The sequence below is a fragment of the Phyllobates terribilis genome, unplaced genomic scaffold (assembly GCF_046119375.1).
Source record: "Phyllobates terribilis strain yellow unplaced genomic scaffold, ASM4611937v1 Scaffold_7__3_contigs__length_470593459, whole genome shotgun sequence".
Classification (NCBI taxonomy): Eukaryota; Metazoa; Chordata; class Amphibia; order Anura; family Dendrobatidae; genus Phyllobates; species Phyllobates terribilis.
The window spans coordinates 235,568,396-235,704,226 of NW_027362767.1; the positions used below are offsets into that span (position 1 = coordinate 235,568,396).

Below are 135,831 nucleotides of genomic sequence, written 5' to 3' on the forward strand. Positions count from 1 at the left end.
AAACTATAATCTGGAGAGAAACCCATCAATAAGCCTTAAATTTGACAGTATTGCCACCACCGGGAAAAGTTATGCATATTTAGATCAGGAGCACAATAAAACACCACTAGAAGGAGCTAAACTGTTCACTGTTTTATTAATTCAAAGTATAAATAGCTCCCCCTAGTGGTGACTACAGGCAACTAGTATTTAACTATTTAAAGGAGTTGTCCGAAATTTGTTAAAAAGCATGGCATAACAGCTGGAAATGTGGAAAAATAATAAAATAATCATTACTTGTCTCTTCTACCCCCAATTGCACCAATAATGCCACCCCAGGGGTCCTGCAGCAATAACGTCAAGTCCATCATTTCCGTCACCTCCGTAGCCTCAGGGGTCTTGTTGGTGTGTACGGCACTGTTGCGTTTCTTGAATGTGACGTAATTCCTGCAGGACGGGCAGGGACCACCATAGCGGGATGGAATTAAATAAGTAAGTAGTGATTATTTTAAATCTATTTTTTATAAATTCCCCGACATGACAGCCCCTTGTAGTCTTTTCTTTATGTGGAGAAGGACTGATACCAAAATATTAGCATTGTTTATTACCCCCAAGAAGATGCATCTCTATTTGCAGCATGCTGAAAAACTAATTTGTGGGTTACCCCTGCGGCTATTTCCACCACTGCAGACCGATCCCAGGTCAGTAATGTCGCATGCGAGTGAAGAATTCCAACCACTTCACAGGAGGCAGCGGAGAGGAACGGGGTCACATTTCATGTGGGCAGAGCAGGCTAAATAAAGCAGACGCTGCTAAACTAAAGCCTGCCATGCAATGGAGAGGGCACCGCAGCCTGCGCCAGGCCTAATCAAGAATGGCGCCCACGCTTGCTGCACTTTACATTAAGGCTATGTTCACACATCATGTTTTGTTCAGTGTTTCTTTTCTGCAGCAAAACCTGATCTCTTGGCAGGAGGTTTTTCAGGATTTTTGTTGCTGTTTTCTTACTTTTTTTTTTTTGGTGCGTTTTTTTAGCTTTATTCTGCAAAAAAACATGCAAAGCACAAAATACTGAGGACAAAAAACCCAAGTTGTGTGCAGGAGATTTCTGGAATCTCATAGACTTAAACGCAGCTGAAAATTTCCATAAAAAAAACGCTGAAAAAAACATGATGTGTGGACATAGCCTAAACTGACTGTGAAGTCTGTAATAGAAAATTGCTTGAATGGCACTTCCCAACACAATGCCGGTATGAGAATTACTGCAGGGGAAAACCGAGCGCTGAAGGCTTTCTGTGGCAGTGGTGGGCAAGTATGCGCAGCGCCACTCCATTTGATGGCGGCAAATATGGAGTGGTGCTGACATGCATATACAGAGTGATCTGCTCTGTGCTCTGAAATAATACAGGGGTCTGGTCTAAGATCTGAAGTAATATAGGCGTCTGGTTTGGGTTCTGAGATATTTAAGGGACCTGGTCTGGGTTCTGAGATAATTTAGGGGTCTGGTTTGGGGTCTGAGATAATTTAGGGTTCTGGTTTGGGATATGAGATAATTTAGGGTTCTGGTTTGGGGTCTGAGATAATTTAGGGCTCTGGTTTGGGTTCTGAGATAATTTAGGGTTCTGGTTTGGGGTCTGAGATAATTTAGGGTTCTGGATTGGGATCTGAGATAATTTAGGGTTGTGGTTTGGGACCTGACATAATTTAGGGTTCTGGTTTGGGGTCTGAGATAATTTAGGGTTCTGGTTTGGGGTCTGAGATAGCTTAGGGACCTGGTCTGGGATCTGAGATAATTTAGGGTTCTGGTTTGGGGTCTGAGATAATTTAGTGGTCTGCTTTAGGATCTGAGATAATTTAGGGTTCTGGTTTGGGGTCTGAGATAATTTAGGGTTCTGGTTTGGGGTCTGAGATAATTTAGGGTTCTGGTTTGGGGTCTGAGATAATTTAGGGTTCTGGTTTGGGATCTGAGTTAATTTAGGGTTCTGGTTTGGAATCTGAGATAATTTAGGGTTCTGGTTTGGGGTCTGAGATAATTTAGGGTTGTGGTTTGGGACCTGACATAATTTAGGGTTCTGGTTTGGGGTCTGAGATAATTTAGGGTTCTGGTTTGGGGTCTGAGATTATTTAGGGGTCTGCTTTAGGAACTGAGATAATTTAGGTTTCTGGTTTGGGGTCTGAGATAATTTAAGGACCTGGTCTGCGGTCTGAGATAATTTGCAGATCTGGTTTGGGATCTGAGATAATTTAGGGTTCTGGTTTGGGGTCTGAGATAATTTAGGGTTCTGGTTTGGGGTCTGAGATAATTTAGGGTTCAGGTTTGGGACCTGACATAATTTAGGGTTCTGGTTTGGGACCTGACATAATTTAGGGTTTCTGTTTGGGGTCTGAGATAATTTAGGGTTCTGGTTTGGGGTCTGAGATAATTTAGGGTTCTGGTTTGGGGTCTGAGATAGCTTAGGGACCTGGTCTGGGATCTGAGATAATTTAGGGTTGTGGTTTGGGGTCTGAGATAATTTAGGGGTCTGCTTTAGGATCTGAGATAATTTAGGGTTCTGGTTTAGGGTCTGAGATAATTTAGGGGCCTGCGTTAGGATCTGAGATAATTTAGGTTTCTGGTTTGGGGTCTGAGATAATTTAAGGACCTGGTCTGGGGTCTGAGATAATTTAGGGTTCTGGTTTGGGACCTGACATAATTTAGGGTTCTGGTTTGGGGTCTGAGATAATTTAGGGTTCTGGTTTGGGGTCTGAGATAATTTAAGGACCTGGTCTGGGGTCTGAGATAATTTGCAGATCTGGTTTGGGATCTGAGATAATTTAGGGTTATGGTTTGGTGTCTGAGTTAATTTAGGGGTCTGGTTTGGGGGTCTGAGTTAATGTAGGGGTCTGTTTTGCGGTCTGAGGTAATTTAGGAGCCTGGTTTGGGATCTGAGATAATTTAGGGTTCTGGTCTGGAGTCTGAATTAGTTCAGTGGAGCTGGGTCTGAATGTATTTATTTAAGGGTCTGGCCTGGAGGCTGAGTTAATTTTAGGCGTTTAGTCTGGATTCATTTTGTGGCTTGATCTGGGTTTGAATTAATTTAGAGCTCAGGCACTTTAATTATTTTTTTAGGAGTCTGAATTAATTTATTAAGGGTTCTGGTCTCGAGTTTCAATTAATGTTGTGGTCTGAACTGGGCCAGAGGTAATATAGTGGTTAGAGGACTCCATTTATTTATTTAAGATTGTGGTTTGGAGTTTGAATTAATTTAGAGGCGTGTGGTCTGAATTCATTTATTTAGAGGTACTGAATTAATTGATTGGTTTGATCAGGATCTGAATTAAATTAGGTATCATGTCCCAATTAATTTGGGAGTTTGATTATTTATTAAATTTTTAGTACTTGTACTTTTGTTATTCATACTGTTTCATTGTTTTTTTATTTTCTGCACCAATTTATATATTTTATATATATTTTTTATATACACATATTTATATATTTATATATATTTTTTTTTCTACACCAGTTTATATATTTTATAAATCTTTTTTTGTATACATATATATGTTTCTATATACAGATTTTTTTTCTGCACCAGTTTATACTGTATATTTATGTTTATTATAGTCTTATAAATAAGAATCTTATTCCTGTGCGCTGGTTGTGTTGTTTTGGTTTTTTTTTTTTTTTTGCTCTTTTTTCTCTTTTAAAAAAAAATGAATTGTTAGGGGGTTCCCCAAGATAATATTTTTTCAGGGGTTCTCTAATGCTAAAAAGGATGGTAAAACCCCGCAATGTGTAAATTCAGACGGCTGTACAGATTTAACTTTAACTTTACAAGAAATTTTCATGTAAAGTTATGTCCTGATATATTGTGTATGTTTTTTTGAACTCTATAGGGTCCATTGGTATACATAAGTAAATTACACCAAGCATGGTGGCAGCACTGGTCACGACTTCACCTTTAACCTCAGCATTAGTTGCATGGAGTCTGTCCTGGCCCGTGCTGGGGGGGGGGGGTTCTCCCAGTCTTAAAATATACTGGCACATAAAGTGTAAGTAACATTGATACTGAGAGATTTATATGTTACCTCTGTGCTATATACAGTACATAGAAAGAATTATAGTAATCACAAGGATTATGTGACCATCCCATCTTTATTCCAGTCCTAAATAAAGGGAAACATTTAAAGATGACCTGTCACTTGCCATAAAAGTATTTTTTTTAATCTGGTGTAAATGCTGCTGTTCTCCTGAATTCAGCGATGTCTTTCTTTTGTTCCTGCGCCTCTCCGTTCCCCAGATATGGCCTTCTCTTTCCTGTGGATAAATCTAGTATTTTAGCCAAGTGGGCGTGGTTCTCAGCTCTTGGGTGCTCCCACATCTGTCAAATCAGGGGCTGTTGGTTTTCCCTTATGTTAACCCAATTACCCTGTCCGGCCCTCGTGGCCAACCACATACAATAGGAAAGTCACAATGCAGTGACATCCTTCTAAAGTTTATGATGTCATGTTCTTATTCACAGCAGTCAATATAAACAAGCAGTGCTGCAGTGTAAAGCATTGGGGATGGAGAAAGAAGTAGAAGTCTTAGATGATTCAGGAAGTACTATTACCTATGTAAAGTGTCATGCAAAAGTATTCCCCCTCCCCCATGGCATTTTTCGTGTTTTGCTACCTCAAAACATTGAATTTCACTCTGTTTAAGAGTTGTCATCAGTTCTTGTAAAGAACATGCTGACAACTGTGAACATTTGCTTTTCTTTTCATTGTGAAGCAAATAACAAATGGGACAAAATAGCTGAACATTTCAGTGTGCATAACTATTCACCCCCCTACAGTCAGTACTTTGTGGAGCCTCCTTTGGCGTCAATTACAGCTGCAGGTCCCTTTGGATAAGTCTCTATGAGCTTTCCACATCTTGTCAGTGAGATTTTTTGCCCATTCCTCAAGACAAAACTGCTCCAGCTCCTTCAGGTTAGATGGTTTCCTCTGGTGAACAGCAATCTTCAAGTCTGACCACAGATTCTCAATTGGATTAAGGTCTGGGCTGTGACTCGTCCACTCCAAAACATTTACACGTTTCCCCTTAAACCACTCGACTGTTGCTTTAGCAGTATGCTTTGGGTCATTGTCTTGTTGGAAGGTGAACCTCCGTCCCAGTCTCAAATCACTGACAGACTAAAACAGGTTTTGCTCAAGAATATCCCTGTATTTCGTTCCATCCATCTTTCCCTCGACTCGGACCACTTTCTCTATCCCTGCTGCCGAAAAACATCTCAACAGCATGAAGCTGCCGCCACCATGTTTCACTGTGGGGATTGTGTTCTTGGGGTGATGACCTGTTTTGGTTTAGCGTCAGACACGGCGTTTACCTTGGTGGCCAAAAAGTTCAGTTTTAGTCTCAACTGACCACAGCACCTACATTTGGGGAGTCTCCAACATGTCTTTTGGCAAACTCAAAACGAGCCTTACAATTTTTGTGTGTAAGTAAAGGCTTTTCTCTGCCCGCTCATCCATAAAGGCCACCTCTATGGAGTGTACGGCTTATTGTGGTCATATGGACAGATACTCCAGTCTCTACTTGGGAACTCTGCAGCTCCTTCAGGGTTACCTTTGGTGCTGCCTCTGATTAATGCCCTCATTGCCCGGGCTGAGAGTTTTGGTGGGTGGCCCCCACTTGGTAGGTTTGTTGTGGTACCATGTTCTTTCCATTTGATGATAATGGATTTGATGGTGCTCCGGGGATCCTCAGAGATTGGGATATTTTTTATAACCCAACCCTGACTTGTATTTCTCAACAACTTTGTCCCTGACTTGTTTGGAGATCTCCTTGGTCTTCATGGTGTTGTTTGGAGATCTCCTTGGTCTTCATGGTGGTGTTTGGAGATCTCCTTGGTCTTTATGGTGGTGTTTGCAGATCTCCTTGGTCTTCATGGTGGTGTTTGGAGATCTCCTTGGTCTTCATGGTGGTGTTTGGTTAGTGGTGAAGGTCATTGCTTGTACCAGAAATTTTTAGGGGCTTCATCGGAAAAGGGATGAATACATATGCACATGCCAATTTTTAAATATTTGATTCCATAAATGTAATTTATGCTTATATTTTTCTCACTTCACCAACTTAGACTATTTAGTGCTGATGCATCACACACAAATCGGATCACAAAAGTATTTACACACAGGTTGTAATGTAACAAAATAGGTAAAAATCCAAGGGGGTGGATACTTTCGCAAGCCACTGTATAGTGATTTACATATGAAAAACCTTCACACCTGCAGACAGCCACAAGACCTTAGCTCTTGCACCCATTTACAGTTCCTAAAAGTAGATGTAGTTGGATAATGACAATATAAACTACAGAATGAGGCTGAAGGGTCAGAGTCACCCACAGTCGGCGAGCCCCAGATCCTGGTGCTGGGATGTGCCCCAGTGGTAATGGGAGAGGGCGGCTCCTCTGCACATGGGCAGCTCTCTGGGCAGAGCCTACAAGCAGAAGCTGCAGGACACGGACAGAGCAAGAAGTTACTGAGGAAGACCAAGGAACAGAGCATGGCCCAAATCCAGCACTCGGAGCCTGCGAAGGAGAGCAAGACCCTCCCTGACACCCTCACCAAGGAGATCGACTTAGTGCAGAGGGACCCCAAAAATATCAACCAGGACGTGGTGCAGGTGAGAGAGATATAGATGTACGAAAGATTGTAATATTACATAGGAACATGAAGTCAATCTGAGGAATGACAGAAAAATAATCTAATTACTGTTCTAAATCTACAACATCTATTATTTATCCATTTATTATATATCATCTATTATCTATCTATTATCTATATATTATCTATCTATGATCTATATATTATCTATCTATTATCTATCATCTATTATCTATCTATTATCTATATATTATCTATCTATCTATCTATTATCTATCTATTATCTATCTATTATCAATCTATTATCTATGTATTTATCTATTATCTATCTATCATCTATCTATCATCTATCTATTATGTATCTATCTATCTATTATCTATCATCTATCTATTATGTATCTATCTATCTATTATCTATCATCTATCTATATATTATCTATTATCTATCTACCTATCTATTATCTATCTATTATCTATCATCTATTATCTATTATCTATCAGTCATCTATCTATTATCTATCTATCTATTATCTATCATCTATCTATTATCTATCTATCTATCATCTATCTATTATCTGTCTATTATCAATCTATTATCTATCTATTATCTATCTATCTATTATCTATATATTATCTATCTATCTGTTATCTATCTATTATCTATCTATCTATTATCTATCTATTATCTATCTATCTATTATCTATCTATCTATCTATTTATCTATTATCTATCATCTATCTATCTATTATCTATCTATTATCTATCTATTATCTATCTATGATCTATATATTATCTATTATCTATCATCTATCTATCATCTATCTATCTATTATCTATCTATCTATCTTTGTATCCTCATGTATCTATTGATTAATCTACTCTATCATCCATGAACATATGTCCACTACTTCCGCTCTTTGTGTGTCCCCCACCATGCTTCTTGCGGCTGGATGTAAACAGTAGGACACCGCAGCGCTGCACTTTGTGATGTGGCCACTATCATGTACTGCAGTTCAGCTCTTATAGATGCTGGTCTGCATCTAAAATCGGCGGAGTTCTGACACCCAGGAACCCCACTAATCTTTTTATTGATCACTTTGGTCATCCATAAAAAAACGTAGTGGACAACCCCTATAAGATCATTGCTTTTTATTAGGATTGTATTGGGAAATTAGGGCACTTTCTAAGTTATGAAATCACCACAATACACTTGTCTTTGGGGGGGCAATATGAAATAGATGCCTTTACATTTGGGGGTGTCATGACTTTTCCAAAGTACTTAGAAAGGATCAATTTTACTACTTAAACTAGTGGTACGGCTATATTGGTCCTAGAACAACAATAAAAATGATACCTGTCTTGTAATAATCCGATGTGCCAGAGCTGAGAAATCAAGCTTTGAAGCACATGCCAAGTAGCCTGGAAGTGCATTAGGGGCGTGTCAGTGTGCTCAGGGGCGTGTCAGTGTGCTCAGGGGCGTGTCAGTGTGCTCAAAGTGCACTTCCGGGCTAATTTGTATGTTGCTTTAAAGCTCGATTTCTCAGCTCTGGCACATCGGATTATTGCGAGATAGGTGTCATTTTTCTTGTTTTTATAGGACCTATATAGCCATACCAGTAGTTTCAGTAGTAAAAGTATCTTGACAGGTGCCCTTTAATTTACATTATAGTGACATTTAAGGCTGTATGTGATGTATGATATCTTGCAGTTACCATTATTTCAGCTGGACAGTCCTGAATTGATGATGATATCCTTATTCATAGATTTCTTCTAATTTACAGGAGGCATTGAAAACACTTGAATTGTGTTGTAAGAGATTAAAAAAAAAAAAAAAAATCCAAAAACAGCGCCACCTTTGTCCATAAACTGTATGTAAAATGGCAGCTCAGACGCATTTAAGCTAGTGCGCCTTCGCTGCAATACCAAATACAGCCTATGGTAAAGAGTGGCGCTGTTTCTGGAGGAAACTTATAACTCATTTAGTAGGTAGCATTTCAAATATAAGGGCATATTGGCACTAAAGGTTTACTTCCATCTTCATAGATGGATGCGGTCAGATAGAGGACCAAAGCCATGGCTTTCTGCTCTTAAAGAGGTATTTCCATCTTCATAGATGGATATTATTGGATAGTACTTGTAAAAACAAGCACTTCTGCAATTTATTGCTAATTAATATTTTCAGCCGTTCTTGAGATATTAACACTTTTCTTTTGTTTATAGCTCGTTACCTAGGAGACCGACCACCTCTGCTGTCTAGTTTGTAAGCACTGTGCTAAAGCTGACAGGGATTAGAACCTACAGCAATCTTGGCCAGCTTTACATGTGTTTTCGAGTTCAATAGAAAAGAGTTTGTAAGTCCTGTGCATGTTGTGTTGTCTAGCAGCGGTGGTCGATCTCCTAGGTAACGAGCTGTAAACATAAGAAAAGTTTTAATATCTCAAGAACGGCTAAGAATTTTAATAAGCCGTAAATTGCAAAAGTGCTTGTTTTTACAAGCTCTATCCGACAATACCAATTTTCAAAAATGGGAATAACCCCTTTAAGAACATTGGTCTTTCATCTAATAATTCGGAATTATAAGCAATAGACTCAGGAATACATGCTCCTATGTAAAACAGAGAAGGTTGGGTGGGGTTCTGGGGTCGGGGCATGTTTATTTGGGATCTGTGTAAATTTAACACTGCAGGCGAGGGCAGCTTCTGTCCCCGTGTGGCTGCTGGTGGTGGGGGCTGCTGTCACACAACGCAGAAGAGCTCTGACAGCTGGAGACTCAGCCCACATCCACCTCCGCTCAGAGACAAATATATAGAGGGAATTAATGGAATCCTCATAAACCCCAGCACTAGTGCACCTTATAAGTGCATCCCGCAGCGCCTCAGTGCCCGTCCCCGGAGCAATAACCCCTCCGAACAACAACGCCAACCAAAAAGGGGGCGACCACACTGAGGAAAAAGCTCATTAATGTAAAAGGGCGAAGCTTTTAGTGTTCTTTACACATGTGTTTCTGGAAGTTTTCAGAACTGAGATAAAGCATTTATCACGGGGGCAGATCGTTTTCTCCCCTCTCCAATCTGAAATTGGTGATATCAACAATCAACCACAAGGCTTGGCCTAAAGGAATAAGACCCTGTTCAGACTGGTCTTCCGTGACTCTGTGGTCAGCATGTACCTGGACTTTACACCTCTCCGCTGGTGGGTCTACAGTCACGGCTAAGTAGAGATTTTCCATGGTTGTAATGCCTTAAGGGGTTGTCTCATCATTACAGCCACCGTAAGCCCATGTGACCATGGTTGTACTGCCTTAAAGGGGTTGTCTCATCATTACAGCCATCGTCAGCCCATGTGACCATGGTTGTACTGCCTTAAAGGGGTTGTCTCATCATTACAGCCATCGTCAGCCCATGTGACCATGGTTGTAATGCCTTAAAGGGGTTGTCTCATCATTACAGCCATCGTCAGCTCATGTGACCATGGTTGTACTGCCTTAAAGGGGTTGTCTCATTATTACAGCCATCGTCAGCCCATGTGACCATGGTTGTACTGCCTTAAAGGGGTTGTCTTATCATTATAGCCCCACTGTTAGCTGCTTTTTTCTTGCCATAATACAAATTCTAACAGTCTATTCAGTAGGGCTATCAGCTGTGTATCCACCAGACTTCTGCACAACACAACTGATGGTCCCAACCCCATTTATAAGGCAAGAAATCCCACTTATTAAACCTGACAGGGCACACCTGTGAAGTGAAAACCATTTCCGGTGACTACCTCTTGAAGCTCATCAAGAGAATGCCAAGAGTGTGCAAAGCAGTCATCAAAGCAAAAGGTGGCTACTTTGAAGAACCTAGAATATAAGACATATTTTCAGTTGTTTCACACTTTTTTCTTAAGTATATAATTCCACATGTGTTAATTCATAGTTTTGATGCCTTCAGTGTGAATGTACAATTTTCATAGTCATGAAAATACAGAAAAATCTTTAAATGAGAAGGTGTGTCCAAACTTTTCATCTCTACTGTATAAAAAGGTAAATTCTGCAATTTACCTTTTATTAAGAATCCTCTCCATGCTCAGAAACAATAGGATTTTTAATTCCTTAGTATACATGTCACGACTGTTGTCAGGTATCCCAGAGCCAGGGGCTCCTACCCTGTCCCTAACGCTAGGGGCGCCATAGCTGGCCCTGTTCCCTGGATTACTTCTGAAGGTGAAGACGCCGGGGCCTCGTACCTTGTCTGAGCTCCTAAATTCGCCATCAGTCTGTTCCCTTCCCTCACCCAAGGAAGAGGGAAGTAGTAGTGTATGGCAGTACACCAACCAGACTAACAAAGTAATACAAACAGATATAAAGGAAAATACCAATCATACAAATATATATGTACACAAACAACAGAGAATAACACCGGGGAGTGGAGAATGGGGAAAAACCAAAGTAGCAGAAGAAGGTGATTAACACACAACGAAAACCACACAACAGTCTTAGCTAAATCCACCAAACACCTTCTCAAATAACTCTCCACCAAGCTCATAACCATGCAGCAGTGAAGCTAGCTCTGGCAATGACTGCTAGCCATGGCCCAAAATATATAGAAGAGGGGATTAGTGGATTTGGCCACCTACAGTGCCCCTGCAAGGCTTGGAGCATGGGATAGCTTACATGTCACAGGCACCAGGACGGCACTGCCCCCCGGCAAGCTGGAAGCTGTATAGTGAGTTCTGGAAGAAAGATCCAATGGTAGATCTAATGGATGGTAAGGGCACTGCTCCTATCCACCCAATATCTCACTGCAGTGGTTGAGTTCGAAGTTAATGCCATGTTCTGTAGGAGGCTCATCAGCGGTGTATCCATGAGTGCTGGTGGAGTTTTATGGAACCCTAAAAAAAGATAATGCACCATGCAAACCCCATTGTCAGAATTGCTGTTTTTTTCTCTGCGTCAAAAATGATAAGCAAGCATCCACGTGACCTTGTCAGGGGAAAAATAAAAAAGTTCTAGAGCCATGAAAAATGTAAAAAAAAAAATACTCCATCTTGAAGTTAAAAACAGGCCAGTCTAGGGTTAAAAACACAGGAGCAGAGCTGCAGTATAAATCATGAAGGAGGACAGAGCAGCAGCCTGAGTCACTGATGAGACCAGAGTGGACATTAAACTGTCTCTAACTCTCATTAAATGAGTTTTCCCAAAATCACAAGTTATCCCTCTATCCTTAGAATAGGGAATGATATGCCTATCATTGGGGGGCCGACAGCTGGGACCCCCAGCGATCCCGAGAGCGGGGCTATGAGACTGCCATATCAGCGCTCAGCTATTTACAGCCGTCTCATTGACAGCTCAGGATCAGCGGTCAGACCCCCCTATATCCATGGAATTAGCTCTTTAAATAATGCAGAATTACTGATTACAGATGTGAAAAATATCTAAAAATGATCTAAGCCAACACCAATATACTGTATAAATAGTAAGCGAGCACTAACCAAAGCATGTACCATAGTCCTGGATCAGAAAAATAATCTGCCTTGTGTCCAGAATCAGGGACACTCTTGCATCTATGGGTCGGTCGTGTCTGGTATTAATCTAAACAGATGACCTGCAATACCAGATACAACCTATGGAACAGAGTAGCGCTGTCCACTCGGACGTGTAAATTCTCTGGACATTCATATCCATAAATTACAGATGAGACTAATGCATGTTGCAATCTATTCCTTTAGGGCTCTTTCACACGTCAGTATCTCCGGTATGAGTGGTCACAGTTTCCACACGAACTGGAGACACTGATACACTTAGACCTATTCAAATTAATGGGTCTGTGCACATCTCCGTGTGATTTTGCGGACCGTGTGTCCATGTGCTCCACACAGAGACAAGTCCGTTTATTGTGGATACACGGTCCACAAAATGTACCACACGGATGACATCCTCGTAACACTGGGAATGGCGCTGTTCCCAAGCACCGGGTGCTGAATGCTGCCCTCATCATGGTTCTCTGCTGGTGCTGTGATCCGCACCAGCAGGGACCATGATGAGGGTAGTAGTAGTCTGCTCCTGGTGTCCCCACCTGTAAAATTAAGAATAAAATAATAAAATCCTTATACTCACCTCTCCTAGATGTCCCTCGCTGTATCCATGCGACCACTGAGAGAAGCGGGGGAGAATGAGCCGCTGCAGCGAGCCGCTCATTCTCCCCGGCTACTCGGCAGCAGCGGTCGCATAGATGACAGCAGGAGACATCTAGGAGAGGTGAGTACATGGATTTTATTATTTTATTCTTAATTTTACAGGTGGGGACACCGGGAGCAGACTACTACTACCCTCATCATGGTCCCTGCTGGCGGTGATCACTGCGCCGGCAGGGAACTATGATGAGGGCAGTGTTCAGCACCCGGCGCCTGGGAACAGCGCTACCTGTAGCGCTGATTCCCAGGCGCCCAACTGTGTGATCCAGATGCGGCACACGTGTCGCACACGGATGCAACACGTAAAACACACACGGGGCACGGATATCTCCGGTACCATTTTTTCCGGTACCGGAAATATCCAGATGTGTGAAACCGGAAAATTGCTCCTGTGAATTGGCCCTTTCACTTATGTTGGTCCATGAGTTGTACACACAGGGAGAACACAGACAAGAATAATGCTTGTCTGCCCTTACTCTAATTTTGGACAGCCCCTTTAAAGAGAGCCTCTTACTTGCCATACATATGTAATTTTTTTACCCGGTGGTAATGCCGCTGTTCTCCTGAATCCGACAACCTTTTTCTTTTGCTCTTGCGTCTCTCCGTTCCTGAGATATGGCCCCTTCTTTCTTGTATATAAATCTAGTCTTGTAAGACTCAACTATTCTCTGTGGGAGTCTTCTTTACACCACGCCCATTTGACTAAGACGACTACATTTATATACAGGAAAGAGAGGGCTATATCTCAGGAACGGAGATGAGCAGGAATTTAAAAAAAAACATCTCCAGATTCAGGAGAACAGCGGCATTTACACCAGGTAAAACATTTTCTATTTATGACAAGTGATGGATTCTCTTTAAGGCCATCTAACCTAACACCTTGGAAGATCATGTATATAAACCACTACTGGCCAGCTCACAGTATATAATGTCCCACAGTGCAGTGGTCTTAACTGGTCCATGTCATCTCCCTACAGGTGGATTTCGAGGATGTAATCGCTGAACCAGACAGCATTCACAGCTTTGACGGGGTGTGGAAGGCCAGCAATACCACCTTTACCGTCACCAAATACTGGTTTTACCGCGTGATCTCTGCTGTTTTTGGCCTTCCGCTGGCCCTTCTATGGGGCTTCCTCTTTGCTTGCCTTTCATTCTGTCACATCTGGGCTGTAGTCCCTTGCGTCAAGAGTTACCAAATGGAAATCCAATGCTTGGGCCAGTTCTACGCCGCTTGTCTCCATACCTTCTGTGATCCAATCTTCGAGGCTGTGGGTAAAGCACTGGGTGGCATCCGCGTGGCACTCAGAAAAGAAGTGTGAAAACCAAATTGGCACCAACAGACAATGGCACTGGGGGAAGCTGCCAACTAAGTATGCCCAATTACTAATATCATGATGCCAATGGACCCTAACCCAAAGAAGCACACAAAACAGAAGTGGGTATAAATACCATGTTTTATTGGCATTTCTCTGTATGCACAAACAGCTGTATTTTGGTGAGATCTGGCGCAGGAGTATAGGGTAAAAGGCCTCTGTTATAAAGTCTTATGCATGTATCGCCGCAGAAGATCAACGTGAAGACGTTCTTCAAAGACTCCACATGGGCCCCCGAATTCAAGAAGTCAAACTATTCTCCAAAACTTGAAGGTCACAGTAAGGTATGGGATAGTGTACGGTTACAAACAGATAAGGCACACCGAACACGGGTGCCCTAGAGCGTCGGTAACCCAACTGCCAGGGTGCTGAGCTATGCCACGGTATAAGCAATGACAGAGGGAGACAACACTGTAGGGCGAGGCTGGAAAATGACGCACATACACCAAAAAAGACTTTAACCACAAGCAAAACTACAAGAACAGACGATCTAAGAAAAAAAGGTCCATAAAAAAAGAACCCTCAGCTGTCTTTTGTGCCATTAATAGGGGAAATTTATTGAAACCGTAAGCTGCCTCATTGACGAGAATATCTCATTCCTGGATGATAATAAAAAATGTTTTGTGTATATATTGTATGGTTTATTTCGTGGGAGATATAGCTATAAAAAAATGGTCAAACAACAGTTAATACACTCATCATTGGTGCTTTTAGGGAGTAATAAGTGGCAACTGGACAATGTGGAATTTATTGGCTTCTATGCTATAGCCCTCCTGCAACTTTTACTAAATGTTATTTTTGCTTTCTAGCGCGCCTATGTGCTTATTATAGACAGAGCACTGAATATGGTGTGTATGAGTACAGCTCAGCTCTGTTACATCCTTATAATTAGATATTATTGACGTAAAAAATAATCAGGTCAATACGACTGGGCATGTAAAAACCAACAAGTCCACATGATTTAGCATATTCCTTTAATGAGGACCCGTTACTTGTCATAAATATGTATTTTTTTTTAACCTGGTGTAAAAGCCGCTGTTCTTCTGAATCCGGCGCTGTTTTTCTTTTTTTCCTGCGCCTCTCCGTTCCGGAGATATAGCACTTTCTTCTCTCTAGTCTTGTTAGCCAAGTGGGTGTGATCATCGAGAAAACGCCCACAGAGGATCATGCCTCCTTGGCTAACAAGTCTGGGTTTATATACATGAAGCAGAATGCCATATCTCCGGAACGGAAAGGAGTAGAGACAAAAGAAAAGTGGCACCAGACTCAGCGGAACAGCGGCATTTACACCAGGTGCAAAAGTTACACATTTATGACAATTAACAGGTCGCCTTTAAGAGCTGTTTTTTAGGGTTCACGTTAAAGGGGATGCCTGGTTGTAAAGTGACTTTTTGTAAAAAGGCTGCCCCGTGACCAGTAGATCACACGGTGTCCCTGCAGAAAGTCTTATTTTTGTGTTGCGCCACCACAGGAGAAGTGGGGTATTACACAGTTCCTAATGAAATCATCATGTCATGATTGAACCTACCAGGTCCTCCAAAGCAACAGTTTTTAGAGCTGCATTTTAGGCCTAGTTCAGACTTGTATAAGAGGCTGTCAAGTTCGGGTCAGGAATACCTGTGACCAGTCCGAGCAACATGGACGATGTTCCACGGACGTCTGAATTAGACTTTAGGCTATGTTCACACATCATGGTTTTTTCAGCGTTTTTTTATGCAGTTTTTTATGCAAATTTTCAGCTGCGTTTTGCATTAACAGCAAAGTCTATAAGAAACCAGAATTCTCTGTTCACACATCATGGGGTTTTTTTTGTTCAGGATTTTGTGCCCTGCAAGTTTTTTTTTGGAAAATAGAGCATGTCACTTCTTTCAGTGTTTTTTCAGAGTTTTTCCACCCATAGGACATAATGGGTGGTGAAAAAAATGCTGAAAAAACATTAAAAAAAAAGCAACAAAATTAGTTTCAGTGTTTTTTCAGCGTTTTTGATGCCAAAATAGAATGGGATTCTTTTTTTCACAGAACTTTATGTACATGAATAAAAAGAGACAGAAGAACAGTGAAAAAAACGCACCAAAAACGCATAAAAAAAGCACCAAAACTGCAAGAAAAATCCTGAACAAAATGCCCATGAAGATCAGGTTTTGCTGCAGAAAATTGAAGCCAAAAAAAAAACCATGATGTGTGAACATAGCCTTAGTCTGACCAATAGAGCTCTAAAAAAGGGCAACCTGTACCGTCAATAATTTGGCATATGTTTGAAGAATATATTGAGAATATCTCATTCCTGATATAAGTGTTTGTAAAGCAGTAAAATTCCTTTGATCCGGAATAATTTGTCTTTTTAAATCTTACACAATATTTTCTAGGAAGAAAAAAGTGTCACATTAAAGTCAATTCACTTTAATAATGAGCGATATCTGTCATATATGAACCTTGAGACGTCTTTAGACAATGTATACAAGGGTTGTCCGGTACTACAAAATCTAGTCTTTTTGGCCAACTGGGCGTGGTCCTTCAAAAGATGACAATAGAGAAGAGCTCAGGGCTACGCCTATTTGGCTTAAAAGGGTAGATTTATATACAGGGAATGGAGCGGAGCAGGAAAAAAAGAAAAACAATGTCAGATTTGGGAGAACAACGTGATTTACACTAGGAGAGAAAATGATATATTTATGGCAAGTGACAGGCCCTCTTTAAGTGACTGTGGCTACAAAATTGTCTGTTACCCATAGCAACCAATCAGCTCTCAGCTTTCATTTTTCCTGAACAGTTTAAGAATTGAAAGCTGAGCTCTGATTGGTTGCTATGGGCAGCAAGGATAGTTTTACTTTCAGTATTGATTTGAGTTTACATTACAGAAAGCCATACAGGCCTCCATTATGGTATTGGGTTTTTCCACACATGATGAAAATGCCTGATAAGTTTCGCCACCCAACACCAAAGGATGAAAGAATCATGACTGAGACCCCTCTCAGAGGCCCACGTAGCCGCCATATGGCTTTGCTCCTGTATAACCCTTTAATTCTAAAGAAGAAACGTCCATCGAAGGCCATTAAAGGGGTTTTCCCATTACGGAAAGTAGGCTCCGAAATTGGTGGCAAGGAATCCGATCTGCTAATTTCTTATTAAATAAAGGTACTTTAAAAACTCGGTGTAGAAATCCCAAATTGTGCTCTGAGTTGTGTGCTGAGACTAAATGGCCTACAGTTCCCCATCAAGTGACATCACACATGTAGTTTCCTTAGATTTTCAGCTGCAGAGTACAGAGAGCATAATGTAGATTGAAAACAGTACCTCACATGCGTAACCACCATACTTTATTGCCATAGGGGGACATCACCCTTGGCAACAGAACTTATAAACAAAGTGGTCACATGGAGTACAAGTAGGTGGATAACACTAAAAGTTAAACCATTTGACAACCATGATTACTTTTACATTATGGACCAACTTAGCCCTATTAAAGAGGATCTGACACTAGGTCAAATATGGGCTCTTTTTTGCCCTTATTTTATTCCCCCTGCTCCCCTTAGTATTCTGTATTTTGTTTGCTTTAAATCTGCCATACAGTTTCAGAGATATGGGCCTTTTTATTAACGGCTTATGTTTTTACTAAAGGGGCATGGCTCACATGGTAATTATGCAAAACAACCTAAAGACACGCCCCTGAGGATCCTGCAAGCCACGCCCTGTTTGAAAAGATCCATAAAAACTAGTACTAAACAAAAAGGCCTATATCTTTGGAACTGTATGGCAGATTTTAAAAAATACAAAAAAATAGAATATTCAGGGAAGCAAATAAAAGCAGAAACTGCCCTCTTTTGACCTGGTGACAGATACCCTTTAAGGTACCACTAAATATATTTCACTCAATTGCGAAAAGAATGACCCCCAATAGAAAGCAGAGAATGTAAAATGGTGCAGCTAGCGCCACCTAGTGACATCTATATAAATCTCCTTGACATTGCACGCCGGTTGTCGGTGCCTGTGCTATTCGCAGTGTAGTCATATTTAAGTGACTAAATTCCTACTATGCGTAAACTTGACCCCTCTGTAACAAGAAAGCCGCTTCACAAGTACTAAAAAAGTGGACGGAATCTCTCGGAATGTGAGCGTTCTAACAATGTCTAGTTCCTTCCCGCATAGAATCTGATGCTGGCTGATTGTATGATCAGTATAAAAGATGGGGGATCGTTAGTGGTGTTATTGGCTGTGCTTGTGCCAACCTGCTGGTATCATTATGCCGATAAGGAGCCTGGTCTAGATGCCAGGAAACCTAAATACCAGTGGGTTCAAAATGAAGGTTGTAGCATTGGACAGGTGCCGCTGCCAAAATCCGCAGTCAACAGTCTATATATGTATTTTCTATCTCCCCCGGTGTTTCGCAAATGGTTGGACATTGGCCACGCTGGTTCTTTTGGGGAGGGAGAAGCTCCATTTAGCTCACACACCTGTGCTTTTGTTTATGGCAGTAACATAGACTGATACATAGAAACGAATGTAAATGTAAATATTATCACATATCCCTCCTTCCCCTATTGTCCAGCAGTCCAGTACTGATCTGTGCCCAGGCGGACCGACGCGCGTGGAAATGAATGGATTCTACGTTCCATTTTTGTCTTCAAATTCATCTTCGAAATACGGTTCTCCCTTGAGGTCCCTTTTTGCCCGCTGGGCTCCCGCGTACCGGCTCGAACGCACTTGGCGCATGAGGTTTAGTCTCCCGGGGCTTCCCTGCTTTGGTGACTTCGCTCGCTTCCTCCACGACCCCGTGTCTCTGCGCTGCTTTACCCAACAGCTCTTTGAAAACACTGTCCATGTTTTTTGTCACATCCTGTCGTGTAGAGAAGAGACACAAATGCAATAGTATTTTATCTGGATATTAATACAAATTCAGCATCCGCTGTTTCAGCAGCAAGATGTGAACATTGACAAAGATGATTAGGATCAAGGCAGAGTCCATATGACAGAACAAAGGACCGCAGCTTCCCCTTTGTAAATTTTTACTTTTCTTTTCCCACCCACATTAAAGTAATTTGAAAAATGACCTTATCTACTTCTATGCCTTGACGATCACTTTGCCAGGCTTTCATTGCAGATGGCCCCTTATGCAGCCCGTCCACGTGGTTCCTCCTCTCCCCTGGTGTTCTGGGAACATAGAACAAAGCAAGTAAAAAAAAATAACCTAATTAAAAAATATAATCAGAATATAATTATTATAATATCAATTGACATATAATGTCTCAAGATAGAAAGACAGATGGATGAATAAATGGATAGAAAGAAAGACGGACGGACGGACGGATAGCAAGAAAGACGAACGGACAGAAAAAAAGACGGACGGGATGGATATAAAGAAAGATGGATGGACGGATAGAAAGAAAGATGGACGGATGGATAGAAAGAAAGACGGACGGATAGAAAGAAAGACGGACGGGACGGATAGAAAGAAAGACGTACGGATGGATAGAAAGAAAGACAGACGGATAGAAAGAAAGACGGACGGATAGAAAGAAAGAAAGACGGACGGGATGGATATAAAGAAAGACGGACTGACGGATAGAAAGAAAAACGGACGGATAGAAAGACGGATGGATAGAAAGAAAGATGGACAGACAGAAAGAAAGATGGATGAATGGATGGATAGAAAGAAAGACGGACAGACGGATAGCAAGAAAGACGAACGGATATAAAGAAAGATAGTCGGACGGTTATAAAGAAAGAAGGACGGATAGATAGAAAGATGGACGGACGGATAGAAAGAAAGACTGACGGGACGGATATAAAGAAAGATGGACGGACAGATAGAAAGAAAGAAAAACAGACAGATAGAAAGAAAGACAGACGGACGGATAGAAAGATGGATGGACAGATAGAAAGAAAGACTGACGGGACGGATATAAAGAAAGAAAAACGGACAGATAGAAAGAAAGACAGACGGACGGACGGATAGAAAGATGGATGGACAGGTAGAAAGAAAGACGGACGGATGGATAGAAAGGAAGACGGACGGACGGATAGAAAGACAGACGGGACGGATATAAAGAAAGATGGACGGACGGAGAGAAAGAAAGAAAAACAGATAGAAAGAAAGACAGACGGACGGATAGAAAGATGGATGGACAGATAGAAAGAAAGACGGACGGATGGATAGAAAGGAAGACGGACGGCTAGACAGGAAGACAGACGGCTAGACAGGAAGACGGACGGACGGATAGAAAAAAAGACGGACAGACAGATAGAAAGACAGACGGACAGATAGAAAGACGGACGGACTGACGGATAGAAAGAAATACAGACAGATGGATAAAAAGAATGATGGACGGATAGAAAGAAAGACGGATAGAAAGAAAGACAGACGGACGGATAGAAAGAAAGACAGACGGACGGATAGAAAGATGGACGGACGGACAGAAAGAAAGACGGAAGGATGGATAGAAAGGAAGACAGAAGGATAGAAAGGAAGATGGACGGGTAGAAAGAAAGACGGACAGAAGGATAGAAAGAAAGAAGGACAGATGGATAGAAAGACAGACGGACGAATAGAAAGAAAGACAGACGGACGGATAGAAAGATAGATATGAGATAGATAATAGATACAGTACAGACCAAAAGTTTGGACACACCTTCTCATTTAAAGATTTTTCTGTATTTTCATGACTATGAAAATTGTACATTCACACTGAAGGCATCAAAACTATGAATTAACACATGTGGAATTATATACTTAACAAAAAAGTGTGAAACAACTGAAAATATGTCTTATATTCTAGGTTCTTCAAAGTAGCCACCTTTTGCTTTGATGACTGCTTTGCACACTCTTGGCATTCTCTTGATGAGCTTCAAGAGGTAGTCACCGGAAATGGTTTTCACTTCACAGGTGTGCCCTGTCAGGTTTAATAAGTGGGATTTCTTGCCTTATAAATGGGGTTGGGACCATCAGTTGTGTTGTGCAGAAGTCTGGTGGATACACAGCTGATAGTCCTACTGAATAGACTGTTAGAATTTGTATTATGGCAAGAAAAAAGCAGATAAGAAAAACGAGTGGCCATCATTACTTTAAGAAATGAAGGTCAGTCAGTCCGAAAAATTGGGAAAACTTTGAAAGTGTCTCCAAGTAAAGCTGCAAAAACCATCAAGCGCTACAAAGAAACTGGCTCACATGAGGACCGCCCCAGGAAAGGAAGACCAAGAGTCACCTCTGCTTCTGAGGATAAGTTTATCCGAGTCACCAGCCTCAGAAATCGCAGGTTAACAGCAGCTCAGATTAGAGACCAGGTCAATGCCACACAGAGTTCTAGCAGCAGACACATCTCTACAACAACTGTTAAGAGGAGACTTTGTGCAGCAGGCCTTCATGGTAAAATAGCTGCTAGGAAACCACTGCTAAGGACAGGCAACAAGCAGAAGAGATTTGTTTGGGCTAAAGAACACAAGGAATGGACATTAGACCAGTGGAAGTCTGTGCTTTGGTCTGATGAGTCTTTGTGCGACGCAGAAAAGGTGAACGGATGGACTCTACATGCCTGGTTCCCACCGTGAAGCATGGAGGAGGAGGTGTGATGGTGTGGGGGTGCTTTGCTGGTGACACTGTTGGGGATTTATTCAAAATTGAAGGCATACTGAACCAGCATGGCTACCACAGCATCTTGCAGCGGCATGCTATTCCATCCGGTTTGCGTTTAGTTGGACCATCATTTATTTTTCAACAGGACAATGACCCCAAACACACCTCCAGGCTGTGTGAGGGCTATTTGACCAAGAGGGAGAGTGATGGGGTGCTATTTTCAGTTGTTTGACACTTTTTTGTTAAGTATATAATTCCACATGTGTTAATTCATAGTTTTGATGCCTTCAGTGTGAATGTACAATTTTCATATTCATGAAAATACAGAAAAATCTTTAAATGAGAAGGTGTGTCCAAACTTTTGGTCTATACTGATAATAGATAGATAATAAACAGATAGATAATAGATAGTAGATAGGGTAATGCAGCGGCTTGCTGCATTGACAAAATGTCTGAGGGGGTGTGTTCTGGTTGACCACGTACCTCCCCTTCAGGTGACTGATCACATGACTGTGACATCATCACAGGTCCTGGGCGCATAGAGGATATATACAGGGTGGTCCAAAAGTAGGTGGACAGAAAGTGTAATAAGGTTATGAAGGGGGAGATTTATCAAACATGGTGTAAAGTGAAACTGGCTCAGTTGCCCTTAGCAACCAATCAGATTCTGTTACGCTCGCACCCGGGCTGACTGGCGTGAGCTTGATTAGTGATCCCACTGGACCATGAACCGAGGATTGCCTGAAGGGGCGTAACTAAGTATCAACTCGGTCCGACCAAGGTCACACGGCGGCTCAGTCGACTCCGTGAACCAGGGAGGAACCGAGCAGAGGGACCAGGTGCTACTCCAGGTCAGACCCCGGTAACAGCTGTTGACCCACACCGGGGAATGCAGGAACAGGCAGGTTAGGCTGACATACAGACAGGTGGGTACTGGCAGGCACGGCTGGTATGAAGACAGGTGGGTATTGGCAGGCACGGCTGACATGCAGACAGGAGGGTACTGGCAGGTAGGAACGCAGGCAGGATAGGGACCAGTACAGACTGGGACACAGGAACAGAGCCGCAGGTGCGGTTGACAGTAGAGCAGAGCGAAAAAGCAGATGCGGTGAACAAGCAGAGCGAAATCGCCAATGCGGTGAACAAGCAGAGCAGAACGAAACCACCGGTGCGGTGAACAAGCAGAGCAGAGCGAAACCGCCAGTGCGGTGAACAAACAGAGCAGAGCGAAACCGCAGGTGTGGTGAACAAGCAGAGCAGAGCAAAATCGCAGGTGCGGTGAACAAGCAGAGCAGTGCGGAACCGCAGGTGCAGTGAACAAGCAGAGCAGAGCGGAACCGCAGGTGCGGTGAACTAGCAGAGCAGAGCGGAACCGCAGGTGCGGTGAACAAGCAGAGCAGAGCGGAACCGCAGGTGCGGTGAACAAGCAGAGCAGAGCGGAAACGCAGGTGCGGTGAACAAGCAGAGCTGAGCGGAACCGCAGGTGCGGTGAACAAGCAGAGCAGAGCGGAACCGCAGGTGCGGTAAACAAGCAGAGCAGAGCGGAACCGCAGGTGCGGTGAACAAGCAGAGCAGAGCGGAACCGCAGGTGCGGTGAACAAGCAGAGCAGAGCGGAACCACAGGTGCGGTGAACAAGCAGAGCAGAGCGGAATTGCAGGTGCGGTGAACAAGCAGAGCGGAACCGCAGGTGCGGTGAACAAGCAGAGCAGAGTGGAACCGCAGGTGGGGTGAACAAGCAGAGCAGAGCAGAACAAAACCCGCAGGTGCGGTGAACAAGCAGAGCAGAACAGAGCAGAAGGTGCAGGCAGACAGGACAGGGCTCTGTTCACATGGAACAGACTGGAAAATACAGGAAGATAGTTGGAACACAGGAGGTAGATACGGAGGCAGGGAAACGGGACAAGCAGAACCAGATACACACAAGGTACTTACAATGAAGTAGCGAGTGGACACAAAACTCACAAACAGAAGTACAGAGACAACGAGTTGGAGTTAGGTGCAGGTTCAGACACTGCAGGAAAAGGGAAGGTTCGGACATAGAGACAAACAGGTAACGGGCTAGGACACTGTTCAGACAGGAACTGAACCAGGAACAAGATACAGGAACGAGCCTGGGAACTCAGCCCCCAGGGTGGTGGAAACAGACTAGAAGTCACAGATACAGGCAACAGGCCTGGGTATACAGCCCCCAGGGTGGCGGAACAGACAAGATACAGGACAGGACCTGGCAACTCAGTTGCACAGAACACACTGAATGAAAGTGTTGCTCAGGCACCCCCTACTGGGTGGAGGGGGTTTAAGTATCCAGTGACTCACAGCAATAGGCTGGGGAGGCATTAGGAGTGCGCACACAGTAACTATAAGAATCAGGCACTAGCCGCGCCGCCGCCCTAAGCAATCAGACAAGAGACACAGCAGGTACTGGGGCAAAGTGTGCAGCCTGGATTGATAGGTAAGATGGCGGTCTTGCATGGTGGGAGGTGGTAAGCTATGCCAGCACGCCGCCAGGGATGTTACAGATTCCACTTTTCATTCCTCACAGACTCTTTGGAAAATGAAAGGTGGAATCTGATTGGTTGCTAAGGGCAACTGAACCAGTTTCACAGATCTAGTTTTCACAGATAGATCTCCCCCAAATCTGTTTTCTTTTCAGATAATTCAGATAACACATAATGGCAAATAATTTAAATACAGATAAATGAAAATGGATTTTAACACAGTATTGGAAATCTCAAAATGCTGAAACCATTAGAGCAAAATTGGGTGTAAACATTTGGTACTCAAGCCCCAAAGAGACAAACCATTTACCGCATTCGTGCCAAATTCAATGCCACTGGCTCAATCCTTAATGCTCCAAAAACTGCTCGACCCAAAACAGTCTGTACAGAAGATAATAAACAACTTGTTGCTGAAACATTTGTTCAGAGTCCAAAAAAGTCACCAGAAAAGCCTCTTTGGAATTGGGAATTTCACGAGCTTCTATCATGCGAATCCTGAAATCTATTAGGTGGAAAGCTTATCGTCCACGTCTAATTCATGGTTTATTGGAGGATGATCCAGACAGGCGGCTGCAATTTAGTGTTTGATAAATCTCCACCTTCATAACCTTATTACACTTTCTGTCCACCTACTTTTGGACCACCCTGTATATCCGGGTGGTTTTGAAACACAAGGAGGCAAGAGACCTGATCCCTGTGTCTGGGACACCATTAGCCCTGGAAGGCACGTGGCCTGGAGACCACGTCTGGTGAGCCTTAAACCACAGCTTTGGCAGAACAGAGCTAATAGAAGCAGCTAAGACCCGGAAAAGGTGAAAGACGGTGCTTGATATGGACATTAAGTGTTGATACCTTGCTGAAGACTGTATCTGAAGCCAAGTGGGCATATCTGTCACTGGAAAGGCTCTAGGATGTTACGTGTGTAACAGTCCTGAGAGCCACTGAGATGGACGATGTTATAAGCAGTTTATGATGAGTGATAAACTGCTGGACTTTAGTTTACTGGAAACCGTTGCATGTGTGCTTTAATTGACCCCGTGAAGTGAGTGCCCCCCCAACATGATCAATAGCGCTACCTCACAATAGATAATAGATAGATAATAGATAGATAGTAGATAGATTACATAGTTATGGGATAGATTTTCATGTGTCTCTCACTCCCGTCTTCCGTCTTACCTTTCGATGTGACTTAGCAGCCTTGGACCAGGGTGAGCCATCGGGAAAGGAATCCTGGAGGAGTCCATGAATGGGCTGATTTTTCGGATAGGGCTTCCCTCACTGCGTTTTCTGGGGGAGCATGCGCTATCAGAATTTACTCGTAACCTAAGAGAATGGTAAGCAAACATTGGTTAGTGTGTCAACTCTACTAGATTATTCCAAAGGTTAACTACTTGTACTGTAAAGAACTCTTTCTTATATAACAATACAACTACCTTACTCCACACCCAAGTATTTTTCCGCTCCAGCTCCTGCAATATTTTTACAGAAGCGCCTTCTTGCTCAAGCCTTAAATAGGATATATAGGGGCAAAATAATATTCAGGTCACAGGTTTTATTTATCATTATATGGAACTTAAGATTGTACTTGCTTTTGCAGCTGCTGCTTGGCATTGGGTGCTGCTGCTCAGATTACTGGTAACCTGTACACTGTAGACCTTCTTTTTTTAGTATTATATAACAGTTTGTTAAAGGGGTTGTGTGGGCATACTCTCCTGCCAGATCTGACATCAGGTGAGGATAGACACCACAGCACCTTAGGAGGCAACTGCCCAACACCCAGCAAGTTGATCTCTTACCTGCTGGGTTCAACAATATCGTCCGGTGTGACGGCGGTGCTGGACTCTGCTTCCTTCCTAAGAGCACGTTGCTCCAGCTTTTTCTCTGATCTATAATTAGTGAGCAGTCCATAGTCATATATACACATAATAATAATAATAATCTTTATTTATATAGCGCCAACATATTCCGCTTTACAATTCAGAGGTTCATATACAACAGTCATAAGTAACAAAGTTAAATACAATAATTAAAGCAAAAATAATGACGACCCTGCTCGTAAGAGCTTACAATCTACAATGAGGTGGGGGTGACACAAAGTACAGGGGCTTATTTACAATGATGGTCCGGCCATCTTGAGGGAATAGGGGATAGATAAAGGGTGCATGAGCTCATCACCACCCAATATTTGTAGTGGTTTTGGGTGCGGTGGAGTTTGATGGAGAATTACTGTACGTTCAGAGAAATAGTGAGTGGGCTATAAATATATAAATATATAAGAGGACGTCGATTAGGGAACGTGATAGGTGCCCTAAACTGATGTGTTTTTAGGAAGCGCCTCAAACTGTGTAAATTGTGGTTAGTCCTAATTTCTTGGGGTAGAGCATTCCAAAGAATAGGTGCAGCTCGAAAGAAGTCTTGGAGCCAGGAGTGGGTGTCACGGGTGTGTCAGATGTGCCAGACAGTCGCCCAGCATTTGGTTGCAGGAGATCCATTCGTTTGGCATTACAGACACCTTCTTAGCTGTCTCACTCTAGGACCCAGCGGCTACCTCTCTCCTGCTCTAATTGACAATCAGGCCTGGGTGTTTAAATACTTCCTGGTTTCTACACAGAGGTGCCGGTGATATTCACATGACCCCTTGTGAAAGCTTGGAGCAAGTGCAGTTCTTACTTCCTCTCTGGTGCTAAGAGGACGTGTGTGCCATCTCTCTGAAGTCGACTCAAGCTAAGCTACTTCCCCCGTGTCTGTCTCCCCTTGCTGTCTTTAGTTGTCAGTTGTAGAGACAGGGTGATATCAGATCAGCCTAGGAGGTCTCCACTCCCCCTTTTCCCTACTGTCTGGGCTCCCTTCCCCTCATCCCTTCGTGTCACATTTTGTCTTTCCTACACTGTGCGTGACATTGGGAAGTACGGATTAGTGCGGATGTTAGTCCAAAGTTGCTTGCGAAGAGTAGAGAACGGGTAGGCCGATAAAAAGAAATGAGGGAGGAGATGTAGGGGGTGTTGCACTATGGAGAGCTTTGTGGGTGAGAACAAGCAATTTAAATTGGATCCTATAATGTATGACTGGCACAGAGCGGAAGTGTCAGAGTAACAATTAGTCAGATAGATGACCCTGGCTGCAGCATTAAGGATGGACTGGAGAGGGGAAAATCGAGTGAGGAGGAGGCCAATTAATAGAGAGCTACAGTAGTCAAGGTGGGAGTGGATCGGGGCAACAGTGACGGTTTTTGTTGTTTCCCTGGTGAGAAAGGGGCGAATTCTAGAGATGTTCTTCAGGTGCAAGCGACAAGAGCGGGCAAGAGATTGTATATGGAAGGTGAAGGTAAGATTGGTGTCAAACATAACACCCAGACAGCGCACCTGCTAGCTCGGTGCTATTGTGGTGCCACATACGGAGAGGGAGATGTCAGATTATGGAGGTAAGTAGAAGCCTGGAACAGAAGAAGTTCAGTTTTGGAAAGGTTGAGTTTCAGGTAGAGAGCGGACATGATGTTGGAAACTGTGGACAGACAGTCACTGGTGTTCTGTAGTAGAGAGGGGGTGAGGTCAGGGGATGAAGTGTATAGTTGTGTGTCATCAGAATAAAGTTGGTATTGAAAGCCAAATTTGCTGAAGGTCTGTCCAATTGGGGCCGTGTAGAGAGAGAAGAGAAGAGGGCCAAGGACTGAACCCTGAGGAACCCCAATAGTGAGAGGAAGGGGGGAAGAAGTCGAGCCAGCAAATGATACACTGAAAGAGCAGTCAGATAGGTAGGAGGAGAACCAGGAGAGAGCAGTGTCCTTTATGCCGATTGAGTGGAGCATAGAGAGTAGGAGGTGGCGGTCAACAGTGTCAAAGGCTGCAGAGACGTCAAGAAGAATGAGCAGAGAGTAGTCACCATTACGTTTTGCTGTCAGAAGGTCATTGGTTACTTTGATGAGTGCAGTTTCTGTAGAATGTGGGGGGCGGAAGCCGGACTGTGATAGATCTAGGAGAGAGTGAGTGGAGAGGTAACTGGTAATGCGGGAGTAGACCAGGCGCTCCAAGAGTTTAGAGATGAAAGGAAGATTGGAGACTGGTCTGTAGTTATTTGAGCAGGAAGGGTCAAGAGAGGGTTTTTTCAATAATGGAGTAATGATGGAGTGTTTCAAGGAGGAGGGGAAGATACCAGAAGAGAGGGAAAGATTGAAGATTTTAGTTAGGTGAGTAGTGACGACTGTCGAGAGACTGGGGATTGGAGTAGTGGAGACTTGCTTTTGCATTCTAATATCACACTCGCGGGGGCCCGTTATGGTGGGATATGGGTTGTTTTGCAGGGTCGTTACAATGGAGAGCTGGTGGTCATCACCTTTATCAAGACAGTGGCTACAACCAATCATCTCCAGCTATCCAGTGTGAGGTTTCCACAAGATTACAAGCACAATGTTGTCAGCAGCTAAGACCCCAGACTTTTGGTGCTACAGAGTTTCCATATTCCTTCCAACCATCTCTTACCCCTCAGGAATGTTGATATACTTGTGAGGAACGAGGCCTCGCAGCCCTGCAGACTCCCCTCTCCACCAGTCACCGGACGCCTTCCTGTGCAACACAATCAAATCTCCCTTTTTGAATGATAGTTCCTGAGGAGTTCGAGCCGAGTAGTCAAACTTTGCAAAAGCCTCTACTGTGTCCAGCTCTGGAAAACATCAGAAAAGGGAGCTTTTGTTAGTAATGATAGATAGATACAGTTGTGCTCAAAAGTTTACATACCCCGGCAGAATTTTTCCTTTCTTGGCCTTGTTTCAGAGAATATGAATGATAACAAAAAAAAATTTTCTCCACTCATGGTTATTGGTTGGGTGAAGCCAATTATTGTCAAACTACTGTGTTTTCTCTTTTTAAATCTTAACGGCAACCAAAAACATCCAAATGACCCTGATCAAAAGTTCACATACCCCAGTTCTTAATACCGTGTTTTGCCCCCATGTGTGCAGAACATGTAATTCCCTGTTACACTTTTTGTAACAGGGAACTGTTACTGTTTGTAACTGTTGTGCCAATACAGTGGTCCCTTCTCCCCCACTATCCCTTGATGAGTAACTAACGAAACGCGATGGGAATGGGAAACCTTATGGGACAAGTGGAATAGATCTCCGGCTCATCATCTATACATGAGATATTTCTTTATGGGTATTGTGTGGGTGATTCCCCACCCTCTCCTGTTTGATTTATATCTCCTCTGTGGATTGTGCCTCTCTGGATGAAATACCAGCTAGTGGGGATCTTCTGTCACCTTGAGTAAGGCCATACTCCAACTAATGGTGAGATTGTTCCTTTCTCAATTATTTATATGTAGTGGGGGTCGCAATTTTGGGCATGTTTACCCTTCCCCTCCTGGGTTGGTGACTGAAGTCTTTGTGTGTCGTTTGTTGTTTTTTCTTGTCCATTGTCTTTTTGACTGGAGCCATGCAGCCATTTTAATATATTTACATTAAAAGTTATATTTTATTATACCTTCTACCGTGCTGGATTTACATCAAAACTATGAATTAACACATGTGGAATTATATACTTAACAAAAAAGTGTGAAACAACTGAAAATATGTCTTATATTCTAGGTTCTTCAAAGTAGCCACCTTTTGCTTTGATGACTGCTTTGCACACTCTTGGCATTCTCTTGATGAGCTTAGAGGTAGTCACCGGAAATGGTCTTCACTTCACAGGTGTGCCCTGTCAGGTTTAATAAGTGGGATTTCTTGCCTTATAAATGGGGTTGGGACCATCAGTTGTGTTGTGCAGAAGTCTGGTGGATACACAGCTGATAGTCCTACTGAATAGACTGTTAGTATTTGTATTATGGCAAGAAAAAAGCAGCTAAGTAAAGAAAAACGAGTGGCCATCATTACTTTAAGAAATGAAGGTCAGTCAGTCCGAAAAATTGGGAAAACTTTGAAAGTGTCCCCAAGTGCAGTTGCAAAAACCATCAAGTGCTACAAAGAAACTGGCTCACATGAGGACCGCCCCAGGAAAGGAAGACCAAGAGTCACCTCTGCTTCTGAGGATAAGTTTATCTGAGTCACCAGCCTCAGAAATCGCAGGTTAAAAGCAGCTCAGATTAGAGACCAGGTCAATGCCACACAGAGTTCTAGCAGCAGACACATCTCTACAACTGTTAAGAGGAGACTTTGTGTAGCAGGCCTTCATGGTAAAATAGCTGCTAGGAAACCACTGCTAAGGACAGGCAACAAGCAGAAGAGACTTGTTTGGGCTAAAGAACACAAGGAATGGACATTAGACCAGTGGAAATCTGTGCTTTGGTCTGATGAGTCCAAATTTGAGATCTTTGGTTCCAACCACCGTGTCTTTGTGCGACGCAGAAAAGGTGAACGGATGGACTCTACATGCCTGGTTCCCACCGGGAAGCATGGAGGAGGAGGTGTGATGGTGTGGGGGTGCTTTGCTGGTGACACTGTTGGGCATTTATTCAAAATTGAAGGCATACTGAACCAGCATGGCTACCACAGCATCTTTCAGCGGCATGCTATTCCATCCGATTTGCATTTAGTTGGACCATCATTTCTTTTTCAACACGACAATGACCCCAAACACACCTCCATGCTGTGTAAGGGCTATTTGACCAAGAGGGAGAGTGATGGGGTGCTACGCCAGATGACCTGGCCTCCACAGTCACCAGACCTGAACCCAATCGAGATGGTTTGGGGTAAGCTGGACCGCAGAGTGAAGGCAAAAGGGCCAACAAGTGCTAAGCATCTCTGGGAACTCCTTCAAGATTGTTGGAAGACCATTTCCGGTGACTACCTCTTGAAGCTCATCAAGAGAATGCCAAGAGTGTGCAAAGCAGTCATCAAAGCAAAAGGTTATTTTGAAGAACCTAGAATATAAGACATATTTTCAGTTGTTTCACACTTTTTTGTTAAGTATATAATTCCACATGTGTTAATTCATAGTTTTGATGCCTTCAGTGTGAATGTACAAGTTTCATAGTTATGAAAATACAGAAAAATCTTTAAATGAGAAGGTGTGTCCAAACTTTTGGTCTGTACTGTATATATATATTTTCATCTTTTACATTTTAAAAATTACAAAGAGGAAAATGGGCCGATGCAAAAGTTTAGGTGCCTGTACCTAGTAGCGCCCTCTTCTGAAAGTATCACAGCTTGTACACACTTTTTGTAGCCAGACAAGAGTCTTCTAGTTCCTGTTTGAGGGATTTTCATCCATTCTTCCTTGGAGAATTCTTCCAGTTCTGTGAGATTCCTGGGTCGTCTTGCATGCACTGCTATTTTGAGGTCTAGCCACAGATTTTCAATGATGTTCAGGAGACTTTGAGGACCATTGTAAAACCTTCTAAAACCTTCAGCTTGTGCCTTTTGAGGTATCTATTGTGGATTTTGATGTGTTTAGGATCATTATCCATTTGTAGAAGCCATCCTCTTTTCAACTTCAGCTTTTTTACATATGGTGCTATGTTTGCATCAAGAATTTGTTGAAATTTCATTGAATCCATTGTTCCCTCTACCCGTGAAATGTTCTCCATGCCATTAGCTGCAACACAACCCCAAAGCGTGACTGATCCACCCCCATGCTTAATGGTTGGTGAGATGTTCTTTTCCTGATATTCTGTGCCCTTATTTCTCTACACATACCTTTGATCATTGTGACCAAAGAGTTTTATTTTAACCTGATCGGTCCACAGGACTTGTTTCTAAAATGCATCAGGCTTGTTTAGATGTTCTTTTACATACTTCTGATGCTGAATTTCATGGTGAGGACGCAGGAGAGGTTTTCTTCTGATGACTCTTCCATGAAGGCCATATTTGTGCAGGTGTCCCTGAACAGTAGAACAATGTACCACAACTCCAGAGTCCGCAAAATATTTCCAAAGGTTTTTTGCAATCAAGTGGGGGTTCAGATTTGCCTCTCTAGCGATATTACAAGCAGCTCTCACTGAAATTTTGCTTGGTCTTCCAGACCTTATCTTGACCTCCACTGTTTCTCTTAACTTCCATTTCTTAATTACATTTCGAACTGAGGAACGGACAACATGAAAACTCTTTGCTATCTTCTTATAGTCTTCTCCTGCTTTGTGGGCCTCCACCATTTTCACAGTGTTTTTTTCGCACAAGGTTTTTGGCCTTTCCTAATGATGATGGTGAACAAGCCATGACCCTAACAAGCTAATTAAGGTCTGAAACCTTGGTTAAAGTTATCTGAGCGCACAAATCTCCAAGGTAGCCCAAACTTTTATATCTACGCATCTACGTAATTTTTAAATTGTGAATAAATGACAATATTTTATTTTTTTTGCCTAAAATACAAATGAAATGTGTCATATTTAACTTTAGGCCTTTTAGAGATCATTTCATCTTCAACTTGCTTAACTGTTCACAATAGCAGTAATTTTGACCAGGGGTGCCCAAACTTTTACATGCCCCTGTAGATAGATAACCTTTTCTTACCATCCTCGCTGACAGCCATTTCCTGCTGTATCTCTTGATCACTTTCTTCAATGGTCGCCTCCAGGGCTAGGTTATCACTAAATAAAATGATAGATGTTAATTTTAATAATTAAAAATGAAAACTTTCATAAGGGATAAAAAATGAGACCACATCATAGTCACGCTCTGTACAAATGAAGGGGTATGCACAGTAATGGCGTATCCTCGGCTTGGGTCATCCAGTGAGTGACAAGTTAGGGCATAGCTACAGCACCCGGCACAGTCAGGTATAGATGCACCGGTGCCTGGAAAACCACCAAAAAGTCTAATCTACTTCTAATTATTATAAAAGACATTTCTGGAAAATTCTGAACATTTACAATTAGTATTCTGTGACTCACATTCTCAATCTGTCCAACATTAATGGTCGTGGGCTGAGATGAGGGATGTTCTAAGCTTTCTGGACATTTGGCTTCAGGTTCACACTCACCAATATTCTTCATCCTCCTCTATCGTCATACACTTCTCATACACGGGACCGTCCAGTTCTGTTGGCCCCGGAAATATCCGTTCTTGGTAAATGATAATGGTCTTCACAACCTCGTTAACATGAGCCTGAACAGATACCGGGTCCTGTCCTTCAGGGATGGAAACCAATGTTGGACCAAAACAGACTGCTAAGTTATATGGATCCATCATGTTCTCATCACTGTACTGAGACAAACTAGAAAACAAGAAAAAAATAATACCAATGTAGAGGGTTTTTATTTCTTGATCAAGATTTCAACCACTTATAGTTGGAAGGGTTCATAAGCTGATTGCAAAATATCCTGCTGTTAGGGAACACAGTGATCAGCTACAACCTGAAAAAGAATCCAGCAGCAAGTGATTAAGTACCCTGCAATGCCCCCCGCAGGTGAGATGGAGTATTACACAATGCTCACTAAATTCACTGCAGAGTGATGTCAAATCAAAAGCCGTTCTTTGGTGGTTAATAGATGAGGTTTTGTATAGGGGACCCCCTCTATTGATTTAGAATTTCCTAATAGGGTCATTGGAAATGGATTTTCTGTAAAGGACAACCGCTTTAAGAAGCAAAGGCAGCAAAATAGGCAGTAATTTTGTGTTATCTGAATGGGTTCTTGAAATTACTTACTGGTTCAAGAAGGCAAAGAGGTATCTTAGGACAAGGGTGACGGTTGGGGGAAGCTGTGCCACCAACTTCTTCAAGTGTGCGACTCTATCCTGGATCTCCAGTTCTGATGGGTAAGATATACAATTATTTTTATAATAAACAGGCACGAATACAACTAAATACAACGATTTATGACACATACAAAAGGCACTTTGGAGACCATTTAGAATACGATGCTGAGCATGTAACTAAGATGAATCCCTATGATCCCTTCTTCAGGAGGTGGCTTGTCTCACTGATTGATTCTCGTGTAAATACACAGCAGTACATCTAAACAAGCAGAGCTGCAGTGTCAAGAATGGGGGGCAGTCACCTGGGCCTCTTATGAGACTGCAAGTGGCAGGGTGCAGCCTGGGGGGAGGGACCACAGGGGCGATCGCCTCGGGTGCCAAATTTTATGGCGGAGTAAAATACCTTCCTTAGAGATAGAATTGTGGCTAAGATTGTGGTCAGGGTTGGGTCTAGGGTTTGAGCTAGGATGGGGGCTATGGTTAGGGCTAGGATTGGGGCTAGGGTGGGAGCTAGTATTGGGGCTAAGGCTTGGGTGGGGCTAGAATTAGGGCTAGAGTGGGGGCTAGGATGAGAGCTAAGTTTAGGACTAGGTTTGGGACTAGGATTGGGGCTAGGGTTAGGGTGGGGGCTATGACTGATTAGGACTAGGATGGGGCTAGGTTAGTACTAGGGTTGGGGCCAGGGTTAAAGATAGAGTAAGGACTAAGATGGGGCTAGGATTAGAGCTAGGGTGGGGGCTACGGTTAGAGCTAGAGTAGGGGCTAAAATTAAGCTAGGATTGGAGTTAGGGTTAGGGCTAGGATTGGGGCTAGGGTTAGAGGGTTAGCGCTAGGGTGGGGGCTAGGGTTAGAGATAGAGTGGGGGCTAAGATGGGGCTAGGATTGGCTTTAGGGCTAGGATTGGGGGTAGGGTTAGAGCTAGGGTGGGGGCTAGGGTTAGAGCTAGAGTGGGGGCTAAGATGGGGCCAGGATTGGGGTTAGGTCTAGGATTGGGGCTAAGGTTAGAGCTAGGGTGGGGGCTAGGGTTAGAGATAGAGTGGGGGCTAAGATGGGGCTAGGATTGGCTTTAGGGCTAGGATTGGAGCTAGGGTTAGAGCTATGGTGAGGGCTAACATGGGGCTAGGATTGGGGCTAGGGTTAGAGCTAGGGTGAGGGCTAAGATGGGGCTAGGACTGAGGTTAGGGCTAGGCTTGGCGCTAGGGTTAGAGCTAGTGTGGGGGCTAAGATGGGGCTAGGGTTAGAGCTAGGGTGGCGGCTAGGGTTAGAGCTAGAGTGGGGGCTAAGATGGGGCAAGGATTGGGGTTAGGGCTAGGACTGGGGTTAGGGCTAGGATTGGGGCTAGGGTTAGAGATAGAGCGGGGGCTAAGATGGGGCAAGGGTTAGGGCTAGGATTGGGGCTAGGGTGAGGGCTAAGATGGGACAAGGATTGAGGTTAGGGCTAGGCTTGGCGCTAGGGTTAGAGCTAGAGTGGGGGCTAGGATTGGGGGCTAGGATCTAGACTAGGGTAGGGATAAGGTAATTAAATAGTTACATAAAAATGTAAGAAACAATACGATAATAAAAAAAATTAGAACTGTAAACTTTTCAATTTTTACATTTTGTGTTGTATTTTAGTTTAAAAAAAAAAACAACAGAAAAATAGAGGGTCACAAGCAAAATATAATTCCATCAGTATTTTCTTAAAAACAATTAATGTGCTTGGGGGATAAGCGGTTCAATACCAGACTGGTGATAACGGTTCCCGAGGGCGCAAAACTGTGGGCGACCCATTGGGAGGTGGATTGCTGTACCACTCTCTAGCTGGAGTCGTAAAATGCTCATTTTAATATTAGTCAGGAAAACTTTCAAAAGGGTGTCAGCCATTCTGACATGAATTTTCATAGTAAATACACCAGTTTAGTCAGGTCTAAGAGATGTATTTGATAATGTGTGCAGTTTATATTGTGAAATCTGGTGACGGATCCACTTTGATCAGTTCCACCCTATCCCAATATATCCACTGTAGATAGAATACACTCACGGAGGGAGGACAGTAATTCATTAAACATGTCATTTGGGAACAGTGGCTTCTCCAGTCCCCGGAAGTACAACTTCAGGACCCCGGCCACCGAGTCCACGTCATTCCCTGTGTAGCTGGAGTCCAACCGGTCCTCACCTGGAATGGAGCAAGGATTAGTCCTCCTGTACGAAAAATATCACACAAAGACCTAAAAAGGTCTAATTTCAGGAAGGTTTACTCTGTACCAAAGGCAGTGGGAAAAGCCAGGAACAAGTGGATAGACAGTGAGAATGCAGGGCTTAAAGGGGCGGTGCACTATTTATTACATTGTATGCAACTATTAAAGGTTGCTTTAAATGAAGGAAAATTAAAATGAACCTGTTTTTATCAGCTTGATAATTGGTATTATATATATAAGAAAACAGACCAAAGAAAATGTTAAACAGCAACTATGGTTTAAATTTTCTATTTTATGAGTTAACATAAGAATTTTGTAATATCGCAGCTAAATCTGTTTCTTTTTCCTCCTTCAGGACTGATGGTTCATTCTCAATTCATGGCCAAAGTGAAATCTATAATATCTGTCTTCAGTCAAGACAGATTTTTTCTTTACTGAAATAGGAGATGACAGTTGGTGCTTATAGTGTTCTATGGAGGGGGAGGAGCCAGAGACAGACATTGTTCTGCAAGTTCTCCTGAAAGGACAGTCACACCTCTAACTCCTCCTTCTTCCAATCTCCATAGAATTTTACGAGCAGCAGCTGTCACCCCCTTCGCTGAAGATTTTACCAGTAAATTGAGAGTGAAAGGAGGAGAAAGAAACATATTTTTTGTAATAAGAGTTTCATATTTTCATGTGTACTATTGATTTATGGAAAATAAATAATATAAAACGCCAACAATATCATGTCATGAAACAGTTCACCAGTAGGTGGCATCACGCCACAGCAAATATAGCACACGGGAAAGGAATCCCAGTAACTTTACTGTGTTGCATATGTAGTTACCATGAATATAAAAGCATAAGTGACATAAATAACAAAAGAGACATAAAAAAAATAAACAGCAGTATTGTAAAATGTCCTACGTTCCGAAACTTTGGCAGACGCCACCAATGGACCAGAAGGTGACCTATTCCCATTTCTCCATCAATCCCATGTGGATACTACACCCTTATGTTAACACAAACCTCTTTCAAAGGCACTGCGAATCTCATTCACCTGGACCTGTGACCCGGGAACACGGAATATACCCTCGTGCTGTAGACCTATAAGAAAGTATCGGCCAAAATTGTCAGAAATACTCATTACATACAGCAGCAGATCTTTAAAGAGAACCTGTCACTTGCCATAAATCTGGAATTTTTTTACCTGGTGTAAATGCCGCTGCTCTCCTGAATCCGACGCTGTTTTTCTTTTGTTTCTGCGCCTCTCCGTTCCCGAGATATGGCCCCATTTTCCTGGTATATAAATTTAGTCTTGTTGGTCAAGTGGGTGTGGTCATTGAGAAAACACCCTCAGAGGACCAAGCCTCCTTGACTAACAAGTATAGATTTATATAAAAGGAACAGAAGTCCATATCCCCGGAAAGGAGAGGAGTAGCAACTATCACTTGTAGACGGAAACTTTTCTCTGTGAGACTTTTTAAGAGTCACGCCCCCTTGGCTATCAAGAACAGATTTCTATAAAAGGAAGAAGAGGCCATATCTCAGGAAAGGAGAGGCGCAGGAACAAAAGAAAAACATCTCCGGATTCAGGAGAACAACGGCATTTATACCAGGCAAAAAAAACTATGTATTTACGGGCAAGTGACGGGTCCTCTTTAAAGATGAAAATAAGGAGTTTCCCAAAAATCCCCTCGATTGTTGATTCACAGAATTTCAAAATTCTTCACCCAAACATCCATTTTAGCCATTTACGCCATACCAGCTGTCTTCTATAGACTTCTGCTCCATCTATGGAACTTCCAGAAATGGTGAAGTGCTGCACTCAGTCCCATAGACAATGAACGGAGCAGACCCATAGCAATCAATACGCTATCGCCTATGCCCGTGAGTAGGGAATGACTTACTATCTTGGGAAAAAGGGAGTCTGTCACCAAGTTTTTGCCACTTTTCCTGCTCTCAGATGGGGCAACAAAAACCTGGCGATTCCTTTTCTCTTGCTGATGGTTTCCAACTGGAAATCAGATTTTCTTGCTTCCAACTCCACTAGGACAAAACTGGGCTGGAGGACAAAAGGACCAGCCTGTCCCGTAATATAATGTATGGAGCGAAATACTAAAGCGAATGACGAGTTTACCTACCGTGCAAGTTTATGAAGCGGATACAGCTCGATACGACCCGTGGAATGGCTTCTCCTGAACTCTGGGTGGTCAAGACACCAAGAGAAAAGACAAGTAAATGGCATGAGAAGGCCGTAAGATGTCTTCCTCATTGCTACCATTTTCACTACGTTGATGTTGGCTGCTAATTGCTGACCGGGCAGAAATACACAGGGGGAAAGCCAATGAGGCTCATAATAGACTAAATAAAATGGAAGGGGGCTACCAATCAGTATTCTACCAGAGTCCACCCTACATACACTGCTATTCAGCTGCCTGCAACATGGAGAAGTCTTGGGAACTCTTCACGCAGTCTTGGAGACCATTGAACCATGGGACAATTAAGCCTTCCGAGAAGCCATTCAATACAGTGATGTGTTTGGCCGGCTTCCTCCAGAATAGAACAACCCTATGATGCCACCTCTAGCCACATCCTGTTTTTATACAAGAAAATACTTCCTCTGCTACTATCACGAGGAGTATATAAAGTGTCACTCCGGCAAGACGTGAACATCTGCTATCACATTTCAGCCTTATTAGCCGTATTTCTGAAAGAGGGCATCCATGGTTTTCTAATCCTGGACAATCCCTTTAACCATGCATTAGATAAGATGTGACAATGACTTCACTCCAGGTTGAAGCCTATAATGAGATCATTTTGATTAAGTTGAAAAACAGGGATTGCTTGGAAGTGTGGCTCAATGGTTACATCGGTGAAGAAGGAAGTAGCTAGCTTCTCCTCCTAGTTTGGTATAAAGGGGAATTCTGGGAAAAATAAATATAGTTTTTTTAAGGTTCAGACTGGTTAAAAATATTTTTTATCAACTTAAAAAAAAACAGGATTGCTTGGAATTATGGCTGAATTGTTACATCGGTGAAGAAGGAAGTAGCTAGCTTCTCCTTCTAGTTTGGTATAAAGGGGAATTCTGGGGAAAATAAATATAGTTTTTTTAAGTGTTAAGACTGGTTAAAATATATATTTTTTATCAACTTAAAAACCGGGGATTGCTTGGAAGTGTGTCTCAATGGTTACAATGGTGAAGAAGGAAGTAGCTAGCTTCTCCTCCTAGTTTGGTTTAAAGGAGAATTCTGGAGAAAATAAATATATATTTTTCAAGTGTTCAGACTGCTTAAAATATATATTTTTAACAACTTAAAAAACAGGGATTGCTTGGAAGTGTGGCTAAATGGTTACATCGGTGAAGAAGGAAGTAGCTAGCTTCTCCTCCTAGTTTGGTTTAAAAGAGAATTCTGGGGAAAATAAATATACATTTTTTAAGTGTTCAGACTGCTTAAAATATATATTTTTATCAACTTAAAAACAGGGATTGCTTGGAAGGTGTGGCTCAATGGTTACATCGGTGAAGAAGGAAGTAGCTAGCTTCTCGTCTTTGTTTAATTTAAAGGGACATTAAAAAAAAATTTAAGTGTTCACACTGATAAAAATATTAAAACAATCAACATTTGTGCTCACAGAACCCCGACAGCTCCAGTTCAGTCCCTAATCCAGTCCTTGCTAATCTGTGCTTTTTGATCCTGTCTTCGATCACATTACCTGCTCAGACAATCATTGACTAAGGCAGGTCACATTTCCAGTGTGTCGAGAATGGGACCAGGAAGCACAGACTATCAGGGACTGGGTAAGTTCAGAACAGGATCAGTGAGGACAAATATTGATTCTTTTATTATTTTTAACCCCCTCTGAACACTTTAGATAATTTTTATTCTGCAGAGCACCCCTTTAAAAAGTAAATGTCATTTAGAGAAACTTTTGGCATATCATAATGACAGAAGTTATGATCAGTGTCATCCTGTTGCTGATACCCCACTGATCAAAACTAGGAGAGGCTGAAACTAGGAGAGGCAGCGTTTGCTGAAGACTAGCTCACTGACTTTCTATTGAGTAGTCTCAGTAGGAAGCAACACTTACTTAGAGTTTCTTTCTCTATGTTTCAGCGATCCGGGGGGTCTCAACACTCTGACCACCACCGATTAAAACTTCTGACATCATAAGTTTTTCAAAATAACAAAGTTGAGGGCAAACAAAAACTTCCTAAATGCTCTTTCATTAAAGACCAGGTGGTTCCTATCTGGCCAGACGTCTTGGGCTGATCATACAGGTCGTTGGCTGTCCTCATACAGATGGGGGCTGTATGGGGGCAGAGTCCTGGTGAATCTTCTACTTCTCGCCATTACTATTTAATCACACAACCTCTAACCATACAGAAAACAATAAGATGACATATGAAATAACTAAACAAAAAAAAAAAAAATGCAACAATAAAGACTGCAAGCAGACACAACAGCGCTGAAAGCCATGCATGGATAGAAGAATTACTGAAATGTACCTTGGCACGGGATAGGTACCGCCGTCTCCTGCAAGCAGAGCAGAGAGGGAAAAAAAAAGACAAAAGAGAGGATCGGTCTGTAAAGGGTTAACTGGAAGCACAAGCAGAATGAGATCAGACCCATGTGATAGCGCAGGGGGTACTGGAGGGGAAATCACTCATAGTATATAGTGCAGAGTCAATATGACACTTATAGAAAGCAGAGGCAGGCTTCCGATTAAGCAAATATAAGTACAGAATACAAAAAAAATGTAAAAAATAACATTTTTGTAGACAGGAAAGTTAAGAACCTGTCAAAACTATCAATCAATATCTAATTCCCAATCTGCGAAGTCCAAACTGGTGGCTTCTTTGGATTATGATGCCCTCAAAGTCTGTAGGTATCGAGATTTTCCCTGTCCGCTAACCTATAAATAAATCCCCCCTCTATAAGATCAAATACACAGCAAAAGGGGCAAGGTGGACCATGATACCACCATCCGGGACATGAAGGTGTCATGCTCCAGATGGAGGAGGCCAGGAGAACCTTCAAGAAGGTGTCATGCTGAAGGTGAAAGAGGCCAGAAAGAACCTTTAAGAAGTTCTGGTGCTACAGATGCAGGAGGCCAGGGTAATTTTCAGGAAGGTGTCATGCTAGAGGTGGAGGAGGTCAGGTGAACCATCAGGGAGGTATTATGCTATAGGTAGAGGAGGCTAGGAGAACCTTCAAGAAGGTGTCACGCTTCATGTGGAGGAAGTCAGGGGAACCTTCAGGAAGGTGACATGCTACAGATGAAGGAGGCCAGAAAAATTTTCAAGCAGGTGTCATGCTACATGTGAAGGAGGTCAGGAGAACCTTCTGGGAGGTATTACGCTACAGGTGGAGGAGGTGAAGAGAGCCTTCAAGAAGGTTTTATGCTATAGGTGGAGGAGGTCAGGGGAGCCTTCATGTAGGTGTCATGCTTCAGATGAAGGAGGCCAGAAGAACTTTTAAGAAGGTGTCATGCTACATGTGAAGGAGGTCAGGAGAACCTTCAGGGAGGTACTATGCTACAGGTGGAGGAGGCCAAGAGAGCCTTCAAGAAAGTGTCATGCTACAGGTGGACGAGGTCAGGGGAACCTTCATGAAGGTGTCATGCTACAGGTGAAGGAGGTCAGGGGAACCTTCAGGAAGGTGTCATGCTACAAATAAAGGAGGCCAGAAAAGCTTTCAAGAAGGTATCATGCTACATATGATGGAGGTCAGGGGCACCTTCAAGGAGGTATTATGCTACTGGTGGAGGAAGCCAGAACCTTCAGGAAGGTGTCATGCTTCAGGTGGAGAAGGTCAGGGGATCCTTCAGGAAGGTGCTATGCAACTGATGAAAGAGGCCAGAAGAACTTTCAAGAAGGTGTCAGGCTACATGTGAAGTAGGTCAGGGGCACCTTCAGAAAGATGTCATGCTACATATGAAGGAGGCCAGAAGAACTGTCAAGAAGGTGTCATGCTACATGTGGAGGAGGTCATTGGAACCTTCAGGAAGGTGTCATGCTACATGTGGAAGAGGTCATTGGAACCTTCAGGAAGGTGTCATGCTCCAGATGGAGAAAGCCAGAAGAACTTTCAGGAAGGTCTCATGGAGGATCTAGTGATTAATCCAAATCTTGGCAAAAGCTGCATATTACGCTTAGTTTCTTGGGAAAGTTGTTTTTTTTAACACTACCTCAAATTTTGGATGAAACAACCTCCATCCTTCTACTGAATTATCTTCTATATTACATGTTAAACAGTAGATAATGACACAGGGTGAAGCACCATCAACTATGAAAGAAAACTTTAATCTAGGCGCTCTCCTGAGCTATAATGGGAGGAAACTTGTAAATAAGAATCATCAATTTCATAAAATAACTTTGGGATTTAATGTAGGGAAGTTTTTGTACTATTGATATTCATATAAATGGTAAATGGAGTCGCCATTTAAAAATCTGGAGAGGATAATGAAAGAGTGTTACCTTTATAAAAGAAGGTGTGGGTGACCTTAAAGGTTTGTGTCCCTTTTCTTCCCTCCCCCTATTACATAACCTTATATATACATATATATTTATATATTGAAATCTGTATAGAATTATCCCATGATACCAGGAGTAATATATTATATAACACGTTTTCATTTCAGAAAGGGTCACATAGGACATAGAAAGCAGAGCACATATTATAGAACGGTACTGCATGAAAAGGGAGGTAAAGATTGGTCAGCAAAAGGGAAGAAGAAGAGATTGCACAGAGGAAGAGCGATAATGACAGGTGATAAGAAGTTTTAAAGATAAAGTTCCTTGTGCGGGCAAAGAGAAGGCAAGATACAGATTGTATATATACCATCTTGGCTGATTAAGTCCTACCCAGCTCAGCAACAGCCAAATTGGATGGAACATACAACTTTGTGATGTAATTTAAAGATAACCCGTCACTTTCTCCAAGAAATTGAGCTCAATACCGTGCAAAAAAAAAAAACAAACCCTGAGCTCCTCTGATTCTGCCAATCTTTTTTATTTTGCGATGTGTCTCTCCATTGCAGAGATATTTACAATTGTAGCTTTTGGAGTGCTGAATGTGAAATCTCTGCTTGTAGACCAACTGGAGTTTTCTTCAGTCTTTCCTGGAGGCGTGCGCTTTCATCCCTCCCTCCCAGACACTGCCAATCACAGCTAGGCAGCCTCTGAGTTGAAAGACGGCAGAAATGGATGCCGAGCTGTGATTGGCAGTGTCTGGGAGGGATGAGTGAAGGTGCACGCCCCCAGAGAAGACTCTGAAGAAACGTCCACTTGCACTACAAGCAGAAATTTCACATATTGTGCTCCAAAAGAAACAAATGTGAATATCTCTGCAATGGAGCGACGCTGCACAAAATGGAAAAGAGCGGCAGAATAAGGGGAGCTCAGGGATTTTTCCGAGGTATTTAACTCAGTTTTTAGAGCAAGTGACAGATCCTTTTTATGCAAGCTCCACTCCTTTTTTGATTGCCAAAAAATAGAGACAGTCCCGGAATACTCACAGACTGTTGGCAACTATGAAATGGAGGGATAATAAAGGTGAATGTCACCAAAGTAGACAATATGAGCGTCTAGTCTATATGTAGGTTTATCAATGCTAAGCTATTAGGCACAACAGCACCCACGTATGAGCCTGTTACATGTGCCATGCATGGAGGCAAGAGCAGTCAGTCACTTCCTGTTTAATAGGAGTCAGGCTTCATTGTGTCATGTGGTCCAAATGCTAAGTGGGCTCACGGACAACGGGGTCCACCCACATGGGCTATCAGTTGAGGGAGTGTGTCCCTACAAAATCTGCTACAGTCCGGCATTGTAAGTGCCGGAGTGTGCGGGGACACACCACTTTGATAAGTGAATGGTAACACCCAATCGTCAATTTATTCATAAATTTCCAGGCGGAACATCAGAGGAACGGCACAATGCTGAATTGAAAGAAAAGATGCTCCAAAATTGTTATTCCATGGGGAATACAAGAGATGACAGAATTAGTGACAGGTCCTCTTTAAGGCTGGCACTTATATGGAAATACAATATCGGGCTCTATGGGGGCATAGGGTAGAGTGGCGGGCACAGTTAGGCATAAAATTGAAATTACCAAAATAAAAAAAAGTAATGTGGAATAAGAGAGGGAAATGAAAATCCTGAAATAAGAGTCCTATCAGCAGCAGAAGCTCAGATTGTGAGATCATTCAGCAGCGAGGTGATAGATATTTGCACCGGCAGGGAGAGTCCTATGCAGCAAAGGCTTCTGGGACGAGCAACAGTGCAGTAAATTCCCCAAAAGGGAATACAAGCCAGATCAGGAAGCAAAGAAAGGGGCAGCAGATATGGCGGGTACCTGCACAAACTCCTCCAAGTCCCCGTTAAACAGTTTGTGGTTATACTGGGAGGACGGTCTCTGCCTTCTCGCCCTTTGAGACTTACTGGTGCTGGACTCCTGCCTGAAACCAACCGTGGGACAGACAGTTCACCCACATGTAAATCCTCGCTGCACATAAAGGCTACACGGCGACACAGATCAAGCAGCAAAAAGATTGCAGTATGCCGCAGCATAATGTAGATGAATGGGGTCACGTTGGTACCCGTTGGGTACCGCGACTGCAACAAATAAGTCGCAAAAAATCCAACTGGTTAACGTTTATTGTGACTTGTTGCAGCCCATGGGTCGCAATGCAACCTCATTGACCTGCATTTTGCTACAGGGATCCATGTTGCGGCCAAATTCGTCGGGTAGCCCCTAACTTATAGTATAACAGAGGCTATAAACAAAGATAATATTCTGGCCTCCATTACATAAAGACACAAACTTCATTAGAGTAAATAAACAAGGTTGCAGCCAATAGACAGGGTCAAAAAAAAGAAGAAAAAAAATACCAAGGGTTAGAATTACACTACCGTTCAAAAGTTTGGGGTCATTTAGAAATTTCATTATTTTTGAAAGAAAAGCACATTTTTTTTCAATGAAGCTAACATTAAATGAATGAGAAATACACTCTATACATAGTTAATGTGGTAAATGACTATTATAGCTGCAAACGTCTTGTTTTTATTGTAATATCTACATAGGTGTATAGAGGCCCATTTCCAACAACCACCACTCCAGTGTTTTAATGGTACATTGTGTTTGCTAACTGTGTAAGAAGGCTAATGGATGTTTAGAAAACCCTAGAAAACCCTTGCACAAGTATGTTAGCCCAGCTGAAAACGGTTTGGCTGACTTGAGAAGCTATAAAATTGACCTTACTTTGAGCTAGTTGAGAATCTGGAGCATTACATTTGTTTGTTCTATGAAACTCTCAAAATGGCCAGAAAGAGAGAACTTTCATGTGAAACTCGACAGTCTATTCTTGTTCTTAGAAATGAAGGCTATTCCATGAGAGAAATTGCCAAGAAACTGAAGATTTCCTACAACGGTGTGTACTAGTCCCTTCAGAGGAGAGCACAAACAGGCTCTAACCAGAGTAGAAAGAGAAGTGGGAGACCTCGCTGCACAACTGAGCAACAAGACAAGTACATTAGAGTCTCTAGTGTGAGAAATCGACGCCTCACAGCTCCTCAACTGGCAGCTTCATTAAATAGTACACGCAAAACGCCAGTGTCAACGTCTACAGTGAAGAGGCGACTCCGGGATGCTGGCCTTCAGGGCAAAGTGGCAAAGAAAAAGCCATATCTGAGACTGGCTAATAAAAGGAAAAGATTAATATGGGCAAAAGAACACAGACATTGGACAGAGGAAGATTGGAAAAAAGTTTTATGGACAGACCAATCAAAGATTGAGGTGTTTGGATCACACAGAAGAACATTTGTGAGACACAGAACAACTGAAAAGATGCTGGAAGAGTGCCTGACGACATCTGTCAAGCATGGTGGAGGTAATGTGGTAATGTGATGGTTTGGGGTTGCTTTGGTGCTGGTAAAGTGGGAGATTTGTACAAGGTAAATGGGATTTTGAATAAGGAAGGCTATCACTCCATTTTGCAACGCCATTACATACCCTGTGGACAGCGCTTGATTGGAGCCAATTTCATCCTACAAAAAGACAATGACCCAAAGCACACCTCCAAATTATGCATGAACTATTTAGGGAAGAAGCAGGCAGCTGGTATTCTATCTGTAATGGAGTGGCCAGCGCAGTCACCAGATCTCAACCCCATTGAGCTGTTGTGGGAGCAGCTTGACCATATGGTATGCAAAAAGTGCCCATCAAGCCAATCCAACTTGTGGGAGGGGCTTCAGGAAGCATGGGGTGAAATTTCTCAAGATTACCTCAGCAAATTAACAGCTAGAATGCCAAAGGTCTGCAATGCTGTAACTGCTGCAAAGAGAACATTCTGTGACGAAAGCAAAGTTTGAAGGAGAAAATTATTCTTTCTAATAAAAATCATTATTTCTAACCTTGTCAATGTCTGGACTATATATTCTATTCATTTTGCATCTCATTTGATAAATAAAAGTATGAGTTTTCATGGAAAACACAAAATTGTCTGGGTGACCCCAAACTTTTGAACAGTAGTGTATATACACAAAGCCCAATAAGGGCTTCGTTTAGTAAAGCGACTATCCAGGATTAGGAAAAAGGTCGCCCTTTCCACCTGTAAACAATGCCAGTCTTGTCTAAGTTTTGTATCTCTTACTGAAGCTCAGCCCCAATCACATGAATAAAAATGCACTGCAATACCAGACACAACCTGTGTCGACGAGTGGCGCTGTTTTGGGAATAAAAAAAAAACAAACATAACCTTTTTCTCTAATCCTGGACAACCACTAAGTTTTTGTCAACGGGCAACAAAAGTCAAAAGGGGCAACAATAAGGAGCATTCCAGTCTACAGAAATCAGCAACTATGCATTGGATAGGTGATCATTTTTAACTCCACCGATCACCATATTGGGGGACTGGTTCACCCCTAGTCTCTAGATATTGTCAAATGGAGCAGCTGGTCACCCATACGAAAGCTCCAGGGCAAAGAACAAATTTAATATGGAATGTCCATATTTTGTTATTATGATCTAAAACATTTAGTATATTTTAGAAACATTACAGTTTTTTTTTTTATACACATCTTCAAATCCCCAGAATATATAAAATTGAATGATATAATTATGTGTGCCTGTGGTCGCCACTAGAGGGAGCTGAGGAGCAGAGTTAAAAATGTTAGCTACCAGTAGTCACCACTAGAGAGAGCTGAAGAGCAGTGTTAAGATATGTAATTTTAGCTGCCTGTAGCCACCACTAGAGGGAGCTGAGGAGTTTATTGAAGTATCCATTGAACTCTATGATAAAACAGTGAACTCTATAGCTCCCTCTAGTGGTGGCTACAGAATGCATTTTTGATTTAACTTGCAGCTTTGTAATAAGAAGGAAAGGAAATCAGTGGGGAAAGCAGAACCAGGGTCAATCATTGCTTTGTGGTGTGAGGTTTATGTTTTTTAACTGATATTAAATAAGAGCGCATCTGCTAAAGATTCAACTTCCCTTTCCTCCTCTGTACCCCCAATGCAGAGAACGTACGGCGTACATACCCAGAGATGTTACTGTGTGACTCAGCAGCTGCAGAGGAAAATGGAAAAAGTGAGAAATTACAGAACGCACAGAAATACGGCAACTTCCTCAGCTGTTCTCGTGTTTCATTTGACTACAGCTACTTATTAGAACAGCTTAGGAAATAATCATTGCTTCTCAGATCTGGATGCACTTTGCTAAATAATAGATTATTATAATATAATTTAATGGAAACAAGGACAGATAAGTGGAAAATATCTATATATTTTTATCTTAAAAAGGTTACATAAGATTTGGGGAAACAGTGCCACTCTGCTCCACAGGCCGTGTCTGGTATTGCAGCTCAAAATAATTTAAAAAGTAATTGTGGCTTCAATTTTTATTTCATAAATCAATAATACGCATGAAAATAAGACACTTTGTTATATATGCAAGGAGTTTGTATGTTCTCCCCGTGTTTGTATGGGTTTCCTCTGGGTTCTCAGGTTCCTCCCACACTCCAAAGACATACTGATAGAGAATTTAGATTGTGAGCCCCAATGGGGACAGTGGTGATAATGTCTGTATAGCGCTGAGGAATTAATGGCGCAATATAAGCGAGTAAAATAAATAAAAAAAATATATATATTATCAGAGAAATCTCTTTTTTTTTCCCTCCTGAACTACTGATCTTTTACTCTCAATTCATGGGAAAAGTCTTTACAGATTTTTCCATTACTGGGGTAAGTGATGACAGTTGGTGCTTATAAAATTCTATGGAGGAGGAGGAGCTAGAATCTGACACACACATTATGCTGCAAGTTCTCCTGAAATGATAGTTACAGTTTAACAGTCATTTCAGGAGAACTTGCAGCAGAATGTCTGTGTCAACCTCTAGCTCCTCCATAGAATATTATGAGCACCAGCTGTCATCTCCTATCTCAGTACTGGGGAAATCTGTCTTCACTGAATACAGATTTTACCTGTGAATTGAGAATTTTGAGAGTGAAAGATCCGTCCAGGAAGAGAAAGAAGAGGAGTTCTCTCATAACATACAGTACAGACCAAAAGTTTGGACACACCTTCTCATTTAAAGATTTTTCTGTATTTTCATGACTATGAAAATTGTACATTCACACTGAAGGCATCAAAACTATGAATTAACACATTTGGAATTATATACTTAACAAAAAAGTGTGAAACAACTGAAAATATGTCTGATATTCTAGGTTCTTCAAAGTAGCCACCTTTTGCTTTGATGACTGCTTTGAACACTCTTGGCATTTTCTTGATGAGCTTCAAGAGGTAGTCACCAGAAATGGTTTTCACTTCACAGGTGTGCCCTGTCAGGTTTAATAAGTGGGGTTTCTTTCCTTATAAATGGGGTTGGGACCATCAGTTGTGTTGTGCATAAGTATGGTAGATACACAGCTGATAGCCCTACTGAATAGACTGTTAGAATTTGTATTATGGCAAGAAAAAAGCAGCTAAGTAAAGAAAAACGAGTGGCCATCATTACTTTAAGAAATGAAGGTCAGTCAGTCCGAAAAATTGGGAAAACTTTGAAAGTGTCCCCAAGTGCAGTTGCAAAAACCATCAAGCGCTACAAAGAAACTGGCTCACATGAGGACCGCCCCAGGAAAGGAAGACCAAGAGTCACCTCTGCTTCTGAGGATAAGTTTATCCGAGTCACCAGCCTCAGAAATCACAGGTTAACAGCAGCTCAGATTAGAGACCAGGTCAATGCCACACAGAGTTCTAGCAGCAGACACATCTCTTCAACAACTGTTAAGAGGAGACTTTGTACAGCAGGCCCATAGATGCTAGGAAACCACTGCTAAGGACAGGCAACAAGCAGAAGAGACTTGTTTGGGCTAAAGAACACAAGGAATGGACATTAGACCAGTGGAAATCTGTGCTTTGGTCTGATGAGTCCAAATTTGAGATCTTTGGTTCCAACCACTGTGTCTTTGTGCGACGCAGAAAAGGTGAATGGATGGACTCTACATGCCTGGTTCCCACCATGAAGCATGGAGGAGGAGGTGTGATGGTGTGGGGGTGCTTTGCTGGTGACACTGTTGAGGATTTATTCAAAATTGAAGGCATACTGAACCAGCATGGCTACCACAGCATCTTGCAGCGGCATGCTATTCCATCCGGTTTGCGTTTAGTTGGACCATCATTTATTTTTCAACAGGACAATGTCCCCAAACACACCTCCAGGCTGTGTAAGGGCTATATGACCAAGAAGGAGAGTGATGGGGTGCTGCGCCAGATGACCTGACCTCCACAGTCACCAGACCTGAACCCAATCGAGATGGTTTGGGGTGAGCTGTACCGCAGAGTGAAGGCAGAAGGGCCAACAAGTGCTAAGCATCTCTGGGAACTCCTTCAAGATTGTTGGAAGACCATTTGCGGTGACTACCTCTTGAAGCTCATCAAGAGAATGCCAAGAGTGTGCAAAGCAGTCATCAAAGCAAAAGGTGGCTACTTTGAAGAACCTAGAATATAAGACATATTTTCAGTTGTTTCACACTTTTTTGTTAAGTATATAATTCTACATGTGTTAATTCATAGTTTTGATGCCTTCAGTGTGAATGTACAATTTTCATAGTCATGAAAATACAGAAAAATCTTTAAATGAGAAGTTGTGTCCAAACTTTTGGTCTGTACTGTATATTACAAAGTTTCTCATTTTCCTGTGTACTATTGATTTATGAACTAAAAATTAAAATGATGGTTACACTTTAAGTCATTAGAGGTAAGTTGCAATACCAGAAACTACACAAAGGCAAGAGTGGCGCTGTTCTGTGCAAAAATTTGACATCTCATTATGACGTGTTTTTTTTGTTGTTTTTTTTGCAATACAATTTAGGGACATGTTGCATTTCCAGTGTCTTCCCATCCGTAGTAATGAAGATGGCTGCAGACACCAATACCGCTTGCCCAGCTGTTCTCTCGCTTTGCCCCTTTCTGCACAAGTGCGAACAGAGCTGAAGAACGGCTGGGGAAGCGGTCACATAAGTAAATCACTAAGGAAGAGAAGAGCGTTCTGTTTAGGGTTTACAGGATAATTTAGAGATTCTTGGCCAAAAACTGGAAGACATTTGGCCGGAAACTGGACAACTCCAAGTTCTACTGAGCACAATACACTTGCCTTTATCTATGGCCTCCTTCAGCCGGTCTCGCTTTGACTGTAATTTACATATAGTGCTTCTTCCTGCAAGATACTTCTGCAATTTCTAAAACAGAAAAGTACAAGTAAGCAGATATCAGCTACAGCAAACATGGAAGCATCAGAACAGCAGGGACCATCCACGGGACGTTACTCTACATCTACTAATTCTGCATCCGGCACAGTGTCTCCAATCCTTTCATGGTGAACATAGATCCATCTCTACATTACAATACTGTCTATAGGGATAACTCCCTAGAAATCAACAGACACTTGGGTCACTGGAGTTGATGATGCCAAAATTTATGCATTACACCATTAACAGGTTTTTTTCGGGAATATGTTTCAGGAAAATTAGACTGAAAGGAGCTTGGACCTCCACCTATTTCTCATCCTGAGGATGGTTGATGTTGAAGTCTTAGAGAATTTTAATTGTTTGTCCATGTAGATCATGGATGTGCCAAGTCCTTCAGAGAGACAGAGGTGCTCCTTGTTGCCCACTCTCCATTCTGGCTAATAAATGAGAGTCCTGAATAGGGGATCCTCCTCTATTAACTCTGAATTCCCTAATAGGGTCTTTAAAAGGGGGATTTTCTAAACCAGACAACCCCTCCGAAGAATCTAGGTTAACAACTAGTCATTCCATATCAGACTAATGGCCCATTCACTTGCTGCTACTGGATGAAGACGTGTAATTACTAGTGATGTTGAGTGACAGCCTATTGTGCTAAAGTACAAAATGGGCCATTAGCCTGATGAATGGAACTGTAGAGAGACACCAGGAGAACGAGTAAAAGTTGAATGGTGGCATTGTTGGGTATCTTTGAATGGTCATTTGTCTAATTCTTCCCAAACTTCCATTGAGGGTTTTCATATCTGCATTTTTTCTGTGTGGTCCTCACATTTATGGCCCCCGACCTCAAAAGACCTAGGCCCATATTATTCTCCAACCTATTCCCTTCTCACCGTAACATAGAAGGTCTCCGTATCCTGCTGGTTGGCCCGTCTCTTGGCCGTGCTCGTCTTACTGCTGGTGTCTGATCCCGTGGATTTTAAGGATTCGGTAGATTGGCTGGACTGAAATGCATCGGACAAGTCGAAGTCATCAGCTCCAATGAGGTCTAGTAGAGACTGGAGAGTAGCCTTAAGAGTCTTGTTCACCTGCAAAGAAAAGGGGGTTAGAACATAAATGTTGATTACTCCCAATTTAATTTAACCTTCTACAACGTTGGGAGGTGAAAAAATCCTCCATATTATTTTCAGTAATTAGCCATGCCCAGACCCACCACATCTCATCCAGCTAGGCTCCATGAATCACATATATGAATGAGCATGGAACAAAGTTGAGAACCCATGGGTATGGCCCACAGCTTGGTCAATCTTGCTCAATAGCATTGAATGCTCTGTCTAAGGCTCTGTTCACATTTGCTTTCTTACTTCCATTTCATGAAGGAAACCACAATGCAATGCTGGATCTATCATACAATGGGCACCACCAGCACTGACCAATGTCCAAAGGACACTGTTGACTTTCAATGGAATAGGTCAGGGTTCCATTGAAATGTCCCTCAGGTTCAACCAAAGGATGGGAAAGAATAATGGCAATGGTTTAGAGTTGGTGTGAATCGATTCACAGGGCTCAGTCCATCGGCCACGTCAGTAATCTGTGGCCGCTAGACGGGAGGAGAACCATCTCTTACCTCTCGTCATCCGCGGCTCAATTTTGATTAACTGAACCGGTGCAAGGTCATTATTGTGGCATGACGAACATATGACATCATGCCAGGCCTGCTTATTACAAGGAGAGTCAAGGATGCCATCAGGTAGGAGGTGGTTCTCAGGGCTCCCATCCTGAGTCAACAGATTACTAACAAGGCTGATGGACCGGCTCCTGCAACCAATGCGAACGAACTCTAGATTGGAGTATAGGTACAACCATATTGCATGAACCAATCTGCCCCATAAAGGGCACATTTTTTTTCTCCCCAACAGTCCGAATGTCTATAGGACTGCTGAAAATAGCTAAGAAGAATAGTTATATAAATGCTAAATTTAGAGTCACCACTTCATTATGTCGGGGCATTTCAGAGTCCCATTCTCAACTTGGAATAATCCCTTTAAGGTGTAACGTACCTCTTCAGTTTCTAGATGCTCGCTTTCCATTCTGGACTGAATATGTTGAAATCTGGTGATCAGCTCTTGGTGAAAAAGTGGCTCAGATCGGACCTCCAACACCTGGAGTAGAAGAACATGACATATGTAGTTAAAAAACCACGCAAATTTATTTTTCCAAGTTAGTTTGGACGCTCCCGAAAGAGAAGCGGGCTCCACACCTCATCACCCTCGTGGGGCTGGAATTCAAATCGTGCTGGTGGACAGAAGGCGTCACCCCGCATCTCCATCATCTTGTTTTTGTCAGCTTGTGCATCTAAGTTATCAACGGCCCCTTCAATGGCCTGGAGACCTTGGTGTCGGGACGACTGGACTCGTTCCTCAGCCTGCAAGAACACTCTCATTGTCTTCCCCAAGGAAAGGTGAAAGCCAAGATCACAACACTGCCAAGGGAAAAAAGAAAGTAGGCACATTACTAGGGGGGGGGGGCATGACTAATGATCCAGAATGAAGCAGAGAACGGCAGGAGCCACCTACATCGATCAGGTCGCTGACGTCATTGATATAGTAGTTGTTCAGGTTGGAGTTCACCGTGTTCAAATTGATGAGATATTCATTTCGGGCCTTTGTGCATTTTTGACTGTTCTCTAGGTATTTTTTCAACCTCTAAAAAAAACAAAAAAACAATAGATATATTGTAGAATATTGGCTAGCTAACTAATGTAAATGGCCACTGGTCCCTGTGCAAAATAAGAAAACAGAACTTCTATGAGTCAGTGGCCGAAGCCAAGATACAAATTTTGCACCAAGACCCTCCTCACCTTCTCAACAAGCCTCTCGCTCTTTTTCAGTGAGCTACGTCTCGGCCCCCTCTCAGCCACCGGTGAGCTCAGCGTCTGCTCGCTCACTTTGCCTGTGCGCTTCTCGTCCTGCTTCTCGGCCTCCCGCAGCTTGTGCTCCGAGTTTAGACAGTCATTGTGGTAGAGCTGGTACGTCTTCATGGCCTGTCAGAGAGAAGAAGTCATGTGCCACCGAGATAACATCTAGTTGGATTGAGGATAAACATGTACAAATCATCGGTACGTGCACGTCTATCTATTTAGGCAATGTATGGCACTGCTACTTAGTCACAGTACGGTATATTATCTCCGCACTGTATGGTATTATTTATTTAGGCTAGGTGTGGCACTGCTATTTAGGCACAGTACTGTACAGTATATTATCACTGCACTCTATGGTGCAATCTAAGGCAATGTATGGCACTGCTATTTAGGCACGGTACGGTATATTATCTTTTTATTGTATGGCACTATTTATTTATGCAGGGTGTGGTACTGCTATTTTGGCATAGTACGGTATATTATATTTACAATGTATAATGCTATTTGTTTAGGTAATATATGGCACTGCTACTTAGGCACAGTACAGTATATTATCCCTGCACTGTGTGGTGCAATTCATTTGGACATCATGTGACACTGCTACTTAGACATAGTATGATATATTATCTTTGCACTGTATGGAGCTATCTGTTTAGGCAATGTATGGCACTGCTATTTAGATACAGTACAGTATATTATCTTTGCATTATAAGGCACTATTTATTTAGGCAATGTATGACACTGTTACTAAGGGGCACAGTACGGTATATTATCCTTGCACTGTATGGTACGATTTATTTAGACGTTATGCGACTTAGGTACAGCACAGCATATTATCTTTGCACTATATGTTGCTATTTATTTGGGCATTTTGTGCCACTGTTAATACTTTATGTATGGAGCTTTTGTCACATATTGGCATTATCTGAGCCCTGTATGGGTATTCTGTGGCACTATTACATACAGTACGGTATATTATCATAGTAGTGCATGGGGATATTATCTCTGAGGTGGGGGTGTTCTTTAGGCATCATACTGTATGGCTATTATAATTTAGCACTAAATGGTAGAGTTACTTTATGACCATGGACGTTTCAGCCTGTCCCAGGCATTGTTGAAAAAAGCCTGGGACTGGCTGAAACGTCCATTGGAATTGGCACTGAAATAAAAGAGCAATTATTCACTGAATACGTGAGTGCCGGGAATGACTTATTTTCTGCATATTTTACTCCACGTGCACCACGATAACGGAGTGCTGATCCATCATTCCTGTGTCCACTTTATGACAATTCACCATGTGACAACTGGCTATAAGGAAAGCTGCTATTCTAATGAGAAGGTAAAGATCCAGGTCATCCATAAACAACATAGTGCCATATACTGTATCTCAAAACTATGCTGATATTATGTCATCGGAAGACATGAAAACTACAGCCTCACGTGAACACCCATAACTAAAGTGTAATTCAAGGACAACTCCACCCAAGAATATTTCTGTGTGTCAATTTTCAAGGAAATCTGTCACCAAGTTTTTTCTATCCCAACTGAGAGCAGGATAATGTAGGGGCAGAGAACCTGAGTTCAGCGATGTGTCACTTACCAGGCTGCTTGTTGTAGTTTTGATAATATCCCTGTTTTATCTGCTGCAGATCTAGGAGTTCTCTGAACGCGGAGCCCTGTATATGTGGTGCCCCTGAGAGTTCAGTCGCCACAGAGGTACTGCACCTCACCCAGAGGTGTGGTGTCTCCTTCTCTCAGGTAAGGAGGGAGTGCTGCCCGGAACCCCAGCACCTGCATCCAACACTACACTGCTCCAGGCCGGATGGAAGGGCAAGATGCAATGTGTTTCCTGCTGAGCCCTGTCCCTGGCTGGAGTGGGGGGAACCAAAGGTAGGGGGAACCAGTAGTGGGTGTGGGTGGAGGAAGCAGTTTAGGGGAGCACCATTGTAGGAGGTATATAAAGGGAAGCCATCTTAGGGTGGCAGGCAAGACAGTTCAGACAGTCAGTCAGGGAGCAGAGTCTCTTCAGGAGAGAGAGAGAGCAGCCCAGTAAGTGACACATTGCTGGAATCAGGGTCTCTATCTTTACATTATGCTGCTCTCAGATTACGTGGCAATAACCTGGTGTCAGATTCACCATCAGCACTTTCCAGAGAGAAAAATAAATTGGTTGCACTTCTGTTCATTGATAAAACAGGCACCATGTATATACAGTAGATGAAGCCCAGCTGAGTTTGTCAGGGGCAGCACAAGTGAGATTTATCGGTTGTCGCAAGTTATTGTAATGGTGTGACCGGCATAGTTATGGGCATCTCTTCTAACACTTTTCTCATGGTTAATGCTTTTACCGTGAAAAACTCTTTCAAATATACAGTAATACCAAAAGCTGATATTGATAAAGTCGTCATTTTCACACTTGGGATAATATAATTTTTACTTCCTTCTTTAGTAGAAAGTCTACGTATGACTAGAAGTAGTCCAGAGAGTGGAACATAGACTACTCAATGCAAATCACCAGAGCAGGCGCTCTGTAATCACTGAACCAGCAGGGAATGCTGGAAGATTTCAGCTCTAGAGTTAATACAGCTATGAAGTACGATACAGGCTGTAACTCAGTAAAACAGTCCAAGATAAGTTGTTACTGATTATACAAAAAAAAAACAGTTTTACAGGTAAATACAATCTTATTTTTTGTTTAGGGGATAAAAAGATGTGAAATAGATGGAGGCAATTAACAGTTTTGTATTTGTATGTATTTAAAGGAGTATTCCTATAATAACTATTGTAACGTGACTGTTGTTTGATATCCCAGTGCTAGGGGCTCCTTCCCTATCACTAAAGCTAGGGGTGCCCTAACTATCCCTGCTCCCCGGATTACTTCTAATGGTGAAGACGCCGGGGCCATGTACCTTGCTGAGCTCCTGAATCAGCCCTTGTCTGTCCCCCTTCCCCACCCAGGGAAGTGGGGAGTAGTTGTATATAAGAATACACAAACCATACTAACAAGGGAAGATAAACAAAAAACAGGGATCCAGCAACAGACATCCAAATGAGAATCTGAATGTGTGTTAAAACTTCATGTTTATTAGAATTCCTATAAAATCATGCTGTTCAAATTGTAGATCCAAGGGATTATGCGTTTCGAACAAAAATGTCCTTAGTCATAACCATGTCACTGTAAGAAGGAAGACAGCGCCGTATTGTTCATCCTTTCCGTGTTATAGTTAAACCACAATCGTTTATTGTCCGATTTTACTGTTTTATTGTTGTGTTACTTAAATTTACACTCCCTGCGTGGAGAAACCAAATCTTGAATTAAACCTCTGCCATACTCTCTGCGTGCTGTGTGCGGCATCCGAGCCTTTTAACATTTGGCGTAGTCGGCAGGATGTCGTCCCCAGACGCAGTTGCAGGCATGGCAGACCAGGCCAGCGCGAGAGCCCCTACAGCTAGCCTACCCCTGGGCACCATGTTGAATAATCTCCCAAAGTTTACCGGAGACAACATGATGCTGTGGGATTGGGTAGAACGGGTTAAGAGCATGTTACGGATGCACCCAATGACCCCCGATATGCAAGCAGAAATAGCTTTGCTGGCTTTAGAAGGAGAAGCTTGACAGTCAGTAATGTTTCGTTCCCCCACTGACCGAAATACGGTGGAAAAGGTGGTACGGATCCTAGAAGAAATGCATGGGGACCCTACTAATGTGGCAGAGTTAAGGATGCGACTGTTCCAACAGGTACAAAGGGAGGAGGAGACTGTGACCCAATATGTCAACGCCCTACAGAGTGTGTACACTTACATCACTGGGAAAACGAACCTAGAAGACGTGGGAGTGGGGCCCCCCGGACCTAGTACTTAGGGACCAGTTCGTAGCCGGCCTCAGAGATGCGCAGCTGAGACAGGCCTTGCGAGAGTGCTTGCGCACCAGCCCGCGTATGACATTTCTGGAGGCAGGGGCAGAGGCCCGCGTGAGGGAACAGGAGATGGGGGTAGTGACCCTGGCAGTGATGGTCTGGGGCAATGCAGTGCCCCCGTCGCCCACGGCCGAACCAGAATGGGCCCGAGAGATGCGGTGGGAGATCCAAGAAATGCGAGAAGAGTGGTACAATATTCAAGTGGCTCAATCAGTGAGAGCCGGAACAGTTGACCCGAGACCCCCGGGCGAAGTAAAGGATGAGCCCAGACCCCAGGTTGGAACAGAGCCCAATCGGGTGGTCCGACAACCCCCTGCAGACCGGGGACCAACGTGTTGGAATTGTGGGGGCATGGGGCATTACGCCAGGAGCTGTGCCAGTCGAGGAAGGCCTCTGTCCCGGCAGCCGTTAAACTGACGGGCTCCGGGTGTGAGGGACGCAACCCGGAGCGGAGGAAGGCAGTGAGTCCCGAAGACTTAATATCCATGAGCCCGACAATGTAGGCCGAGCTTGGCGGACGGGCGGTTCACTGCTTGATCGACATAGGATCTCAAGTGACCACCATGGGAGAAACTTATTTCCGTCAACGGTACCCAGAGATGGCACGAAATGAAGGGGGTCCCTTGATAAAGCTCACAGCCGCTAACCAACTGCCCATTCCGGTCACAGGAGTAGTGTGGTTACGCATCCGGGTGTGCGGACAAGATGTGGGAGAAAAGGAGTCGTCCTGAAAGGCGGAAATGCCGGCCCAGGACCACCAGTGACCCTCGATATGAACGTGCTGAAGGAAATCTGGCAGATCCTGATTAGGGAACCACGAGAGCTCACGCTAGGGTGGTGGAACTCTAGAGCCCCTCAAAGGAAGGCCCTCCAGCAACTGATCAGGGTTGCCCAGGTGCAAGAGACCTCGAGTGGGGGAAAAGTTCTGGGAAAGGTGATAATACCCACCACCAACACCCTCACCTTACCACCAGGACAGACAGTCCTCACTTTGCCCGTTCAAGCCTGCACCCCACTAGAAGGGGTAGAGATTCAGATCGAGTCAACCACCGTGGACAAGGTGCCTCCGGGTCTATTGGTAGCGCGGACCTTGGCTACCGTCCATAAGGGAAATGTGGTGGTACGATGCGTGAACCTGAATCTGAGTAAGCTCATTCTTCCCGCCAGGACCGAAATAGCCCAGATCCTGGGGATGCCAGAACAGCTGGAACCGCCAGATGCGATACAATTGTCAGCCGTAAGGGGGGGGTCCCTGAACCCTGGCAATCACCGTACGATCGGGGTCTCCTCGACCTCAGACTAAGGACGGTCGAAGGATCCTAGAACAGATGCATGCTGATTTGACAGGGCTCACGACGGAACAGGTGTGCCAGGTCGAAGAGATGCTGGGACGGTACCAGGACGTCTTTGCCCGACATGAGGACGACTTTGGATGTACCGAGGCCATCACCCATGAGATCCCTACGAGAAATGTTGCTCCGGTATGGGAATGGTATAGACAGATACCCCCGCAAATGTACCAGGAGGTGAAGGAAATGCTGGCCCATATGATACAGAACGGGGTGATTCGGGAAAGCCAGAGCCCGTGGGCGGCTCCAATCGTCCTGGTCAGGAAGAAGGATGGAACCCTACGATTCTGTGTTGACTACAGGCGGCTAAATGCTTGCACCGTAAGAGACTCGTACCCTTTACCCAGGATCGAGGAGTTTCTATCCGCCCTAGGCAAGGCGAAATACCTCTTCTCCCTGGATCTGGCCAGAGGATACTGGCAAGTGCCAGTGGCTGAACACGACCGCGCCAAGACAGCATTCGTGTTGCCCATGGGACTCTTCAAGTTTAATCGGATGCCTTTTGGCCTAACCAACGCTCCCGGGACCTTTCAACGCTTGATGGAGAGATGTTTAGGCGATCTGAACTTTGAGGCCACACTGATCTACCTCGATGACATCATCGTCTATGCGTCTACCTTCCAGGAACATCTACGACGACTGGAGCAAGTCTTGAGTTGCCTTCGAAATCACGGCCTGAAGGTGAAGCCACAAAAATGTCATATATTCCGCAAGCAGGTTGAGTACCTCGGGCACACGGTGTCCGGTGAAGGAGTCAGGCCCAATCGGGAGAAAGTGGCCGCCGTGCAAGAGTGGCCCACCCAGAAGACTGTAAAGGACGTGCGGGCCTTCCTAGGACTCGCAGGGTATTACCGCAGATTTGTGAAAAATTTCACGCGCATTGCTAATCCACTACTGGAGCTCCTTCAAGGGATACCTGCGGGTTCGAAAAATTGAACAGTGAAATGGGGAAGAGAACAGGAGGAGGCCTTTAGGGCCTTGAAGATGGTCTTGAATCTCCCATACTGGCCAACGCGGACTTTTCTCAGCCCTTCGTTCCGATGGAAGTCTCCTTGGTCTAGGGGCCGTGCTGTCGCAGGAGCAGGATGGGAGATGTGGCGCCCCTGCGGGTTCAGTCGCCACAGAGGTACTGCATCTCACCCAGAGGTGTGGTATCCCACTCTCAGGTAAGGATAGAGTGCTGCCCGGAACCCTAACACCTGCATCCAACACGTCCACTTCAGCAGGGCAGGGCGAGATTGCTCCTAAGGGAGAGTACAGTCCCTGGTCCCTGGCTGGAGTGGAGGGGAACCAAGTGAGGGGGAACCATGTAGTGGGTGTGGGTGGAGGACGTAGATCAGGGGAGCACATGAAAGGAAGCTGTATAAAAAGGGGAGCCATCTTAGAAAGACAAGCCAGTCAGAGGAGGAAAGTGAGTGGAGCAGAGGCTGTGCAGGAGCTCTGCTCCGGAGGCTGGCCTAGTGAGAGGCCCAGGACTGAGAGAGGAGAGGGAGCAGGAGAAAGGCTTCTGGAACAGAAGGGATCCCAGGGGTACGGGCAGTGCTGGAGGCCACCCGTACGCCCGAATCTGCCAGGCGATGGAGGGATCGAGCCGCAGAGGGGACCGGCCCCTAAACTAGTGGAGAACTACAAGGCTCAGCTAGGAACCAGAGGCTGCTGTACTTGTAAGGTGCAGTGGCCACATCCACAATTATATAGCTGAGAAGGTGGCTACAGAGGGTCCAGGGGACTGCAGGTCGCCCAACAAGACCCGAGGCTACCGGATTGGGACACTATTTGCGAGGCGCAGGGCAGGAGAGCGAGAGCCAGCGCAGAAAGACGACTGAGGAAGGCACACAGAAAAGGGTCCTGTCAAGCACTCTTGAACCACCTGAGGGATTGCTGAACCCCTGCCTGGTGAACGCAGCGCAACGTGGAAGGTTGTAGTCCGGAACCTGTAACCTGAGGAACTTAATAACTGTGAGTAAGCTTGGAAGACTGCACCCCACGGTCTCTGTGATTAATATCTGCGCCATCACCCCTGCACTACAACGCCCAGCATCACCTATACCATCTTTAACATCTACACTGCCCTGGAGCTAAGCTCTACCTGTGGAGAGCCACACCAGCTTTGCTGCACTAACATCAGCTCCAGAGGAACTGCTCCGCAGCGGCGGCTCCCTTTAGCCGCATACCACAGGTGGCGTCACGAACTTTATATATAAACTATAATCCCCTGTAAATATTCCCTTTTGATTGACCGCCCTGGGTCACGGATCGGGTCACTGCCACTGTGACATCCCCTAAGCAACGACCGGCCCAGCACCGAGTCACCCACGACCCAGGGGGCACGTCAGAGAGAGCGGGTGATAGCATATGCGAGTCGCTCCCTCCGAGACTTGGAGAAGAACCCAGACAATTACAGCTCCTTTAAAACTGGAATTGTTGGCCCTAGTATGGGCAATGACAGAAAAGTTCGCGGAGTACTTGTCGGGGTCTGAAGTGTTGATGAAGACAGACAACAACCCGTTGGCTCATCTGGAAAACGCGAAGTTGGGAGCCCTGGAACAACGATGGGTGGCTCGCATGGCTCGGTACCGGTATAAGATCACCTACAGGCCTAGGGCTGAAAACACGCATGCTGATGCCCTCTCCAGGGTGACCCATGAGCACCCCGACCGTGACCGAGACGAAGAACTGGAGGCCGAAGAGATGCCCAGCTTCCGGAGGGTTGGCAGCCCGTTGTCGGCTACGCAGGGACAGATCGGGGAAGTGAAAGAAGGACACATGTTGGGGCGGCCCAGGGACGAGTGGGTACGGATACAGCAAATGGATGGAGAGATTGTGCGGTTGCGACAGTGGGTGGCTTTGAAACAAGTCCCTAACCGCAAAGAAAGGGGGACCCTGACACCAGAGGGGCTGAAGATGCTGCGGCAGTGGGAGAGACTGAGCCTGCAGGACGGCTTGTTGTACAGACGGGTCCAGTTGGTACGGGAGTTCGGCCCCACTTGGCAAGTAGTGGTTCCAGAGAGTGTGATCGGAACACTGGCCAAGGAAGCACACGAGCGGGGAGCCACCTTCCAGTGGCTGCAGAGACTAGTGTACCACCCGCAGCTAAGAGTTGCAGTGGAGAACGTCTGCCAGAAGTGCCGGAGTTGTGAGTTGGTGAAAACCTCAGAGCAGCGGGCCCCCGTCCAGACCATTGTGACGGCTGCGCCCTTAGAGGTGTTGATGATCGACTACCTGACCATTGGGCCGGCGCATCTCGGGTATGGACATTGCCTGGTCATGACCGACCACTTCACGAAATTCACGGTGGTAACTCCGACCAGGGATCAAACAGCTGAATCTGCTGCCCAGGCTATCTGTCGGGACTTCATCAGGGTCTATGGCTGTCCGAAGAGAATTCACTCCGATCAAGGAGCTTGTTTCCAAGGACGGGTGATGGAGGAGCTGCACCGGCTATACAAGATCGAGAAGTCTAGGACCACCCCTTACCATCCGCAAGGGAATGGGTCCTGTGAAAGCTTCAACAGAACTTTGATCCAGATGCTTTGAACCTTGGAAGAAGATCGGAAGGTACGCTGGCCGGAGTTTGTGGCCGAGCTGGTGTGGGTCTATAATAACCAGGTACATAGTGCCACAGGTTCACCCCCTACACCCTGCTGTTCGGACAAAAGGGTAGGGAGATCACCGAGCTCGAACTAGATCCCGTGGAGGACTGGCCCCGGACGGGCCCATCTACCTGAGTCCGGGAGCATCAGCACCGGTTGCAGACTCTTCGGAGGTTAGTGCAGCAGAAGTTTAAGGAACATAGGCACCATGAAACGCCACCTCTTCGGGGGACAGCCCTTAAGTCGGGAGAACGGGTGTTGGTACGGGACAAGAGACCCCGGGGCAAGCTGAGTAGACGGCGGGAGTTGACCCCGTATCGAGTGAAAAGGAGAGTTAGTCCTGAAGGACCGGTGTATGAGGTTCAGCCTGAGGGGGAAGAAGCGGCTCCAACTAGAATCGTTCATCGAAGCATGTTACGGCCCTGTTTGTCTAGCGATGAGGAAAAGAAGGAAGAACTCAGCACAAGGACGAGAGATCCCACACCCAGTGAGCCCGTCTACGATGATGAGGAGGAAGAGACGATAGTGGCTGCGATCCCCAGTCTCACATCGCCCACAGCTTCCCACACGAGAGAGGAGGGCCCACCGCTCAGTCAGGTTGGGCCGGGCGAAGTTAGGAACCCCAGCGACTCTCAAGTACCCTGCGCTCCAACTGCGTTACACCGGTCCGAACGATCCACGGCTGGTGTGCCGCCTATCCGCTACAATCAGGATCAGTTCATCTGGCAACGTATCATCCAGGAGGTCAGAGAGTGTGAGCGCCTGGTGAAAAAACTCACGCCCGTGGAATGGCGAGCTCAAAGGGAGCGGGAGTGTAAGAAGGAAGACTTGCCTAGCGACAGGTGCGGAGCTCCGGCGCCGGAACTGCCAGGGTCCTGCCCAGTGTTGCCAGGGGACGGGATTAAGAGTGCACGGGGGACTTCCTGGACAGTGCTGGGGGACAGAGGAGAGGGACAGAAGAGAGGAAGTCAGGTGTCTGGGCTCGCGCAAAAGAGATAGTTGGTTGAGGAGAGCAGACCGTCAGTTGGGGAGAAACAGTCTGACCTGCCGACAACGAGAGAGAGACGTGCTGCCCTGTCCTCGGTGAAATAGAGACATGCTGACCTGTCTGCGGTGACGGACGAACGGGTGACACAGCTTACCGCAAAACAAGGGGCGTGCGGTCTGTACCGGGTCTACAGAAAGTGATCGTTAGTTACCTGCATCACCACAGTTTTCCAGACATCTGACGGTAACCTACGGGTGAGGACGCACCCGGGATTAGTGATCCTAACGCAGTTTGTTGTACGCCGGAGGAGCTTAAAGGAGTCATGACCGCTATCATGTGGTCAAAAGTACTGGGGGCCCAGTGGGTGAGGCCTGAGACCTTCCACTGCCGCCAGAAGACGGACACCCTCCGGAGTGAGTGTCTGAAGACGGACGTAGCTATCGCTAAAGGACAGATAAGTGTAAGCCTCCAGTAATCTACCTTCTCTTATTTAGCCTGAACTTTTGGGACTGCGCCGTATTGTTCATCCTTTCCGTGTTATAGTTAAACCACAATAGTTTATTGTCCGATTTTACTGTTTTATTGTTGTGTTACTTAAATTTACACTCCCTGCGTGTAGAAACCAAATCTTGAATTAAACCTCTGCCATACTCTCTGCGTGCTGTGTGCGGCATCCGAGCCTTTTAACAGCACCATGTTTTTTTTGTTTTTTTTTCTTTATATTAACAAGGGAAGATGTACAGGGATAAATGAAAATTCCAATCATATAAATATGCACTCACAGACAAAAGAGTGTAACACCGGGCAGAGATGGAAGGGAAAAAACAAAAAGGAGAGGATGAGGATATGCACACAGACTAATCACCAAACAACAGTCTTTAGAACAAAACTCCAAACGCCTCCTCAAACAACAAACACCTCCAACTCCAGAACCAGGCAGTATGAACTAACACTGGCAATCCCTGATTGCTAGAGGGGAATATATACAGAAGAGAGGAGTGGCCAACACTGAACAGCTGAGACCATTAAAGCAGGAAAGCTTCAGAGACTCTCAACTGAACAGATTAACCCCTGCACTGCTAGCAGAAACCTGCTCCTTTTAATATGATGGTGAAGTGCTTCTAATCAGTGCAGGAGTATGTGAAATCAGACACCTTGCCCCTCTCTGTCGAGGTAACCACGTGACACTACTATTTTAGTTGTGATCCTATCGATAAGACTCAGCCACTAAGATCGCCAGAATGAGGGACTAGTGCCCCATGTTTGAGCAGAGAGGCGGTCGAGCATGTGATGGGTGCTGTCACTTCCATCAATCTACGGGAATTGAAGAAATTGAGTGCTCCCGTAAGTCCCACGCACTCTCAATGGAGTAGCAGCAGGCATGAATGTCTCCATTCAGCTAGAGGGCTCAGTTGATCTTCGGATAGTTGATAACTTCTTACAACCCAAATTCCCCCTTAAATAGCCTAGTAGTCCATATATGATCAGAACTAACCTAGAAGTCTGACTTGCTGTTTTCACAAGTATAAAATTACAATTAATAATTGGAGAAGTCATTAGTTTGCTTTGTGATATCCCAGATATAAACTATAAATTACGCGTTCAGAAAATAAAGCATAGTCAAATACTTAGGGGACCTGTCACTTACCATAAACATGTATTTTTTTTAACCTGGTGTAAATGTCGCTGTTCTGAATCCGACGATGTTTATTTTTTGTTCCTGCGCCTCTCCGTTGCTGAGATATGCGACCTTCCTCCCTGTATATAAAGCTAGTATTTTAGTCCTCAAAAATATAGCCACAGAAAAGAGTTGATGAGCACGCCCACTTGACTAAAAAGACTAGAATTATATACAGGAAAGAGAGGGTCGTATCTCAGGAACGGAGAGGCGCAGGAACAAAAGAAAAACATCACCGGATTCAGGAAAACAGCGGCATTTACACCAGATACATAGATAACATATTTATGGCAAGTGACAGGTCCTCCCTAAAGCATAGCTCCCAAATGTCCCGGATTCAGCAGGACTGTCCCAATTGGAGGGCTCAGACCTGATGTCCCGGCACGTCAGGGCTTTGTCCCGACCTCTAATACTTACCTCTCTGCTCACTGATGTCTTCCCCTCTTTGGGGACGGGCAACATCACAAAACCGCGGAGTTCAGCAGAGTGTTTAGATGCACAGAGGACGGAGATTCCATGAAATCACGTCCACTTTGCTTGGAAATTTAGGCCGTGTTCACATGTAGAGTAAATGCTGCGTATTTTCTGCCGCTTTTTTTTTTTTTTGCACAGAAATTCAGCTGCGTTTAAATGTTCAAGCAAAGTGGATGTGATTTCATGAAAACGGCACCCCCTGTGGTCTAGAGATGCAGTTTTGATGCTATTTTTTCTCTAGGGTTTTATGTGGAGCCTAAAAAAAAAAAAACATGTAAAAAATTGCAGATACTTTTTTAAGTGCTAAATCAAAGCTTTTCTATTCTATAAAAAGTACATTAAAAAGGCGGCTTCACATCTGCACCAGAAAATCATCAAATAAAGGGGATAAAGGCCTAAAAAATGCAGCAATAACTAGAAAAGATTGTTATTGTGGAGTTTGGTGCGGTTCCTGCAGAAAACAGGAAAAATAAAAAATGTATTTCTGCACTGTGTGAACAGACACTAAAAAAAAAAAAGTCGTATAGTGAAGCTAAATAAGGATGAGAAAGTTCTGGCGGCTCCGACTGTGAATGAAGGAACAAAAAAATAATCCACAACTAGAGATGAGCAGGACGCACAGATGATGTCGCGCTGACCGGGGTGATCAAAAGCCGCCGGGAACGCCGGATGGTTAGAGATTCACGGCCTCCTGTCCAACCGCCAGGTATCACTGACCTGGACCAGAGACCCAAGAATCCATCCGCTCAACTCTAGTCCCAACTGTCCCGGATACAGCGGACAGTCCTGGATTTGGGTCGACGTTCTGCAGTCTAGTATGTCTGCTGAATGTCCCTCACTACCACCGACCCTCTAACAACTCTTCCTGCCAGGGTAGAAAGAAATGGTAAATGGGTGTGGATTGGAGTGTGGCCAAAATTTGCCGGCACAGCACCACACTTGTCCTCTGGTTGAATGTGGCATTGCAGGTCAGCTGCATTTACTTCAATGGCAATTAGCTGCAATGTAAACTTGAACAAGCGACACTCTGATTCCGGAAGAAAGCAGCCATGTTTTTCTACTCTATTAACCCTTTTCCAGGGTGAAGGTGGAACACATATCCCTATATTTAAAATATGTGAGCGTGCTTGTGTGAGCGTGCATGAGCTGTCCACTGGAAACATTTTTTACACGGCGGTAATTTCGATTACATTATAATATAATACCGTAACTGTAATATGGCTCCGTTTTCAGGCATGAGCTCGGGAGCTGGGATTGCCCACGGCTTCTGCAGACTGTCGCGCCTATCTCACAGAGCTGCCATGTTTATGTAATTACACAGAAAGCCTTTGGCATTGACAGATCCAGATTCCAGCACGTTGAATCACATGAATACATGACGGATGAGTCGAGTCCCCGCCAGATGTGACGTTATGTTATGATGACTCGAAGTAAACTTCTCGTCTGTCCTCCACCCCGCCGTACTCACCCCTTGTAACTCAGACACCAGCTTCATCAGATCCTCCTGCTGCTGGGCGCCGATGTCTTTACTCTGCGGGGGGAAGGGAAACAGCATAAGGCGTCGACTTAAGCAAAACTATCTGTAAATAGATATGCAAATGTCGCATTATGCACCGACATCGCCTCAAACCTCCACATCCAAATATGTGTCAGAAATAGTCATGCATATTTAGAGTAGAAAAAGAAGTGGGGGAGGCGTAAATTCAAATGTATTTTTCCCTAATATAAAAAAAAAAATCTCTAAAAATCCCTGCATTCATATAACATGGGCAGTCGGTTCATCTGTACGGCATGTTCGTAATCTGGACTCTGTTTTTTACTTTCCTCCTTCAACTCAGAAAATTTGGAGGATGAGGTCCCTCTCCTCCGACAGCTCAGGACGTTGTGGGAGACTCCCCTGGCATCTGTCATTGCTCATTATATCTTCTTCATTACAGGCACTGGTATCTGCTTTTGTTGATTAGATCTAGTTAATAAATAATTTGCTTTTCTTGAATTGTGTTCTTCCCCAGGAATCAATCTCAGAGCCTCTAGTTTTGCAGGCAGCAACTTTAGCAATGAGTCACAGGCAGCACTGCTAAGTAGAGGAGGATTTTCTCTGCCAAAAGCTCTAAATTGTATTCTTCTTCATTACAGGCATAATGTAAGGGCCTCTATCCTCTGACAGATCAGGAAACTGAGGGAAAGGGTCCTGGCATCTGTTGTTGCTTGTTGTATCTATTTAATAAATTATTTGCTTTTCTTGAATCACGTTCTTCTACAGGAATCAATCTCAGAGCCTCTAGTTTTGCAGGCAGCAACTTTAGCAATGAATCACAGGCAGCACTGCTAAGTAGAGAAGGATTTTCTATGCCTAAAGCTCTAAATTGTATTCTTCTTCATTACAGGCATAATGTAGGGGCCCATATCCTCCGACAGCTCAGTACATTGTGGGAGAGGCCCCTGGCATCTGTCGTTGTTCATTGTATCTAGCTATAAAATTATTTGCTTTTTCTTGAATTGTGTTCTTCCCTAGGAATCAGTCTCAGAGCCTCTAGATTTGCAAGCAGCAATTTTAGCAAGTAGAGGAGGATTTTCTCTGCCTAAAGCTCTAAATTGTATTCTTCTTCATTACAGGCATGTTGCAGGGGCATACATATCTTGGTGCAACCTGTGTAGCTGCACAGGGGCCCAAGAGTTATATTTATTATCCCTGTAATTGTAACAACTCATACAATAAAGTGAACAGATTATTTATGGCAATCGATAATGTCGTCCCATCTTATTTGTCTACTTTTTTTTTTGAGGGATCATTCACACTTGCTTATTATGGATCTGCATGAATTCCTTTCTTCTCTTGCTTTGTAAAAAAAAACAATAGCAATACATTCAAAGTACATAAATGAGCTTAAAAGAGGAAGTCAATGGTTTGCCTTCAAAACCGCAAGTTCCATCTTTGTATAGTTCACATCTGTATAATCGGTATTTGCTTACAAAAACAGCAAAAGAAATAAAAAGTATTCTTCAACAAAAAGGAACTAACAGAAAACTCAATGAGGGAACAAAAAAAAGTTACAATTTATAAGTAAAAGCAAAAAAAAAACCCCGATATATATATATATATTGTCCATCTAGATTTCACCTGTATTTTCATACGCAGGTGTGAATGAGCAATTAGGCTAAGTCTAACCTTCTTTGTAAGGCGGACGAGATCCTCCCCTGTATGCGTGAGTCGTGGGATAAGATGTGAGCTGTACACGTCGTTGAGGGCGGCATAATCCCGGCTTTCTTGACGCGTGTGGTTTAGGACCATGTACAAGCAATTGATCGGGGACAGAAGTGGCTGATCCTTCCTAAAGGAGAAAAATCGAGGAGAGAAGTGGTTTAGGCGGGGGCTACACAAACAACGACTTTGACCTTGTTGGGCAACCAAATGCAATCCGCAATGGAAGTCAGTGCTAGTCTTAAAGAGAAGATTCCTAAATCTTTCCCGCCCATTGGGCCATTACCTGTGATGTTCCTTGGAGTTGCGGATTTTAGAGGAGAAGCGATCACACAGCTTTTCAAGGCTTCGGGAATACTCCAGGTTGATCTCCGCTTTCCTGCGCAGGAACTCACTCAATTCTTGCAGCAGCTGCTGTCTGTGCTCCACCTGAGCATCTATGCATTTTCCTTGCTCAATCAGCTGGCTGCGAATCTCTACGGAGAGGAAGAGAACAGGTCAATGTAATGTCTGATCCTCATGGTAAACATGATAATGGGCCAAATAACTCAACATAGAGGTGCATCTCACAAAATTAGAATATCATCAAAAAGTTAATTTATTTCAGTTCCTCAATACAAAGAGTGAAACTCCTATATTATATAGAGTCATTACACATAGAGGGATCTATTCCAAGTGTTTATTTCGGTTAATGTTGATGATTATGGCTTACAGCCAATGACAACACAAAAGTCATTATCTCAGTAAATTGCAATACTTTATAACAACAGCTTGAAAAAGGTTTTTAAAATCCGAAATGTTGTCCTACTGAAATGTCTGTTCAGTAAATGCCCTCAATACTTGGTCGGGCTCCTTTTGCATCAATTACTGCATCAATGCGGCAATGTGGCATGGAGGCGATCAGCCTGTGACACTGCTGAGGTTTTATGGAAGCCCAGGTTGCTTTGATAGCAGCCTTCAGCTCGTCTGCATTGTTGGGTCTGGGGTCTCTCATCTTCCTCTTGACAATACCCCATAGATTCTCTATAATAGATTCTCTATGGGGTTAAGGTCAGCCGAGTTTGCTGCCAATCAAGCACAGTGATACTGTTGTGTGTAAACCAGGTATTGGTACTTTTGGCAGTGTGGACAGGGGCCAAGTCCTGCTGGAGAATGACATTTCCATCTCCAAAAAGCTTGTCAGCAGAGGGAAGCATGAAGTGCTGTAAAATTTCCCGGTAGACGTCTGCGCGGACTTTGGTCTTGAAAAAACACAGTGGACCTACACCAGCAGATGACATGGCTCCCCAAACCATCACTGATTGTGGAAACTTCACACTAGACCTCCAGCAGCTTGGATTGTGGCCTCTCCACTCTTCCTCCAGACTCTGGGACCTTGTGGCATGTGTCAATGACTGCCTTCTGGACATCTGTCAAGTCATCAGTCTTCCCCATGATTGTGGAGCCTACTGAAACAGACTAAGGGACCTTTTAAAACCCTTAGGAAGCCTTTGCAGGTGTTTTTGTTAATTATTCTAGTTTACTGAGATAATGACTTTTGTGTTTTCATTGGCTGTAAGCCATAATCATCAACATTAACAGAAATAAACACTTGAAATAGATCACTGTTTGTAATGACTCTATATAATATAGGAGTTTCACTTTTTGTATTGAAGAACTGAAATAAATGAACTTTTTGATGATATTCTACTTTTGTGAGATGCACCTGTAGTTATACTTGTATGACAGCCACTGCATCAGTCCCGTAGAAGTGAATGGTCACACGTGCAAAACCGCTCTATTCTCACAGGGGACTTTTGCCATGCAAATAACAGAAACTTTGACAAAACCCTATAAGACCCCATCATGAGTTATTGGGGGTCCATCTTCCACCCCAGGGATCCAACGTTCAACCGATGCATTGTTGTATTACTTTGGACACTAATTAAAAAATCCTGAGGATATAACTGTGGTACATTTCCATTTATTTCTGAAGATATTGTACAGTCTATGAAAAAAATGAAGGGGTGCCAATGATGAGCAGCACTGTATGTGTGTGCATCTTGTGAATATGCATGTGCGTGTGTATGTGCATGTATATACACCAGTGGGGTATTAAGGTAGGTCAATGTATGAGTCCTACCCAAGGGCCCTTGGCTGTTAGTATCCGCCTCTGGCATTACCACCGCCATAGCTTTTTATTATGTAGCCCAGGCCAACCATTATAACATTCTCCATTCTTGAACTCCCATAAGTTATTGCTGTCATAGGCATTTTACTTTCTCAATTAAAGAAGCCAATTTTAATAATGCGAAGCAATGGACAATGTGTACTCAGTGAACCATGTCGCCTGAATTGTGCCCGGTAATGACATGGGGCATTTCGGCAATACAACCCATGGATGCATATGGGCATTTTAAAAATGGATCTCTCTAAAACTTCCCATCTGATTACTGTTCGTCTGTGATTCCTCCATGTAAAACCCGATATCTCTGATGAAGGCCCATCCTATGAGCTGTCACAACGTTGGCATCTGAAGAGCACTAGTGCCACAATTGTATCCATTTACATTTGATAGATTTGCCAGGACTGGTTATTCCTAAGAGTCTGACGGAGGATTACACATTGAGTGGTCTTGCTTTTGCCTCCTTGTATCATCCTATTCGTCGGGAGATGTTTATGTGTATAGTCGTGCAGCCCTGCGGGGCTAAGATTCAGCCTCTTTCGCTCACTCGCACAGGAAATCTACTGCTAGGACATGACAGCTCTCACTACGTGGAACAAAAGGCAATGACTGCATGACCCCCCAGGACATCAGCTGTTGTGGTGGTCATCCATGCTTAAAATGCTTAAAAAGGAAAGGGTGGGGGGGGGGTCCTCCAAGAGCATAATGAAAGAGCAATTCGCACTTTCTTTGGAGAAGTAATGCTGGAGATTTGCTAGCCATTTCAGTACTATGTATTACAATTTTCACTGTAGTGATGTACAATACAAAGTTATATTGTGGTACTGTGTTAGCCAGAAAAATCGATTTAAATACTTTTATGCCCAAAAATGACAAAAGTATTCTCGGAGTGATACCTTTATTGGCTAATCAGAAAAAAAATATATATGCAAACTTTCAGAGCACAGAGGCTCCTTCTTCAGGCAGGATTACAAATGAATTGATAAGACAAAAGGCACAGCATTAAAAAGATGTTATTCAATCTAACACCTGGATTTATGACTCACTACATGGATTCAATTCACACCTCCACCAGACGGTCTCCAGATGATTAAACATTCCCACAGACTTGCCATTTGCAACTAAAAACCCTAAATTTGATCTCTTTGACTTATCAATAGGAGGCATCACCCCCTCCACCTCATGAACAAATGTGGTACTGTAACATCTCTTAAATGCTGTGCCATTTGTCTTATCAATTCATTTGTAATATTGCCTGACGTAGCAGCCTCTGTGCTCTTAAAGCTTGCATATATTTTTTTTTTCTGGTTAGCCAATAAAGGTATCACTCCGAGAATACTTTTGTCATTTTTTGGGCATAAAAGTATTTAAATCGAATTTTCAGTGCAGAAAACCCATATACACAAGTATTGGGACATGTACACACTAAATTACTAGGATGACCTCTGTCCTCGGGGTCACTTCCTGTGCTTAATCTGGATTAGTATGCATAGGGAAGGCATTACTCTGCTTTGATAGGAACGTCCACATGACTGACCACATGCGCCCTGAACTCCACCTCTTCGGTAAGACATGGCATGGTGCCCCCCCCACTAAGACATGCTCGTTACTTTAAAAGCAGCAAACACAATGGAAAAAACATGCACGGTAATGAATTTTTTACTATTTGTAGTGTATTTTATGTTTATATAGTAAATGTTATCATTAATGGTCTTATGGGACCTTAGAAGAAGGTTGTGGTTGGGAGGTCTAACATCATAAATAAGCAGTGTTTAATAATGGAGTGATACCTTAACAGTGGATTTTAATTGTATCCTCAAATTAAAGGGTCTTGCCTACCATGGTAAGTGATAGCATATCCTTAAAGGGAATCTATCAGCAGTTTTTGCTATGTGATCTGAGAGCAGCATGATGTAGGGGCAGAGACCCTGATTCCAGTGATGTGTCACTTGCTGGGCTGCTTGCTGCCATTTTGATAAAGTCCCTGTTTTCTCAGGATGCTGAGCTCTGATAACCCCGCCCACACCTCTGATTGGTAACTTTCTGCTTATGCACAAAGCAGCCAATCAGTGGTGGGGGCGTGGTTGGACAGCAGATTTACTAGTCCCTCTAGTGATAATCTCCTGCTGATAAAACTGTTTTTATCAAAACTACACAAAGCAGCCCAGTAAGTGACACATCGCTGGAATCAGGGTCTTTGACACTACATCATGCTGCTCTCAGTTTAGGGGACAAAAATCTGGTAACACATTCCCTTTAAGATCTTGATCGGTAAAGGTCAAACTGCTGAGATCCCTACTGATCCTTAGCATGGAGGGGTTTCCAATCTCAGACAGGTATGGCATATCCAGAAGACATTTAGAGAAGGGGGTCTCCCAAGATCCATAACTTAGCTGCTAATAATGGAGAGGGGTGTGCATGTGTACGATTCTCTCCAGCTATTTTCAGGCTTTCCATAGGTGTGAATGAAGAGAGCCGTGCATGCGGAGCTGCCTCTCTATTCACAATAGTCCAAGATCTCGAGATCGCTGCAGATCCAACAGGTGGGACTTGCATCCCTCAGATATTCTGAGTTTGAAACCTGTGCACCGTGTGTTTCTCCAACCTCGTTTGCGATTTTTTGTAATTTTATCAATGCTGAACCTTTTCCTTTAAATCCTGGACATGACATAAATGTATATAGCAGACACTTTCCCTTTACGACAACCCTCTAGGCCGTCCAGTCCGGAGAGACCAGCAGAAAAGTCCTAGTTCTTTCCACTGACGGTCAGGAAATGAGCCAAACGGGTTCTAAAGATCGTAAAGGATGACAAAGATCATACCCACTGATCATAAAGTCAAGGCATACCATTCTTATAATGAGAACATCACTGAGACAAGAGATGACAGTTGGTGCTCGTAAGGTTCTATGGGGAATTGTAACTGTCATTGCAGTGGAATGTCTGTGTCTGCCGCTAGCTCCTCCCACTCCGTAGAATTTTCAAAGTACCAACTGTCACCTTCTATCTCAGTAAGGGGAAAATCAGTCTTCACTGCATATAGATTTTACCCAGGAATTAAGAGTGAAAGGTCAGTCCGGGGGGAGAAAGAAGCAGATTTCACTGATAAGATATAGTACAACGTTGCTTGTTTTCACATGTTATATTGATTTATGTGATAAAAATTAAAACAACGGTTACTCATTAAACATTATGTAAAAAAAAACCTGACATGGAACTAAAAGTCGGAGATAGTTCAGTGCAGTATAGTAATTAATCCCAACCTCTAACAGACCCTACTAGGAGGCATAGAAGAACTAGAAGGGAAGCGGGCAGCACTGATCTGATGTCCAGTCACCCGGTCACCCAGCATACGCCGACCCTTCCCTGCTCTCCATCCTCCTGTAACTTCTGCACTGATTCCCAGAACTTTCTGTGCCTGCTTTGATTAGAAGAGCTCTGACAATGTAGGCAAAAACATCCACATGACTGTCCACATCCTAGGCACTAAGAATGGCAACCCTTCCTAAGTATAGGCATTTGTTTTATTATCTAAATAAATCCAACTTTTATAACAATAAATAATGTAAGATCAATAATAATAAAAATAATAATAATAATAAATAAAATAATAACACTAATAATAATAAATAAAATGATAATACTAATACTAAATTCAATAAATAATAAAAACACTAATAAATTAAGCATTGTTATTAATAATAATAACACTAATAATATTAAATAAAATAATACATTAAATAATAATAATACAATAATTAATAATAATACCACTGTTAATAATAATAATAAAATAATAAATATGAGTAATACAATAATAAATAATAATAACACTAATAATAATAAATAAAATAAATAATAATTAAATAAATGAAATAATAACAATAATAAATAATAACAATAACCCTCATAATAAAATAAATAATAATAATAAATTAAATCATAAATGAAATAAACATTAATAACACTAACAATAAATGAAATAATAGCAATAATAATAAAATAATAACACTAGTAATAAATTAAATAAATAATAACAATAAATGAAATAATAACAATAATAATAAAATAATAACACTAGTAATAAATGAAATAAAAAATAATAACACTAATAATAAATGAAATAATAACAATAATAATAAAGTAATAAATAATAACACTAATAATAAATGAAATAAATAATAATACCACTAATAATAAATGAAATAACAACAATAATAATAAAATAATAAATAATAACACTAATAATAAATGAAATCATAAATTGCCCTCGCGGGCAGGGTCCTCGCTCCTCCTGTACCAGTCGCTGTCACATTGTGTTCAAGATTATTGTACCTGTTTTTGCTATGTATATCCCTTTTCACATGTAAAGCGCCATGGAATAAATGGCGCTATAATAATAAATAATAATAATAAATTAAATAAATAATACCACTAATAATAAATGAAATTAATAATAAATGAAATCATAAATTAAATAAATAATAACACTAATAATAATAACAAATAAAATACCAAGAATAAATTAAATAAGTACTACTACTAATAATAATATAATAACAACATTAATAATAATCATCATACCACCAACAATAATAATAATAATATACAATGATGCTATAATCAGCCACATTATCACGGCACAGTCTGCCTTCAGCATAGGACAGCTGGTGACACATCCTATGACCTTTACGATGCGCAGTGAACGCAGAGCCCGAGCACAGCGGGATAATATATTATCTATAAATAGCGGAATCTACCTGTACAGAATACCCAGAATGCCTCACGCCGCCTGATGCCGCAATTTATCCTTGTAACCTTGAGATGCGGCTATATGGACACTTAGGGGGGCAAATGTTTGCTTTCATTTAAAAAGTTGAATCATGTTGTAGACGTCAGATGGACGAGGTTATAAATGTCACTGGGACATCAACATCAGCTATTGCTCTTGTCCATACTGAGTCCAGAGTAAATATTTGCATTCCCTAGATTTCTAAAACTTAAAATGGACATAACTGAATTCACCATCTTTCCACCATCTCACTCAACCCCCCCCCCCCACACACACACACACACCTGACTTATGTCTTAAAGTCAATAGCTGTCTACTCTCCCCAGTCCCTCAAGCTTGCTGCCTTGGGGTAACCCTGGACTCTGAACTCTCCTTCAAACCACATATCCAAGCCCTTTCCACTTCCTGCCGACTCCAACTCAAAAATATCTCCCGGATCCGCACATTCCTCAACCATGAATCTGCAAAAACACTAGTGCACGCCCTCATCATCTCCCGCCTCGACTACTGCAACCTCCTGCTAGTGTGGTCTCCCCTCTAACACTCTCGCACCCCTCCAGTCTATCCTAAACTCTGCTGCCCGACTAATCCACCACCTGTCCCCCCGCTATTCCCCGGCCTCTCCTCTGTCAATCTCTTCACTGGCTCCCCATTGCCCAGAGACTCCAGTTCAAAACCCTAACCATGACATACAAAGCCATTCACAACCTGTCTCCGCCATATATCTCTGACCTAGTCTCCCGGTACATACCTGCACGCAACCTCCGATCCTCACAAGATCTCCTGCTCTACTCCCCTCTTATCTCCTCTTCCCACAATCGCATACAAGATTTCTCCCGTGTTTCCCCCCTACTCTGGAACTCTCTACCCCAACACATCAGACTCTCGTCGACCGTGGAAACCTTCAAAAAGAGCCTGAAGACCCACCTCTTCCGACAACCTGCAGTAACCACCGCTCCACCATACCGCTGCACGATCAGCTGCACCCTCACCTACTGTATCCTCACCCATCCCTTGTAGATTGTGAGCCCTCGCGGGCAGGGTCCTCGCTCCTCCTGTACCAGTCGCTGACACATTGTGTTCAAGATTATTGTAATTTTTACTATGTATGGTCATTTTTCACATGTAAAGTGCCATGGAATAAATGGCGCTATAATAATAAATAATAATAATTCCCCATATAATAATAATACAATGCTGGAGCATCCTTTTTTTAAAATCTAGGTGTCCCTCGCCTTCCCCCGGTGTTGATGGATTATCATGGCAGTCGGGGTCCTACTGAAGCCCATGTTCATATAGTATATCAAATGCTGAGTGTGCACTCATATATCAATTTTCTTTGTTCCTCTTGTCAAGACATTACATTAAAAAACATATTTTCGGCAGTGGCATGGGTGGGCACCAAAAATAAGGGTATGTGCACATAACGTCTTTTAGACGCGGCGTGAGTTTTTGAAACAGAATATGATTCAGGAGAATGCTAGCGGTGCTTTTCCTGAAACTCATTCTGTGTATATAAACTGTTTAGATAACTATTTATTTTATCCACTTCACAGCTTTCAGTTAAAAGAAGCTCAAAAAGACTGAAAAGAGTAGATCGTTTTTGACTTTGCAGTGCATATGTTTATTCTTCTTAGCATTTTTAAAGGGAATCTGTCAGCAGGTTTTTACTTTGTAATCTGAGAGCAGTATTATGTAGGGGGTGAGACCCTGATTCCAGCGCTGTGTCACTTACTGGGCTGTGTGTCGTTGTGTCAATAAAATCAGGAGATTATCACTACAGGACTAGGTGCCTCCTAGTCCAACCACACCCCACCATTGATTAACAGCTTTCTGCAGTGTACACAGGAAACAGCCAATCAGTCGTGTGGGCGGGGTTATACAGAGCTCAGCATTCTGAGCACTGCTAGATATGCAGCACAGAAAACTGTGATTGTATGAAAATGACAGCAAGCAGTCCAGCAAGTGACACATCGCTGGGATCAGGGTCTCAGCCCCTACCTTACGCAGCTCTCAGATTATATAGTAAAAACCTGCTGACAGATTCCCTTTAAGCACTTTTTCAAGCGGATTCCTGAGCGGACCTGCCTGAAAAATATGGCGTGTACACATACCCTAACTGGCCTTGCTTCTATACAAATCCCATAAGTAGCCATTTTTCGTTTTATCTATGGATTTATAGGCAATTCATTCATAAAGAGGATAAGTAAAGGGTCGTATCCACCAATAATAGTTTGCCCCATTAACCCATTAGCCAAATTACAATAAACACTGACATCAAGTCGCCAAGACCAGAATTCCATCTCATCAAGTTAAATCTCTTCCTAAAGCTAAAAGGGTCTGTCCCTGGGGATATGGACAGTTCATGGCTTGACCCATTTAGGTCTCCACTAAGAGCTCAACATCTTCTCTCTTGTGTGCTGGAATTGAGGATGACATCTGGTCCTAAATGCAAGACCCCGACACTGTCACATTGACTTTTTGAACCACAAGCAACCTCCCCCCTTACTCCAGGCAGTATTTAACGAGCTCTTATTTATGAAGTCAGATGTGTGACGGGTCAGTGGTCTACTAGATTAGGGTCTCTCCGGGCTTACAACAGAGTATGAATTCCACCAATTCATAGATGCATTTCCAGCACAATATATTCATTCGTCCTTGTGTGATCTTCGTTATCACAATATCTCTGCTTTTTTCAGGAAATAGGAGTTTTGCTTCTGAGAAAGTCCATCACCCTACAAATTGCCATGTAAGCAACTTCCATAACAAGCAAATCACATGGCGCAGCATATTTGTCAATCTTCAGCCAAAAAATTCAGATTTTTTTTATGCGCATGAATCAACTTCTCAATCGTATTTATCAAGGGAAACTGGAGTGGCGTAGACATACTTTGTGCAAGAATGACTGGTTTCACAACCATCTGAGATTCATGGACTGAGTTCGGACCTTAAAAGACCGAGCCCAACTGTCTCATCTCCCAACCTGAGCTAACTGCTTCATATATGTCCCTACGAGGCAAGATTGGGAAACCTGATGGTCAAGCTGGGTCTTCCAATCCAAGCACAATGAAGATTCGTGAAACCAGCCTAAGTAGTGTTTTACATGCTAAGAGTTGTTATTTTGCTACATCAAGAATTACCGTAAATAGCTTAGATTGAAAGGATTGTCTGGTTTTAAGCTACAAGTCTGCAGTCACTCTATGTGACTGCAGACTTGTGAATCCTCATGGCGCGCACACTGCAGACTGTGAGGATTCTTTAGTCCTGGGAGCTGGTGGTGACCGGAAGTATGACATTTGGATACTGCCGGCCACATTCTGACTAGACTGTATCCGACCTCACTTGCATTGAGTGAGGCCACACACGTCTAGTCGGCAAGAAGAAGGTAGTGGGCCTCAAATCTCTCAACAATCTAGCGGCCATTGTTGTTTTGGTACTATGTTTTTGGGATTGTGTGTCTCAGAGGCGAGTGGATTTACCTGGCATCAGGGGTACTCTTGAGCACCTAGGAGCAGGTACTGGGTTTTGGTGGATGCCATGCAGAGTAGGGACCAATTTAAAGACACGATGGTGGGCTTATACACTTTGTTCAAAATGTTAACTAAGAACTTCATATATTAGTATATCATTTTTTTTCCAGAAACAGGTACTGTAATTGTCTTAAATTAAGCTTGATACGCCATCCATAAAATACAGGATTAAGGCCAAGACACCAAAAAGGTGACAGTCAGTCTCATATGCCCCAAAAATGTGGTGGCCATTATTGCTTTGGTACTGTCTTTGAGGTGGGTTGACCTAGAACCAAGAAGGGGGCTTTGCTGGTCAGTAGGGGTACAGTTGACCACCTGGATCATTGCCTGTGTAGGTACTATGTACAATTCCTTTCCCCCATGTGAATGTACAGAATATTCCAAAAAGCATTGATGGCAACAAAAGTCCTGGAAAAGTCATTGTGTACATAGCTAAAAGATATGACAAGTCAGAGACATTTGTGGAAAGGTCATAGGAGAGAAATCAAGAAGTCAGGACTATAAAGGGAGATAGCAAAAGATCAATAAGTATAAATATAAACACGAAACAAAAGGTGGTTAGGCCACGACCGACTTCTTAAATACTTGAAGTGACGACGATCCAGAGCATGAGCCTTTCCTCATACATAATTAGCCCGAGGGTTAAACAGCTCCAGTCTATTTCCGTGTAGACAACCAAGAATAGAAGGCTCTATATTCCTGGTTTCTCCAGCCACAGTACAACATCCAAGACCGAAAATACTTTTCACTTCATTATAGGGTGTGATAACTACTTTGGTCCATCCATATGTTGAAGTTGCTTCTAATCCCTGAGAGTGATCTGATGATTCACTTCGGTAATTAGAGAGCAGGGGGCAGTTTTGGAATGAAAAACCTCATGAGACGAGTTTTACTTTTTACTAAATTGCTTCTTGGGTCACCCAAAAATTGTCCCGTAAAAGGAAAGATATGAACCCAAGACGTCCAAATGGCTTACTAGATATTAAAATTAAAGCAACTTGAAGCTCTAGGGACAGGTGCGGAAGCTAAAATTGTGACCCCCACCTACTTGCTGTTAAAGTCAATCTGTATGCCCCCCTGGCTGAGATGTCAGGGGGCAAGTGCACCATCTTGAACAAACAGAAAATGTAACTGATGGGCAATTGCCCATTTAAATGGAGTAATAGTGGGTTAAAAAAACTCAAACTTACAGTGATAATTGGTCTGGTTTATGTCCACCATGGTGGCATGTGGCGTCTATGAGAATTTGATCGATGGTGACCTGTTTGGTTGGGTGCAATAACACTATCTTTCCTGACCAAAGACAACACTCTCCATATGTCCTAAAATGAGGTCAGAGAGAGGTGTTATCTCTCTATAACGAGGAATGGAGAGTTGGTTTCCAAATTTATGGACATCTGTTGTCTTTTATCCTTTTCACAACTACATTGAAGGGAAACTGATGCTAGAACTGATCCCATAGATCGTTCCCTGATGAAGCCCCTTCAGACTGTCTCGAGCACCTAGAAGAGTGATTGTCCGGAGAAGAACACGTGAGCGCTACCATGAGTCATGTGTCAAGCCAACATTAAAGCATCCTGAGACCCTTCATGTGCAAGGTCATCTCATCCATGGAGGGGTCTCACTCACAATTTTGCTTAAGAACACTGCCATGAATAAAGAATGGGATCTAAACATCCTCGAAGACCCACTTCTCCCAACCATTCAGGAGCAATTTGGAGATGAACAATTCTCTTTCCAGCATGATGGAGACCATGTCACAAGGGAAAATTGATAACTAAGCGTCTCCGTGAACAAAACATTGAAACTTTGATTCCATGGTCAGGAAACCCCATTGAGCACCTGTGATCGATCCTCAAGAAATACAGAAATTGTGAAAATCCCCAAGCACTGATTAGAGAAGAATGGGTTGCCATCAGTCAGGATTTGGATAAACATGGACCCCCATTCATTGCCTTGCTACATGTCGCCCCAGGTGACAAGGGAAATTCTGTCCATACAAAATCATCTGTTTCCTGGAGCATCTTCAATCTTCAAGAGGTATATGTTCTATAAATGAATAAGTGGTTAATAAGCATAGTGAAACCTCACCAAAGACAGCACTGGTGAGAATACCACAACATCTGCTACAGCCCAGATTTTTTTGTGACGAACATTGTCCCTCTTCTTTGAGAAGATCATTTACCTAGAAGACCATTATTTACTGAATAAGTCTTCTCAAAGAAGCTTAACTGTATATAATCAAACTTTATGACATTCCTCCAAAATTTTCTGAGATGCGTGTGAATGTTTATAAAGGACATGTAGAAATGTAGACATTTTCCTTGAGATCAGTAACCTCTGATCCCAATACAGAATACAGCGCAATGTGGATCAACGCTCCCACGTGGTGTTGGATAAGATGACTTGGCTGCAGGCCTTATCTGCTCTCTGTTAACTTACAGAAGAAGTGAAAGTATGTCAGAAAGAGGAAATAAAATCACATTTCAACATTATGTAAAGAGCATGGGTTTCATGAGAATCCGCACTGATGGTTCTACATGACACGTGCTTCCACCATTGCTTGTCTTATGGGAATGTCAACTGCTAAGTTGTTGACAACGGTCAAGTTGTGCTGACTAGAACATTGGGTCAGAGCACCTCCAAAAGGGCAGGTCCAGTGGGATGTTCCTGGTATGCAGAAGCTGGTATCTACCAAAAGTGGTCCAAGGAAAGACAACCAGAAAGAGGATCAGGGCCACCCACAATTCATTGATGCATATCAGGAGTGAACGCTAGCCCATCGGGTCCGATCCCACAGAAGAGCCAATGTAGGGCAAACTGCTGACCATGATAAAAGGTGCAGGAGCGCACAAATCACAGCGTGCTTTATATGAAACCGTGGAAACCTTCAAAAGGAACCTGAAGACCTAACTCTTCTGACAAGCCTACAACCAGCAGTAACCATTGCTCCACCATACCGCTGCACAACTAGCTCTACCCTCACCTACAGTGTCCCCACCCATCCCTTGTAGACTGTGAGCCCTCGCGGGCAGGGTCCTCGCTCCTCCTGTACTAGTCGCTGACTTGTTTTTGTTCAAATTATTGTACTTGTTGTTTGCTATGTATATCCCTTTTAAACATGTAAAGCGCCATGGAATTAATGGCGCTTTAATAATAAATAATAATATGAAACTGTGCGGTGGCAAACCGGTCAGAGTGCCTATGCATATCCCATCTACTGCCAAAAGAAGAAAAAAGTAGCAAAAAGTTGCCCATGGGTATCGTCAATGGACAATGGAGAGATGGGAAAAGGTTGTTGGTATGATAAATAACATTTTCTTTTACATCGTGTGGGTGTGCGTGCGTCAATAACCTGGGAAAGAGATGGCATCGTTGGAAGAAGATAAGGTAGCGGAGGCAGTGTGATATTTTGGGCAATGTTCTGCTGCTGTGAAAGCTTGGCATATACTAGTTATTCGGATATTTGACACATACCACCAAACACATCTCTTAATTACAACATTAATGGCATTAGGCACCACCTCACAACTTAAAGGGGATGTCCACTACTGGACATCCACTTCTTCCATGTTACAGTGCCCCATATAAAATTAAAACATAAAGTAATGAAATTACCTCTCGGCGCGATATCGCCGTGGTGTCACATGACATTTTTCTGTCTGATGGAAATGTGAAAGCTGCAGCTCATCAGTGGTCACTGATGGGCTGCAGTATGTGAGCGCCAGGAAGCGAGTATTTTTATTTTATATGGGACACTATCAACGTCGAGGTCAGTGGATCTTATACAAGCAGCCGGATTTAATGTTATGGCTGATCATATATATATTGGGGGACACAGACAGGAAAGGGTCCCTGTGCAAGAACAATAAACGGGCCCTTTCCAGTCTAATAGCTCATTATAATGCACAATTCCACCTGGTTTGGAGGTCTAAATGGGCCCCCTTACCTCTTGGACCCCTGTGGGGCTGCACAGGTTGCACCAATGATATGTCCGCCCTTTTATATACCATCTATAATATAACCGGGGATGCGTGACTCTGTCTGAAGCCTCGATAGACTGCGCATGCACGACGCGCAGTCTGGCTCTAGACAGAAGCAGGCATCTAGCCGTTACAGGTAAGAGGAGTGTTTGGCGCCGGAGATCACGGTATGTGTAAACACTGAACGTATACCACGATCTCCGGCGCCATACTTACATACTTACCTGATCGGGAGGAGCGTTGCCGCGGCGCCTCTCTTCGCCGGAGACCGGGACAGGAGTGAGGCGTCGGATCGGCGCATGCGCATAGCGCTATCCGGCGCCATTTTACTGAAGACACATTTGCAGTGTGTCTTCAGCAAAATGGCGCCGGACAGCGCGGTGCTCCGGCACCGCACTCCTCCCCCAGCCTCCGGCAGAACAGGACGCAGCAGCGCTGGAGCACAGAAAAGAAAGGTGAGTATAAGTGTTTATTTTTTTGTATGTGTGTACAGTGTGAAAGGGATGAGGGGACCATGCATCCCAGGATTGGGGGGTGATGGAGCCACACATACCAGGATTGGGGGGTGAGGGGACCACACATACCAAGATTGGAGGGTGAGGGGGCCACACATACCAGGATTGGGGGGGTGAGGGGGCCACACATACCAGGATTGGGGGGTGAGGAGACCACACATACCAGGATTGGAGGGTGAGGGGCCACACATACCAGGACTGTGGGGTGAGGGGTCCATGCATACCAGGATTGTGGGGTGAGGGGATCATGCATACCAGGATTAGGGGGTGAGGGGTACCACACATACCAGGATTGGGGGGTGAGGGGACCATGCATACCAGGATTGGGGAGTAAGGGGTAGTACACATACCAGGATTGGGGGGGGAGGGGACCATGCATACCAGGATTGGGGGGTGAGGGGACCATTCATACCAGGATTGGGGGGTGAAGGGACCATGCATACCAGGATTGGGGGTGAGGGGTGCCATGCATACCAGGATTGGGGGTGAGGGATGCCATGCATACCAGGACAGGATGGTGGGAACAGGATGGGGGCAGCACAAATACCAGGAGGGGGGCAGCACATACCAACATGGAAGACCAGTAAAAATGCTCGCCACCCGGGCATAGAACGGGTTCAATAGCTAGTATATATATATAGATATAGATATATATATATATATATATATACAGTACATACCAAAAGTTTGGACACACCTTTTCATTTAAAGATTTTTCTGTATTTTCATGACTATGAAAATACAGTCATGAAATTTTCACACTGAAGGCATCAAAACTATGAATTAACACATGTGGAATTATTTACTTAACAAAAAAGTGTGAAACAACTGAAAATATGTCTTATATTCTAGGTTCTTCAAAGTAGCCACCTTTTGCTTTGATGACTGCTTTGCACACTCTTGGCATTCTCTTGATGAACTTCAAGAGGTAGTCACCGGAAATGGTTTTCACTTCACAGGTGTGCCCTGTCAGGTTTAATAAGTGGGATTTCTTGCCTTATAAATGGGGTTGGGACCATCAGTTGTGTTGTGCAGAAGTCTGGTGGATACACAGCTGATAGTCCTATTGAATAGACTGTTAGAATTTGTATTATGGCAAGAAAAAAGCAGCTAAGTAAAGAAAAACGAGTGGCCATCATTACTTTAAGAAATAAAGGTCAGTCAGTGCGAAAAATTGGGAAAACTTTGAAAGTGTCCCCAAGTGCAGTTGCAAAAACCATCAAGCGCTACAAAGAAACTGGCTCACATGAGGACCGCCCCAGGAAAGGAAGACCAAGAGTCACCGCTGCTTCTGAGGATAAGTTTATCCGAGTCACCAGCCTCAGAAATCGCAGGTTAACAGCAGCTCAGATTAGAGACCAGGTCAATGCCACACAGAGTTCTAGCAGCAGACACATCTCTACAACAACTGTTAAGAGGAGACTTTGTGCAGCAGGCCTTCGTGGTAAAATAGCTGCTAGGAAACCACTGATAAGGACAGGCAACAAGCAGAAGAGACTTGTTTGGGCTAAAGAACACAAGGAATGGACATTAGACCAGTGGAAATCTGTGCTTTGGTCTGATGACTCCAAATATGAGATCTTTGGTTCCAACCACCGTGTCTTTGTGCGACGAAGAAAAGGTGAACGGATGGACTCTACATGCCTGGTTCCCATCGTGAAGCATGGAGGAGGAGGTGTGATGGTGTGGGGGTGCTTTGCTGGTGACACTGTTGGAGATTTATTCAAAATTGAAGGCATACTGAACCAGCATGGCTACCACAGCATCTTGCAGCGGCATGCTATTCCATCCGGTTTGCGTTTAGTTGGACCATCATTTATTTTTCAACAGGACAATGACCCCAAACACACCTCCAGGGTGTGTAAGGGCTATTTGACCAAGAAGGAGAGTGATGGGGTGCTACGCCAGATGACCTGGCCTCCACAGTCACCAGACCTGAACCCAATCGAGATGGTTTGGGGTGAGCTGGACTGCAGAGTGAAGGCAAAAGGGCCAACAAGTGCTAAGCATCTCTGGGAACTCCTTCAAGATTGTTGGAAGACCATTTCCGGTGACTACCTCTTGAAGCTCTTCAAGAGAATGTCAAGAGTGTGCAAAGCAGTCATCAAAGCAAAAGGTGGCTACTTTGAAGAACCTAGAATATAAGACATATTTTCAGTTGCTTCACACTTTTTTGTTAAGTATATAATTCCACATGTGTTAATTCATAGTTTTGATGCCTTCAGTGTGAATGTACAATTTTCATAGTCAAGAAAATACAGAAAAATCTTTAAATGAGAAGGTGTGTCCAAACTTTTGGTCTGAACTAGTATATATATATATAGTATATATATATATATATATACACACACACGTCAGTCCATGATCAGTAAAGTTTTGCATTCCCTTCATTGCTGCTGGTGTCGGTCATCAGGGATGCCTTGTAAATCCGGGTGAGGTTGTGGGGGGTTGAGGGGGGATTCTTACTCCCCTAGGAAAATCTAATGGATTTCCTAAACTAACTACCCAGTTAGCCGCAGGAGACAGACCCTTCTCTGTAATGCAGGCTCAGGGTAATGACAGTGCTGCACAGGAGGATAACCTACACCCTAACAGGAAATGACTGACAGCGTGGGCTGCGCGCTAACATAGACAGGCAGAACCATGGCCCTGAGACCTGCAGCCATTGCCCGAACCTCCAGTGCTGAGAGGGTTATTTCCATGATCATTACATCTTCCTCTCACACTTTTCTTGGCCGCTCCGGCGTTGCTGTGTGTAGGAAAGTCCTCAGGTACCTCCCTGCTCTGCACAGACCTGGCCTTGTGTGCGCCTGCAGGAAGTGGCTTCTGCTGACATGAATGAGGCATTGAAGGTCCAGACAAGCTGGCGGATTGGCATCGCCAGCCCATAACATTGCCCCAGCAGGGGGAACATAGCAACGCTGCTCTGCCAGTCCAGGGCATAGAAACGAATACAAACGTAGACCTCGCTGCCAGCCTCTTCACGCTTCTTCAAACTTTGACCCTAAATGTTCTCATATTGTAACTTTCCCTGTTCTGAATATAAAAAAAGGGGGAAAAAAAGCTTTAAAATGGGTATTCCCATCTCCAAGATCCTATCCCAATATGTAGTAGGTGTAATAATAATAATAATAATATTAGCAAATTCTTCCAATTAGAAATGTAGTATAGTATTTCGCTAGGTCTCTTTCCTCATGTGCAAGCATTGCAGGACCTTAGGTATCCATGGTTACGACCACTAGCAACTAACTGTCACTATATCAGTGGTCATGACCATGGATACCTAAGGTCCTGCAATGCCTGCACATGAGGAAAGAGACCTAACAAAATAGAAGAACTATACTACATTTCTAATTGGAGGAATTTGCTAATATTATTAGTATTACACCTACTACATATTGGGATAGGATCTTGGAGATGGGAATACACCTTTAATGAACCCTGCCACGAACACCACCCACACGCTGCAGATGTGACGTTAAAGGGGAACTCTGCTTTTCACACATCTCTATCGCAATAGACTAACAATGAGCTAAGCGCTTCCCACAGCCAGTCCACACCACAATTCTTGCTGCCGCCACTCGCTGTTTTGATAGGCCAGAGAGACACCTGCCCCGATATCTCTTCTTGCACTCTGGCATACACAACCAAGCTATACTTTCATTCTTCAAGGTTGCGGGTACATTTAGAGCAGCAAGGAACAAATTTAATATATTTCATTTTAAATACGGTATATGAAAAAAAATGGTACAGAGCTTAAAAAGTTTAAAAAAAAGATAAAGTAACAAAAAGACAAACATAAAAAGGCAAATAAAAAAAACAGCAAAAAACAAAAAGGGATAATAAAGAAGGCTCTTACAATTAGATTTCCACACCTGGTCAGGTGAAAGAGAATAGCTAATGCCACATTGTTACTTTACATAGTTTAATATATCGAAAAAGATAGTATATAGATAGAAAAATAGATAGAGAGATAGAGATAGATAGATAATAGATAGAGAGTGGAAAATAAGTATCTATTAATTAATTGGCATTTTATTGCATGAAATAAGTATTTGATACAATAGGAAATCAGAACTTAATATTTGGTCCAGAAACCTTTGTTTGCAATTACAGAGGTCAGACGTTTCCTGTAGTTCTTGACCAGGTTTGCACACACTGCAGCAGGGATTTTGGCCCACTCCTCCATACAGATGTTCTGCAGACCTTTCAGGTTTTGGGGCTGTCACTGGGCAACATTGAGTTTCAGCTCCCTCCAAAGATTTCCTATTGGGTTCAGGTCTGGAGACTGGCTAGGCCACTCCAGGACCTTGAATGCTTCTTACGGAGCCATTCCTTAGTTGCCCTGGCTTTGTGTTTCGGTCATTGTCATGCTGAAAGACTCAGCCACGACCCATCTTCAATGCTCTTACTGAGGGAAGAAGGTTGTTGGCCAAAATCTCGTGCTATATGACCTCATCCATCCTCCCTTCAATATGGAGCAGTCATCCTGTGCCCTTTGCAGAAAAGCACCCCCAAAGTATGTTTCCCCCACCATGCTTCACGGTTGGGATGGTGTTCTTGGGGTTGTACTCATCCTTTTTCTTTCTCCAAACACGGCGAGTGGAGTTGATACCAAAAAGTTTTATTTTGGTCTCGTCTGACCACATAACCTTCTCCCATGCCTCCTCTGGATCATCCATATGGTCATTGGCAAACTTAAAATGGGTCTGGACATGTGCTGGTGTGAGCAGGGGGACCTCGCGTGCCCTGCAGGATTTTAATCCATGGCGGCATAATGTGTTACCAATGGTAATGATTGAGACTGTGGTCACAGATTTCTTCAGGTCATTGACCAGGTCCTCCTATGTAGTTCTGGGCTGATTCCTGACCTTTCTCAGAATCATCCTTACCCCACGAGGTGAGATCTCGCATGGAGCCCCAGACTGAGGAAGATTGACAGTCATCTTGTGTTTCTTCCATTTTCTAATAATTGCGCCAACAGTTGTTGCCTTCTCACCAAGCTGCCCGTCTATTGTCCTGTAGCCCACCCTAGCCTTGTCTACAATTTTGTTCTTGGTGTCCTTAGACAGCTCTTTGGTCTTGGCCACGGTGGAGAGGTTGGAGTGTGATTGAGTGTGTGGACAGGGTCTTTTATACAGGTAATGAGTTGAAACGGGTGCAATTAATACAAGTAATAAGTGCAGAGTAAGAGAGCTTCTTAAAGAAAACTAACAGGTCTGTGAGAGCCAGAATTCTTGCTGGTTGGTCAGTGATCAAATACTTATTTCATGCAATAAAATGCAAATTAATTATGTAAAAATCATACATTGCGATTTTCTGTTTTTTTCTTTTTAGATTCTGTCTCTCACAGGTGAAGTGACCTACGATAAAAATTAGACGTCTCCGTTCATTGTAGGTGGGAAAACTTGCAAAATCGGAGGTATCAAATACTTGTTTTCCCCGCTGTAGATAGATAGATATGCCTTGGTAGCTGACATACAATATAAATACCGCCATACAATGCTTTACCAATCTTGAAGTACAATAACCAAATAACAGCTCCATAAATAAATCTAATAGAAGTGCTTGGTGATCAGCGCCTTGCTGCCAAACCATCCGAGGCCTCTTACACTTTTGGGCACAGGCAGCACACATATAAGGCTGGCCATAGTGACTGTATGTATGAAAATCCAGCATATTGCGCTGATTATCGGGCAATACACCCACAGGATACTGCATTAAGGTGATGTTGGGGAGGAGCAGGTAAGTTGTACAACGTTATTAAGGGTCACAGCAGCGTATTTTCTCTGATCTGAGAGAATCGGGTCCATTATGCTCTGTATCAGAGTGTGAGAATAGTGTTATCCGATTCTCTCAGATGAGGAGAAGATGGAGAAAAAAATGTCTCCATCTTCTCCATTGTGTCAGTCCGTGAAAATCGTACCGTACTCAGATGTCATCAGTCCGATGTTTCCCATGCACTCACTGACTTGCATGGCTGAGTTTGATCTGAATTTTGATTCAATAACGGGCATGCAGTGATTTGGACTGATTTTTTATACGGTGGTGACCCCGGCCTTAGGGTCAGTGTTTTCTCTGGCGAATGCTCTGCAATGATTTGCTGCTGCTATTTATTATGTATGAAGAAGTAGAGCTGCCGATGTGACAAGACAGCGGGGACGAAACAGTTAATACCGACTCTTTAACGTACAAATGTGACACGGCCAACAATGGCGGTAAACTCACCTAAGCTCACCGTGGAGGTTATGAGAAAGGGGAGAGGTGCAATGTGCAGCACTGAGGTGTCACCCTTACATGATGGCCGTGCCGGTCTCCGCACACTTTAAAGCACTGACAGATGGTGACGCAGAGGACGCCAGAGCCCGGCCAATCATTTTACACAACACCCGTCATCGGCATTGAAGACTGTGACTACCTAGCAAAAGCCGAGAGCCGTCAGGTTTGCTCAGCAGGCGGCCCAATCAGAGGACTGAGCGAGAGGTCGAGCGGCACAAATACACACCGACACCGGTATAATATACATATCACATGCACACTAATACAATCATTCACAAACAAAAAAATACATTCACACCAATACACACAAATATGTTACCATCTACTCATAAATATACAAATACATTCATTCATCGAATATAGATATACACAAATATACCCATAAACATAACACATTCATATATGTGTACACATACATATAGGCACAAGTACATGCATAAATACATACACCCACAAATGCATATATACATTCATACAAACACTCATATACATTCCTAGGTACACATAAATATACAAATAAATTCATTGATACCGATACATACAAATATGTTCATAAATACAAACACATTACTATATGTGTACACATGCATATAGGCACAAATACATACATGCACACAAATATACAAACACACATACATAAATGTACATTCATAAATACAGTACATATGCACACAAATACATTGATATATGTATATTCAGAATAGATATATACAAACACGTTCATTCATACACACATATACATTCACATGTAAACATTCATATACACACAAATACATCCACACACATACACACATTCTTACGTACACATTTATACGTACACACATATACAGTTGAAACCAGAAGTTTACATACACTATATAAAAAGACACATCTGCATGTTTTTCTCAATCAGAAATCAGAATAAACCTTTCTCATTTTAGGTCAATTAGGATTACCATCATTTTTTGTATTTGTCACATGCCAGAATAATGAGAGAGAGAGAATGTTTTAAGGCATTATATAGTGTATGTCAACTTCTGGTTTCAACTGTACATTCATAGAAACACACATACATTCATAAGTACATAAATATACATAAAAAAATGCACACACTTACATTCATACGTACATATATACATTAATACATACACAAATACATTCATACATACACACATATACATTCATACGTACATATATACATTCATACATACACACATATACTGTACAGACCAAAAGTTTGGACACACCTTCTCATTTAAAGATTTTTCTGTATTTTCTTGACTATGAAAATTGTACATTCACACTGAAGGCATCAAAACTATGAATTAACACATGTGGAATTATATACTTAACAAAAAGTGTGAAACAACTGAAAATATGTCTTATATTCTAGGTTCTTCAAAGTAGCCACCTTTTGCTTTGATGACTGCTTTGCACACTCTTGGCATTCTCTTGATGAGCTTCAAGAGGTAGTCACCGGAAATGGTCTTCCAACAATCTTGAAGGAGTTCCCAGAGATGCTTAGCACTTGTTTGCCCTTTTGCCTTCACTCTGCAGTCCAGCTCACCCCAAACCATCTCGATTGGGTTCAGGTCTGGTGACTGTGGAGGCCAGGTCATCTGGCGTAGCACCCCATCACTCTCCTTCTTGGTCAAATAGCCCTTACACAGCCTGGAGATGTGTTTGGGGTCATTGTCCTGTTGAAAAATAAATGATGGTCCAACTAAACGCAAACCGGATGGAATAGCATGCCGCTGCAAGATGCTGTGGTAGCCATGCTGGCTCACTATGCCTTCAATATTGAAAAAATCCCCAACAGTGTCACCAGCAAAGCACCCCCACACCATCACACCTCCTCCTCCATGCTTCACGGTAGGAACCAGGCATGTAGAGTCCATCCGTTCACCTTTTCTGCGTCGCACAAAGACACGGTGGTTGGAACCAAAGATCTCAAATTTGGACTCATCAGACCGAAGCACAGATTTCCACTGGTCTAATATCCATTCCTTGTGTTCTTTAGCCGAAACAAGTCTCTTCTGCTTGTTGCCTGTCCTTAGCAGTGGTTTCCTAGCAGCTATTTTACCATGAAGGCCTGCTGCACAAAGTCTCCTCTTAACAGTTGTTGAAGAGATGTGTCTGCTGCTAGAACTCTGTGTGACATTGACCTGGTCTCTAATCTGAGCTGCTCTTAACTTGCAATTCCTGAGGCTGGTGACTCGGATAAACTTATCCTCAGAAGCAGAGGTGACTCTTGGTCTTCCTTTCCTGGGGCGGTCCTCATGTGAGCCAGTTTCTTTGTAGCGCTTGATGGTTTTTGCAACTGCACTTGGGGACACTTTCAAAGTTTTCCCAATTTTTCAGACTGACTGACCTTCATTTCTCAAAGTAATGATGGCCACTCATTTTTCTTTACTTAGCTGCTTTTTTCTTGCCATAATACAAATTCTAACAGTCTATTCAGTAGGATTATCAGCTGTGTATCCACCAGACTTCTGCACAACACAACTGATGGTCCCAACCCCATTTATAAGGCAAGAAATCCCACTTACTAAACCTGACAGGGCACACCTGTGAAGTGAAAACCATTTCCGGTGACTACCTCTTGAAGCTCATCAAGAGAATGCCAAGAGTGTGCAAAGCAGTCATCAAAGCAAAAGGTGGCTACTTTGAAGAACCTAGAATATAAGACATATTTTCAGTTGTTTCACACTTTTTTGTTAAGTATATAATTCCACATGTGTTAATTCATAGTTTTGATGCCTTCAGTGTGAATGTACAATTTTCATAGTCATGAAAATACAGAAAAATCTTTAAATGAGAAGGTGTGTCCAAACTTTTGGTCTGTACTGTACATTCATACATACACACATATACATTCATACATACACACATATACATTCATACGTACACACATTTACATTCATATGTACACACATTTACATTCATACACACACACATATACATTCATACATATACATTCATACATACACACATATACATTCATACATACACACATATACATTCATACATGCACACATATACATTCATACATACACATATACATTCATACGTACATATATACATTCATACATACACACATATACATTCATACATACACACATATACATTCATACATACACATATACATTCATACATACACACATATACATTCATACATACACACATATACATTCATACATACACATATACATTCATACATGCACATATACATTCATACATACACACATATACATTCATACATACACACATATACATTCATACATACACACATATATGTGGTTGCTATGGTTGGTTTAACATAAAAGAAATTTCAGTACAATACAAGTCCCTCTCACCTTATTTTAACATTTGAGAGCTATTGGGACCGTATTGGGAAGAACAAACGTTAATGCAGTTCGCATATCGCCGGCAGCGAATCCATGATCTTTTTCGGCAACGTAGAAGATGCAATCAGCCGACAAACGAGGGTTTGTTGTTTTGTTTGTCAGCTGCTGTGTTCACACGTGCCAATCACTGAGCGCTCGTTTGGCAGCTTATCTGCCCGTGTCAAAGGGTCTGTAGTGAAGCAACTACTTAAATGTTTTCATTCTAGCATCCAGGTCATAACTTACCCTACCATGGTAATGCCCTGGGATGATGTATGTTTGCATGTTACTGAATAATCCAAATGTTCTTTGCTTATAAAACATCAAATACTAACATGAGCATTTTATAGCACTGCCATCAGTATATGTAGGAATATCCAGGGGGTCTCCGCACTGGAGATGTAGAGATCACAATGGCAGACATTTTACTGATATTACAGAGATGCCAACATAAGAGCACTTTATTATGAGATGAAACAATAGCAGCAAAAGGACTTAAGAGCAGAATATAACAAAATACAGTGGCCATATAGTACTACGATAACAATACCGTACTATGCACAACTAATACCACCACATAGAGTAGTATTTTTATGCTGCCATTAAATACCACATTTATCTAGTTCCTAAACGAAAGTGCAATAGATTAACACCACCACGCAGTTAAGAAATACCACCACACTGTACTCAAATAATACTGCAATACAGTACAGAAATAATACTACCACACTGTACTCATATAATGCAGAAATACATTACATAAACATTACATTACATAAATAGTACCACCACACTGTGCTGAGATAATTCTGACATGCAGTATAAATAATACTATCTTACTGTAATCAAATACTGCCAAGCACTATATAAATAGTACTACCACACTGTGCTCAAATAATACTCCTATACAGTACATAAATAGTACCACCACACTGTACTCATATAATGCTGAACTACACTACAAAAATAGTACCACCAAAGTGTGCTGAAATAATACTGACATGCAGTGTATCATACTACCTTACTGTAATCAAATAATATTGCCATGCACTATATAATACCACCACAGTGTGAGCAAATACTGCAATACAGTACATAAATAATACTACCACACTGTACTCATATAATGCTGAAATACACTACATAAATATACCACCAGTGTGATGGAATAATAATGACATGTAGTATATAAATACTACCTTACTGTAATCAAATAATACTGACATGCAGGATATATATTATACCACCACACTGTACTCAAATAATACTAAATTAGTACTACCACACTGCACTCAAATAATATTATCATCCAATACATAAATAATTCTGACACTGTGTTTAAATAATACTGATATACCTATATTAATAATGCCACTACACTGTGTTTAATTAATACTAATATACAGTACATAAATAACATCACCATACTTTGTTCAAATAATATTGACATGCAGAATATAGATAATACCACCATACTATACTCAAATTATACTGACATACCGTAGATAAATACTACCACTACACTGTGCTCAAATAATACTGACATACAGTACATAAATAATACCACCATACTGCTCTCAAATAATACTGACATACCGTATATAAATAATAGCACCATACTGAGCTCAAATAATGACATACCGTATATAAATGATACCACTATACCACGCTCAAATAATACTGACATACCGTATATAAATAATACCACCATACTGAGCTCACATACTACTGACATGCAGAATATAAATAATACCACCATACTATACTCAAATTATACTGACATACTGTTTATCAATAATACCACCATACTGAGCTCACATAATACTGACATACAGTATATAGATAATACCACCATACTGTGGTAACATAATACTGACATACTGTATATAAATAATACCACCATACTGCGCTGAAATAATACTGACATACAGTAGTATATAGATAATTCCACCATACTGTGCTAACATAATATTGCCACACAGTTTTATGATGCATTCATTCTGTCAGGATCCTTGTATAAAAGGACACAGGAATTTGCATTGTAAGCCATTCCTTAATTCAGGAAGACCACTGATGTGAATATAGGAACATGTGTTTATGTTAAAATCAGCCAGGAAATCTGGCAAGGTAAGTGTTAATGTGTATGTATATAAAGGAGTAGGGTGGGATTTCCTGGTCCATAAAGCAATTATTACATTATACTTTGCCCTTAGACCGTAAACGTCTTCAGCCATCGCTGTGCGACGAGAGTGGAAGCTGTAGGCCGCTGCGCAACTATTGAGAAGTGGGACAAGATCCTGTACAGAATAGATAGGGATCAGCAAGCACATGATGAGGTAACAGCCGCTCACAGGTCTGTACAGCAGACAGAGCGCTAACCACCATTGTACCGCATCACCCTGTCAAGAAACATTACAAAGACGCTGCCCTATGGCTAACAAACGAGTCACGGAAAGCTGAGAACTGCTGCAAACACTAAGGCCTGAAGAATTAGGTGTATGCCTATCTGAGCAACATCCCACAGTATATATAGTTATATGCTGTGTAAAAGATTAAGTGACTCTGTAAAGATATTGAATTATTTATCTTGTATTGATCTTGAACCTGTATTATACCCCGGAGCTACATTCATAATTCTGCTGGCTGTTCGTAGAAAAAAAAATCATCAACTTGTTGTCAGACTCATCCCTTGCCGAGCTTGTGTAGGGCTTTTAGGCAGTAACATATAGAGCCGAGCTCTCCTGGAGAGAGTCAAGGGACGTAGCTGTCAACCAGACCATCGTTCAGCCGCCAGCTATCTAATGTATATTGCTGCCCAAAAAACAAAATGGAAAAACCCCATACACAATAGGCAATTACACTGACATTGGGGGGTTTGGCCAACTTTTATCTGATGTGTATGGTCAATGCATCCACACATTAGATCGCTGTTGGCAGAAGGATGGTTCAGCTGGCAACTCTCAACTCTCCCGAACGCTTGCTCTGTTCTCAGTGAGAGAGCTGCTACCAGAATCCACTGGTGACTGCTTATGCCTAAAGAACAAAATGATCAAAAGGCCGAAATCGTATATGACGAATCCTTAACTCCACCAACAATCATCTGTCAGGGACCCCCATAAACATTAGACTGTCAGCTGAACTAGTCGATAATGGTGGGATCGGCCGACATTAGTCTAATGTGTATGGGGGGCTTCACAGTATCTAATAACTAAAGGTGTCCACACATTTTAGATAGCTGTTGGCCAACAGATGAGTCAGGAGGTCCCACTACAAAGTAGATGGTCATCTGGTTCTGCCATAATTGGTGGTTTCGTCCAACTTTAACCTAATATTTAAGTCTTTAGGTCAGAAATTACCAGATCAGCAGCATCACCGCCTACTCTGGATCTTTTACATATGCTTTTAGAGTTGGGCAAAAAGATTTCCGGTTCGGGCTTCAATGGCAGTTGGACCAGGGTAGTCTTCATGTCTGCAGCTGTCGCCCAGCATCCTTGCCAACTCCAGAGTTGTCAAGGATGGACGCCCCACAACATCATGACATCGTAAGTACTACTAATCACCAGACGCATCCATGATGCAGAGCCGAGGACGTCAACCCGCAAAAATGAAGACTGACCCAATCTAGCTGCCATGGAGGACTGTACTGAGCAAATCTTTTTCCTCAACTCTAGTAGCTTTGTGTCTGATACTACTAAATATTTTTTGAGGAGCAAAATTGAAGTTTACTCTTGTCTACACCCTCGAAGGGGTTGTCCATTTTAGAAAACCCATTTTTATATTCCCAAGTGGGCCCGTGGAGAAGGTGAGGAGCGGCTATAAAGAGTGTCTCTGTCTGGAGGACCTATCCTATCATACTGACTGCCTACTGAGTTGAACAGACATTGTGTAATGCCTAACTTCCCCTGCGGGGGAGCTGCAGTAAAAGTTATCACCTATTGCCAGGTTTCCCACCTTATTACAGCTGATCACTGGGGACGCAGCAGGGGTACAAGGTGTCATCAGCTTCTTGTCATACAAAAAAATACCTGATTTAGAAAAAAAACCATAAATATATATATATATATATATATATATATATATATATATATATATCCTAGCTCTAACACAGTTACTTACCAGCCACATAACCATACACTAAGAAAAACTCAGCCTGTGGCAGTGTGCCAACCATTAGTTCCTTAACCATAAACCGTCTCACTTCCCATAAAGCGCTCATCTCGGCACTACCCTCCGGCAGCAGACCTTCTGCTCACGTAGCACAGTGCTGACCGAGCGTGGCACTGCCCCTACAAAAATTACACCCTATGTCCTTTTATTGAAGGACACTTCTATTTTTCCTGACGTCCTGGTCCCACCAGTGAAACTTCAGCTTACACGCAAAGGACATGTGTATGATTTATGCCATTATAAGGTTGTGCAGGATTTTGGCAAACATAGCTACTTTCTAACAGAAACAGCGCCACATTTGTCAGTCAGTTGGCATTGCAGTTCAGCTCACTTTAGAGAGTCACTAAACTTTTTTTTTTTTTTCTAAAATTTTATCCAACAAGGAATGTTATGAAATGACAAACTACTTTATTAGGGAATTTGTCTTTATTCCTGTAAAAAAATGCATGTAAATGGCTTTTCCCAGTCTATTTTCCTCCCTTTCAGCTGCATTGATATCAGGAGGTATTCATTTGGAGTAAAGATGATGGCAGTGATGGGGCAGCCCATGTCTCCTCCTCTGAGTGTTCTGCTTATTAGCCCATACTCATGTGGAGTACAGATGATGGCAGTGATGGGGCAGCCCATGTCTCCTCCTCTGAGTGTTCTGCTTATTAGCCCATACTCATGTGGAGTACAGATGATGGCAGTGATGGCTCAGCCCATGTCTCCTCCTCTGAGTGTTCTGCTTATTAGCCCATACTCATGTGGAGTACAGATGATGGCAGTGATGGGGCAGCCTCTGTCTCCTCCTCTGAGTGTTCTGCTTATTAGCCCATACTCATGTAGAGTACAGATGATGGCAGTGATGGGGCAGCCCCTGTGTCCTCCTCTGAGTGTTCTGCTTATTAGCCCATACTCAGGTGGAGTACAGATAATGGCAGTGATGAGGCAGCCCCTGTGTTCTCCTCTGAGTGTTCTGCTTATCAGAACAATCTCCTGCAGCAGCTTCTCCCCAGAGTTAGTGACTAGGGATGAGCGGACCCGTTGATGTTCGGGTTCGTCTGGTTAGACCAAACTTTAGTCCAAAGTTTGGTTCTGTTACCAGAACTCTACCCAAACTTGAACCAGAACACCATAGAAGTCAATGGGGACCCGAACTTTGGAGCTGTTAAATGGTCATAGTAAGGGCGAGGGGGCTGCAAAAGGAAGCAGTCTCTCTCTCTCCCAGAACTCCAAAAACTAAAACAGACTTCCAGGAGAAGTCCATGCTCAAAGCTCAGCACTGGACCTGTCCAGTATGAACGCTGAACTTTACAGATCGGGTTTGCTCATCTCTATTAGTGACCAATCACTGCCATCAGTTATACTCCAAATGAGTATATTCTGATATCAATGCAGCTGAAGGCAGGTAAGTAGACTGGGGAAAGCCACTTACATACAATTCTTTTTACAGGAATGAGAACAAATCCCCTAATAAAGTTATTTGCAAAAGTTAATAACTTTCTATGTCAGACAAAATTATGAAAAAATATTAAAGTTTAGTTACTCATTAAGGATATGAGGTTGAGCAGCAATACCTGCAGACAGTGGTGAGGCTGTTTTTGGAAAAAGCCGCCATGTTTATCTAGTCTTGTACAACCCTTTTAAATCATGGAAGCAGATGGCGCTGTCCCTTACTACCTGTCGACACCTCTCATTATATTCTACTGTCTTTCTTTAAAGGATAAACTTAAATTTGGAAGCAATCCCCTATTTGTAGGACGGGATGATTTCCCAATTGCTGAGAGTCCAACCGCTGGGACCTCCACCGATCCTGAGAAATGGAGCTCCGAGGAGCCCTGTGTGAATGGAGCAGTGGTTGATGATGCCAAAAACCAGCTGACTTGGTAGTCCAATTACAAATAAATGGAGCGGCAGTGTGCTGGATCAAGCACCGCTCCATTGGAAGAGCCCTAGCTCTCAGGATCGGTGGAGGTTATTGTGGTCGGACCCCAGCGATCAGTAAGTTATCCCCCATATCATGGATAGGGATTAATGGAGACAAGTCCTCTTTGTATGCAAGGAGGCTGGGCGATCAGCTGATCAAACCTTTATAACTCCCCCTGCAGGGTGAAATGCAGCATTACATCCTGACCATTCAAATCGACGGCCATCTATGTAAATATGGCCAGGGCTGGTCCACCAGAGTGGCAGGAGTTGTCCGTCCTGGCTTAGAAATAAGACGTCTAGCTTGAGGACCTAATAGGACTCATGGACGGGGTTGTCAAAATGATATTTGTTTTTTTTAAAAAAAAATAATAAATCAGACCAGTAGAAGACCACGCGAGCGAGTTGAGTGAGCACCAGTGAAGCTTGGAGCGGAAGCTCTCTGTCTGTCACTTCCTGTCACTCACACTTCTTGCAGCAGCTGTGGCACGTCCGCACAGATGCAAGTGCACACAGAAAGACTTTCCATAGGGCATTCATGTCACAAAATATGCACGCAATGAACGTTTATGGCCCAATCAGCAGGGGTAACGCAATATCCTATTAATAATAAGATTTAATAAAGGTCTTGACCTCTCAAGAAGTCTGACACCGGTCACCCCCGGCCCATCCAAATGTCTTTTAGGTTAGGTCTATACGACAACGCTGCTACTGCGACAGCCAAAAAACATTGGTGCGATTTTGGGGAGTGTTGCAGAGGTGGGATAATTTAGGACCTAGCCAATGGACCTTATTGAATTTCTGCACCAAAAAAAACCATCTGCCCTTTTTTAGGGCTTTTTACCTCTTTGCTTGAGACCCTTTTTTACCAGACAGTAACAGTGTATCATCTCACTCTGCATCAATTTACTTTGAATCTTATTGTTTAATTCGTGGAACTCTACTTTGCTAAAGAGGAGTTCCGCCTTAAAGGGGTTGTCCTATGTGGACAAGTTATCACCTATCTATGCTATAAGTGGTAACTTGATGATCTGTGAGGATTCGGGACTAGGGGTGAGCGGACTTGTGGAAGTTCGGGTTCTGGCACCTGACCCAAACTTTATTCCAATGTTCGGATTGGGTACCAGAACTGTACTCGTACTTGAACCAGAAGCCGAACCCCCTTGAAAACAATGGAGACCCGAACTTTTGTGCTAGAAAATTCTCTCTTTTTTCTTGGACTTCCTTTGGAGGTCTGAACATTAAAATGGACTTCCCCCAGTGCTCCGAACATTGCAATGGACTTCCCCCGATGCTCCGAACATTGCAATGGACTTCCCCTGGTGCTCCGAACATTGCAAAAGACTTCCCCCGGTGCTCCAAACATTGCAATGGACTTACCTCGGTGCTCCAAACATTGCAATGGACTTCCCCAGGTGCTCCAAACATTGCAATGGACTTCCCCAGGTGCTCCGAACATTGCAATGGACTGGACTTCCCCAGGTGCTCCAAACATTGCAATGGACTTCCCCAGGTGCTCCGAACATTGCAATGGACTTCACCAGGTGCTCCGAACATTGCAATGGACTTCCCCAGGTGCTCCGAACATTGCAATGGACTTCCCCAGGTGCTCCGAACATTGCAATGGACTTCCCCAGGTGCTCCGAACATTGCAATGGACTTCCCCAGGTGCTCCGAACATTGCAATGGACTTCCCCAGGTGCTCCGAACATTGCAATGGACTTCCCCAGGTGCTCTGAACATTGCAATGGACTTCTCCCGGTGCTCCGAACATTGCAATAGACTTCTCCAGGTGCTCCGAACATTGCAATGGACTTCCCCAGGTGCTCTGAACATTGCAATGGACTTCCCCAGGTGCTCTGAACATTGCAATGGACTTCCCCCGGTGCTCCGAACATTACAATGGACTTACCTCGGTGCTCCAAACATTGCAATGGACTTCCCCAGGTGCTCCAAACATTGCAATGGACTTCCCCAGGTGCTCCGAACATTGCAATGGACTTCCCCAGGTGCTCCAAACATTGCAATGGACTTCCCCAGGTGCTCCGAACATTGCAATGGACTTCCCCAGGTGCTCCGAACATTGCAATGGACTTCCCCAGGTGCTCTGAACATTGCAATGGACTTCTCCCGGTGCTCCGAACATTGCAATAGACTTCTCCAGGTGCTCTGAACATTGCAATGGACTTCCCCAGGTGCTCTGAACATTGCAATGGACTTCCCCCGGTGCTCCGAACATTGCAATGGACTTCCCCAGGTGCTCCGAACATTGCAATGGACTTCCCCAGGTGCTCTGAACATTGCACTGGACTTCTCCCGGTGCTCCGAACATTGCAATGGACTTCCCCAGGTGCTCTGAACATTGCAATGGACTTCTCCCGGTGCTCCGAACATTGCAATAGACTTCCCCCGGTGCTCCGAACATTGCAATGGACTTCACCAGGTGCTCCGAACATTGCAATGGACTTCCCCAGGTGCTCCAAACATTGCAATGGACTTCCCCAGGTGCTCCGAACATTGCAATGGACTTCCCCAGGTGCTCTGAACATTGCAATGGACTTCTCCCGGTGCTCCGAACATTGCAATAGACTTCCCCAGGTGCTCTGAACATTGCAATAGACTTACCTCGGTGCTCCAAACATTGCAATGGACTTCCCCCGGTGTTCCAAACATGGCAATGGACTTCCCCCGGTGTTCCAAACATTGCAATGGACTTCCCCCGGTGCTCCGAACATTGCAATGGACTTCCCCAGGTGCTCCGAACATTGCAATGGACTTCCCCAGGTGCTCCAAACATTGCAATGGACTTCCCCAGGTGCTCCGAACATTGCAATGGACTTCCCCAGGTGCTCTGAACATTGCAATGGACTTCTCCCGGTGCTCCGAACATTGCAATAGACTTCCCCCGGTGCTCCAAACATTGCAATGGACTTCCCCCGGTGTTCCAAACATGGCAATGGACTTCCCCCGGTGTTCCAAACATTGCAATGGACTTCCCCAGGTGCTCCGAACATTGCAATGGACTTCCCCAGGTGCTCCAAACATTGCAATGGACTTCCCCAGGTGCTCCGAACATTGCAATGGACTTCCCCAGGTGCTCTGAACATTGCAATGGACTTCTCCCGGTGCTCCGAACATTGCAATAGACTTCCCCCGGTGCTCCAAACATTGCAATGGACTTCCCCCGGTGTTCCAAACATGGCAATGGACTTCCCCCGGTGTTCCAAACATTGCAATGGACTTCCCCCGGTGCTCCGAACATTGCAATGGACTTCCCCAGGTGCTCCGAACATTGCAATGGACTTCCCCAGGTGCTCCAAACATTGCAATGGACTTCCCCAGGTGCTCCAAACATTGCAATGGACTTCTCCCGGTGCTCTGAACATTGCAATGGACTTCCCCAGGTGCTCTGAACATTGCAATGGACTTCTCCCGGTGCTCCGAACATTGCAATAGACTTCCCCCGGTGCTCCAAACATTGCAATGGACTTACCCCGGTGTTCCAAACATTGCAATGGACTTCCCCCGGTGCTCCAAACATTGCAATGGACTTCCCCAGGTGCTCCGAACATTGCAATGGACTTCCCCAGGTGCTCCAAACATTGCAATGGACTTCCCCAGGTGCTCCGAACATTGCAATGGACTTCTCCCGGTGCTCCGAACATTGCAATAGACTTCTCCAGGTGCTCTGAACATTGCAATGGACTTCCCCAGGTGCTCTGAACATTGCAATGGACTTCCCCCGGTGCTCCGAACATTGCAATGGACTTACCTCGGTGTTCCAAACATTGCAATGGACTTCCCCAGGTGCTCCGAACATTGCAATGGACTTCCCCAGGTGCTCCAAACATTGCAATGGACTTTCCCAGGTGCTCCGAACATTGCAATGGACTTCCCCAGGTGCTCCGAACATTGCAATGGACTTTCCCAGGTGCTCTGAACATTGCAATGGACTTCTCCCGGTGCTCCGAACATTGCAATAGACTTCTCCAGGTGCTCTGAACATTGCAATGGACTTCCCCAGGTGCTCTGAACATTGCAATGGACTTCCCCCGGTGCTCCGAACATTGCAATGGACTTCCCCAGGTGCTCCGAACATTGCAATGGACTTCCCCAGGTGCTCTGAACATTGCACTGGACTTCTCCCGGTGCTCTGAACATTGCAATGGACTTCCCCAGGTGCTCTGAACATTGCAATGGACTTCTCCCGGTGCTCCGAACATTGCAATAGACTTCCCCCGGTGCTCCAAACATTGCAATGGACTTCCCCCGGTGTTCCAAACATTGCAATGGACTTCCCCCGGTGTTCCAAACATTGCAATGGACTTCCCCCGGTGCTCCGAACATTGCAATGTACTTCCCCAGGTGCTCCGAACATTGCAATGTACTTCCCCCGGTGCTCCGAACATTGCAATGTACTTCCCCAGGTGCTCCGAACATTGCAATGGACTTCTAGGAGAAGTCCGTGCTCTGTGTTTAACACCGGACACTAACAGTCTGGTACAAACCTCAAACTTTTAAGTTCGGGTTCCCTCATCTCAATCCGGGACCTGTATCGTTCGGCAGAACTTGGCACTTTTATCCCTTTACCGCTGCTTTTATGTCTTCGACGGTCACTCCATGCATTTCCTATGAGGTTGCTGCTCAGTTTTTTTCCAGCAGAGAATGGAGCAGTAGTCAAACATCCGACCTAAGGCTCCATTTTGTAACAGGGAATAAAAGTCCCCCAATGTCGGACCCCCACGATCAGCAAGTTGTCACTTATCCTGTGGAGAGGTGATAACTTGTTTTCTCTGGACAACCCCTTTAAAAACAACCTGTCTTCAATCCTTTGTCTTCTTCATAAAGCCTCAATTCTGGAGCATCTTTTCATGGATTTATATATTGTGCCTTTGTTATTCCTCCTGGCAATTGACAGTTGGGGGCGTGTCTCTGCACACTCTGACATTGTCCAATCAGTGCTAACCGTGCAGACCTCTTTGGCAACGACTATGTGTGAATTAGCACATACATTTCTAGAAGGAGTAACAGAGGAACAGCTCAATGCACAGCTCTAAATAAAGATGATCCAGAACTGTAACGTTAAAAGAAATATAAGTATTTGCTAAAAATGACGCGTCAAGAGAGATGAGTTGAACCCTTTAAGTAACTACACAAGCTTAATTTTTGGTTTTACAAAAATAGTTTTTGCGCCTCTTACTATTGACTATGTTCTGGGCATGAAATTGAAATATTTTTCCCTCCCTGGCTCGTTGAGGAGACGGCAAGGTGATAAGATGGCAGTTTACATGTGTAAAAAATGATATGCAACCAGTTCAAAGTTCTGCTCTAGGCTTGTAAACTCCGATCAAGAGGGGTGTGGGGAATACACACAGAATATTTACCCAGTGGATAACCCCTTCTGCACACATCCCCCTCCCCTGGCCCTTGCTAACACATGCACAGATCAGATCCCTATATCCAAAAATTGTTCATGACACAAGCTTCCTGCAGGCCATCAATGACATTATTCATAAGTGTTGGGTAGAGCTTGTCACCTTGAAGGGAAAGTATGTTCTTACTGGTAGGCATCACTTGTTTATGTTTGTTTTACAGCCAAATATCTGGATATTCACATTCCTGCTTTACATATTTTCTCTTTTAAAGGGAACCTGCCAGCAGTGGGTTTTTTTTTTGGACGTAGCAGTATGGCTGTATAGGCGCTTGTCCCCAAATAAAAATGATACCTTTTGTGTAGAGATCCAATGTGCCAGTCATGAGAAATCTAGCATAGAAGCTACATACAAATCAGGCTGGAAGTGCACTGAGGGTGTGTCAATGCATTAGGGAGAAGTTGTCATAGTGTACTGACACGCCCCAGTGCACTTTCTGCCTGATTTACATATGGCTTCTATACTAGATTTCTCATGACTGGCACATCGGATCTCTACAAAAAAAGGTGTCATTTTGATAGGGGGACAAGCACCTATACAGCCTATACATATACATTTGATACTGTCTGTGCAGCCTAGTAGTACAACTCATGATCATCCTCATTCAAGTTGTACTCAGAAAGACCTGAGCCCCTTCTTTATGCTTTTGGGGGACATTCCAACAATGATAGATCATCAATGATCACCAAGATCCATGCCGATCATCAAAACAAGGAGCTCCTCAACAACATTTCATGCAGCTGTGATTGGTAGCACTTTTTGGGTTCTGCAATGAAGGATCTAGAGGTCCAGGTACAGTCCTTGTGGGTCATTGGGGTCAATTCTCCATCAAATCTAAGGATAAGTTATCAATGCGGTCTGATCCCCTTGTTCCCTACTGATGAGCAGCTCCAGGGCCCCCTCACTGAGCAACCATGTCCGTGCAGCTGGTGCTACAGCTCAAACCCATCAACTCATCACTATGTGGAGTCCTGCTAACGTCAGTCTGTGAATCACTGCATATGGCTGTGTTCTCCTGGGCGTATTGCTATACATAACATAGTATACAGAGAGTGCAGCGCGCTCCACAGGATGTTGTATGATTGATTCTAAACAGAAAAGTCAACAGAAAGTCAACGAGAAAAGGGATCAGTTACAGAGACGCATATTTTACATGTATATGAGAAGAGTCCATGAATACAGACATTAAAATGCAAGTAAAAATACACAAAAAATCCCGATAATTCATATTCGCAATTTCCATTCATGAACAGCTCATTAGAGGGAAGCTGTCAGCACATGTGTGGCGCCCCTGAGGGTTCAGTCGCCACAGAGGTACTGCATCTCACCCAGAGGTGTGGTATCCCACTCTCAGGTAAGGAGGGAGTGCTGCCCGGGACCCTAATACCTGCATCCAACACTACACTACTCCAGACCAGCAGGAGGGGCAAGATGCGCTGCTCTTCTGCTGAGCCCTGTCAAGGGCTGTCACATTGTAGAAGGATCATCTTTATTCTCATTTGCACAAGGAAAGACTAGAAGCAATGGGATGAAACTGAATGGGAGGAGACACAGATTAGATATTAGTAAAAACTTTTTGACAGTTAGGGTGATCAATGAGTGGAACAGTCGGCCACGAGAGGTGGTGAGTTCTCCTTCAATGGAAGTCTTCAAACAGAGGCTGGACAGACATCTGTCTGAGATGATTCAGTGAATCCTGCATTGAGCAGGGGGTTGGACCAGATGACCCAGGAGGTCCCCTCCAACTCTACCATTCTATGATTCTATGGCTGGAGTGGGGGGAACCAAGAGAGGGAGAACCATGTAGTGGGTGTGGGTGGAGGAAGGAGTTTAGGGGAGCACTTCAGCAGGTGTATAAAAAGGGATGGAACCATCTAGAAGGGTTCCAGTCAGAGGAGGACAGTGAGGGGAGCAGGAGCTCTGCTCAGGCGGAGCGGGCCTAGTGAGAGGCCCGGGAGGTGAGACTGACTGAGGAGAGAAGATGAACAGAAAGGAAGGCTCCTGGAGTGAAGAAGGGATCCCAGGGGTACGGGCAGTGCTGGAGGCCACCCGTACGCCCGAATCTACCAGGTGGTGGAGGGATCAAGCCACAGAGGGGACCAGCCCCTAACTAGTGAGAATTACAAAGTTCAAGTAGAAACCGGAGGCTTCTGTACTTTCAGGGTGCAGTTGCCAGATCTTTACTCAAGTCGCCAAAAAGGTAACCACATAGGATCCAGGGAACTCCAGGTTGCTCAGAAAGATCCGAGGATACCGGTTTGGGACACTGTTTACGAGGCGCAGGGCAGGAGGGTGAGAGCCAGCGCAGGAAGACGGCTGAGAAGGTCATATAGAACGGGGTCCTGTCAGGCACTCTTGAAATACCTGAGGGATTGCTGAACCCCTTCCTGGTGAACGCAGCGCGACGTGGGAAATTATGATCTGCAGTTGTAACCAGAAGCAAAGTGAGAACTGTGAGTAAATCCGGAAGACTGCACCCCACTGTCTCTGTGAATTATTACTGCTGCGCCATCACCCCCTGCACTACACTGCACCACAACCGCTACCTCAACATCTACAACATCTACACTGCCCTGGAGCTAAGCTCTACCTGTGGAGAGCTAAACCAACTCTGCTGCATTAACAACAGCTCCAGAGGACCTGCTCCGCAGCGGCGGCTCCCTTTAGCCGCATACCACGGGTGGCGTCACGAACATTAAAAGAACTTTAAATCCCCTTTAATAAATCATTCCCCTTTTAATTGACTGCCCTGGGTCATGGAGCGGGTCACCGCCACTGTGACATCCCCAGCCCCAACGACCGGCCCGGCTACAGAGTACCCCACGGCCCAGAGGGCGCGTCACATGCCTACATGTGGAAGTAGCGCTATGGCCGGATAGGTGCTTGTTCGCCGATAAAAATGATACCTTTTATGTAGAGATCGGAAGTGGCAGTTAGGAGAAAACTAGAGTAGAAATTATATGCAAATCAGGCAGGAAGTGCACTGGGGGCGTGTCTGTGTACTTGGAAGAAGAGGTCTGAGTGTACACTGACACGCCCTCACTGCACTTCCAGCCTGATTTGCCTATGACTTCTCCAATAGATTTCTCCTGACAGGCACATCGGATTTCTATATAAAAAATATCATTTTTATTGGGGGAAAAGCGCCTATGCAGCCATACCAATACTTCCATATCCTTAATTTTTGAAGATAATGATGTAGTTAAAGCTTTCTAAAAGCCACGGGTCCCATGTTGTGCCACAGTTCTCTGGCGGGAGATCACTGCATAGAGCCATCAGTATTGTAAAATAGCATTCTTATACAAATACTTACATATATGATAAAAACCGGCTCGGCTCGCCTTTGTGACTGAAAGCTGGCGGCTCCTGTGAGAAATAAAGTTCATTTTCTCCCAGGTGTTGCACTTTGAGTATGGGGAGCACCCACAATACCATTTCTGGTCTATAGATGGGTACTTGTCTCACCAAGCTTCGTTACTGGAGACATCTTCAGCTTTTAGTTCCTATGATTACTCATGTAAGAGCCCTGTAAAAAAAAAACTATAAACTGAAGTCAAGCCTATGTAAAAGCAGCCCTTCATGGAAGCAGATATCCTATTACCACCTACTGTATATGCTATTTTGGGGATTTTATACTATTGGCTTGACTTCTATGGAATCTCTGTTAGACGTTTGTGTCAGCAATACAACTTCTAGCTAAACCTATAAAAAATAATACGGAGCCCGAACCAAATATTATCATGTAACTGGTCCAAGGTGACTTAACAGCAGCTGTAACTGGGACATACTGCGCCAAGTATGAATCATAGAAGAAGATCTAGTTATCGTTTTCTTGTGTACAAACCCCTTGGCTTACTCCTATAAATATGACCATTCTGAAAAATGAATAATATCAAGTAGATTTTCGTGGACATTTACAATTTGCCCACACTTCCGCCAAGACGCCTAGCTTTTAAAATGCAATACACTTCCTTAAAGTACAATTCAACACGAGAGAAATAAGTATTTTAATTTTCCTTAAAGGGTGATTGTACTTTCAAGTAACTTTTCAGAATAAGCTGTCCTGTGTGTACATTATTTTTGCCATTTCATCACTTTTCATCCTGCATTTTCACCAGTTTTACCCTATGCAAGCTCTATCTCTTAATTTGCAATTGACTCTGAGCTGGTGGAAGGAGACCAGCGGCTATGATGTTTCCTATACACAGCACACTGGGATGAATTCCTGCTCTGCATTCTTTATTTAGCACAAAAAAAACAACAGAAACAGCAGCAGCATGGAGGAAATTATACCGCAGCTGAGCAGTGTAGATGTGAATCCAGCTCTGAGGTGAGGTCAAAGACTTGTTAGAAAGCTCAGCACAATCTTTCTGTGTCTCCCTCTGTTTTCTCACTCTCTTTCTCACCGATCCCCTCCCCATAGAGTATGGATAGGAGGTATAACTTGACTCCTCACCGTGCTGGTAGTCCGCCTTGTCTTGAGCAAAATGGAGTTGAGCTGCTTTTTGGTGCTTTGATGGTGAGTTCAAGAGGCAGGAGAGAGTTGAAGAAGTAGCTCGCTCATAAGTGCTGTCCTTTTAAGGAAATGTTTCTTATGTTATAAAAGACAGTGTCTTGCAGAGCAAAATTTGCAAAAAATTACTAAGTTTGCAGAATTAATGAAACCGATATTGTGTCGCACATCTCAAAAAAATTCCCTAATGCATTGGCAGGGTATTTTTGTTTGCTGCAATACTTTTTTATAGATCAGTTCCTCAATAAGGTCTTGATGAAACTGGACAGTGGCAGCTTCGGACTTTTTTTGTTTGCCGGAAAAGGATTCCTACATTTTCACTTCTTGCATGTGACGATTAACTAGGGTAGGAACTGACAGACCCAGAAACTGCGGCTGCAATGCTCTCCAGAAGATGATCTGCAACTCCCAGGTGGTGAGAAGGTGGTGCAAGAATATTCACTAATGGTTTAAAACAGTGTTTCCCAAACCCCATCCTCACGGACCCCACACAGGTCATGTTTTCAGGATCTCCTTAGTATTACACAGGTGATTGAAGTATCATCAAGGCATCAGGAATTCTCTCACCTGTATAATACTAAGGAGATCCTGAAAACATGACCTCTGGGGGGCCGTGAGGATGGGGTTTGGGAAACACTGGTCTAAAAGAAAAAAGCAGCTGTCATCTGACAGCTGATCTCGTCTCCTTGATTCAGCCTAGGATACCTAGTGTCAGAAAGAGCAGTCTATATTCTGATGTTTCCTTCTTGCAAATCCAGCAACAATTTGCTGCATCATCTGCAGAAAGCCATTTTATAGTGAGTGGGCTGCAGGGAACATTGGGCAGAGTGGTCACGGACAATGTTGTCCACTTTGAACATCAGGTGGCACCAGTGGCGCAACATGGGGGAGGTGGAACAGAGACTGTGTGCAAAATTCTGCAATGCGCGGCGTATAGGTCTTTAGGGGGCGCAATATTTGCCTTGCCCCAAGCACTGGCAGCCCATGCTCCGCCATTGGGTGGCACATATGTTGGCTTCATGGTTCATACATATACACAACTGTAGCAGCTTTGTGATTGGCTGAAAGGGCTTGGTGTACAAACTTGTATATCATGTTGAAAAATAATATGTTGAAGGATTACGTAGCATCTAATATGCTTGTATTACCTTCTGTGCTCAGTGAAAGAATCCTTTTTAACAAGCAGTAAGTATAAGAAAAACGTCTTTTATTCTTTACACCATTAGCAGAAAACCAAAACCGATTTATTTTGCATGCACGGACCCCTGGCTGTTTCTTTGAACAAATAGCGCTTAAATATTTACTCACTTTGGCCTTTTATAACCCGAGACATGTATAAACCAACGCACCCTGACTCATTCACTCACATGTCATTCTTCATTCATTTTTGTCAACACAACCGTGACTTTGTCACACACTATATATACCGCCCGGGACATATAAGATGTAGGATAGCAGCAGAGGAGATCACTTGTACATGTAAGTGGCGGGCGGAATGAAGAAAATAAAAGGAAATCCAACTTGTGCACCCTACTTCATCGTTCATAGTGCAGTAGATGCAGCGGGTAGATAAATACTGCATGTGGCAACCCTGGATTGTTTGGCATGCTAGAGGTGTACTTAAAAAAGGGGCACTGTAGCAGAAATCTAAATGTGACATCCCTCCAGGTTCAGACAAACCAGCCCCCCCCCCCCTTTCCTTGGACAGAGAAGTACAGTATTTATTCACTAGCCCAAAATCCTATTCCTGGAAGAAAAGAAGGATGGCATGACTAATGTGCCAGCGCTCCCTCCCTTGTTTACAAAATTTGCTGCGTTTATAGAAGGGAAGTCCCTCACGTTCACATCATCCATGGAGGATAAGGGGTCAACTTAAACTAGAACCAAAATCTTTACAATAGTAACAGTCGGACTGGGTTGGCAAAGGCTGACTGGTAACTTTGATTCTTGGGGCCCACTGTTCAGCTACCTGACCCTAGTAGACACATTTACTTTTGCTTCTATGTAATATTAAATTGGCTAGCTTGTTTAATGAATGATCAGATGATACCTTTTTCTGCAAATTGTGAATGAAGTGAAACAGCATTACTCATTAGCACTCCTTCACGGGGGCGGCCTACCGGAGAATTCTCCTGCTCTCCCGTGGGTCAGTCCAAGCCTGCGGACCGATGTTCCAAGTGTAAAAAAATTGAAGTATGCACCTGTCTGATTCGTTTTTTGTGTCCCTGATCCGTTTTTTGGGTCCCTGATAATAGGGTATGGTATGGACAATCCAAGTGCAAATATTTCTTGGATACCCTATTACTAGGGTGGACACTAACAGTAGAGGGCTAATGAGTAGGAAGAGAATATTGGCCCATTGCTCTTCAATGCCCCAATCCTAGTAATAGCAAGCCAAAAAATTCCTTACATGCAATGAGAAGCTACTTTGAAGGTGGAGGTGCCCCTGCTAACCTACTAGGCCCTTGTGCAACTGCACGGATCAGGTATTTGGTATGTCTGCTGTGGCGCCCGTGAGGGTTCAGGCGCCACAGGGGTACTGCACCTCACCCAGAGATGTGGTGTCTCCTTCTCTCAGGTAAGGAGGGAGTGATGCCCGGAACCCCAAACACCTGCATCCAACACTACACTGCTCCAGGCCGGCTGGAAGGGCAAGATGCAATGTGTTTCTTGCTGAGCCCTGACCCTGGCTGGAGTGGGGGGAATCAAAGGTAGGGGGAACCAGTAGTGGGTGTGGGTGGAGGAAGTAGTTTAATGGAGCACTAGAGAGTGAGATATAAAATGGGAAGCCATCTTAGGGTGGCAGTGCAGTTCAGTAGGTCTGTTCAGAAGAACAGTTCAGGAAGTTAGTCTGGGAGCAGAGTCTCTTAGGAGCTCTGCTCCACAAGTAGGGACCAGTCCGAGAGGCCCAGGTGGGGAGCAGAGGAGTAGTCTCCGTTCTAAGGAAGGGACCCCAGGGGGTACGGCGAGTGCAGGACGGCACCCGTACGCCCCGAATCTGTCAGAAGACAGAGGGATCGTAGGCCGCAAGAAGGGGACCGGCCCCTGGTCCAGCCGTGTTACTCCAAGTCTCGGCTGGGAAAACCGGAGGCTTCTGGCTTATATAGTCAGTCGCCGAAGCCTCATTCTAATCTCCGTGAGGGTCAAGCAGGTCTGGGAACTCCAGCAAGACAGGAGGGACTTCAGAGCACCCGAGCAGGATTGAGAGTGGGGAAGCGTAGGGCAGGAGGGAGAAAGACCCAGCGTGAAGACGATCTAGTTAGGAACACAAGAAAGTGGGGTTCTGTCAGGTACTCCTAATCTGCCTGAGGAAGTGCTGAACCCCTGCCTGGTGAACGCAGCGCGACGTGGGAGGCTGACACCCGTACAGTGCACCAGTGGAACTGTCATAAGAACTGTGAGTAAAGACTCGGATGACTGCACCGTACTGCCTCCGTCCATTCTTTCATCTGCGCCATCTCTCCCTCCCTGCACTACAACACCCAGCGCAACTTACACTACCTACACTGCCCTGGAGCTAGCTCTACCTGTGGAGAGCCACCCCATCCCTGCTGCCGTAACACCAGCTCCAGAGGACTGCTCCGCAGCGGCGGTCCCTTTAACCGCAATCCACAGGTGGCGTCACGAACTTTCCAAATCCACCGTGATATTCCCCATACTGGCATCCATAGGCCCGGCTGCCGAGTACCCCACGGCCCCGGGGCGAGTCATCTGCCCCCTGCCCTACTGATGAAACCCTTTATGTAGAAACCCTTCTTGTAAACGTCTTGACATGTACTTCTATACAAATTTATGACAAAAGTGGATTCTTTTTAATGAAAAAAAGACCATAACTTGTGCAGAAGTCCAAGTAGAAGATTAGCAAACTACTTGAGAAGTAGACATCCTACAAAGGAAACCATCCAAAGGGCAAACTACAGAGAGAAAACAGCCCAAGGTCTGTAGGAAGAAGCATCAAAAAGATGAAGGAATGGACATCAATCACATTTCTATAAAATCATAGCTCCTTTTATTCTGCTCTATCACAAACTTGTAGAGCGTATTTATAACACGATTGTATCGTTTCTTTTGTTTTATAAACTTATGGAAAGTTTTTTGAATATTTTAGAAACATCACACAAATGATACAAAGTAACTAGCAACAAAGAATCTTCCTTTGTAGATGAAGAGCCAAGAAGATCAGAAGGAGGTAATGATAAGGGTACGTTCCCACAGCGTCATTTTTCATGTGGAAAAAAAATCAATATGAATTTCCCCTGGAACCATCATCAGAAATGTGAGGCTGACCCACGAATTTCTGCCCTGGGGTTGCATTGTGAACTGCTGTCGGTCTGCATGTAGATTAGCCCCATTTATTGAGACTGAACCGCCCATAGCTATCCGTTGTGGTTTCCATGTGTAAAAGATTTCTATAGGATTTTCTAATTTGCAGCAGAAAAGTTTGCATTCATATGAATGGCAATAAAAATTTACCATTTAAAAAAAAATCTAATCTATGGATTTCTGTGCAGAATACACTCCAAAATCAGTACGAAAAGAACTCAGTGGGAATATACCCTAAAAGTAGCAGCCAGAATTGCCCAAAGTATGAGCAACTACAGAGTTATCGAATCAAGATACCCCCCCGTCCATATGACCTATTAGGGCATATGGCAGTCTGGGTGGAGAGTCTCCCACTCAGGACCTCCCTCTATGAGCAAGAGTGGCCAGCAGCAATATAAGACCAGGAGCCCCTATATAACCACTTCATCAGTATCGTTTTTTTATGCCAAGATGGCATGAGTTGACATCCTTCTTTTTCACCATTTTACTACTAAATGAGTGAGCCAAAGCTAAAAAATGCAATATGTAGCATTTTCTGATTTGACTCTTTGAAATATCAATCACAACAACAATGAATGTGAGCGATCACATTGCAAACTATGGGATCTGTTCTTGCATCAGATCCCCTCTGGCATTTCACGGCCACATTGGTTCTCACCCCCAAAAAAATCTGCATGGCTGGATATATGAAAACCCAGTCTAAGAGCATGTTACCGTTTCTACATGATCTCCCATTCATCAATGAGTGGAAGAGGCGGCCATGAGAGGTGGTGAGTTCTCCTTCAATGGAAGTCTTCAAACAGAGGCTGGACAGACATCCGTCTGAGATGGTTTAGTGACTCCTGCATTGAGCAGGGGGTTGGACCAGATGACCCTGGAGACCCCTTCCAACTCTACCCTTCTATGATTCTATGATCCATAAATGGTTGGATAAGGTTTCCTTCCGAAATAACAGCTTGTAAAATGTCATAATAATTGGACAGAGGCACTAGAGATTATTCTGGAATTGTAGAAGACTTTTGAAAAGATTGGTGGAAGTTGTTGGGAGAGACTTGGAATAAACCTCAGCCAGAAGTTATTAGATTGAGCTTCATCTCATCTTGTAGTGTCCATGGGAAGACCCAACTCATTGACAAAGACATCTGTGCTTCAATAGAAAAGCGGAAGAAGACAACATGCGTGAAGATGGATGGATGCAATTATAGAAGTCATAAAGAAGCCAATGAAGACCCACACAGAAGACAAGAAGGACTTATCCTATGGCTGTCACAATTCCAACACAATGGCCCTTATAGTATTCCACCATCACTTAGATACCTACAATAAGATCTGTGGGCTCCTACGCTGGCTCTACATCTAATTAACGGAAATATTTCCACTACATAAACTAGTACTTTGCAGAATATGATCATGTCGACCGCGTCCATGTGACTAAATGCATACATTGTGATCATTATACGAGTCGGGATATGGGGTCTATGGAGAACAATAAAGCGGAATGCTCACGTAATACGGATTCTTAGCGTATATTATAATGAAGGCTTGTATATCACAATGAACTTTGGAGTGATTACCGTCAGGTTGTTTTGTCTGCGGTCCCGTCTGACCTTGTCCATTGTGATGTGAGCCTGGTATTTTAGAGATTGTACATGAACACAGCAGCTAGCTCCTGGCGCAGTCAGAAATCACACACAGCCGCAGAGACAGGACAGATGCACAATGCGCCGTAGTGCAGGGAGTTAGCGCAGAGCACTTCAAGGTGCACAATAAAGTCTACTACTTTGGGAAAAATGTTATTATGCCTAACGACGGTAGGAAAAATATGGATCATTATTTTTCAACCAAAATTTGGAGAACTGCAAACCCAGGCAAATGAGATGACCAATAACATGGCACAGACTCAATGTGGTCTAATATACTGATGGTTGGCATATTGGTCATTCTGTAATCCCCGCTCTTCCGTTGACTTTACTCACATAGGTATAGCATGCTCTACATGGTTATGTATTCAGGAAACGCTTACACTTCTCTGCTTAACCACAGCCTCTGTCATAATACAAGTTCCCCATAAACCTTCTACACTAATCCGCTTTAACCCCTTCACGCCTCCCCAACAAAGAATCTCTTTCTTTCAGCCCTTCTTACCTTTAAACTGACTTTCATAGTCTGCAGTTCTGTCCTTCCTTGGCTTCCCATGAGATGCCATCCTTTTTCCTCAGTACCTGGCACTCACTGGCTCTGCTGTCATATCACTGCCAGTGCCTCCACCTCCTATCCATGAGCTCAGATTCAGCAGGAAGAAAAAAAAAACAAAACCCAAAACGATGTTTTACTAGCAGTCCCTGATGAATGGAGTTGTCCAGAGTCCTGGGGAAGGGAAGCTTGTGTGACCTCAGACACTATACAGCAGCTTCAGCTCACAGTGCAAAGGACTCTGCACCTTCATGCTGTGCCAGGAGGTGCCAGGGCGAGGTGGTGTGCAGTCAGAGTGCTGTGCCCAGTGCTGACAGTGTGCAATGCAATGTGCAGCTGGCAGGAGGAGGGTGACTGGGTGCAGGAAGTGCCCTGGCACAGAGGTGCAGTGCTGTGGGATGCAGCCAGTGTCCAGTGCTGCCAGTGTCCTCTGCATTGAGAGCAGTGCACAGAGCTGAGCACGCAGGCGCCGCCTCCCTCCTCCTCCTCCTCCTCCTCAGCTGTCTGTGTGTGATCACAGATTGATGTCTGTCTCTATATCTGTGTGTCCCCAGCTGTCTCTAGCAAGACATCCTCCTCCTTGTAGATATGTGTCAGTGTGCTCTACCTGCTGCCTGTCTCCTGATCAGTATGCATTGCTCCTCTCTGCCAGCCTCCTCCCTACTATCCATGTCTATAATGATTTATTAATGAAGCAAGGCCAGCAATGTACAGATGGAGGAGGAGTCACACACATATATATGTGTGCACAGTATATACTGTATGCATGCCCCTATAGATGTGCATTGTCTGATGTGCTGGCTATGCCCCCCTGCCCCCTCCTCCTGGGTCAGCAGCATCTTATTCACAGTCAGTGTGATCTTCTTCATCACAGTTACACTTCCCCATTTGTGGACCAATCAGACCTGGAGAATTGTGGGCTGATCATCTGTAGCTTGGATGGCACTGTGCATGCTGCAGCTCACTGGGAGACAGGGCATTGTGGGCTCCTCATAGACAATGACTATGTTTCTTCCATAGGCATCTGACCCTAGATCTGCACTGTCCCTCACCATACTTCCTATGCATTTCATTTGACGCGCCCCTGGGCCTGTGTCGCGCTGCGTCGCGCACGCGGGAGCTTACCCGGAGCCGGATCAGATGGGGGTAGTAGTCTCGTGGCGGTGACCCGATCCGTGCCCAGGGAGTCAGACTAAGTGGCAGTCTATTAGCAGTAGATGGTGGATGACTACGCCACCCGTTGAATGCAGCTATGGAGCTGCCGCTGCAGGGCAGACCGCTGAGGCCGGTGGAAGGATGGTGCAGCGTGGATGGTATAACCCCCAACGGGAGGGGTATGGCCTCAGGGCAGCCGACGTGGATGATGGGGGTAGCAGGAACCACTCAGAGACGATGCGGTGTAGTTCAGGGTCTTTACTGGTGACAAAGATAGACCCTCCCGGAGTACTTGCTAGCAATCGGGGCCTGGTCAGTCCTTGAGCAGATGGGATCTCCCCTGGCCAGGCGGAGTTGTAGGCCTTCCCAACTAACTGTACTCTTCTGGCTACCTTGCTAGAGGCGGGTATAAGTAGCCCACGTCCCTGAGTGTACCGTGTGGTGCTCACCCGTATGGCCGGTGACTCGGGGCCTTCTAATGGCTTCCGCTCCACGATGGCGGTGCTGGTCCCACGCGTGTGACCGTGCCTTCGGGTTTCTTGGCCAGAGGACCTGGAATCCCCTGCCTGACGGATTCTGCTGCTGGGTAGGAGTTAGTCCCCACAGCCTCGGACTCCGGGTCCGGTAAGAAATCTTCTCAGTCAGGGCGAGCTCTGCAGCTGCCAGCCCCTGACTCCTTGTAACACTGCTCCCACAGAGCTCCTGATGTTCTGTTCCTATATTTGCTTCTTTTCTCTGTCTCTACTTCTTCTCTACTCACTAACCCTGCCTCAGCCCTAGGTTTATATAGGGGAAGTTCTTCCCCTCCCAGGACTAGGCAGGAGGTGTGGCATGCATAGGATCCCTGACCAAGAGACCTCCCACCTGCTCTCAGACGTAATATCTCTATCACTGTGGCAACCAGACCCCTGGGGTGTCACATTCCCCCCTAGTGAAATTTAGTACTCCGGGACTAAACATTTTTTTTTTTTTTTTGAAAAACATAACAAGATATAACAATAACAATACAATAAAGAAACACATAAAGGTGGTCACGGCATGTCCGTAACCGGGTGCAGTCTTTGAAGAAAGCAAGGTGTCAATTTCACCAAAACGGAGACGTAACCAGGTAGGGGTCTGTCCTGCCCCGAGTCCTTAACAGTCTTTAGTCCGTCCTGGGTTACGCTCCAACTATGTACAAAGGATTCCCGGTAAATCCACCAAAGACTCCTATAAACAACTAGAAACACATAATTATACACAAGCAACAAGAAAAACAGGTAACCACAAATAAAACAATTTATACATTTCAAATCCTCCAACGTGCGGGTAACTGGCCTCTAGTGGCCCTAGTGGACCTACGGAGCTGACTGTCTAGCCCTGAACTACAGGGTGTAGGAGCTGTCAAGGGTAAACTGGGCAGCTGTCTACCGGCTCTTTGGCTCACTAGGGGTACGGCAGGCTCACTATAAGCAGAGGGTTGATCCTCCTGTTCTGCTTGTGTGGAGTCTTCTGCCTCCTGGACCGGCTGCTCTTCCAGCTCTACCTGTCGCTCCGTAGGTGCTTGGGATGCTGGTTGGAGGAAGGTGAGTACGGGTACCACAACTGCGCCATTGACTTGAGTCCAAGACCGAGGGAAGTCTCCGAGCACAGTACTAACCATGTCTTCCCTTTCCTCTACGGGTCGAGGGTCTTCTTGTTCCTCTTCAGGGTTCCGTAGCTGTTCGGGACACTTCTTCAGGTGATCCCGGGATACAATGGTTGTGGTTTCCCCTCCGTCTTTACTGATGGTACAGACCTTTGGGTTGTCGTGGGTTGAGGGCAGTACGGTGTACGGGTCCTTCTCCCACTGGTCGTCCAACTTGTGGAGCCGTCTTTTTCTCTTCAAGACCTGCTCTCCGGGTACCAGGGGAACAGCGGGAGCATACTGGTTGTAAGTTTTCTTTTGTCTTTCCCTAGCCTGACAGAGACTTCGCTCCACACTCTCCTGTACTCTCCGGTACTGCTGCTGCCTCTCTGTGTCCCAGTCTGCTTCTGGTGAAGTGTCCTCGGGTGTCAGGACTCCCATTTCCAGGTCAACAGGTAACTTACCAGGTCTCGCCCTCATTAGGTAAGCCGGGGTACAGTTGGTGGAACCTACCGGGATGTGGTTGTATAGGTCCACCAGATCGGGCAGCTTCTCAGGCCACAGACTGCGTTCTTCCAAGGGCAACGTTTTCAGAAGATCCATTACCACCTGGTTCATTTTCTCACAAAGTCCATTAGTTTGCGGATGATAGGGTGTTGTCCTTATCTTCCGGCAGCCATACAGAGTGCAGAATTCTTGGAAGACCTCCGCTTCAAAGGCAGGTCCCTGGTCTGTCAACACTTGGTCCGGGTACCCGTGTGGACGGCAGAAATGCTGCTGGAAGGCTCTAGCTGCTGTTCGAGCTGTTAAGTCCTTGACGGGGACGACAACCAAGAACCGGGAGTAGTGATCCACGATGGTTAGTGCGTAGACGTAGCCACTTCTGCTTGGGGTCAGTTTTACATGATCCAAGGCTACCAGTTCCAACGGCTGCCGGGTGACGATGGACTGCAGGGGAGTCTTCTGGCTGGCACGGTCCTTCCTTCTTAGGTTGCACGGGCCACAGTCTCTGCACCACCTCTCGATGGTTCCCCTCATGCCTACCCAGTGGAACAGCTCGCGCAGCAGGAACTCCAGCTTCTTCCATCCGAAGTGTCCAGCCCCGTCGTGGTATGCCTCCATCACCATGGCTGCGTCTCTTCGTGGCACCACTACTTGCCAGATTAGTTCATGCGTCCGGGAGTTAACCATTCTGCGGCACAACTTCCCCTTGTAAAGGAACAGTCGACTCTTCTCAGCCCACAGTTGCTTGGCTTCCTCCGGAGCGTCTGGGTCAAGGCGAGCCTCTGGCCGAGTCAGCATCTCCTTCACCAATCGGACGGCAGGGTCACTGTCTTGTGTTTCCTCCCAGTTGTAGTGAGGCAAGGGGTTAAACGTAGCGGCTTGCTTACTCCTTACCCGGTGGGAATACTGGAGAGTCCCATGCCGGTGGAACGCGGGGAGTTCGACTTCTTCCAGTCCCTCTGGATCTTCTCCTACGTCCGGTAGGTTTGGCATCCTGGACAGGGCGTCCGCGTTGGTATTGGAGCGTCCTGCCCGGTATTTGATTGTGAACTCGTAGTTGGACAGACGGGCCATCCATCTCTGCTCTAGGGCACCGAGTCTTGCCGTGTCCAGGTGTGTCAACGGGTTGTTATCCGTGTACACGATGAACCGGGAAGAAGCGAGGTAGTGCTTAAAGCGTTCGGTGACTGCCCACACCACTGCCAGGAACTCTAGCTTAAATGAGCTGTAATTCTCAGGGTTTCTCTCGGTGGGTCGCAGTTTTCGGCTAGCGTAAGCGATTACTCGTTCTTTCCCCTGCTGGATCTGGGACAGCACGGCTCCTAGCCCGATGTTACTTGCGTCGGTGTAGAGGATAAAGGGCTGGCTGTAATCCGGGTACGCCAGGATTTCATCCCCCGTGAGGGCCATCTTCAGCTGGCGGAAGGACTCTTCTTCCAACTTCTCCCATCTGAAGGGCGGCTTCTGGTTCTTGGCCTTCCGGGACTGGCCTATCAGGAGGTCCTGCATAGGAGCTGCCTTTTTGGTGAAACCGGGGATGAACCTGCGGTAGTAGCCTACCAACCCGAGGAACTGCCGCACTTCCTTTACACTGGAGGGACTTGGCCATTCCTTAATTGCGGTGATCTTATCAGGGTCGGGAGCCACTCCGTCAGCGCTCACCACGTGTCCCAGGTACTGCACCTTTGGTTTCAGGAGGTGACACTTGGAGGGTTTCACCTTTAGGCCGTAGCTTGCCAGAGCTTCGAACACTTCCGCCAGGTGTTTCAGGTGGTCCTCATAAGTCTTAGAATATACGATGACATCGTCCAGGTACAACAGGACCGTCTCGAAGTTTCTGTGGCCCAGACAGCACTCCATTAATCGTTGGAAGGTTCCTGGTGCGTTGCAGAGTCCGAACGGCATACAGGTAAACTCGCTAAGTCCCATCGGGGTGGTGAATGCGGTCTTCTCCCGGTCCGCCTCTGCTACAGGAACCTGCCAGTACCCACTAGTGAGATCCAAGGTAGAGAAGAAGTTAGCAGATCTTAAAGCAGCCAAAGACTCCTCTATCCTTGGTAAGGGGTACGCATCCTTGTGTGTGATACGGTTGATTTTCCGGTAATCTACACACATCCTCATGGTGTTGTCTTTCTTTTTGACTAAGACTAGTGGAGCTGCCCAGGGGCTACAGCTATCGCTGATCACCCCAGCCTCCTTCATGTCTCTAAGCATCCCCTTGGCGTGTTGGTAGTGTGCAGGGGGTACGGGTCGATACCTCTCTTTTATGGGAGGATGGTCTCCCGTGGGGATGTGGTGTTCTACCCCCTTGACTCGCCCGAAGTCTAACGGGTGTTTACTAAACACTCTCTCGTACTCCTGAACCACCCGATAGACTCCCTGTTTCTGGTGTGAGGGAGTGGAGTCAGTACCCAAATGTAGTTGCTGACACCAGTCCTCCATTGTTTTCTTAGAGCCGTTACCTTCCTCCGGGTGAGATGGAGGCAAGGGTTCCACAGATTGTATAGCATTTTGGTTAATGGTATATAATTTGGCTAGCGTGGCATACCGGGGCAGGTACACTTCCCTCTTCCCGATATTGATTATGCGAACGGGCACCCTCCCATGGCGTACATTAACCACCCCCCGTGCTGTCAAGATGGTGGGCCTACTGTCTGAGTAAACTGGTTCTACCATTGCCTGGTAATCTCTACCTCTCAGACCAATAGCTGCCCGGCACCAAATCATCATTTCACTTTTTGGGGGCATGGCAATAGGGAAAGGGTCACACATTCTCACGCTACCAATCTCACCGCCGGAGAGTTCCACCTGTTGCCGTCGCATCAGTGCCCGGATCTCTTTTTGGAGCACTCGCTGCTCGCCGGAGCTGGCGTTCTTGGCAACCTGCTGTAAAAGGAAAATCACCTCTGCAAGACAATTTTCAATTACATTAGTTCCTAGAGTTATCTTTGGGTGACTCTCGTGTTTGTCAATGTCTACAATGATCAGTCCCTGTGCTGCCAGTTCAACTCTACCAATTTTAATGGTCACCTCTTTAAATCCGATCTGTGGCACGGGCTGACCATTGCTGGCGATGATACTCAAGTCGTCGTCAGGGTAGCGGGTGATATCCGAGTCATTCCAGTACTGCTTGAAGAGCATGTACGGGATGGTGGTGACCTGTGACCCAGTGTCCAGCAGGGCACTCATAGGAATGCCATCCAGTACCACGGGTAAGACTGGACGTCCTCCCACATATTTGTCGCGCCAGTTCGATGGGCCTGGTGATCTTTTTCCTAGGGGTTGGCCCTCTACCCTAGGTTGTGCCAGTTTAAAGGACAGTACCTTGCCATATGTCCGGGTTGATTGCAGCGGCGGCAGATGGGTCGTCCGTCCTCGTTGTATCGGTCGCTGGGTCTTCCTCTGGCCGGTGGGGTCCTCCTTGGTCGACGCCACGGGATGTCCTCCGGTCCGGATGCCAGCTGGATCTTCCCTGGAGTAGAAACCTGTAAAGACTGCACAGTTCGGATTAGCGCAGCAACGCTTTTAGCTAGCTCTTGGACCTGATGGTGCAGGTCTGGAGCCGGGTCATTGCTCAAAGCCTGCGCATCAGCTCCCACAGGCCCTGCCGACAAGGGCGCCGCCTCCTGGTGGTAAGTGGTAGTGGGGCGTCTGTGGGTCACAACGCCACCTGGTGCCGGTTCTCGGAGCACCCGGATGGCTCTGTCCTTGAACTGTGCAAATCCCAGATGAGGGTCCTGTAAGGCCATTGCCCGCAACTGGGTTCGGTGGGCATTGCAATATAAACCCTCTATAAATTGTTCAGTTAACAGCCTGTCCTCGTCTCCCACGCCGTCAGGGTCGGTCTGCTTAATGGCTCTCAGGGCCTCTTGTAGGTTCAGGGCATAGTCCCTTATACTCTCATGTGCCCGCTGTTTGCACCCGTAGAATCTAAGCTTGATCTCGGCTGAGGTGCGGGTATCAAAGGTGTCCCTCAGCCGGGTTAGTATCCCTGCGACAGTCCTCCCCCCAGGTGGCCAGGACTTTACCTCCCTTTGGGCTGCCCCGGTTAATTGGGCCACCAGGATGCTTACTTTTTGCTCTTCTGTGAGGGGGTACACCTGGAAGAGGCTATCCAGTTTTTCTCTAAAGTCCTGCAGGGTATGTGACTCCCCTGAGTACTGGGGTAGCCAGGCTGCCCCCGGGATATAGGGCATGGTGAAAGGCATGACCGCAACAGCGGTGGCGCTGGCGGGGGTTGGAGCGGTGAAGCTCTCCTCCGTATCCGACATCCTTCTCCCCCCTAGTGGACCGTGGCCTACCTTGCGATGATCCTCTTCCGTAGGCCGCGGCTCCGCAGTGGATCGTCAGGGTTGAGGACCTTCCGTCGCGCTCCTGTGACGTCGGCGTCTGCTGGGCTCCTTCCAGGACCTTACGCAACGTCCGGACGTGAGGCGGGGCTTCAGTTCTCGCGCGCCTTCGGAGTCCACGCCCCTCTTCTTCCCGCGCGGCGTCCCCAAGATGGCGTCCAACGGCGGGAAAACTCCACGGATGGCGGGAAGAAGGCTGAAGATGGCGCCGGATGGCGGGAAAACTTCACGGATGGCGGGAAGAAGGCTGAAGATGGCGCCGGATGGCGGGAATCTTCACCGATGGCGGGAATCTTCACCACAGGTAAGTTTTAAAAGTCTCTTTTTCAGGCACGCAGTACCCGGTGGTTGCGGGCACGAAATCCTGCCGACTACGCCAAAAGTTGACGCACCCCTGGGCCTGTGTCGCGCTGCGTCGCGCACGCGGGAGCTTACCCGGAGCCGGATCAAATGGGGGTAGTAGTCTCGTGGCGGTGACCCGGTCCGTGCCCAGGGAGTCAGACTAAGTGGCAGTCTATTAGCAGTAGATGGTGGATGACTACGCCACCCGTTGAATGCAGCTATGGAGCTGCCGCTGCAGGGCAGACCGCTGAGGCCGGTGGAAGGATGGTGCAGCGTGGATGGTATAACCCCCAACGGGAGGGGTATGGCCTCAGGGCAGCCGACGTGGATGATGGGGGTAGCAGGAACCACTCAGAGACGATGCGGTGTAGTTCAGGGTCTTTACTGGTGACAAAGATAGACCCTCCCGGAGTACTTGCTAGCAATCGGGGCCTGGTCAGTCCTTGAGCAGATGGGATCTCCCCTGGCCAGGCGGAGTTGTAGGCCTTCCCAACTAACTGTACTCTTCTGGCTACCTTGCTAGAGGCGGGTATAAGTAGCCCACATCCCTGAGTGTACCGTGTGGTGCTCACCCGTATGGCCGGTGACTCGGGGCCTTCTAATGGCTTCCGCTCCACGATGGCGGTGCTGGTCCCACGCGTGTGACCGTGCCTTCGGGTTTCTTGGCCAGAGGACCTGGAATCCCCTGCCTGACGGATTCTGCTGCTGGGTAGGAGTTAGTCCCCACAGCCTCGGACTCCGGGTCCGGTAAGAAATCTTCTCAGTCAGGGCGAGCTCTGCAGCTGCCAGCCCCTGACTCCTTGTAACACTGCTCCCACAGAGCTCCTGATGTTCTGTTCCTATATTTGCTTCTTTTCTCTGTCTCTACTTCTTCTCTACTCACTAACCCTGCCTCAGCCCTAGGTTTATATAGGGGAAGTTCTTCCCCTCCCAGGACTGGGCAGGAGGTGTGGCATGCATAGGATCCCTGACCAAGAGACCTCCCACCTGCTCTCAGACGTAATATCTCTATCACTGTGGCAACCAGACCCCTGGGGTGTCACACATTCATTCAAATCGACAGGCACAGCCAGCAACACACATAAGGGCTGGTACATCAAGACTAGCATTATTCACGCCGGTCTTGATGAAGAGATGGGCTGGACTCCGACGCTCCCGATTCTATGAACCATGAGCGCTGTACGAGTGGCGTGCGCCTCGTCACAAATCCTACTCCAGTCCCTGGTGGAGTAAAATTTGTGGTGTAGTGAACGCTGTTGCTCGTCATTAATTTGACAAGCTGCAGTCGCCATGCCCCATCTCCGCCTGTTTGTCGGAGCGGGATGAAAATGGCATGAGAACGCCGAAGGTCATATCACTTTAGCCTCTAGTTGCACCAAACTAATGTGATTTTTTAAAGCATTTTTTTACGTCAGAATAGCGGCATAAAAGCTTTGATGAATCTGGCCCATAACCAATAGGTGCTACATTCTTGTAAAATAGCAAAAATATATATACCCCCCCCCCCCAAAAAAAAAAAAGACCATGACCTATATGAATAATAGCAGTGCACACATGTGGGTATCATGAAAAAAAATATTTTTTTATTAAAAAACGCAAAACACAAAGAGACAAAACAAATGGTTAAAACACTTAAAAAAGCATCATAGTCCTATACACAGTCCTATACACAGAAATCAAACTGGATCACTATGATAACTGGCCAGAATTACCCCCTACCTCCTGTACACAAAGGTCCCCGGTCAATGCAAAAAAATAATAGAAGTACCTCACAGCAAAAGGTGCAATTCTGTAGTGTAACAAAGCATATGCATAAGCTAATACATCACAACCAAGAATAATACAAAAGCCAAAATCAAGCAATATTATTCCATAATAACAGGGTCTGTACCACAGGACTGGCGTATAGCAAATGTGGTGCCAATATTCAAAAAGGGGACAAAAACTGAACTTGGAAATTATAGGCCGGTAAGCTTAACCTCCACTGTGGGTAAAATCCTGGAGGGTTTCCTAAGAGATGCTATACTAGAGTATATGAAGAAGAGTAACCTCATGACCCAATATCAACATGGGTTTACGAGGGACCGTTCCTGTCAAACTAATCTGATCAGTTTTTATGAGGAGGCAAGTTCTGGACTGGACCAAGGAAATGCAGTGGATGTTGTGTATATGGACTTTTCAAAAGCTTTTGATACGGTTCCACACAAAAGGTTGATACATAAAATGAGAACAATGGGGATAGGGGAAAATATATGTAAGTGGGTTAAGAACTGGCTCAGTGATAGGAAACAAAGGGTGGTTATTAATGGAAAACACTCAGACTGGGTCTCAGTTAACAGTGGGGTACCACAGGGGTCAGTATTGGGCCCACTTCTTTTTAACATATTTATTAATGACTTTGTAGGGGGCATACAGAGTAATATTTCAATATTTACAGATGACACTAAACTCTGCAGGGTAATCAATACAGAGGAGGACAATTTTATATTACAGGAGGATCTATGTAAACTAGAAGCTTGGGCTGATAAATGGCAAATGAGCTTTAATGGGGATAAATGTAAGGTAATGCACTTGGGCAGAGGAAATAAAATGTATAATTATATGCTTAATTGTAAAACACTGGGCAAAACTGTCACTGAAAAAGACGTGGGTGTATTGGTGGATGACAAGCTCACGTTTAGTGGCCAGTGTCAGGCAGCTGCTGCAAAGGCAAATAAAATAATGGGATGAATTAAAAGAGGCATAGATGCTCAGGAGGAGAAGATAATTTTACCTCTATACAAGTCATTAGTGCGACCACACTTAGAATACTGTGTACAGTTCTGGTCTCCGGTGTATAAGAAAGACATAGCTGAACTAGAGCGGGTGCAGAGAAGAGCGACCAAGGTTATTAGAGGACTGGGGGGTCTGCAATACCAAGACAGGTTATTACACTTGGGGTTATTTACTGTGGAAAAACGAAGGCTTAAGGGTGATCTTATTACTATGTACAAGTATATGAGGGGACAGTACAAAGACCTTTCTACTGATCTTTTTACTCTGAGGCCTGAGACGGGGACAAGGGGGCATCTTCTACGTCTGGAGGAAAGACGGTTTAATCATAATCACAGACGGGGATTCTTTACTGTAAGAGCAGTGAGACTATGGAGCTCTCTGCCGCATGATGTTGTAATGAGGGATTCACTACTAAAATTTAAGAAGGGCCTGGATGCCTTTCCTGAAAAGTATAATATTACAGGTTATATATACTAGATTCCTTAATAGGGCGTTGATCCAGGGAACTAGTCTGATTGTCGTATGGAGTCAGGAAGGAATTTTTTCCCCAATGTGGAGCTTAGTGTTTGCCATATGGTTTTTTTTTTTGCCTTCCTCTGGATCAACATGTTAGGCTATGGGTTGGACTAGATGGACTTAGTCTTCCTTCAACCTTAAAAACTATGTTACTATGTAGTGTGCAAGAAATAAATACTGTATAAGACCACAGACCTTGGGCGACACTATTATGGGGACACTACAAATACATAAGCCTTTTTCCCAGCTCCAAAAGTTTGGCGGCACAATACTATGCTACGTGTGATTTGCATTCATTTTGTCTGATTGTTGGAAGCAGGATACCCCTTTAAACCTTCATCATGGGGCGATTTTACATTTTGGTACTTTAGTTTTTAACTAACCCTTCTTCCAAGAGCCAACACTTTTTTATATTTCCTTTAACAGCCATTTGAGGGCAATTTTGAAGGATGAATTTTAGTCTTGAGTGACACCCTTCACTTTACCATATAATGTACTGAAAAAACGGAAATAAAATCAAAGTGTGATAAAAAAAAATACCACTCAATTCCGCCTTTGTTTTTTGGGTTTTGTTTTTCCGGTGTTCATTTTATGGTAAAAATCAGCCACCCGCGTGAGTCTTCAGAGCAGTATAATTACGGTGACACCAAACATATAGTTATTTTTACATTTTAGTGGTTAAAAAATATTTTCAACTCTGTAAAACTAATTTTTGATTTGTGTTGCCATTTTTTGAGATTTATAATTTTTCCATCCATGGAACTGTATAGCCGCTTGTTTTTTTGCATGCTTAATCTAACATTTTCATCTATACTATATTGGAGTACATGCGACATTTACAACATTGCTTTTTAGGGCACATTTTGAGGGAAGTGTCCCGAAACCAAAAAGCAGAAATTCTGGCGTTTCCATTTTTTTCTTCGGTATTTAAGGTATTGTTTAAATGTTTTAGATTTTGATAGATCAAACTTTTGGCGGGAACTGAAGATGTTTATTTATTTTTTTAATTTAGAAAAGGAAAAGGATTTACATTTTTACATTTTTTTTAAATATTTTTTGAAAACTTTTTTTTTTTTTTGCTTTATTTTTTAGTCCTCCTTTGCAATCAGTTGATTGCTTTTGTATTATATACTGCAATACAAGAGTATTGCAGTATATAGTGAAGTTGACGTTGTTCTATCAAGGTCCAGCTTAGGGCTGGTCTTTATTTGAGGACCAAGATGGCAGCGATACAGGCCTTCAGCCCAACGGCTGCCATGGCAACCCATTGCCTCCCCACAATCGCAGTCAATTTAAATGCTGCAGCCAGTGATCGAATGGTTAAACAGAAATGAGCTGCAAATCAGAAACTGTCCCAAGAGTGGCGCTATTTCTGGACACAGGTATTATAAACAACCCACATCACTGCCAGGCTCTGTTACAGATTTTGTACTGAGGCCTGAGAGCTTTATGTTATCACATTAGGCCTCATTTATCAAAACCTGCATAGCAACCAATCAGAGCTTAGCTTTCATTTTTTAAACAGCTCTAGTGAAATGAAAGCTGCTCTGTGATTGGTTGCTATGGGCAAAAAACTCAGATTATATTTCTGACCGGGCCTCGCACCTACACAACCAGTACAAATTTCCAATAATTTATTTGCTCAGTGTTTAGTGATTTATTTCTGCTTCTGGGTTTTAAATTAAAGTCAAATTATTCTTATCTGTGATCGGAGCAGGTCCCTCCTGGTTTATGGCTGGTGTTACCTTGAATTCAGACCTGAAGAGCAGCTCATAAATTACAGGACGGGAATACTGAGCGGCCGATAAACGTGAGGTTCATGTTGAACAGGAACAAGAGTGTTCCCAGGGACTTCAGGCTCGATCATCGTTAATTGATAGTCTTAATCACAACGTGTACATCTTTTTATCTGTGACGGTACATTAATATTCAGTGGGATTTGAAGGGGTTAAGATAATCCCTTTTTGTTTGAGGGTCAGCAGTACATGGGCGACAATGATTATGCAAACAGCTGTAATCATTAAATAACGCAGCCAAGAAAAAAGGTTTAATTTCCCTGCAGCACCCCCGCAGGACAAAAGAAGCATTACACAATTCCAAGTCCTCCAGATTGAGAGGAGCTCTTTGTAGCCACTCTTCTTTCTACCTAAGAGATGAGGGTCCTGTACAAGAGAAAACCCTCAATTTATTTTAATAGGGACGACAGGGCTTCTCTAACCCATAGCAATCAGATGATATTGTATGGGCGACACCATCTTGCTAGATATCATTTCTTTGATTAGCCAACCATGTAATGCACCGGTAGCTTTGGTGCAGGAACCATGAGCATGGGATAACCGTTTATGGCGTCCATATGCACTAGTAGGGTATAAGGACAACCCCTTTAATAGGTTATTGCTGCTTGCGGCAGATGGCGCAGTGCTGTGGCGGTATTAGTAAGTGATTCTCTCCTTACTGATAAATGCTCATTCAGACGTTAGTAATTTCCATCCTATGCAAAAAAAATCCAAGATTTTTCATCATCAAAATTTTCACCAGTGTTTAATCAGTGTGTCCATTATTACCAGAAATTAATCATATGTTTCATCGTTAAGTTTCATCGTTGCAAAGATAAAAACAAATGATGGAGGCTTCTCAAGTTTCTCCTATCAAACAGTCAGTTAAAACCAGTCTGCTGGGATCCAAGTGCTGTCCGATTTTTTCATGGACTTTCCATAGACGGGCATTGGCGAGTTTGATCCGTGACTCCGATCACAATTGGCGAATCTAATGGAATGCGACAATACTGGGTTGGCGGCGGGCTGGTATTTTTAGGCTGTGAAGGGCTCAAATATCCATGGACCTTCCCAGCCTGATAATATCAGCTGTCTGCTTTACCTTTGCTGGTTATCAAAAATAGGGGGGACCCCATGTCAATTTTTTCAATTATTTATTTATTAGCGTAATACAAGTACAGTAAAATACACACGGACGGCACTAATTATATCTCTCATGAATATCTATCTATCTATATACATTTATCTATCTTGCTATCTATATTTATCTATCTATCTATCTATATACATTTATCTATCTTGCTATCTACATTTATTTATCTATCTATCTTTATCTATCTATCTACATTTATCTATCTATCTATTTATCTATCTATCTATCTATATACATTTATCTATCATGCTATCTATATTTATCTATCGATCTATCTATCTACATTTATCTATCTTGCTATCTACATTTATCTATCTATCTATATTTATCTATCTATCTTTATCTATCTATCTATCTACATTTATCTATCTATCTATTTTTCTATCTATATACATTTATCTATCTTGCTATCTATCTATCTATATACATTTATCTATCTTGCTATCTATCTATCTATCTACATTTATCTATCTATCTATTTTTCTATCTATATACATTTATCTATCTATATACATTTATCTATCTTGCTATCTATCTATCTATATACATTTATCTATCTTGCTATCTATCTATATACATTTATCTATCTTGCTATCTACATTTATCTATCTATCTTTGCACATCTAACACCTGAACATCTATAATTTCTCTTCTGCATTCTATTCCTGTACGTGTCACATGGATGGTATATACGGATGGCACTCGTATGCCACACGGATTGTACACACGGACACAGGTAGCACCTATACTATTTTTTCCAGTATAGGAAATATTAGGAAGTGTGAAGGTGACCTTAGTCTGAGCCCAGATGAGCGCATGTAAAATAATTTCATCTTCATCCAGAAAAAAAAAAAGGATTTTTCATCCGCATGGTGTTCTGTATGCCATTGTATGTCCGTCTTTTACACCTGTATGCCATCTGTTTTTATACATCACCGTTAAAATTTTTTACAAAACCAAATACAATTTCCTGTGTCAGTAATTGCAATACATCCATGACATAAGGATGATGTCCGTATGACATACATTATTTTTTTTTTTAACGCACCTATAATGGACGAAAAAAATGGATCAGACTAGTGCATGCTGCAATTTTTTTTTTACACGTGGAACATCGGTCCGCTGGTACAAACGCGCAAATGAACGGCTTCATTGACTCGCATCGGTCCGTATGATGTCTGTTAGACATCAGACAGACATAAAATACACCCATCTGTATGAGACCTTTGGCTAGGTTCACACAAGAGTTTTGTAAGGAGGATTTTGAAGGCCGATCCGCTCCAAAATCCACATCAAACTGCTACAAATCTGCTTTGCATACTCTTCCTGTTGATTTCAATGGAAAATCCGCCTTTGTGTTCATACAATTAGTATTTTTTCTCCAACAAGGTTTTAAAAACCTCCCCACGGAAAGAAAAAAAGTGACTTGTTAATTCTTTCATGCTGATTTCTCATGGAATTGTGGGGCAAATCTGACACTGTTAAATAAAAAAACTGCAAAAATAAAAAGTGTGGAAAAACACATTAAACCCCCACAAAGGCTTTTTTGACTAAACTTACAGATCTATATCTCTCTAGTGATTTGGTTTCCTGAAGTATATGATGATTGGACACTTCCCGACAAGCTTGTGTTTAGAAACAGCAACCAGTATGGGTAAACAAAGCTGCAGTGAAAAGCATGGGGGAGGCATAAAACAGCATCCTGAGCTCATAACTCAGCAGGTGTGTTTTGAAGGATCTCAGAAGTCCTTTACAGTTTAGACTTCGAATATTTGTGCTATAATTTGAAATGTTTTTCCCATTTGAAGCATCTTTAATTATCCCTCATTGTAAGGTCAAGTATCTGCGTGTACTGGCAATGTGCCTCTTGGTCATGTAGTATACTTATCTGTATACACCAGACTTCAATGACTTAGCACCAGGGTTACATACAGTTGAAACCAGAAGTTTCCATACACTATATAAAAAGACACATCTGCATGTTTTTCTCAATATCTGACATGAAATCAGAATAAACTTTTCCCGTTTTAGGTCAATTAGAATTACCATAATTTTTAATATTTGCCAAATGCCAGAATAATAAGAGAGAGAGAATGTTTTAAGGCATTTTTATTACTTACTGCAAAGTCAAAAGTTTCCATACATTTCATTAGTATTTGGTACCATTGCCCTTAAACTGAATGACTTGGGTCACACATTTGGGATCTCCTTCCACAAGCTTCTCACAATAGTTGGGCGGAATTTGGGCCCATTCCTCGTGACAAAACTGGTGTAACTGACCCAGGTTTGTAGGTCGCCTTGCTCGCAGCCTTTTCAGCTTTGCCCTTAAATTTTCAATAGGATTGAGATCAGGGCTTTGTGATGGCCACTCCAAAACATTGACTTTGTTATCCTTAAGCCACTTTGTTACCATTTTGGCAGTATGCTTTGGGTCATTGTCCATTTGGAAGACCCATTTCTGCCCAAGCTTTAACTTCCTGGCTGATGTCTTGAGATGTTGCTTCAGTATTGCCACATAATCTTCTTTTCTCATGATGCCATCTATTTTGTGAAGTGCACCAGTCTCTCCTGCAGCAAAACAACCCTACAACATGATGCTGACACCCCCGTGTTTCACAGTTGGGATGATGTTTTTAGGCTTCCAAACTTCTCCCTTTTTCCTCCAAACGTAACGATGATCATTATGCCCAAAAAGTTAAATTTTAGTTTCATCAGACCACAGGACATGTCTCCAAAAATTAAGGTCTTTGTTCCTGTGTGCATTTGCAAACATTAATCTTTAAATGAGAAGGTGTGTCCAAACTTTTGGTCTGTACTGTACATTATATACCATAATGCTCTCACTATATAATCAATACCCCATTATTATTTTACATGCATCCTAATGCTATATATAGTGACTTGCCATAGGCTGTAAGTTATTAGGCTCTTGTATAGGTTTTACATTGTTTTTGCATTGTAGTCACGGCACATTTGCAACTTCACTGGAGAGAAAGATCTTATGGATGCAGTAGGCACCAAACAAACATTTGTTCTATCGCATGATATTTTAATTGTGCAGTGCACTGATTATCGTGCATAAAGTATGAGCCTCCACAGTACACAAAATGGATAGGAGTGCTACGATGCTTGCGTATGCCACCAGGCTCTAGTCCATCTGTAGTATGCTGCAGGGGAGCAAGTGATGGTCTGTTACACTTCATCTGTAACTTCTATGTACAAAATTTTCTGTTTTTAATTCTATACTATACAGCTTCAGCCTGCCTCCCGCTTGTGATAAGTTTCTCCTTGACAGCTCTTACAAGCAGGAGTCAGGTTCTTGAAGTTAAAAGTCATAGGATATGCTGGAGATTCTGCACAACACACTCACTAATGGTATAGACAGTGCAAGACCTCCATACACAGACTGAAGTTGGCCAAACATGCTATCAGCAATCAGTCTAAAGTGTATGATCCAATGACAGGTAGGATTCGCTAGAAAATGATAATGTCATCCTATTGTTTACAGCGAAAAATATATCAAAACTCACAGGTAGAATATTGTAGATGATTTACTGTTATATGTTTTAGAATGCTTCTATAAGATATAGATAGATAGACTTACATTTAATTAGAGCACAGCATAGCTGGATCTCGTTCTATCCAGTCTATTAGAGGCTTGACACATTTAGAGGCGAGTCTGTAGAATTTGGGGTCTCTTCAAAATTAGGTCACCTTGTTGTTGCTTGAGTGGGCTTACCCAATTCTAATGGAAATTGAGCACTTCACATTTTCCACGTTTGCAGCTATATTGGAATTCATGCATTCATTAATTGCAGTGTTTGTCTGCCATCTATCACATATGCTGTATATTCCGCCTGAGAATACAGATTTATCTCGTTTTATGAATTTCAGGCCATTTTTAACGTAGGGACGTTTTGCCCTCAGACCCATATATATATATATATATATATATACACATATATATATATATATATATATAAATAGAAGTCTTAGTATGGGCATCTTGGTTCATCTTCCATCTCTTCACACCTATGAATGTTCACACTATTACTAACACCCAGAGACAGAACACAGGATGCTTCTATTCACAGACGCGCACCCCCACCCACAGGAAGCACCGCAACCAGGATTTAAAGGCACAGTAGCCCTCTCCAGGGAAATCCACTCTGTTAGATAAAGTATTTATGAAAATATCACTTTAGGGAAGAAAGAAATGTTTTTAATAATGTAAAATAAAGTGAAATGTTCTAAAAGGGCTCATCAATGTGGATTGTCAGTGCTTGAGGACTCCAGGATAGACATACACAAGGGGCCTTAAAATGGAGAATGGTCCACAACTACTGTTTATTAGATTACATGCAAGTGATATAAGGGGGGGCTTTATTATGAGCTACTGAGCGCAGGGGGTCCATATACTATTCTTGGAATAGGGCCCTCTGTATCATTTCTACGTTTGGGGGCTGCATTACTTTTTTTTCATACATGTTATGGCTCTGGCCGCTGGCCTGATCCGTTGTGATACAGTGCGGCAGTGAACTGGCTCAGTGGTTAGCACTGTCGTCTTGCAATACTAAGGTCTTGGGTTCAAATCTGACCAAGGACAACATCTATATAAAGGTTGTGTGGTTTTCCTCCCACCGTTCAGGAGAGATGAGACTGGTCATCTCATGTTGTGCCTTCACACCTCCCCATTTTTTATGGTCCGTGTATGAATCGCCATTTCCAGAGCGGACTCCGGGCTCCTGACCCGAGCTCAACAGCCTCATAAGGCAATGGGCGATCTGTGCACCTTCTGCGAACATGACAAGCCAACCCTTTTGCTCATGGACGATGTCCTCTACGTCATCCATATCCAGCTGTACGTTGCCATTCACATACATGCAGTTTCCAACTTTCTACTATATGTAGGTCGCCATCTACTGGCAGAAAATAGCATCTGCAGAAAAATGACCCAGCTGCCAAAAGGAGTATACTGCTTAATTTAGTCGTCCATTAGAGCAGGGGTGGGCAATTTTCCTGAGGGGTCACATGAGAGACCGTGACTGTTGTGGAGGCCGAACCAAGAAGCTGAAATTAATTCTGCTCAATATGAATATTAACATATTCATTATTTCAGACTAATATTAATTATCACTTAATATTGCACAGAATTACGTATGCTGACCCCCCTTATACTATAGAAACCCCCACATAGGCCCCCTTCTATATACAGTATAAGTCCCACATGGGCCTCCCTCTATACAGTATAAGCCCCACATATACTGTATACAGGGCCTATGTAGGGCTTATACTGTGTATAGAGGGGGGGCCTATGTAGGGCTTATACTGTGTATAGAGGGGGGCCTATGTGGGACTTATACTGTGCATAGAGGGGGGCCTAGGACCCCCTCTATAGAAAGTATAAGCCCCCACATGGGCCCACCTCTATACACAGTATAAGCCCCCACATGGGCCCCCCCTCTATACACAGTATAGGGCACCCCTAGATACAGTATAAGCCCCATGCCCCCCCCCCTCTATACACAGTATAAGCCCCACATGTACTGTACAGATGGGGGCCTATACTGTGTATAGAGGGGGTCCATGTGGGGGCTTATACTGTGTATAGAGGGGCGCTC

At 44.0% G+C, this 135,831-nt stretch overlaps 2 protein-coding genes across 4 annotated transcripts; one reads left to right on the plus strand and one right to left on the minus strand.

Moving 5' to 3' along the window:
* Positions 1–6,376: 6,376 nt before the first annotated feature.
* Positions 6,377–14,812, plus strand: LOC141154232 (caveolin-3-like). Its single transcript, XM_073639831.1, has 2 exons — positions 6,377–6,625; positions 13,759–14,812. Exons 1-2 carry the CDS (start codon positions 6,392–6,394, stop codon positions 14,098–14,100), a joined length of 576 nt encoding a protein of 191 aa, XP_073495932.1. The 5' UTR covers positions 6,377–6,391; the 3' UTR covers positions 14,101–14,812.
* ARHGAP4 (Rho GTPase activating protein 4) lies at positions 14,218–116,542 on the minus strand. Of its 3 annotated transcripts, none has more exons than XM_073639829.1 (23): positions 115,988–116,542; positions 69,159–69,348; positions 68,840–69,002; positions 67,139–67,201; positions 53,612–53,794; positions 53,328–53,456; positions 53,012–53,233; positions 52,812–52,913; positions 51,645–51,839; positions 50,661–50,745; positions 47,545–47,572; positions 40,515–40,542; positions 38,149–38,209; positions 37,034–37,111; positions 35,866–36,000; positions 33,796–33,898; positions 33,130–33,363; positions 32,661–32,737; positions 28,696–28,876; positions 26,017–26,106; positions 25,397–25,543; positions 19,203–19,302; positions 14,218–18,988 (listed from the first exon to the last, which is right to left on the minus strand). In XM_073639829.1, exons 1-23 carry the CDS (start codon positions 116,046–116,048, stop codon positions 18,782–18,784), a joined length of 2,862 nt encoding a protein of 953 aa, XP_073495930.1. In that variant the 5' UTR covers positions 116,049–116,542; the 3' UTR covers positions 14,218–18,781. The 3 variants fall into 3 exon arrangements, with proteins under 3 accessions (XP_073495930.1, XP_073495929.1, XP_073495931.1); XM_073639828.1 differs by lacking the exon at positions 40,515–40,542 and adding an exon at positions 44,362–44,464; XM_073639830.1 differs by lacking the exons at positions 40,515–40,542; positions 115,988–116,542 and adding exons at positions 44,362–44,464; positions 108,320–108,499.
* Between the last annotated feature and the right edge of the window lie 19,289 nt (positions 116,543–135,831).

Excerpts from the sequence above, each read along its gene's own strand:
- ARHGAP4 (XM_073639828.1), bottom strand. The coding sequence starts at position 116,048 with ATGGCATCTCATGGGAAGCCAAGGAAGGACAGAACTGCAGACTATGAA. Across the intron at positions 37,112-38,148 it reads CCGCTTCATAAACTTGCACG|GTCTACAGCACGAGGGTATA; the intron begins GTAGGTAAACTC and ends ACTTTCTTATAG. Across the intron at positions 28,877-32,660 it reads AATGGCTGTCAGCGAGGATG|AGCTGGACACAGTAGAGGCT; the intron begins GTAAGAAAAGGT and ends GATGTTTTCCAG.
- LOC141154232 (XM_073639831.1), top strand. The coding sequence starts at position 6,392 with ATGGGAGAGGGCGGCTCCTCTGCACATGGGCAGCTCTCTGGGCAGAGC. Across the intron at positions 6,626-13,758 it reads TCAACCAGGACGTGGTGCAG|GTGGATTTCGAGGATGTAAT; the intron begins GTGAGAGAGATA and ends ATCTCCCTACAG.